Here is a 144,179-nt window from a genome sequence, read left to right as displayed (position 1 = left end):
TGCATAGCAAAAGATAGCATGCGTCTAACCTCTGATCCCCCAGCTGTCCGGAGCAAGCTGGACCTACGCTGACCTGCCAATATCATCACTTCCTTTCCAGAGCTGTTACGGAAGGGTATCTCTTCCTAAGCAAATAGTGGAAGATCTGACCCCTTCCTGAGTCACCCTGCGGTCTCAGGATGCTTCCATCTCTATTTTTACAGCTTGCCAAGGTCCCTTGAATTAAAGGTGATGAAGGTGACATGTGACACATTACTGCTAGCAGGCATGTCATCTGCTAAATTCAACCCTGCTTATATCATTATCTCAGGCAAGAGGCATCCACATTTCGTGAGATGGTTTTGAAAATGTTTACATGCAGGCCAGTGTGAAAGATCTCCCTTGATCCCAGTGGGGGGGAAAGGACTGGGGCCATTAGCATAATGGAACAGGTGCGTTCCCAGCTAGCACAAATGGGTACCGCTCTGTTGCAAACAACAAAACCTGGCTGATTTATTTCACCTGTGGATCTGGCAAGAATTTAATCACAATGGGCTGTGGTAGGTAGTCACTGAGATGCTAATGTTCCATCTGGTCATTATTTTTCCCCAAGCAGTGCAAGATGCAGAGAGCAGAGATTTCATGCATTCGTAAGCTGCAGTAAGCTTCTCTCAGCACCCTGCAAGCCCATTGTGCAGTTCTTTCAAGGAAATTTGCCAGAGGCCCAGTATCCAATCCCTTATGCAATGCAAGCATAGGGAGACCCATGTTATGCAGCCAAGGCATTGGTCCTGATCTCTTCTTTAAATATTGGCAAACAATGTGGCATGATAACACAGAGGAAACTGAATGTAATATACCAGTAGGGCATGCAGCCAAATGATCTGCTGTCTAGTTTGATATTAAATCAATGTATGCAAGTTTTACACAGATCTCTTAAGAACTTCATTTCAACACCTAAGATCTATGTCCCCTGATTCATTAAACTTAGAATGATAGCTGTCTGTCTGCTTATGCGATTGCCTTCGAGTCAAGTCCATTTTGCACTCAAAACTGATGTCTGCGTGATAAAGCCTTACATTCTGGTGCAGAATGCCAGAGCATGGCTGGCACATGGTGCTCCCTATCAGATACATAGCATCCCAGTGCTGAGGAGTCTGCACTGGCTGCCTATTAGCCACCAAGCCAGTTTTAATGTTCTTATGTACAAATCTCAAATATCCCTGGATCGGGTCACCTGAAAAACAACAACCTGTTTTCTCCTCCACTGTCCAGTAGGCACTATAATCAGTAAATGGAATACTGTTAATTTTGACAAAACCTGATGATTATTGGCTCATAGGAATTCCCATAAACGGGCTTTTCTACTGGTGGCACCAGTTTTATGGAATGAATTCCCTGCTGAAATATGAGAGGCCCCATCAGTAATGGCATTCTGCCAGCTTCTGAAGACACACCTGCTTAGGCAAGCTTTTCCCTGAATTTGAACTTTTGATTTTATTGTTTGATTACCATGCATTTTAACTGGCTTACTTTATTGTATATTTTAATTGAGGATGATTTCAAGCTCTGATTGAATTATTGTTATGTTGAAATGCACAGCAATAATTTTGTATGGATTTTATCATGGATTTTGTGGCTGTAAACTGCTTAAAATCTATTTTTGCATAAAAGTGGCATAAATTAAAATATTACTAATAATAGGTTTGGTGGTGGCAGCTTGTAGCTAGGGGTCAAATGCAGCTACCTAGGTCTCTCTATCTGGTCATTATTAGACCATGACCTTCAGCTACCCTGTTTTGTACTCTCCTCAAGTGCTTTGCCTAGATGGAAGATATCCTTGAACTCTGACCAATACCTCCTGCTTGCCTGAATGGAAGATGCAGATATATGGGTGGGAATAGAAACCTCTGACTTTTGCATAGCTCAAATGTAGCCTACTGCACAAAGATCACCAGTGTCAAAGCAATGATCCTTCAAGATCAACTTCGTTGGACTGGTCATGTTGTGCTGATGCCTGATTATCGTCTTCCAAAGCAACTACTGCATTCCGAACTTAAAAATGGAAAGCATAATGCTGGTGGTCAACAAAAGAGGTTCAAAGACTCTCTCAAGGGAAATCTTTAAAAAATGTAGTATAAACACTGACAACTGGGAAACACTGGCCTGTGAGTGCTCCAGTTGAAGAACAGCCTTTAAACAAAGGTGCCATGGGTTTTGAAGATGCTCGAAATCAGGACGAAAGGGAGAAACACGCTAAGAGGAAGGCACGCTTGGCAAACCCTCATCATGATCAACTCCCACCCAGAAACCTATGTCCCCACAATGGATGGACGTGTGGATCCAGAACTGGCCTCCACAGTCACAGACTCACTGTTAAAACTGTGTTTGTAGAATCTTACTTGGCTACGAGTAATCGCCAAAGAGAGACAGACAGACAGACAGACAGGCTGTGCAAATATCCATTCATCTGCCCACTTTCCTCTGGCACCACCAACTAAAAAGTCATCCAAGGGCAATGAAGCCCTTAGTTTGAAAATGGTTCCCCAGTCCCACCCTACTCTTTGGAGGTGCACATTTTAATGGAGTGTCTGTCATAGGAATTTCTACAATTGTTTCAGTTCACTATATTCTTAAGTTTCCACATGTCTTCCTTCCCCATGGAAGACCCAGGTGACACATTCTCTTCTCCACATAAGAAAAGTCTCCCTGGGTCAGGCCAGGGGCCTATCTAGTCCAGCATCCTGTTCTCCCGGTGGCTAACAGGGTGCCAGCTCCTGGGGACCGAGATTCCCCCTATGTTGAGAAGTGGAGGAGGCTAAGTACGGATCTGAGCATAGCGCAGCTCCAGTGGCCTGCTCCTCTTCCTGCTGCTGCTGCAGAGGAGGAGAAGGGTGGAAGCAGCTTCCCACTGGTGGAGGCACCAGGAGAAGAAAGTGGAGGATCCACTGACCATTGAAGCCAGGCAGCCACCATGTTTGGCTCTGCTCCCAACTCCTCCCAATATCCTGACATCACATATGCAGTGTTGCTCCCCACATCACTATCACAAGCTGCAGCCTCTGGTGGCCAACCAAATGTCTACGGGAAACCCACAAGCAGGATTCAAGCACAGGAGCATTCTCCGCTGCTGAAGTTTTCAGCAACTGGCATTCAAAAGAATTTCTGCCACTGGTTACGGAGGCAGAGCATAGTCATTGTGGCTAGCAGACTTTATGGCTATACACACACACACACACACACACACACATTTCAATTAAATAAAATAAAGTGAGGAAGAAAAAGTAGCCTTGATAGCCATATTTGTATCATCAACACAAAATGGTATCTGGTGCTAGCATGATTCTGCACCAAAAGCTACCTACCCCCTCTTTAGCTGGAAAATGGCAGATGCATCAGCAATCCTGTTCATCTGAATTGTGTCTGAAGGTAATTATAAATGGCCTTTCTGATTTCATTTGAGTTATATAGTGGGAGGTGGAAAAGAAATCATTCTTTGCTTTAAAAAGAAATTGAAATCTGGTTCAGGTGACACTTTAATGTCTCATCAGGCCCCATGATGATCTGTCGAAACTTCAATATTTGTTTTGGGGAAAGAAAAAAAAGCAAATTCCAAAGCATGTTCATCATTATTATTCTTTATTGCTGCAAAAGAGGTCTGGAGCAAGAGACCGACTGCAGAAGCCCTGGGCTATTGGCATGTCTGTTTAATGAGTGCAGAAAAGCAGCCCCACCCTCCAGACATATCATAGACCCCATTTGAAGGAATGCTTTGTGAACCCCATACTGAATATTGAAGAGCTTTTTGTAAGTCAGTGACACAAACCTGGCTTTATTTTTTGTGGGACCTTAAAGAAAGGTCTTTTGGTACACCCTCCCTCCCCGACAGTGAAAACCTCTTACCTCATCAGATACATACAGTAAAACTCTATGAAAAGGACTGCAGCTCAGTGATAGAAGATGTGCTTTGCAGGCAGAAGGTATCAGTTCGTTCCCTGGCATCTCCAGGTAGGTCTGTGGAAAAACCCCAGTCTGAAAACCTGCAGAACCACTGCCAAGCTGTGTAGTCAATAACAAGCTAGATGCATCAAGAGTGTGGCTCATTATAAGGCAGCTTCATATATTCCTAGCTGCTATGGAAGTGGACTAGCCTGCCCAAGATTAAACCTTCTGTAAAGGGACCCCTGACCATTAGGTCCAGTCGTGACCAACTCTGGGGTTGCGGCACTTATCTCGCTTTATTGGCTGAGGAAGCCAGCGTACAACTTCCGGGTCATGTGGACAGCATGACTAAGCCACTTCTGGTGAACCAGAGCAGTGCACAGAAACGCTGTCTACCATCCTGCCAGAGTGGTACCTATTTATCTACTTGCACTTTGATTGGCTTTCGAACTGCTTGGTTGGCAGGAGCAGGGACCAAGCAACAGGAGCTCACCCCGTCATGAGGATTCGAACTGCCGACCTTCTGATCAGCAAGTCCTAGGCTCTGTGGTTTAACCCACAGCACCACCCGTATCTGTATTTATAAGGAGATGGGACAGTGGTTCCTCCTTTCTGCCAATGTCTGGCCAGAAGAAAGGATTGTGTCCCTTCCTGGTGAGACAATGTGCAAAAAAAGGAAAGAACTGGAATGAAGGCTCTTGGACCTCCCTCCCTCATTCTTACATTGTGTGTATTTGTGTGTGTGTGTTGCCAAGGATGTGTGGGTCTGAACTATCCAACTGATAGAAACTACAGGAATTCAGGATGGCTTCATACAATCATTATTGAGCACGAAATCACCATTAGAAGTTCACACAAACCCACACACATCAACAAAGGAACTTGTGACATCTTAAAGGTTAACCAACTTATTATGGTACAAGTCTCCATAGATTAATTTCTGCTTCCTCAAATGTATCTATTTGTCCACCCACACAATACTGGCATTGTATAACTATTTATCATATCCTACAGATTTAAGATAAATAAATAGAGGAAGTTCATGTGATCATTTCTCACATGGTTGTGCGATTAAGGGGAGCGGGTGGCGCTGTGGTCTAAACCACTGAGCCTCTTTAGCTTGCTTATCGGAAAGTCAGAGGTTCAAATCCGCACAACGGGGTGATCTCCCATTGCTCTGTCCCTGCTCCTGCCAACCTAGCAGTTCGAAAGCACGCCAGTTCAAGTAGATAAATAGGTACCGCTGTGGCGGGAAGATAAACGGCATTTCCATGCACAGAAGCAGTTTAGTCATGCTGGCCACATGACCCGGAAAGCTGTCTGTGGACAAAAGCTGGCTCCCTCGACCTGAAAAGCAAAATGAGCGCTGCACCCCATAGTTGCCTTTGACTGGACTTAACTGTCCAGGGGTCCTTTACCTTTCTTACCTATGGCTGTGTAGTTGTTGCAAAGATGTTTGCTGAGGAAAACCCTTGTCCCATACTGCCTTTGTCAACCAAACTCTGTGAAGTGTCCTCATCAGGGGTGCCAACTTGAATAAACTATTGTGGGGGCCCAGGTAAACCCTGCCCTGCATAACCGATCACATGATGCAGTGCATACACACACACTATTTGAATGGGAATGTCCATCAACTTTGTGGGGATCCTGCCCTCTCAAATACTTTATTGTGGGGGCCGAAGCCCCCACGGCCCCTAGGAGTGGGCTCCTATGGTCCTTGGAGCCTAAGTGGAGAAAAGCAATATATTAATGAACTTTTGGGTCGCAGCTGAAGGTTGCATCAGTCCATTTTCTGTTCCGTTGTGCCTGGAAAATTTGGCTAGACTCACTTTGCACTTCAGTCCTGTGGGTTGACAAGACTATCGACATTGTTATCCATGTTAATCCCCTTCCTAACATCATAAAGCCTGCCAGGAAGGGAGGGTTGTTCCCATGAGAGGGTCACTACTTGTAGCTTATCAAGCATGTTGCCATTCTACAGGTATCTGAAGTGTATATGCTCTAAGGAAGAACAGATGTCCATAACGGGGGGGAGGGAATAGAGAGCAAGATTAAGGGTCACACTGGATACTTGCTGGATACATAAGCTTTATCTATTTTTCTAGTTCTTGTCTAAATATTGAAAGTGGGGTTTTTTTGGGTGGGTAGGGAGGTTGTTGTTAGGCATTAAGGTCACAGTCTTGGGGCTACTCTGGGATGTGAATGCATTGAAATTTCTTAACGTACCTATTGGTAAGTATCATGCTCACTTTTGGGTGTGTTTTAAATGATCTGTTAATTGCTGAGTTGTTAGTGTTTTGTTACTGCAATGTTATTATTATGCAGTCATATGAGAACTTTTATTATGCATCAAGGGCAGGCATTAGTATAACAAGCTGTTAATTTTCATTGCGCGTAAACATATTTGGGGAAAATGTGGGGTAGGAATAAACTGACTATGACTATATTAAAATGATGTGATATTACCTGCTTCCTAGAAGAAGAAGAAGAAGAAGAAGAAGAAGAAATCCCCTGATCTATATAATTTGATTTTCTTCACAGGAAAGGAGCTTGATTTGTAGTTCTGGAAAAACCTGTAAATCTGAAAGATGGGAACAGGAAGTGAGGCTAACTGGAACAACACGGTGGAATGTGCCATACTTTCTGTTTAACTAAACTTATTTTACGTTACTTAACAGACAATATATGGCACCCAGTTGGTCACATGGTTGTACATTTGTTTGAAAGGCTATACAGAAAGAAACCACATAAAGGGGTAGCTTAGTTTCCTCATTTTAGGCTGCTGCTAGGGTCTGGGGAATGGGGACTCTTTTAATATTTGAACTATATTCAGCTATGTATTCTCGTTAATAATCAATGGGCCTTCTTGTTTCAATTTCAGAGGTGGCCAACGCATCAAGCACAGTCCATTTAACTTGTTTTTACCTACCTAGTTTCCCTTATAATTTGTTCATTTTATGCAGTTAGATTTATCACTTTGCCCAGCCCCTAAGGGCTCACTATGTGCTACAGCTTCGATAAAAACAAATTTCACTGCAATAAAATATGGTAGATTAAAAGATAAATATATATGAAAATGTGCATTTAAATGCTGCTAAAAGTGACTGTTGCACTGGTCCCCATTTAACAAACACAGTTGCTGCGTCTTGACGTTTCCTTAAGGGGAGATCCTGGGGGGACTTTATACATACTTCAGGCTATTCTAATGACTGTGTTGGTTGGAACAATAAATACTGTTCATTAGAAATGTCAGTGAAGCTGCTGAGCTCAGGCTTGGCTAGGAACATAAGAGCCTCATCCAGCTTAGTTGAAAGAAGTGAGGTTTATAAACCCCAAAATTATTCTCACGTTCAGATCAAAATCTGAAGTCGGAGCACTGGAGTCCAGAGCACTGTCTAGCCCTGTTGTGTTGGATGAGTTTCCATTAGTAAAGCTCAAGGAAATGGCCTAGGTTTTGGCCCAGTTTGGGCAGTCATTTGTGCTCTTGTCTCTTCTCCATTATGGTTGAACAAGGAAGGGATAGCCAGAGAGGTTATTAATGCTTTCAAGTACCATATTTTTCACTCCATAGGGCGCACCGGACCATAGGGCGCACCTAGTTTTTAGGGGGGGAAATAAAGAAAGAAAATTATCCCCCCCCCAGCCATGGGGCTGGGGCAGGGGAAACCCGAGCTTCCCCTGACCCAGCCCCCAGAACAGGCTGCTATCCGCAAGCCTTCGGAGCCCAGCGGATAGTTGCCTGAAGCCTGCATTCACTCCATAGGATGCACACACATTTCCCCTTCATTTTTGGAGGGGGGAAAGTGTGTCCTATAGAGCGAAAAATATGGTAAGAGGCAGTGGTCCCTACCTGCCTAGATTCTGGGAATCCCTCCAGGATTCAGAAAGCCAACATGATTTGTTGAGTTGCTAATGTTCCCTTCTTGAGTGCATGATTGTGGGCCAGATCTAGGTTCTCTTGGGTGAAACCAATTTTCTAGATTCATTTCAAATGGGATTTAGACTGGTTTTGGAATGGAAGCTGCCTTGCTCATCTGTACAATGACCTCTGCTGGAAGAGAGACAGTCAGAGTGTCCCTCCTTGATCTCTCAGTGGCTTTTGATACCTTCAACCATGGTATTCTTCTTCAGAGTCTGTCTGAATTGGGAGTGGGTGGCACTGATTCATGGTGGTCATCCAAAGTTCTGGAGAGTGTTGTCAGCAATATATTAGTGATACACAGCTCTGTTTCTCCGTTACATCTGCAGGTGCAGCAGTGGATGAGAACCAATAAACTGAAGATTAATCCAATTAAGACTGTGGCGCTGTTAGTAAGTAGTTCCCTAGACCAAATGGGCAAGAGAGGACCTGAGGGAAACCATATCAGTCACCTGAACTGATGGTTATTTCTTCAATGTACAATCGTGAAGAAAAAAATGTTTGTTTATAATCTCCCAATTCATCACTTGGTCTTTTCTACCACTGAGTTTCAAGTCATGTCTGATAAATGTGTACCACTAACACAGATGGCAATTTGAAGGGTGTCACCCATCCAATGTTTTTATTTCTTTATTCTACTGTTTGTGTGAGAAAACTAAAAATCAGTAATAAAAATAATTCTCTGCACAGAACTGGAATAACAGAAGCTGTGCCGAAAGCTGACAATGTATTTTATTGTGGACAAAGCAGCAATTTCTCCTGATCATTCCAACTGTGAGCTTATGGTTGCATGTTCAGTGCAGCTGTTTTTGTTTTACCATAACACATACAGTAGTAGACTTGATTGACACCTCTCATTCATGCATCTCATTGCAAGTTGCTTTGGAGGTTTGTTTGTTTTCCAATGCATCAGATATTTTAATGACTATATTGGAAGAACATCTATGGCAGGCTTCCTCAACCTTGGCCCTCCAAATGTTTTGAGACTACAATTCCCATCATTCCTGACCACTGGTCCTGGTAGTTGTAGGCCAAAAACATCTAGAAAAGAGAAAGCGATTGACAACTATGCAAAACTGAAATATAGTGTCCAAATCAAGGGGCGTAATAGTACCACTCTATTCTGCCTTAGTCAGACCACACCTGGAATACTGCATCCAGTTCTGGGTGCCACTCATATGATTCTATGAGTCACACAGGCCAAATTATTTAGGCAATTCTACAAAGCAGCTGTTGATTCAAATCTTATACAATCTAAATGAAGACTCTTTCTCTGCAGACATCAGAGAGAAGAGAGAGAGAGAGAGAGAGAGAGAGAGAGAGAGAGAGAGAGAAGATCTGACTCATCCGATGTCAATAATTTTTGACAGTGCATACTCATTTTAATGGCATCATAAATACCAAGCAATAACTGTGTTTAATGCAAAGATTAAGAGGAGATAAACTATTCATGATTCAGAGTAGCTGACTGATGTATCCATGCACCATTTATATCTGATTTTACTCTACATTAAATACCTCTGCATTCTATTTTTAATTCCCGTTGGCTGTCAGAGCTGCTCTCCCAAATGTCAGACTTTCCATATTTGCATGCTGAGATTTATATAACAGAAAATGCAGGCATGCAGATGTCTTAGACAAATATGTGGTGTTAAGATGAAAAGCGACACGGGCAAGTGAAAGTTTACATTCTTCTCATAACAATATAAACCCAAAACAAGATTATTTGGTTCAGGCAGTGGTGTGTAATGTACCATCCTTGTCAGGGATATAACCTTGTGCCTTATGAAGTACCATTTGCCCTACATTCAGATCTTCAGAGCATAAGCAGAGCCAATGACCCCCCTGGTCCAGCTTCCTGCTCTCACTGTGGCCAACCAGATGCCTTTGGAAGTCCTCTGGAAGGAGTTAAGTGCAACAGCACTCCCCTGATTTGTGATCAACTGGCATTCAAATGCATGCTTCCTCTGACAGCGGAGGTAGAACACAGTCATTGTGTCTAGCAGTCATTGACAGCCTCTGTGAATTTCTCTAGTCCTCTTTTAAAGGCATCCAAGTTGGTGGTTATCATTATTTCTTGAGCATCAGATGTGCTTTTGCTGTTATTTTAATCAGCTTTGAACAGTGGATTTATTCCTGATCCCTGTGCACAAAGCCATGTGACAAATGAGTGTGATAGAGAAGGTGAATAGAAGAGGGCATGGAGAAGGGAGCAGCTTGGTCCCACTTCTTCTTCTTCTTCTTCTTCTTCTTCTTCTTCTTCTTCTTCTTCTTCTTCTTCTCATCATAATAAACTATTCCAATTACCATAAGATCCTAAGGTAAGTTACAGCAAATGAAAAATAAAATATTTAAATGTGTTTAAAACAAATTATATTCAAGAAAATAGGCGAGAGAGGGGTGTGGAGAGAGAGACTAGGTAACTGTTGCTAAGCAGACTGTGAAGGGAGGAGAGGTGGCCCATTACACCACCTTTTGAGTAAACAGGCACACACACCCCAAGAGGCACACACCATCAATGTTAGTGCCAAAGAGGATACACAATCACACAAAATGTACTTACAGTAGATTAAACATATTGATGCAAATTTAGAAAGTATCACTCTAATTTATCTAGAAAGACAATACATCTTGCCATAAAGAGGAATGCTGTGACCAGATTATCACCAGATTATGCTAAATTCAGCTGCTAATGGTTGACCTTCCTACTTTCCCGTTTTAGGGTTGTTTATCTATAAACTGGATTAGGACAAGACCTTCAAATAGTGGACTGTCCTTGGTATAGTAGGGCACATGGCCAGCCTAGCTCCCTCTTACTCTCAGTCTACTAACTGCTGCAGGGAGTCCCAGTTCTTGGCCCCTTCTTTTTCTCTCAAGTCTGCTTCAAGCTGACTCATCCCATGGTAGTCCCACGACAGGTCCTGAAGAGGAGAAGGCTGTATGTGTTGGGTGGGAATGAGTGCCTGGGTGGCCTAATGGGTGGAGCAGAAGTCTTGAGTAGGTTTGTCATGGCCCCATGTATTGCTGCATCCAAGGACTGAAAGAGTCTCCATTCCATGTGCTTTGTATAGCAAGAGCAGGATAATGTCCTGTTATTTTAACTTCCCTTTGGGATTGACATTGGGCTGACATTCCTCTCCAGCAGAGAATCGTGATTAGGACAGCCTTTAGCCCTTTGATTCAGAGTTTCAAAGTGTTAGTTATGCCTCCAAGGAGAAGATGGATGCTCTAGCACTAGATTCCTCACCTGGCTGGAACCTTTGTAGATGTTAAGGAATGAACTGCCAAATCCTCTGAAGGTCAAGAGTATCTATGACCCATGTCCCTGCAGCTTCAAACCCTTCTGCCTAAAGGGAGTCAACAGCTGTGTCAAGAAGACTAGGCCTTTAACTGGTATGTTGCAGGACTCAGAAGGTGGACCTCTCTTGGTCCTCCAGGCTAGACTGTAATGTCCTGAAAGTTGCAGCAAGACAGCATTATGGCAGCTTGTGCTTTCTGCTTTCAACCGGAGAACTGTTGTCTGTGGGGCTGTCCAGGGTCCTGACCTCACACCAGAACAAAGATGGCTTAAGGAGACCTGAGTCTTCCTCCCACCATTTTGTTTGAGCCATCACCTTTTCTGGAGTATGGAAATTGCTATGAGCCAGGACACACTTGCATAACAAATGAGAAGGGGGACACTTTCATAAAATTCAGGCTCCATGCGGAGATCATATACCTTGGTGAGCCCCAGGATATTGGTTGCAAACTGAAGAAATCATTCCATTTGCAGAACGGTGTTTGATCTAGTAAAAGGCTCTGCAGATGGAAGATAAGGTAATTTCCTTATCTCTCCCCCCCACCCATTTTCCATGTTGTTCTGGAGTGTCCCCAAAACTTCTGGAACAGATTTTTAAGAGGCATAAGAGGGCAGCAGAAGAGTTGGAAATTGATCAACATCTCCCTCCTGAAACAGATCAAAAGCCCTTCAGTTCATGGAATGGCCTTGGGCTTTCAAAGACATGCATTTATGCACTAAATATGCTCTTACAGGGAATATACTTTATGTTAGCAAAATTCTGTATGATGAATTTCGGAAAACAGTCACCCTATGCTCTTCATACTTGAGAGCATACAATTTCCCAAGTGCTGTGAGTCCCTGAGCACAGCTGGCACGTGAGCTCCTAGGGGAAGAGGGCCTGGATCATCTGCTGTACTTTGTCCAGATTCTTTAATGCCACATTGCTTTGTATAGCACTGTACCCTAGGTGCACTTGGCTAGTCATTCAGAAAAAAGGAGAATGTTAATCCATGTGGATTGAACATCAGCACTTTTTCCTGTTGCAATCATATTATTTTGGAAAATTTAGTTGGCGATTTGTGGTGGGAGGCAAGCAGTTAGTAGTATCATGCCAGACCTCTTGGTAAAATTATCTCTTAATTTTTTTGGGTCACCTCTATGATGCCTCTGGGTAAAGACTCATTCACCAGTCCTGTCCACAACCAGTTTAAAATAGCTAGTGGTCTCATTGATTGGGATTATTCTGGAGCTCTTGAAAGAAGCAACAAAGGTCTTTTGTAATCACCAGTCAACTCTCTGAGGCTTAGAAAGCTGCTAGATCCAGTGCAGTTCTACCTTTCTTCCTACTCCATAGAGGGGAGAAGGAGCAAAGGGAACACAGTGAGAAATAAATGTCATTTTTCAGTCTTGTCTGGGATATACAATCAGAAAGCCCATTTCCTAAATAGTTCACCAAGTACAGGCGTTGTTGGATTACAACTTCCATTATTCCTGGCCACTGGCCATGCTGGATGGGTCTGATGGGAGATGGATTCCTACAACCTTCTCCTACTGGTCCACTTCTAGGGCATACATTCTGCCAGTACTGTCCCTAAAGGGTGTTGTTTCATGGCCCCGGTCAAACTCAGAGGCAGGGAGGTCTGCCACACACCCAGGTAAACTGATAGGCCCACAGTACTAATATATGCCTCCTACTGCTCTAGGTGTCAACCTGATATCTTGGCTGGGATGGTTGATCAGACAGAAGTCAGGCTACCTAAGAGCTAGATCCTTGCTATACGCTCTGCCATATGCTGTGGGCTGTAACCCATAAATTGTGATGCTGTGACCCTAGCCTACATGTACCCAACCCCACTTCATGCTGCTGACACAATGTTATGAAGTGGCATAGGCAACATAGTGCCCTCCAGATGTTGCTGGGCTCCATGATCTGCAGACAGCATGGTCAATGGTCGAGGAAGATGGGAGCTGTTCTGCAGTCTAGCATCTGGAAGGCACCATGTTGGCTACCTCTGCTATGCATTCCTGAGCAATTAGAAAAATGGGACAGACTGCAAAAAAAGTTAAAAGGTGCACATTTTCACAAATCTCTCTATTAGTTATCTGTTTGCCACACCAAAGTGTTTCCATTTTAATATATTTTATTACTTTCCAATAGCAGGAATAGAGGCATGAACATAAACATTATCAACATTATCCAAACAACTGGTTTCCCCCCTCCCATCTCTTCCCCCAGAACAGAAGATTAATGTGTCAAATTTTACCAGAACCCTTATACGCATAGTTGGTGGGTGCATCAGGGTGTTCATTTGAGTATTTTATAAAAGAGTGTCATGTTTCAACAAAATCACCCAGATCATGTACTCTCGTAAGTTTCTCAGCACTTGTCCATACATTCTGTTTCTATTGTGTGATGCATAGATGACCAAATTATTTCCTGTTTCTTCCTATAAGTAATCATGCTGCTACCAGGAAAAAAGTGGTAAGTTGCTTGTGTAATAATTTAAGATGGGTTTCTTAAAAATTGTTAATATAAACATGCATGGGTTGCATTGAACATCCTGGTTCATACCAAACTGTTTCTAAACAGCAACCATCGTTTTCTGATTTGGGAGCTATGTAGAAAGCTCCCTGTCTAAATGACGGTCATCAATTACACAATGGGCTTTGTATGCTGTTAAGCAAGTTGTTGATGGGGTTAATGGTATAAGGCCTCCAGATTATGAATAGATCTTTGAAGCAAGTAAACAGCAGTTCCCAAACAATAGAATCCACTTTACTGCCAGGTGACTTACTCCTAAGGTCAATTATTCTCATTAAATAGCTGTGTAAATTTGATGAACTCCATAAAAAAGAAAAGTTCCTTTCACACACTGAAATGATGAAAAAACAAACGTGTTTCAATGCCCATTTAGCTGAAATAATCACAGAGGCTTTGGACTACAATCTCCACCAACCCCAACCATCATGCTGTGTTGATGGAAACCATATTCCAAAATATCAAGAGGGCATCAGGTTGGTGAGGCAGCTATAATGTTTCCTTTTGCAACCCCTAGATAATGTGTCAGATAAAATACTGAGGAATCAAATCCAGCACATTGAATGCAGCACAGATTACAGCCCTTAATTCTAATTGGTCAAACAGCACTGAAATGTTCAAAGCTGCTGTGCAAGGTTACCTTGGATAACTTTGTTAAGACATGGAGTAAACTACCAGCATCTTAGTTTCTAATTCCTACCTGTAGCCTATTACTATGGGATAGGAGTGTCTTGTGGCCTTGAGTTTGTTTATTTACTTAGCTCTCTTGCGAGATAGAAAGGTGCTATTACCAACATTAAACAGATGGGAAAATGAGGCACACAAAGACTCAAGTACTTGCCCAAGGTCACACAACAGCAAAGCAGTCCATGTTGATTTTATTTATTTATTTCTGCAGCTTAGTCTTCTGATAACTAGAGAATGCTCAGTGCTCATGGTGTCATCTGACAATAAAGACTGGATGCCACAGTGACAGAGATGAGTCGTAGTTCAATCAAATGATAAAAGGAAAAGAGAGAAAGCCACCTGGCTCCACCCCAAATTGTACTATTTGTTTTTATTATTATTTATAAAATAATTTTATTTATTAAAATTGGGACACGGGTGGCACTTTGGTCTAAACCACTGAGCCTTTTGGGCTTGCTGATCAGAAGATTGGTGGTTTGAATCCCCGTGACGGAGTGGGCTCTCATTGTTCTGTCCCAGCTCCTGCCAACCTAGCAGTTTGAAAGCATGCCAGTACAAGTAGATAAATAGGTATTGTTGTGGCGGGAAAGGAAACAGTATCTGGTTTCCATCACAGTGTTCCATTGCACCAGAAGTGTTTTTATCATGCTGGCCACATGACCTGGAAAGCTGTCTGTGGACAAGCGCCAGCTCCCTTGGCCTGAAAGCAAGATGAGCCCCACAACCCCATAGTCGCCTTTGACTGGATTTAACCATCCAGGGGTCCTTTACCTTTACCTGTAATTAATTTGATTCATTTATATCCCACCTTTCCTCCAGAGAGTTCGAGGTGGATTATATAGTTCTTCCCCCACTCCTTCCTTTTCTCTTTATAGCAACCCTGTGAAGTAAATTAGGCTGAGAGATTGTGACAGGTCCAAGGTCACTCAATGAGCTTCATGGTTAAGTTGGGGCTAGAACTCTGGTCCCTTATGTCTTAGTCTGGCAGTGCACAAAAGCACATTGTAATAGACTCTGGGAACCTAACTAGAGATATGTGACATTGTCATTATGCTGACTGTGGTCCCATTCTGAGCCTAGTTTAAAGTGTTGGTTTTAACTTTTTAAGGTTTGGACCCAAGTTACCTGAAGGACTACCTGAATCCATCCTACTTGCTCATTAAGACCCTGCTCATCTGCCTGCCACCTAGGTAAGTGCAACGGGCAGGCCTTTTCTGTTATGGTCGCACAAAGGGACAGGGGCTTTTCTGTGGTGGTCCCACAGCTCTGGAACCCATTGCTAGATAATCTCTGGGAGTTCAGCACAGTCCAGTCCTTAAGAAAGGTTTTAAAGGTTCATTTGCTTCAGGTGGCCTACATTTATTTATTTATTTTTTAAATGGGGTACTGCTCTCTGTAATGTATAAACTGGGATACTGTGTTTTTATATTGGGAGTTGTGTGGGTGCTTTATGATTATATCTCATTTAGCATTGGATTTTCATAGAAACTTGTTTTGTATTTACAAGCATCCCGTCCCCGTCCCCACACACTTAGGCAGGGGTTAAGTTCCAGGGCCTCACAAGCATAAGAGAAACTTCTAAAAGCCTCTCAATGCCCATTTTTCCCTGCTCTCCAGGATTATTTGGGGGAAGTCATGACCTTCAAAAGTTCCTTGGTGCATGCACACCTGATAATGAGAATGAGGATACCTCTCAAGAAAGCCTATCAGTCAGTGTATCTGCTTCCCTTTTTCTGGTGTCTTTCCCAGTGAAGAACTTAATCAACAGTGGAAGGAAGCACGTCTCTCTCGGTCTCCCTGGATTCAGACCAGGTTACGAGGCTGCTGGGGAATGCAGAATAGGTGGAGCTGAGTTCCCTCAGAGTGGAGCATCCTCTCACAGCCTATCATGAGGCAAGCCAACCTGGATTGTGACATGGGATGAGTACTTAGCCTGCTCCCACCCATCACCACAAACACAATTCCCCCAGAAGATATAGGCTGCTCTCAGCAAAGCCAAGCTGTGACAGCTTGACCCTGCTGCCCTGGGACGCTCATCTCAGGATTTCTTATAGTCCAAAAGAGTTGCCTGTGTCCCCTTCTCCTTGGACTTCTTGGAATACACCATCTGATGGTGAGTGAAAACTATATTAATTTATCTTTAATTAAATGAACTAATGAACAGAAGGCAAATTGGCTCATCATTGTTTATGGCTTCCTAACCCTTCTGTGTCTTCCTCATGTTATTTGAAGATGACCCTGTTTTAAGAGATCAGACCACAATCACTCTGAAGTCCTGAAGAACTGAGTGACTGGGTCAAGTGAACATGCGCAGGAAATGTATTTCAGCAATCTTTGTCATAAATATCTACTTGCTCTTGAGCTGTAGAGAGAAGTTGTTTAATTTTAGAAAAATCATCTCAGATGAGGAAGACAAGCTTCCTTGTTGCTATTTCTGTTTTGACTCTGTCAGGTTCTCTTTTGTCTCTCTTCTTAGCCTCTTAAAACAATTTCTCATTTGATTTATTTAAATCCCATTTATTTTCTAATATGGGCAAGATGTGTCCACTAGCAAAAAAAAAAAAACCATGTATGATGCTGACATAGCAATGTGTGTCAAGAGTGGCAGGACTAATGCAACTGAACAGATGAGGAGACAAAATTTGTACTTCAGTGATTTTTACGACACGAAACACCAACATTTGTGCTTTGTTTTATTTTTCTGGTCTGTCTGCTTGGCATAATAACTGGGATAAGAAAAACAACGTCATTGCAAATATATTGCCCTGTTCTTGGACAACAAGGATATATTCTCTTTACTTTATGTGTTACTTTTACTGGACTGGTTACATTCCTGAAACTCAAGTTGTCCACTGTAAGCTATTTCACATATTACGCAAAGGTAAACACAAGTTTGCCAGCGAGTACACTCTCAACAGGGAGCTATAGATAAGCATGACTCCATGGTGAATGTAACTGTGCAATATATGTGTTTTAAAATACTTGTCAAAGTTAAGCATGCAAAATCCCATTGATTTCAGTGGAGGTGCTAAGCACATGCTTAGATCTCTGTCACTGAAATCAATAGGATTGAAAAATATTTAACCTCACCTCAGTTGTGCCTTTGGTTGACACATTCTCACTTTGCAATTCTAACTGTCAGCCCAAAAGTACGGTATAATGTATGAAATGGCTCCAGAGGTGGTTGATATAAGAACAAGCATTGTGGCTGAGAAGATGGGTAAAATCTTTTTGGCTATGTTGGGAAATGATATGAAGGAGTTTATTGTATGTAGGCTGCACTGCATCCATTGCACTAGGGGTGAGACACAGAAGAGATTTTCAGAACAGTGATGAGTCATAATGAAATTTAAAAGGGAAGTGGGAGGTTGGGTGAGGGAGGGTTTGGTGGGTGGGAGAGTTTGGTAAGAAGGTGGATAGATGAGCCAGGAATTATTCTGTGCTTCAGATTTAAATACTCATCTCTTCTTTAAGAAATGCATTATGAAGCCCCAACCCTCATACCTGGGCTTGAGTCCAGCAGACTTTCCTGGCATCTCTGAAAATGATCAACTCTTTGAGATTTGACAAGCTTTATCATACATTCTGTAGCTTCCAAAGTGATTGAACATCGCTAATCATTACAATGCTGCCTGTCTGAGCAATTTGTAGTGTGGGGACCAAATAGAAGGAGAAAAGACAAGCCAGTTATCACACAGTGATGTCATTTTATGATCTGGTGTCTCAGAAGAGCCTAGGAGAGTGGGGATTTTTTGAGGTTTCAACAGGCTGAGATATTTATTACAGGATCTTTAGATAGTGTATCTTGATGGGGTGTTCCAACAGAGGAAGCTCAAGAGATCATGAGTTTTTATTGGTGGAGTTACCAAATAATCGTTCCATGGTAGGGTTTGTCAGTTTGCTTTTTTTATTGAGTGGGTGATAACTTCTGATTATGGAACTCCTAGATTTCCTACATTTGACAAAGGGCAGAAACAAGTGCCCTTGGGCCTTGGCAATTAGCGGTGGAGTGTACAAGGGTCCGAAGAACATGTCTCAGTCTTTGCTGAGTTTTGTGGGGGTGGAATGACAAAGGTACAATTCATTCCACCATGAGGGCAGCTCTTAAGTAGAAGGAAGCTGCCTCCCCTTGGATGCACATGGATTGGTTTCATAGACCACAATTTTCTTTATGGGTCTGTGTTCATGGTTTGAAAGGTGTCTTTGACTTGAACTAGTCTACCACCACCACCATCTGGCTCAATGGCATTGTTCAAAATAAAAAACTAGCACATGCCTCCCATACTTTGAATTATTTTGTATAAGTTTGTGTTGAACTTCATTGTTTACCCCCTTTCTTTCCTGATTTGTTTCTGCATATCCTTACATTGATGGAAATGTTATTTAAATGTTATCTTCTAATGTTTTCTTATTGTCATGTCATGAGCCACTGTAAGCTCATCTGCATTGTTGGAGAAGTTACATACAAATATTAAATCACATCAGCGCCAACTATAGCCATTAACATATCCTCAGAGCCTGTCCTGCTAAGTTACTTGTACTCCACACAAGGGATGTGGATGGTGCTGTGGTCTAAACCACTGAGCCTCTTGGGCTTGCCGATCAAGTGGTCGGCAGTTCGAATCCCCGTGACAGGGTGAGTTCCCATTGCTCTGTCCCAGCTTCTGCCAACCTAGCAGTTCAATAGCACCCTAGTGCAAGTAGATAAAAAGGTACCACTGCCATGGGAAGGTAAATGGCATTTCCATGCACTCTGGTTTCCATCACGGTGTCCCGTTGTGCCAGAAGCGGTTTAGTCATGCTGGCCACATGACCCAGAAAGCTGTCAGTGGACAAACGCCAGCTCCTAAAAAGCAAGATGAGCGCCACAACCTCATAGTCACCTTTGACTGGACTTAACCGTCCTTTGGACAATGTATAGGAGAGGAATGGACAGGACTGCTCTAATTCTCACACCCCAAAGAGGGAGATGGAGTTAAGGAAGCCAAATTGAGTAATGTGCCTCTTCCATCCTAGAGGCAGAGCTACATTCTGGGGTATCTCACAGCTTGTACACTAGCAGAACAATCCAAATGTTCAGTGCTACCTGCTGGTCCTCTCCTACATCCCATCCCATGTCCCCCAAGTGTGCCTTTAAGGGTGGCAGGACCAAGAGAAAGGCCTCTCCTGAAGATCTCAAAACCCAAACCCAACTACTGTCTTTCAGATAGCTTGGCCTAAGCTGTGTAGGGCTTTATAGGTCATAACCAGCACCTAACAATGCCACCAGAGTTCATCCTTTTAAGCAGGTATTCCTAATTCCTGGATGTGTAATTGTGCCTATTCCTGGATCTTGATTATAGCCCTGTGAATGGCTACACTGCACAGCTGTATAGCCAGAGCCATTTCCAGCTTGGCTTTAAAAATCACAGAACCGCAAAGCATTTAAATATAAGAACTTTATGGCACCACAGTCATATGTTGGGTGGGTTGCCCATTTCAATACGTGCTTTCATTTGGCTGGTTTGCAAGGGAAATGAGACAACAACAGCATTTAAATCCCTCCGTTTGTTCCTCTATGGGTAGGTGGCTGGGTACTAGGCAGCAGCTGAGGTGTGTGGGTGTTTGAAATAGTAGTTGACAATTTATTGGTAGCCAACAGGGTTTTTCAAAAGTTGTAGTGGGGGGAGCAATCACATACCATAGCACAGAATTAAATATATGTTAGTATTATCTAAAACTCAGCCAGTGTTAAATAGCCTTGCGTGCTTTTCTTATCGAAAAGCTGGGTGGCCTTGATCATGGGCTTCAGGCACCTACAGAAGAGAAAGGTGTTTGCATTCAGAAGCACCTTAGATTATAGCAGGTAAAGGCATAATGAGATTCGGTGGTTACAGTGGCGTAGCGTGGGGGGTGCAGGGGGCGCCAGCCGCACCGGGTGCAACATCTGGGGGTTAGGGTTAGGGGGCGCAAATCCACGGGTTAGGGGCGCAAATTACTTGCCTTGCCCCGGGTGCTGACAACCCACACCACGCCACTGGGTGGTTAGAATATTAAGCTAAGCATAATTCGGGCTACAACATAATGTAGGTCTTCTGACAGTTGCCATTATTTACCTTAGACATCACCTCGAGTGTTATTGGTTGCACTTCCTCTGCCCGTTAGTCCTATAGTGCTGGATCCGGGCAGAATGTCACATCTTGTCTGAATGTTTCAGTATTTGTGGCTGGAGAGTTTAATGCTTATCAGGGAACCTTAATTGGGATACTTTGGCAATTCTATGATATATGAAGAGGAAGCTTTGAAGTTAGGGCTTTATAGGGCCTGGTAAGCTAAGTGGCTTTGGGATCAGCTGGCTGGCTGGATAGGCAGCAGGAGTGCCAATTTAAAATATTGGGGTTGCCCAAGTAAGTCCCGCCCTGCATAATCGATTGCATGGTGTGGTGTGCACATACCACCTGAATGGCAATGGCCATCAGTTTTGGGGGCCCTGGCTTCCTCGGAAATGTCATTGGGAGAGTCGAAGGGACTTTGGCCCCTGATAATTGGCTCCTATGATAGGCAGGTAGGTATTGCAGCCTAAGTGGCACCCTTGCCACCCAGAGATCAGTCTACCAGTAGAAATAGAACACGGGTGGAGTTGGAGATAAAGTATCAAACTTCTACTGAGGACCTTAGCTTGAGACAGACGTGCCCCTTGGCACTTTATGCATATAAGGTTCTTGTTGTTTATGTTAGGTGGCAGGGTCCCATGAGAGGCCAGTGACTATCCACAAAGTTTGGATTTGAAGAAAGGAGCTAAATTTCAAAGTCAGGAGGGCTCTGACTTCCCCATCAAGCTTGGGCTGTAGTCCGTCTTACATTTCAAAACTAAGCACCGACTCAGTAGAACACCATTACTGTTGCATAAAACCCCTTAGTTCCCCAATCCCATTCTTGTGGCTTAACCAAACTTCCTCCTGTGTTTTGGCAGGCTGTGCAAGCAGATTGGTTGTGCAGATAAACATTCTCGTTCCTTGTGTAAACAAGGGCATTTTCATAAATTTGCAGAATGAAAATGTTAATAAGCCCCATCAACATTTCTTGCCTGGAACGGCTTGAAGGTTACGAGCAATGTTGATACAAGGCCAGAAAAACCAGCGACAGAGAGGCACGAAAGCAGTTAGCAATCAGTAATGGATGATCGAGGAGGGGTAAATAATTAAAGCGAATTCCGACAAATGCAGAAAGATGTACAGAGAGCATTCAAAATGCTAACAGATGACAGACAGCTGAATGCCGACAAATGAATTGTAATTACGACTTTGACAAGCTTTTATGGCATAAGACTACTCTTTGTTCCTGATAAAATATGATAAGTAAAGAAATTGGGTCCCCCCCCCCGAAAAGTCAGGAGGCAAGCCATTCTGTACCATTAATGAATGATGTGAATAGCAGGGGGAAGAATTTGTTTTTAACAAGAAGACTAATGAGTGCATTTAACTTTTTCTCTCTATTTTAAAGGCAAATCAGTACATTTAACAATAGGTCAGTTGTACTGGGTTGTATGCTTCGCAAAATATGGGTGCTGAGACTTCGGTGTGAAAGAAAAGAGAGTTCTTAAGCTGGAGATTTATTTTGCTATTTAAACTCATGTTTGCCTAGTTGTTAGCCACAACCAGAAATTGCAGAGTTCAATTTTGTATGTTATTGCTTGGTTTCTGTAGTAAAAGCATCCTTACACAAAACAGAGCTTCTGCTTTTCATTCTTTTCATTTTTGTATGTTTGAGAAATGATGGTATGTACTTTCCGTTCAAACCAGACCAATTTTATTCAGATTTTACCATACCTTGTAAGTCATTAACTCTGAATAACTATGTTTCAGAAAGGAACCCCCCCCCCCGACATTTGTGTTCTTTTTCCATTTTAAAAACCTCATCAACAGGAAGACCATCCAAAAAGAACCTTCTACCACTTTTTTTTTTTAAGTGCTTAGTGCCAAGATTCACATTAGGAAGGGCATGTATAAGAAATGGAAGAAAGGGGAAAATCACAAAGGAAGAGTATACACAAGTAAACAACAGTTGCAGGGAGAAGGTCAGGCAGGCCAAAGCTTGGAATGAGCTCAGGCTTGCAAGGGAGGTTAAAAATAATAATAAAAGTTTCTTTGCTATGTTTGAAACAAGAAGAACAAGAAAATAGTAGGTCCTCTATTTGGAGAAGTGTGATTGGGTGACAAGGAGAGTTAGCTACTTTAAATGAATTCAAATATCCAGAGCATGAGGAGCTCTAAGGGTTCTCAAGGATTCTAAAGAACCTAAGGGTTCTAATGGAGCTTCTGGATTTAATCTCAGAGCCTATGCCTAGAATCTTTAAGAATTACTGGAGAAGAAGTGTGGTCCATGCAGACTGAAGATGGGCAAATGCTGTCCCCCATCTTCAAAAGGGGGGGGGGAGAGAAGACCCCGGTAATGATTGGCTAGTCAGCTTGATGTTGGTACCAGGAAAAGTCATAGAACAGACAGCCTGTGAGTAATTAGAAAAGGTTGTTGTGATAACAAAGACCCAGCATGGGTTTCTCAAAAACAAGTCATGTCTGTTGAATTCCACCCCCCTTTTTTTTTATAGAGTTACAAGCTTGGTGGATCAGGGGAATGCTGTGGATGTAGTGTATCTCAATTTCTGTAAGGCTTTTGACAAAATCCCCCATGATGGGAGGGTTAGCTAATGTAGCAGAAGACAGAATCAGGATTGAAGATAATGTTAACAGATTGGCGAACTGGGCCCAAGCTAACAAAATGAATTTCAGTTGGGTTCTACACTTAGGACGAAAGAACCTGTTGCACAAATATAAGATGGAGGACACCTGGCTTACACGAGAAGAGTGTCCTTGCAGAGTATTTTCTGCTTTTATTCTTAAAAAGTCTTTATCTGCAAAACGACCGACCAACTGTACACACATCAACACTACCAGCTTTCACCAGCCAACCCACACACACGCACAAGACTAACATTGACCACTCTATATATACAGGTACAATTAGGTGAAAGGTTGCATGAGTAATTGTAGGCCGCTGACTCATGCTGCCTTAGTTCTTTTAGCATTAAAGAAACAGCGGCCAATTTTTAGCCATGACATAAATCCTGTGTGGCTACAGACAAAAGTGAAAAGTCCAAACCTAGACTACAGTGACATCAAACAACAAGCACAACATCACCCAAGAGGACTGAGGGACGGAAGACGTTCATGAGTCAGTTGAGTTGGACAGCAGTGCACATCCCTCTGTGCCTGAAGGCAGCGTGAAATGAACTCCATGCGGGTTTTGTAGCTAAAAAGCCTATTTTGCAACAGACCTAGCTAGCAGCCCATCCCTGAGTTGAATAAGTGTTGCCACCATCCACATGATTCAAACTGTTAAATGTGTGAGTCAATTCTAAAGGAAAAAGGGGGGGTGCTTCCTTTCTCTCTCATGATTGTAGCCTGACTCAAAGACACATATTAAATGCTCTGAATCCTTGTATCTCTTCAGGGAGGACTTGACAGATTCTTTCAAACCCCCAAAGAAAAAGTGCAGTTAAAACCTCTTCACTGTCTTTCTGCCTGAGGCATAAGAAGGAAAGAGGCATTCGTGGTTTATACAAAAAGGTGCAACTGTCCTAGGGATATGTGACAGATCTTGATGGCCAATCAGCTTGGGACTACAGTGTGTGTGTGTATCCTTCTAAATAAATCCACAGCTAAGAGCTTCAAGGGTTCCCAGCTGGAAGACAGGTACTACAAATTGAAAACAAATAGGAACTTAAGTGATCAGCAAACCCTGGAGATATTGATCTGAAATAGATCCTGGCAAAGGCACCAGCTTCGGAAAAAGATTAAGGGGGCCCAACGCGGCATCCTGATGTCACATGTGTGATGTAGCAATGAACCAGGGGGTGGAGCCAAACACAGTGACAGCATGGTCCCATTGGCCAGTGGCCCCCATCCTCCCCCTGTCATGCAAGGGAAAGATGGGGAAAGCTGCCCCTAGCCAGTCACTGCAGCAGCAGCAGGAGGAGAAGGAGGAGCTACCAACCATTGAGTCATGCCATGCCCCACTCAGCTCCAGTATTGCCTGCTTCTCCTATTCCTCCCCCTTGTAGCGGGATGAGAAGCAGCTGCTGGCAACCAAAAGCCATTCTGCGCCCAGCTCCGCATTCACCCTCTCCACCCTCTGAACATTGGGCGGGCGGCCCCTAGGAGTTGGTGCCTATTGATCCTGCCTTTCATTGGTTCAGGTAATTCAGGAAGGGGTGTGGCCTTGGAAAACTTAGATTGACAGCACTGTTCTGAACAAGCCATTTAACGCAGCTATCCAGAACAGCAGAAAAGTATAGAATGAATCTTTCTGTTGCCATGAGCTGCTTACCTGACACACGTTCCTGAGCCAAGAACAGCAAAGTCTGGACGAAAGGGGGAAAAACTGAAATCTCATTTGCTCTCATCTATCCTAACCTTGCTGAAGCTCGCTCTTAAGATTGCACATCCTTTGGGAAGATTTTGCTAGTGTGCTTATATACACATCAGATGGGTCTTCTCACTATGCTGAAAGACTAATAAAATCCAGAGTCTTTCACAATGCTTGTAAAGAATGAGTACAATGATATGAAAAAGGTGACTCCTATCAATGTCAATGTAATCTCTACAACATCAACATGAAAACTAGCCTCATACCTTTCAAATGTTTTTTTAGAGCTCACACTTCATTAAATTAACTCTTCCCCATCTTTCTGCCATCAGAGATAAGTTTCTTGAATGGATGATGAATGTTTCAGTGACTCAGCATATCTGGACATAGTTTTCCAACACCAAAAGCTCTCCCTGGAGAGAAAGAAATCACAGGCTCTGCTTTAAACGAATTAAACCTACAGGAAAATTAAAACAATGGACTAGTGGAGCCCATTTTTCTCCAACTAATTAGAAAAGTTTTATCTGTGTTAATCTCTTCATTCTACCTTTCATTGCACACAATTCTTACAAAACTAGGTTTACCAACTAACCAGGAAAAATGACCTCTCTCCTAACTTTCAGCAATTAGCAAATGAACCTTTTTGTGGCATTGGGATAAGAAGATTAACACCTGAGCATGTCAGGGCAACAGGATCATGTTTAGGGAATCTTTTAATGTTTGATGGATTACTGTATTTTAATATTTTTTGGAAGCTGCCCAGGGTGGCTGGGGAAGCCCAGCCAGATGGGTGGGGTATAAATAAATAATAACAATTATTATTATTATTATTATTATTATTATTATTATTATTATTAGCACAGTAGCAGAGGATAGTAAAAAAAGATGGCAACCTTATATACAATCTCCACTTAGGTAAAGGTAAAGGGACCCTTGGCCATTAGGTCCAGTCGTGACCGACTCTGGGGTTGCGGCGCTCATCTCACTTTATTGGCCGAGGGAGCCGGTGTTTGTCCGCAGACAGCTTCCGGGTCATGTGGCCAACATGACTAAGCTGCTTCTGGAGAACCAGAGCAGTGCATGGAAACGCCGTTTACCTTCCCGCTGGAGTGGTACCTATTTATCTACTTGCACTTTGAAGTGCTTTCGAACACTAAATAATGTGATACGGGTCTGGATCTGAAATCTCAGTTCTGACATTTGCAAAGTTACAATAAAATTAAGCTTATAACACGAACTTTATTTATGCTAATTATATCCCACCTTCCCCTCAAAGAACTCAATGTGGTGTGCATAGTTCTCTCCCACTCAATTTTATCCACACAACAATCCTGTGAGGTAGGTTAGACTGAGAGACAGGAACAGGCCCCAGGTCACCTGGTGAGCTTCATAGCCAAGTGGGAACTGGAATCCTGGTCTTCCAGTTCTCAGTCCAACACACTAACTGCTACACCACATTGGCTTTGTAGTTTTCTTCTAAAATGAAGACTTGCTCTCTTAATTTTTTCTGCTTTCAAAAATTAATTGCTAAGCCCACAGACTATGTTTTCTTACATGTAAACTGGATTTGGTAGAATCGAAGCCAGTTTTTTTTTTTTTTTGTGAATTCGTAGGCAAAACTGAAATAGTTCCAAATGTTTCATAAGTACAAAATTCTCCTGATGTCCCAAAATTGTTGCAGCAATTTATCCATATGCAACATAGGTACCATCTGTTGAGACAACGTTGCTTGTTTTTATTTATTTTTTTACATTTCATTGACCTTTCAAGAAAAGATTTGCGTTGTGCATAATGATACAGCAGAAGTTTAGCAGCACAATCCTGTGACTGCTTTACGAAAGAAGCAAGTTCCACTGTGTCCAGTGGATACACAGTGTTCCCTGACAAGTGTGTTTAGGGTTTTAGCCTAAAAGAATCATAGAACTGCAGAGTTGGAAGGGACCCTGAGGATCATCTAGTCCAGCCACAGGCAAACTCGGCCCTCCAGATGTTTTGGGACTGCAACTCCCATCATCCCTGACCACTGGTCCTGTTAGCTAGGGATGGTGGGAGTTGTAGTCCCAAAACATCTGGAAGGCCAAATTTGCCTATGCCTGATCTAGTCCAACCCCCTGCAATGCAGGAATATGTAGCTATCCCATATAAGGATCAAACCTGCGACCTTGGTGTTATCAGCACCATGCTCTTGCCAACTGAGCTATGCAAATATACACTGGATCTCTCTCCCTTCCATTTGTGGAAGAGACACTCTAGATCCAACTCTTAACTGTCAAAATCTTAGTCTGGATTAATGTGTGAGACCCACAGAAATCAATAGACTTAAGTTAAAACTATTGATTTCAGTGTGTCTGCTCTTTGACTGCTCTTGAATATCACCCCAAGACCATAATTTGATACGTCCACTCAGAAGTAGAAATAATTCAATGGGACTTATTCCCAGGCAGATGAATATAGGATTGCAGCCTTCCTTTCCTTTACATCTCCTTTAAGAAACAGCAGCTTGGCTTGATTTTCTTGTTTGCCCATCTGCCTTAGAAGAACCGTTATTTCTATTTTAAAGCCTTTCAAAAATAAAGGCATTTTTGCACATGACATGCAAAATGCCTTTGAGCCTCTCTTGTGCTATTTGTGTGCATGTGTGAATATTGTTAATACAGGATAGAAAGTGGGAGAGATTCGGGTGTTGTTGTTTTTTTAAATTAAATGTACTGGAACCATTATAGGTTTTGTGTTAATGTTGCAGCTGGTGAAAAGAACTTTTGGTGTGATGTGAAAAAATATCCTTAAAAACAAATAAAACTTAACATTGCCATGCTGAACTCTGTGGATTAAAACCTCTCCACCTTAAAACTGCTTAGCTGGATCAAGCATATTCTACATAGAGTGATACAAATACATCAAATAATCAGTTACTCCAAAGAAGTACTGAGAATTCGAGTGTCTTTTGCATTGGCCTTCCTTTGGTCACCCTGCTCCTCACCAGGGTGATATGGAGGGGGTGAGGAATTAAATTCTGTTTGCATTTAAAGGTGGAGTTACCTAAATGACGCTTTTCAAAACAATAGATGATCTGAAACACAGTCATTGTTCAAAATTTGCACTTCTCTAAATTTTGCAATGCAGTTCTCCAGCCATGTAGTATCACATGTACAAATATGCATTTGCTAAGGTAAAGCGTGCCTAAAAATGCATATATTCATGAAAAATCATACTGTCCCAAAAAGCTTTATAGTAGGAAAATTGCTTTGCAAAAATGTTCATATTAGAAGTTCACACAAAAATGCTGGTGGATGTTCATGCAGAGCTTTAAAAAAAAGCAATAAATTGCAAACTTATGTGGAAGCATAGAAAACTAAAGTTAAGATTGGCAAAAAGAGAAACGGAAAGAAACGGAAATGGGCAGATTTGCTGATCCCTCTGCACAAGCCAGCATTGAAACCTCCCTTTGTTGCTGCTCACACCAACTGCTATTGACATGCCTCCAGTAACTTGGTTTCGATACACTCTGACACAGTGTCCCCCAGGTGGTGCATAGGAGCAAACACACCTACACATCTGCAGGACATGTTGACCTCAAAGTTGCTCTCTCCATTTCATGTCATCGTTTTATTGGAAGGGCCCAGCTTGCAAAAAACAACAAGGGACAAGTGAAAGCTGGAAGCTGAAAAATCATTGGCACGCATTTGATGTTTTAAAGATGAAAGGAAATTGGTGAGACTCCCACGATGTCTGCATCCCTTGGGAACAGACACTGAGAAATTGCCAAACATATGACTGGCCATAATTCTATCAAAAGCTATTTATAAAAAATAAAAATAAAAATGAAGGAAAGAAGGAAGAGCCTGTCAAGTGAAATAAATTGCAGCACCTGAAGGCATGGAGTGGATTGTTATTGGGTGATATCTTGGTAACTCTCCAGTTAAAAACATACCAGGCAATAAAAAACAGAAAAGCAAAAAGAAAGGTCTTTCAAGGAAAATCGATACGAGATATCCCATATATTGCAAGGACTGTCTGGTGGCTGCTAGGTGTGCCGTGCACTATACCACTTGATTTTATTTTTTTTTAATCCCATAGGAGAAAAATCACTTTCTGGAAAAAGAGGTATACTTTAGAGGATGTAAGATAAACAAGGAGGATGTTTGAAATGCAACTAGAAATATAAAGAAAAAATATTGTATGTACTGGCTCTTTTTCTTCTTTTGCTGTGACACACACACACACACTTTATGCTCTCTCGACAGTTTTTTCTCCTTTAATTCCAGCACCAGTAATTTATAAATATGTACTTTTTCTGCAATGCACACACATTTTATTTCATTTACCAAAATGGCATGAGGAATCTGCCTAATGAAGAATCCATCTAACAAAACGGAATGGGGAAACTTTGCTTCTCTGAAGTTTAACCAGAGCAAAGCACTTAATTTATGACCTAGTCCTATGCATGTTTCTTTAATAGCAAGTACATCTCACAGGTCCACAATCCAAAAGCCTAAAGGCCGGTCCCATTTTGCCCAGTGGACCTTACTCCCAGGTAAAACTGCATAGGACTGACTGCAGTGTATGAGTAATAATGACGATGATGACAATAGTAGCAAAAGTGTGGTGATGAATATGAGACCTAAATGTTACAGTGTTCTTGTGCAGCATGCTTAAAAACTCTGCATGAATTATTACTATTGTTATAATTAATTTGACATCCATTCAAGTAAGTGCAAAGACTCATTGACTTCATGATATCATTATTTGCAGCCTCAAGAGAAATCCCATTATTTCTTCTTACACTTTGCTGCTTGTTAAGGCAGAAATATTACTACTGCATTTGGTCCAGTTTGGGTGGCAGGCCTCTCTGTTCTTCACTCATGTTATCTCTCCATTTTAGTGCAATAGAAATGCAGCCCTTATCCATTTGTGATTCACGGGCCACTGTTTTCCCTCCTGATCCTTCCATTTATTTACCAAGTTTATATCCTGCCCTTGCTCCACAAAGAGCCCAGGACAGCAAGTGTGTGTGTGTGTGTGTGTGTGTGTACAATTCAAAAACAACAATAAAGCAAAAACGTTCTAAAGATTAAAGCATTCTAAAAACAATAACAATTAAAAACATTTAAAAGTCAGTTTAAAAAATATTCTAAATGCAATTGCAATTAAAAATCTACTTCCATCCAATGATCCCAGGAACAGTGTTCTTCAGCCTCCAAATGCCTGGGTGAACAGGCATGTTTTCAAATTGCTCCTGAAATAATGAGGGAGAAAGACACACCACACTAGGGAGAGCATTCCACAACCAAGGAACCACCAACAGGGCAGCCCCCGGTGTTGGACGACCAACAAGGTCTCACCATAGAGTCTGAGACGGTTGGCACTGGCAAAGTTGCTCAGTTAGGCCCTATAAGCTATGCATCTATTTATTTCTTATTTTGCCTTCTGTGTTTTCTTGGAGCCACTTACTGCAGTGCTGCGATAGGGAGGGAAAATACAATATTTTTCATCCCTATTACAGTGCTGATCTTGGAAGAAACACTCCAACATCAGCACTGTAATAGGAACGAAACAGAGAAGTACTCCTTCCTGCTTTTCCAATCCTCGCTCGAACCTTCTAGCAATGCTGTCTATGTCAGAGGAAGAAGCGGCACTTTTGAAATGTGATTTTGGAAGAGGGTGGCAGGCCATTAAAAATGGCTTCATGGGTCAGCATTGGCTGTGAGTTCACCACCTCTGGCATAGATATAGACTCTCCCCCCCTATACACAACTGCTTTCTGAATGGTTCTCAATCATATACTAGAAGATCCACCTCAGAGCTACAGCTCCCAGAATAAACTACAGTTCCCAGGATTCCGGGGGGAGGGGGGGAGTGATATAAGAGGGCTTTAAATGCATGGTGGTTGATGTGACCTTTGATCCAGTCCAATGAGACTTTTGAAACTTTTTGGTGGGTCTTAACATCCTAAGGCAACCTTGGCATTTGTTCAAAATAAAAATGGCAGTCTAACTCAGCTATGCCTGCTACTGCAACCTACCTCATCCTCTGCTTAGCTTATTTTTCCAGGGTTGGTTTTTTTTAAGAGGGGGGGGGTTGCTTGTTTATTTGGCTGGCAAATAACACCCTAAGAAAAGGCATCATCATTCCTGCACCACTACACCACAGACTGCCTGCGTTTCTGTTTTCCCCATTCATGCTTGCAATAGAAAAAATAAGAATAAAATTATTATGAAAACATTCTACGCTGCTCTCTCTCTCTCTTTTAAAGGCAGCGTTTAAGGGCTAAGCAATCAAACGATACCCAAGATTAATATTTCAGAGGAGGGGGAAATAAATCAACCTAAACGAAAGGAGGAGAGGGGCGGAGCGGGAATTTTGGGTAGGTGGTTAAACGCTGGCGAGCCCGGGCTTGCCGGCTTTCCTGCTCGGCGCTGCAAGATGCGCCGAGCTCCGCCTGTGCTATACTGCCACCTTGTCTAAACGCGGGGATTTGCACGGCAACTGTACAAAGCACGTTACGGGCGCTGCTCGCCTCCTGCACTTCTTCTAGCATAGCGATAGGTAGTTAAATAGAAAATTTTCACAGCCCTTACAACTATGATCCGAATATTCTCAGGCGATGTACCCGAGATCTGTGCTTTGAAGTCAAGGAAGCAGAGATGAGAGCATGTCAGAGGCAGGCAACACCTCTCCGCTCCGTCCCAACAGGGTTTGATTATGGAGCTCTTTAGCAGGTCGCTTTGTGCAATCTGAATTGAAATGGGCCGAGGCGCACCAGGTCGCAGCAGCACGCCATCCAACAAACCGTTTTACTTCGGCGCAGCTTCACTGTAGCTCCTGGCGCTTCCACGGAAGAAAGTGAGTTATTTGCACGCCTCAGTGCCACCCTCCCCAATATATCTCTGCCATACTTTTTGAGATACGCGGGGGGGTGGAGAGAAAAGCGACCCCTCCCTCTCCTGCCTCCCCTTCGAGTTAACGCTCTCTGCGCGCGTCACTTCGGAAAGGCTGGAGGAAGAAATCGGGAGCTGTAGCCTGCGCAGAGGAGCTTACCGCTTGGATCTTTCGTTCTTCCTTTCTCTCTCACACAGTGCCTTTTAACTCTTTTTTTATTTGGCCTTTGAGAGCAGGGAAGCTTTTAGGCACGAGTTCACGTATCTCTTTAGTGATGTGGCTATCAGCGTGCTGATGTTCCTTATGAACTCTCCGTTGCTCCACCGTAGCAGAGCCAGTACAAACACATTAAAAGCGCATTTCCCTCGCCTCCAGCAATACCGGGAACTGTGGTTTGATAAAGGGTGCTGGGAATTGTGTAGCCCCGAGAGGTAAACTACGGTTCTCATGGTTCTTGGGGGTGTGTGCTTTAAATATATGGTGCGTATGCAGCTCTGATAAATTAATTCTGCATTTCAGGGGGTTGGACTAGATGACCCTTGGGGTGCCAGTTCTATGATTCTATGAACTATTATGCCAGGAAGACAGGGAGACCCAAGGCCTAATCCGCATTCCGAGTACATCCGGAGCAGAACTGGTTCTCTCTTCGACTTCTTCACTAAAGCCCCAACGCCAGATGAAAGAGAAAGGAGGCTCGTGGGGAGGAAGGAGGTTATCTTTGTATGCCTTCCCCACCCCCGTGCCTCAACAGAATACCTTTCCACAGTTGTAGAAGCGTACACACGTGCACGCTGTTAACGCACATTCTGCTTGTGCTTGCGGAGCCCGGAAGGCGAGGAGGTTGGAAATGCTGGTGCCGGTTTGAGGTGTGCCGGGGGTTGGGGAAGAACTAAATAACTGCAGGTTAAAGTCATGCCACACGCACGAAATCCAAGGATCAGAGGCGAAATTCCTCCGAAGTGGCTCCTAAATCCACGTATTGTTCACGGGAAATATTTTTTTAAAAGGTCTGTAAGTGCAGAAAATAAAGATCCAAAGGAGAAACACTCCCCAACCGCCCCTTTCCTCTCGAGTCCAGTGGCGGCTCATGCCTGTTCTTTCTTTTCCAAACCCACCCCTTGAGACGAGACGAGGCGGCACGTTTGCAAAAGAGGCACGCAGCTGATCTCCCGAAGGATATCTCTCGTGTGTGTGTGTGTGTGTAAGTTTCCCCAGGCATGCAAGCCTCTCACTTTCTCTCTCCAGACACTCTGTGCTGGGCCAGCCACAACAGAGCGACCTCTCTCTCTCTCGCTCTCTCTCTCGCTCTCTCTCCCTCGCTCTCGCTCTCTCAGGCTCGGCTCTTCTTTCAGCGTCCCGCCCTCAAAGGGTTAAGCGGCCGCTGCCTGCCGCTCTTTGCTAGACGGCTGAGTTTCGAGGAAGGCGCTGTTTGAGGCAGGCGTCGCTGCGCGCTGCTGTTGCCGCTGCTCTTGCAGCCACCCGCTTGTGAAACCCGCCAGGCAGGCTCGCTTTGGGAAGACGGAGGGGCACCTATCTGGTGCATCGAGGATCTGCTTTGGGGAAAGAGGGGGGAAAGAAAGAGAGAGGGAGAGAGATTTGCGGGCCGGAGGCAGAGAAGAACGAAGCATTTGATCATGCTCGGCTGTCTTTTGCATCTTGGCGCTCTGGGTTGAATGACCGGCTGGACAGCGGCTCCAGAAGATCCCTCCGCTGGGCGCTCTTCGGCGAGAGAAGCCTCTTCGGCGGCGGTGGTGGAAGCCGGAGATTATGAGGACGGCGAGCGTGGCTCTTGCCAGCTATGGAACAAAGCCAGACCTTGGCGGTGATCCTTAAATCAGTACAATGCAGGAATCGAGCGGCTGCCCTCGCCACCTTCCTGACCCAGTGGGGTTTGGGTGAGCTCCAGCGAGAGGAGAAACGCGGCGCACGCTCGTCAGGTAAAGCGAATTCTTTTTCCTAGCTGCCTTTCTGCTGCAGGCGCCACCATCTGAGATGGATGGATGGATGGATGGGGAGAAAGAACTCGGGCCATTTCATTCGCCCAGGGTTCCAAGTTTCATTCGGGGGGGGGGGACCAGAGAGGCGTGCAAGGTTAGATTCGGTGTGACTCCGGAGCGAGCGAGGGAGAGAGAGGTGGAGGCTGCCTCTCTCCATAGGCAGGAAGAGTTGTGTATGCTGGGGGGGGGGGGTCATAATAATGAGAATGAGAATAATATATCTGCGATCCTGAAAGTACCTACTCCAGAGTAGTCCCCTTCAAACCAATGACAGTTCGGTTTCTGCATGGCAGATTAAGTTTGGTGGTGCTAGTTCAAGTACACACACGAACACATTTTCTGGGTGAATTAATGACGGTGTCTCCTTTCCAGTGCCCACCATTCTCGCGCTAAAGGTCCACGTGGGTGGATTCTGATGGCTTCTGTAAATCAGGCCGTTCCGTGCCTTCAAGTTCAAGTTCTCAAGCTTTGAGGTAGTGACAATCGTGTGTGTGTGTGTGTGTGTGTGTGTGTGTGTGTGTGTAACGTTTCAAAACGGTGCCTCTGCTCCGCCGGTTCGTCTTTTGCGTCCGGAACCTGTGCGCCTTTACGCGCAAGGAAGCTCCGGCGAGTTCAACGGGACTTTACGTCCCTGACAAATCTGGACCAGATCGGGCTGCAAGAGTGAGGCGCAAGGGTTTGAGAAAAGCAGCGTCCTCCCTTCTCTCTCCCCCTCCCCATGCAAAATAAGGATCCAGAATCAATCGATTGGAGAGCTCTGAGTGGCTTATTCCCCCCAGCCCCCGCTGCCTGCACTCCTTCCTTTTAGCGCCCCTCCCCATTTTAATCCAGATCTACTGCTGACGGAAACAAACCTCCTTTCTTCCCCCATCAGTCAATCACTGTCTGGCAAATGTCTTTCCTCCACCACCCCCTTTTCGCCTCCGCAGAAGAGGGGTGCGGGAGCGTTAGGGCTGGGTTAACTCCTTCGAGTCCGGACCCTCATTCATTCCGAGTTACCGGGATACCCTCCCGCACCGTCTTGATTTCGCCGAGACTCGCCCCGCTTTCCTCTCCAGCGGCGATTCTGCTTTTGTGATAACAGTGCCAGCAGCACTATGTGCCAGGCTCTCGTCAGCGCTTCCGTTTCAGAGCCTGGCTGGATGCTCCTTCTGGCTTTCTTCTCCGGGGTCTGCGCACCAGCATTTCTATTTTTCGAAGGCATGGGGAGGGGGCTGGACCCCTTCAGCGGGTTTAGGAGTTCCTCTGTCCTGGAAAAGTACATAGATTGCAGGCTGTGAACCCCGCGAGAGCCATGCCAGGAATGAAAGTGTCATGATCCCCAAGCTCACAGATGGGCTGTGAGAGAGAGGGACATAGTTTTGGTCTGTGCCCAGGCTTTGATAACAGCGTGTCACATCAGTAAATATGGGAAGCTGCCTTAGTCCAGTAGCGTCTACAATGACTTGCATCAACTCTCTAGGGTTTTAGGGTTTCAGCCTCCTACAGCCTTGCCTGGGGATGCCGGGAATAGAACTCGCGATCTTCTGCGCGCAAAGCAGGCGCTCTGCCACTGAGCTACAGCCCTTCCCTCCTTGAGCTGATTCCATTTCTCCGTGTAATCTGGGCAATATCATAGCCCTCTGCTTTAGAACAGTCATGCGTGCTGCCTTCCCTTGCCATATATGTACCCCTTTTCCTGCGTTTGGGGATGTGCCTTCGGAGGTAGTTTAGGCCGTGTCCAAAACGCCCAACGCGTCTGTATGCCCCGCCAACACATTGCTGGGGATGGGTGGCTGAGGCAAGGAGAGCGAGCGTGTGGCTTGTACGTGTGATCGAAGGGAGAAGGGGGAAACGGAAATACAGTACCTCTAACCGGCTCTTAGCGTCAATAGGACGTTTCGCTCAAGGGAATTCTCAGTAGTTTGAGTCCAGGCCTTCTTCACTCCAGCGTCTGCACTTGGGCTTATTTAGTTTACACTTGATTGCTGTACACTTGATGGCTGTCTGCGGAGGGTGTGAACTGGATCCGTGGAAAAGCCTCGCGCTTGAGGCCGTGTGGGCTTTCTCTTCGTGGCGTTGGGTCTGTGGTGGCCCACTCACACTTTCAAGGCACCCTTTTGCGTGGCAGTCATCAGATGTTGAGAAGGCAGGTGTGAAACCCTCCCTTTCCCTGCAGATGAACCAGGAATGAGTTCGCGACACTAGTGTCAATCCACTAGGCTCTTTAGCTCTAGAACCTCGAGTCCAGATGCTCGGAGGAGGGAAAACAAGTCAGCATGGGGAAAAACAAAATCAGGAGTGGTTTCAAACGCTTTTTTTAAAAAAAAAAAAAACCTACCCCCGCCTCCAAAAGAAGAATCTGTAGGATCCCTGAAATTGACAAACTTCACCGAGTTCCCTCCCTCTCTGGTGCTAAAAATTAATGTCAGAGACATGCAACCCGATAATGTATATTCGTTTTTTACCAGCAAAGTCTGGAAGGTACAGCCGCCTTTTCTCTCTCCCTCCTCTCCATTTGTATCTAGCAAAGCTCTCAAAGATTATAAAAACGATCAATTTCATTTTAGTCTGGTGAAAATGCGCCCTCCGTGCAGTAGCCGATTTTTTTTTTAAAGGGTTTGCTGGCTGCCCCCTCGCGAATGTAGCATTTGGGGTTGGAGGTTATTTATTCAGTTATGAGGCAGAGACGTCTAGATTTCTTCTGTCCTTTAGAAAAGTCAATATAACACAAAACAGATCTCTTCCTTCTCCGGGGATCGGCTGATGTATTTATTGATTTGATTTTGCCAGGTAAAAGTTCAAAGGTGGTGGTGGTAATGGGGATCTCACCGTAGGCTGCAGACATGTGAAATAACACCGCTATGGTGAACATTCTGCCTCTTTCCTCCCTTCCCCTTTCCTACTGACTACAATTAATTCATTTTATCCCAGCGAAGGGAGTTTCTTTCCCTGCAAGCGGGGCGCCTGCTCAGCGCAGGATAAAACCAAGTGGCTTTTTATTCTTAATGGTCGGGATCCTCGGGGGGGGGGGGGGAAGAGCCAGAAAAACTCAAATTCTGCCTGCCATGGAAGCCCTGCTGATGTTTTTTGTCGGGGAGCCTCTATTGGGGCAATTAAAGCAGCTAATGACACGCGCGCCCGCCCAGAGCCGAGCCGAGAAGTAGATCAGGCTGAGCGCCTAAGACGCCGCTTGGTGCTGTTTCCCGTATTCTATCTGATAGCTGCGCGCAAAAGGGGAGGAGGGGGAGAGAGACTCCTAATAAGAATCGAGGCAGAAGCGCCTCTTTGGCTAAAGAACTTGACGGTGAAGGGTGGGTTAAATAATTAAGGGGGGGGGGGAGAGAGAACCCGAGCCCGACTTTGCCTCTTGGAAAGCTTTCAGGCTGCAGCCCTGCCTTCCAAGCATTCTTTAAACTCGCCATGTGGGAGGAACTCCAGGAGAGAGAGAGGGAGATGGCTATCAACGCGAATTCATTACTGTAAACATCTCCCTGGGGTGTCAGGCAAGCAAAAGGGGGAGAGAGAGGAGAGGGAGAGAGGGGTGGGGGAGACAGAAAGGCTCAGCTGCCATTAGAGTCCGATCGGAGATCTCCTGACGCCCAGCATCAACCTGCCAACGCGGCTGGACTTTCCGAGCCCAGAGGGGAAAGAGGCGCTCGAGCGCTCACGCGTGCACGTCTGCATGCGCCCGGCGCCCCCGGAGGCTTCTGGGGTGCTGCTCGCCTGCGCTTCCTCCTTGTGGGATCCTCACTCTCCTGAACTCTGAGGACCGAGGGGAGAAAGAAAGAAAAAACCCCAACCCCAGGCCAGGGGAAAACAACACCACCAAACTATTCGCTGCAGGCTGATTAGAGCTCGCTCCTCTTCCCGCACATCTCTGTTGATTTCGAGTTGTTGGCGTCGCTCTCTGCCTGGTTTGTCCTCTCTCTCTCTCCTTGAGAGGTGGGGACCGAGGAGACCGAGGAAGAGGTGTGCGCCTTTGCGCTTGCCTTCTCGGGGATGCTGGAGCCCCGGGCTGCGCGTTGGAGGCGAAAGGAGGAGGATGTTGCCGCTGCCTCGTAAGCGGGGAAGGCGGAAGAAAGTGCCGCGCTCGCTCCGCAGAGCAGCAGCAGCAGCAGGCGGCAGCCCCGGAGGCGAGCGCCGCCCGCAGCCTGCGGGCGAGGGCAGCAGCAGGAGGCGGAGGACAACGACGACGACCCCACCGCGGCGAGGGGGCGATCTCACCGTTGCTGCTCCCCCAGCGCATCGGAGACCAACGTTGCTGCTGCTGCTGCTGTGGCGGTGGCCGCCAAAGTTTGGGGGTCTTCACTGGAGGGAGGGTAGAGACTCCCCGGGGATTATGGGCACCCGAGGACGACGCTTCAGGATCGGAGTCTGCAGGTACAATCGGGCTCGCGTCCCTCTCTCAGGATTCCCCCCTACCCCGATTCAACGATTCTAATATTCCCCCCTTCCCAGAAGGAGGGAAGCCCCCCTGCCATTACAACCATCGCCCCCATAGTGCCAGATGCAAAAAGTTCGTGGCCTGGGATCCAGGTGTGGACGGGATGAGGGGCAAATGGCCAGTCGCCTGCTTAGACTAGAGGGGTGGTGCGCGAATGACAGGGACACACGCGCAGGCATCCCCACTGGGAAATTTATCAATGGCTGTATGTGACAAGTGGAAAGGGAAAGATGCGATCGCTGTGCAGCAGCTTGTGTATTTCAGCCTGTGTGTGTGTGAGAGAGGATGAGAATTCAGATGAACGTAGAGGGCAGCTTTTTACTTTCTCTCCTTCATCCCCCACCTGACTCTTGACTGTTCCAAATGTGCCCTCTGGCCATTTCCTAGCCTTGAAAGGGACGACCCGCCTCTGTCCCCTCCTCCCATCAGTATCCTCACACCATCGAGCAAAGAGCTACTACTTGGCATTCTGGAAGCAAGTGAGGTTTATATTTTGGAAGAAAGAAGGGAAGAGAATTCCTTTTTTGTGTGTGTTAGGGAATGGAGAAGTTGAGCAGATGAAAGCCAAGCTGGCAAAGAGAAGATCAGGTTAAGTCAGTGCTGACAAGCATTATGAAATTCAAATGGAGGGGTGCGGGGAGGCAGCGGTAAATTGCATCAGTATTCATCAGATTCCCATCAATAGCTACATAAAGGCGGATCTGATGGCTTGGGGGAGGGAGGAGGAGGCAGAGATGGCATTTCAAGTCCATCAAGTGGACAGCAGCCTTATTTCATGAAGCTGGTCTGAGGGGTACTGACAAGCCAGAGAGAAAAGAGAGGAGGGGGTTGAAGCAAGCAGTTGGGGGGGGGAAGCAGCCTGAAAACTGAGGGAGAAGCCATCAACCTTCCTCTCTGGAATGGAGAATCAGTCAACAGGAGCTTTTAATTAATTTTAATGGAGGAAATCTGTTTTAAGGCTTACAATAAGCTAATAAAGTCCAAGGCAGAAATCCATGCAGAAGCCTGGACTTGTGTATAGAAAGTGCTGATTAGATTTTTGCCTTTGTGGGATTTTTCATTTTTTTAATCTTTGGTTTAGGAGAGAAAAAGAGAGAGATAGAAGGAGAGAGCATTTGCTTAGTATAGGCAAAGCCTATTCTTTTACACCCAAGCTTATTTACCTTCTCTTAGTGCTTACAAACCAATCATGCCAATTGGGATCTGGAACGTAATCTTCTCCAGGCAGCTTAATCCTGCAGTCCTCATTGAGACAAAACTCCCATGGAGTTCATTCATGGATTTATTTACTTAGCATGTACTAGAGAATTTCTGCTCCAGTGGGACTGGCAAATCCATTCTGGATTCAAGAGGGACAAAAGGACAGTCAGGCCATCCCATCATGGTCTGTGTCACAGAAATGCACTGAAAGTGGCATTTTTTGACCAAAGACTGCAGCATCTTGATATTAACAGGAAGAGTACTAAGCTGGCCTGCTTTTTTGTTTCTTTGTTTTGCTATCCTAGGAGGCAGGGACTCCTGCAAGCACAGGAGGGGCAAAGCTGGGCAGTAGGCCTTCTGAGATAACGGTGATTCATTTTCCTTCAGAATTGCAGTAACCTATCTGATCTATTGAAAAGAACACAGAGTAAAGGCAGGAAAATGTTTTGCAAGCCTTGTGCAACTAGCCTTTTCTGTTTAGATATGATGGGACTGGTTCTTCTGATTCTTTTTGCCTAAATTACTTTAAGATGGGCATAATCCACACACCCCACTATGCTTATATTTCAGCAAACAAAAACCACCACCACCCGCACCTACTCACTACCTTTCAAAAATAATTTCCACCCATCACACTTAGAGAATCTCCATTCCCTTCTCCTCCTGCCAGTTTCCCCTGCATTAAGTTGACCCATCAAAATATTGCACTTGGAACACTAGGCAGCCTCAGTACTTTTCACACTGCTCTGAGCTCACAAATGCCTTACCCAAAACTTCCCATGAGTCTCAATAAGTGGTAAAGTACCTCACTTTTTGAGAGGATGTTCTGCTCCTATACAACTGGGATTTCACCTTGGTTTTAAAACAGGCTTGGTTAGTTGCAGGTGGCATTGCAATGGTTAAAAAGAAAACAAAAGAGGTCGGCTGGACTAGATGATGGGGGTGTTGGTTCTTCCAACTTTACAATTCTATTATTCTATGAGATGCCAGCCAAGCACCACTGAAAATTGGACCTCCTTGGCATGGTGATAATGTTCTGTTTGCAAACTGGCCTCTGATCAGAATGTTGGACACAGTGTGCAGAAGTCTAGGACTTGGACAAAAGATAAATTGATGGAATGCAAACAAGCTAAGCTAAGGATTGACTTGTTCATATGTATATGTGATTTTTATCTGCATATGATTTTCAGTCTCTGGATTTAATTTGAGCCATTGCTATAAGTCATGATTATATCCTGGTCTGCTGGAGAGCAGGCTTATCTGCTGAAAACAACCCCATCTCCACCCATTTCAAAAAATGCCTTACATGGGCTGTGGTTTCAGGCGAGAATCGGCAATGCAAACATTTCTGTAAGTGGTTAGAAAGGCAACTCTCAAGTATGTAGAGCCCTGATGATTTGATTTTCCTCTCCATTCCCTGGCATCAGAAAATGTAGGCTTCCTTGTTTGAAAACAAGTAGGAGATCAAGCACATTAAGGGCTGTGGCTTTTATTCTGCTGTGCTTTATAGGTGAGGGAATAGCCCCTCTTAAGAGAAAACTGTTTGTTTCCAAGAAGGACAGCTTCTTAGTCACCCCTACACCCTCTGCTCTTAATCTAAAGTGAGTTTATTTTTCACTAGATTTCTTCCATATAACTTTGTGGTTTCTGCCACAGTGATTCAAATTCAGTCCATTAGTGACCTCTATCTGTGAGAAGTATGCAATCAATGCATGCATGGTCTCTCTCCACTCTCACTCTCTATCTTGCTCCTTTTCTTCTGCAAAGTATATTGTGGCAGCGGGGAAGGGGGAGAATGCAACATCTGACTTGCTTGGGTTTTGGATATCTTAAATTACTCAATTTGCTCGTTGGATTAAAAGACGGTGTTCACTCCTCTTCTCATGTCTGTTGTTCTATAGTAGAACAACATTCAAATGAATATAAGGTAACTCATACCCATTTGCCACTAATGTGAAGAACACCAGGCATTTGGACAGTGTTCTCTTAGTTTGCTGGTGATCATAGGTCGGCCGACTTAACAAAATCAAGAGTCAAAATGCAATTTGGAATGTCCAATAGTTCATGTTTGCTCCAGAAGTTCTGTTGATTGCGTGACTTTTATCACCCCATAGTTGTAACTAAAAAATGTATACTTAGCAAAGATGTACAGTGACCAGCATTTTAGTATAGTAGCAAGATTATCTTTGTAATAAAAAAGGAAATAAAATTCCATCTGTGTCTGTATTTTGAATACCCATCAGAGATCAAGGGAAAAGATTGTTATTAACAGATGGTCCCTTTTTGGGGATTATTAAACCCAGCTTTCAAATATCAATTTGTCGCTTGCTTGTATCCAGATCCATATTTCATGTTTTAGTTAATTATTGTGAATTGTGAATCGAGGGCTCCAACAACAGCATTGCTTTGATGAGGGGGATAGTTTGGTTTGACATTTTCCAGATGATATTTGATGCATTTAGTGCCGGGGTAATATGGTGGCTTTAGATGCTTAATGATTCCTTATTTCCTTTTGGCAAGTCTTTGCCCAGAAGTAATAGTTTGGAGATGTTATTGCTGTTGTTCAGTGACATAATCCAAGAACTGATAGGTGCCCAGGACTAAAACTTTTCTTCTTTTTCTTTTGGAAGCAAATTGTGCTATTTCAAGAAAAAAGAAGGAAACCTCACAAAGTGACTATTCTTATTTTATTTAAAAAACTTACAACCTGCCCAATTTTCCAAGGAAATCAAGATGGCTAACCACCAAAACCCACAAATTACACCCAATTACAAAATCCAGATATCAACATAAAATCAAGAGCCAGTTTAATGATTCCAAAAAAAGCCACCAACACAAACCATGTGAAGGAAGAGTGTCAGCTTCAAGCTGATGGCATCAAGCTGAATTCCCTAAAGCAGTGTATGACCTATAGATGCATCTGTTGGTTTGCTTTTAAAGAACAAATAAAGAAATACGTGACCCAAATAATTATTACATCTTTGGAGTTCTTTTAGAAACAACAGTTAAAAAGAAACCCATAAAAAAACTGACGGCTTACCAAAGGCAAATACTTTTGTGGGAGCCAGAGTCCAGTCTTTTCTGAATCTCTTCCAGTTTAGTCCTCTATGAAAATGCTTAGCTAGTACAATGAACTTAGTTATATTCAGCCAGTGGCCCAGACTGTTGCGATCTTCCTGTTCTTTGGTGCTTTACTGGTGATTTACTCAACCAGCAGCCTTTATTTCTCTTTGATTCCTTCTCCTGACATGGCCCTTTGAATTGAATAGGAACTCAGTCTAGTGAGGTCTTAAAACAAATCTGTCATGTTACATTCAGGATTCCAGAAAACTTAATGATCCGTAAAGAAATCTGTAAAACATCTTTAATCTTTTTTTAAAAAAAACATTCTGTGCTTTCTGATCTGCTTCTTAAAGGTCCCTTGTCTACTTTGTAACAGGCCTGATACATGTGGCTTGTTTATTTTAAAAAATGGCTCCTTCTGATCCGGTTTAATGGGAATATTTCTTCTTCTGTATATAAATGGGTGAAGGTAGAGTTATAGAAAAATGGTTCATGCACTTAGGTAAACCAGCCACTGAGATTTAGGTGTCTGCCCCCAAATTGTTAACTCATAGGTAGCCTTAATGAGATTATTCCACAATGTGTGGACTGCAGCATTTGAACGACAGAATTTCGGAAACTTTTGCTGTGCTCATGTCTTCAGGGGTTGCAGAACCCATCTCCTTTCCTATCAAATCCAATGGGATTTCATGATGGGGATGATCCTATGGATCCCGGTCTTGCAAGTTGCCAGAAAAATGCCATTGGCCAAGGCCTGTACTTGCATCATTCCTGAGTCCCTATCAGCACATTTTGATCATGCTTTGAAAGGGCTGGGAGATACTCAGCACCTCATAGGATCAGTCCTCCCCTTAGATCAACCCCCCAAAGGTCACAACAAAAATTCTGACATGGCTTTTTGAGTCCTTCATAATTATTAATCACTGGGCAGCTAGTCAACTGATAAATTAACAGAGTAATTCCCTGTGACAGTTTATGGGCTAAGGACCACAGTCATAGAAATTAACATAAAGGAAAATGATTTGCAAACTTATTGGGGGTGATAACCTTTAAATAGTCATGATAATCAACGTGTCAGATCCCAATAAGCTCTCGCTCACGTGGAACCAGAGTCTGTGAAAAATGGTTTTCAATGTTGGGATGTTTTTTGATCCCTTCAAAGTTCTGCCCATGCAAATTTAAATAGACTGCATCTGATTTCCCCTCTTATATTTTATCAGTTTGGAAGGAGTGAAATTTAATGCTTACTATTTGTATTTGTTTATCATTCTTTCCTGAATCTGAAAGCTGAAACAATCCTTTAAATTTAATGATAAAAGACCCAGTTTATTTGGAGGTTCTTGCGTGTGAGTCTTGCTGAACCACAAAAGCACATTTTTCAGTGGGGCACAGAAATTTTTTCCCCTGTTGCATTGGGCCATATACTCCTCCTGACTTCCGAAGGCTCAGAATTCTAGCCTTGCAGGAATTGCACCAAAGGCCTCTTTAAATCCCTTTGTGCTTGCCTGAAAGACTTATTTCAGACCCCTCGATTTCTGTTGCCCTCTTTCACCATGGTCAGAGCCAGCCCTTGTCATTAGTTAAAGTAAGGCAACCATGTCAAAAAGCCCATGGTTGTGGACCAAATAGCAAGAGCCCCTTGAATCTTTGTCCTAAACTCCCTAACCATTTGCCTCCATTGTGTGCCACACAGCAAGCCTTGGTCCTCCTAAGCTAGCCAGCTGCCTCAAGCGCCCTGGATCCCAGAATCAGCTGCCGTTCCAGTTGGTTTCTGTATGTGGAATGCATGGAATGGGGAGAGCATGTTTATTTTTCCCTTTCGCCATGGGCAGCAAAACGCTGTGGGTTGACCCTGCCTTTGGTAAGGAGCCTCCCCTCTTTGGTAGACCTTTCATAAGGAATTATCACTAGCCACCATTTCAGACTGCGAACTTGAGGCTGATACCCACAGTTCAGACAAGACTCCTGGAGCAAAGCATAATGCAAACATTGGAGCTTGCTAGATCAGGCCAGTGGTCTACCTAGTCCAGCACCCTGTTCCCATAGTGGTGAACCAGATGCCTGTGGGAAGACTGCCTCTTTCCATATGAACCTACCTGGACCCTGAGAACATCTTCTGAGACACTTCTTCATGTGCCTCCTTCATGAGAGATCCAGAGGGTGGAAATACAAGAACGGGCCTTTTCTGCAGTGTCTCCCTCTTTGTGGATTGTTCTTTTCCGAGAGGTTTGTTCGCCTAGCACCTTCATTATACACCCTTTTGTGCCAGGCAAAAATGTTCCTCTTTAACCAGTCCTTTGGCCGAGTGACACCCAAAGTCCTTTTAAAATGTGTAGGGAAGGAGGGGGCTATTGGGTTGTTTTTGTATTGTGATTTTATGTTGTAACTGCCCTGAGACCTGTGCTATAGGGCGGTATACAGTGGTACCTTGGGTTACAGATGCTTCAGGTTACAGACTCCGCTAACCCAGAAATAGTACCTCGGGTTAAGAACTTTGCTTCAGGATGAGAACAAAAATCACGCAGCAGCATTAGCTAAAGTGGTACCTCAGGTTAAGAACAGTTTCAGGTTAAGAATGGACCTCCAGAACTAATTAAGTTCTTAAGCCCAGGTACCACGGTTACAAATTTAATAGATAGATAGATGATAGATAGATAGATAGATAGATAGATAGATAGATAGATAGATAGATGATAGATAAAATAAAGCCCACCAGCAGGACCTGAGTACAACTATGCTGTCCTCCCTTGTGCTATCCAGCAACATATTCCCAGCAAACTGTCTCCAACAGTGGAGGTAGAGCATAGTCAGGAGGAGGTTTTTTTTTTTTTTACAATTTAGCCAGTTTTATTTTACAAAAAGAAGCTCAAAGTGACTGTTAATGGTTAGTAGCCATTCACAGCTACAGATTTGTCTAATCGCCTTCTAAAGCCATCCAAGATGGTGGCTGTCACAGCCTCTTGTAGAAGGAATGTGGCTGGAAGAGATGAGGTCCACAGACAATGTTCTTTCTTCTTGACAGGGAAGTTTAGGACTAGCACCAGGAGTGGCTGCTCATAGACATATCACGCCTGTGTCCCTGGAGATTTTTGCCCTTCGAATATTTCTGTACAGTGGGAACCTAGGCATGCCTCTGAAAGTAGCTGCAAACTGTCCACTGGCTATTACATGATACACTGATGAAAAAGGTCAGAGCCCAGAATGGAAACTAAATCCAGGACCTTATTGGGAGAGAAATGGCTTAATGCTGCCAGGAGTTACACTCCCAACAGCAGCTGGTGGTGCATGTCATTCTCATAAGCAGAAACAAATGGGCAATGGTAGTTTGCAGGGAAGGAAATGTTCCATTCCTTAACTGTAGCATTGAAAGGGTTTGTACGCACTGTGTATTTTTGACATAAATGGGATGGGAAAGCATTTCCATTAACAGGACAGTGACCAATAATACACATGTTGATGATATATCTCTCAGTATAGCACAGATGCTGCAGAACTCTTGATTCCATCTTCTTAACAGTGTGCTACAGTTACAGTTCTCTAATTAAAAGCTAAAGTGCTTGCGTTTTTGTTTTGCATTAGAAAATAACGCAGCACAGTGGCCTGGTTCGCCCACATATAAACATTGATGCAGACCCTCTAAGTGTCCCTATTTTCCAGGGACAGTCCTGGATTTATAGAAGTCATCCCGGTTTCTGATTTGATCCTGGAATGTCCTGCTTTTCCTTATGATGTTCCTGTTTTCATCAGAGAAATGCTGGAGGGTACGGAGTTATATGACCCCCGACCCAAGGAGATAAGTAACTATACAACCTTTAGAAGACATCTGAAGGCATCTCTGTAAAGCGATTTTAAAAAAATAATTAATGTTTTACTAGGTTTTTGTATATATTGGAAGCCACCCAGAGTGACTGGGGCAACCCAGTCAGATGGGCGAGGTGTATAATAACAACAACAACAATAATGGTAAAAAAGAATAGGACATAACTATTTTCACTGGAGAAATGTTGGAGGATATGTTGATGAGGAATCCTCTGTGTAATGGGGCACGTTCATTTGTGCTGCTCCTCTGCTACACACACTATAGGGAAAAAGTTTCTGTGAATTGGGTGCAGTACCCGCAGCACAAAGTGCATGAAACATGCACTGGGAAGGGCACTTGTGTCTGTTGTGTCATGGTGCCTACAGGATTCCTGGTCACTGGGTATGTGCCTTGGCACTTGGTGCATTTTTGCCAACTAAGTCCTACCCAAAAAGAAGCAGACCCACTGGAATTAATGAGCCTAAGTTAGTCATATCCATTAGTTTCCATAAGTCTACTCTTAAGTTTGGATACAACCCAGTATATACAATTATGTGTAATTGTAGAGCATGCGATATGAATCTATTTCAAGACATTGAATTAAAAAAACAGAGGCTGGCAACCTAAAGCTCATTTTGTTTTGCATAATGGCATCTGGGAAGTGTAGGCTGGTGGCTCTTTTCTTCTAGCCAAGACAGTAAAATACATTTAATTGGAATGCAGTTTAATAATGGAATGATACTCACCAAGGTTGGATTCTTCTTTTCCAATGGCAGGGCCTTCTTCTTACCAGGCTTTCAGGGATCTGTCTCTGAAATTCAGATGAGAGTTAACCCAAACAGAAACGAGATATTTGCAGAGTAAATATATCCAAAAGACTGAAGGAATCAAGTCAGTCCACATGCTTCAGTGAAGGTAACTCCTTTCCCCCAATCCCAAGTTATCTGAAATGCAAGCTATTTTGACTTGGTGTATATGATGCATGTGAAGAAAACCCATGATGATCTGAGTCAAATTCCCTTGATGCTCCTGAGAATGAGGAGGAAACTGAGAACATTTAACAACTGGGAGATGTGGTAGATGGTCCACAATTTTATCAAACAATAATATTTAAAAATTATGTGGAAAGAGATGACATACTTTGATGTCTCATTTCCTTTTAAAGTTAGAAGCAGAGAAAGTTGGTGGCTCTTCTTTTTAAAAAGCTGTTTCAATTGTTTTTTCACTACTTCCCATATCTTTTCCAGAATAATCAGAGGTCTGTGGAGTGGCCTTTCCTGCCTAGAACAAAAGGAATACAGTCATGTAAAAACAAAAAGCAACAACAAAAATGCCTCCAATTTTCTGTAATAACATCTCTCTGTTTGGCAGGCTCTTGGGAAGTGAAGTAGCAAACTCCAGAACTGGAAGTGCAAGGTTTTTTTGTAGTCTTAGCCTGAGCAGCTGAAATCTGAGCATTTCTGGGCATTATAAGGAAAGAGTAAGAACACTGGAAGGGGGGGGGGGGGAGAGAGAGAGAGAGAGAGAGAGAGAGAGAGAGAGAGAGAGAGAGAGATGTGACCCTCTTTTCACACTTCTGGTGTAAATATCTATGACGGTGACTGGCGCATCTTTTTGGCAGTGAGATGCACTGAGCTGCTATAGATGCACAGGCAAGATGTGCGAGTCACTTTCACACTCTTTGCGAGTTTCTTTGTAACACATGAACTTAGCTACTCTCTTTTAGGGATATAATGCAAAGACTTTGGCCTGAGGGTGGTAGTGGAACTGTGAGGGGGTTCCTGGGACAGCTCTGCTTTCTAGAACATGTTTCCACTCTGTTGGAGGCAGGACAATCTCTCTCTCTCTCTCTCTCTCTCTCTCTCTCACACCCACCCACCCACCCACCCACCCCACTGAATTGCAAATTGTGTGTCCCTGCACAAAGGCAGAGATGTTAACATCACAAGAAAGCTGTCAAATCACAAGACTCCACTGTTTGCAATAAGGGTGTGACGAATACATGGATCTTTGACAAATTGACTACATGGATTTGGCCTTTGTAGCACTTTTTTTTTCACTCCCTTGAAAAGTAATGCCTGATGATCAGTATCCACCCTATGATAAACACTGGACATATCCCCTTATCTTGGTCTTTTAATGCCTCCCAGTTTATAAGCTCTTATCAGCCTGAATGCCTTTCCTGGGATGTAATCCACGTTGGAGTTAATGTCTGATTTCTATTAAATGATTAGGGTGATGATGAATGAAAAAAGCATATAAAGCAATGCTGTTTGGCCATCTGAAATGATTTTTCTTGATCACACACTTACAAGGAGCCAAGCAAATATATTAATGCTCCAATTTAGTAGTGCAATTTAGTAGTGCTCCAATTTAGTAGTGCCTCCCAATGAAAGCTGAAAAGGGTATCTTGAAACAGATTGTTTTCTAGTGCAGATAACAGGATAGATATGCACAGTGAATTGCTAAATTGTTTGCATCAGATCAGCCTGTGCCCACCGGTACCTCTTGCAGTATCTGTTGCCAGAGTGCTCAGTGCAAGTCTGCCCTCTTCTTTTCAATTCACTCCTTTCACTTTCTTAAGGCTGATCTGCAGGTCACCAGTAAACTGTTAAGACATCTCTTTGCTCGTAATAGTCTGTTTTTATTTGAGAAATTACTTTCGCCATTTGATGAAATTAATTTCAGTAACTTCCCCTTGCAGAAGTCGCGTATAACACAATCACAGTCTTTGCTCAGGGTGAAAAGTGTCTGCTATTACTGCTTGGAAAATAGCTAAGCAATAAAAGGACACAGAGGACATCTCTCTTCTTAAAAATAACACCCTAGATGCCTTGGAGCAGGCTTGCAAGGATAGATCCCCCACACCATTTGCAGATACTTTTCTCAGTTAGCATTTGCAGTGAAGCCTCAGACAACACTGTTGATTTTAATTGCCACATCCCTGCAACCCTCTAACCAAAATAATTCCGTGTATACAATAGCATCTCTAGAGAAGGAATATATAAATGTCAAAAGCTAAGCTCTACACTCTGCACAGAGGACCTTTATAAATCCGGAATAAATGAGGTGTTTAGAATTGCTGCCAGCAGCCCTGGCAAGGGGGATGGGAAGAGGAAAAAAAAGAGAGAGAAAAGTCTGTTGATCTGCCCAGATTCTGTTTTTCTTGCAGAAATTTCTTATCAGCAGATGCACACGCATCCTACATGATGCAATTGTGGATCTACCGATAAGGGAATAGTTTGACTAAATGTAGATGGATTGGACCAGTTATTTGGCCGAGTGTTACGATGTGAAACAGCTGAGTCCAGAGCGTCTGTGCATTTTCGGCAGCCAGCCGAAGGATAAGTAAGGAGTTGTCTTGCTGGAATTGTTTGGCATGGATTCTTTGCCCTTCATTTGTCCAGCGTTGTGAGTGTATAAATCAGTTTGTATGGGCCATGATGACTCCAAGATTCACAGCCACTCATCTCTCTGTGACATTGATGGAATCTTTATTGGATCAAATGCATTGGAATTCTAATTATGACTCTCTGCTCTTTAGTGTTCCCCTCCAGCCATCAATATCTCGTAAACAATCATATTTTACAAGCTTCAGGAAGATAGTTTAGGCAGATGTGTGCTGACTAGGACAAGGCGCTAACCAAATCACAGCAGAGGGATCATATTCCTCACTTTCAGTGATTGAAGTGAAATCAGAAGGAATTGAAAATGGTACAGTCATCGTCCTCTTTAACAGGGAGGGGGAGATGGAAAGAAAATAAGTAGCCCTTTGGAAACACTGCTGAATTGTCACAAAGTTACATGAACATTGAAATATATCATCATTCAATACACAGCAATTTTAAAAAATGATAACGTGATGTACTTTGCCATTTCATAGGGTATATGCTTAGTGTCAAAGATGGCTAACCTGTGGCCTTCCATATGTTGTTGGACTAAAACTCCTATCAAGCTCAGCCAATGGTCAAGGGTTATTGCTGAATCTAGTCTTTGTTCAGGATGGAAGATAGCAGATGCTAATTTATGGTTCTTCTCTAAGGACCTTGCTACCAACTACCATTCAGGAAACTACCAACGTGTAGCTGAAGGAGAATTCCCCTTTCCAGCACAGGTAGCTTGACCAAGCAAAGAAAACTTTATATCTAGAGTAAAGAAGCATGAAGCATGTTTTTTCCTGCTCTGGAGGGTAGGACTCAAGCTGTCACATGGAAGATGGAACAAGCTTGTTTTTTCCTGCTCTAGAGCTCAAAGCAATGGTTTCAAAGTTACAAGAAAAGAAATTCCAACTAAACACACGGAAGAACTTTCTGACAGTAAGAGCTGCTCAACAATGGAACCATCTCCCTTGTGGACTCTCCTTCCTCAGAGGTTTTAAAGCAGAGGTTGGATGGCCAAATGACATGGATGCTTTAGCTGAGATTCCTGCATTGCAGGGGGTTGGACTAGATGACCCTTGATTCTATGAAGCTCTTGCTCAGATGAGGTGATAGTGGAGGCTCAGTTGTCAGAGACAGAAGGAAGTTAGGCTTGTGAAGGATCTATCCCTGGATTTATAACACTTGGTAACTACCCAGGTATAACAGTCTAGGAAAATAGGCACTCCATTATTCTGACTGACCTGCAGGCTAGAGAAGTCTATAATTGCTATTATTCCTTCCAAGGAAAGAACTCAGCATAAATTTATGCAACATTATGGAAGTTGTTGTTCAACAATTTCTGGAGGTCTGTGAGTTAGCCATCCCTGATGTAGAGCCATCACAAGGTTACTTACTGCTAAAAACCCCTTTGTTCAGAATCCCATGTCCATCTATCATCATGGTGGCCTGGTGTATTTCAGCATAGTTGGCTATTATGAAGTAAAGCACAGGAGCAATAGAAGCTGCCTTATACCGAGAGCATCAGACCATCTAGCTCACTATGGTCTACACTGACTAGAACTGGCTCTCTAGGGTTTGGGAACTCCCTTGCCCTAACTGGAGATATCAAGGATTGAACTAGGAACTTTGCATGCAAAGTATCTGCTCTACCACTGAGGTATACCTGTGGCCAAAGGCCAAATAAATCTAGAGCATCCTGAGAGGTGAAGATAGGAAGACTCAACTCCTGGTAGTCGCCACTGGTCCTTCCAGAGAGGGAACTAGTTAATGAGGCTCTGGCCAAGAATATGTAACAATAATAACAACAACAACAACTTATTATTTATACCCTGCCCATCTGGCTGGGTTTCCCCAGTTACTCTGTGTGGCTCCCAACAGAATACTAAAAACAATAAAATATCAAACTTTAAAAGTTTCCCTAAACAGGGTTGCCTTCAGATGTTTTCTAAAAGTCAGATAGTTGTTTATTTCATTGACATGCAATGGGAGGGTGTTCCACAGGGTGGGTGACACTGCCAAGAAGGCCCTCTGCCTGGTTCCCTGTAGCTTGACTTCTCGCAGTGAGGGAACTGCCAGAAGGCCCTCGGAGCTGGATCTCAGTATCCGGGCTGAAGGCTGGGGGTGGAGATGCTCCTTCAGGTATACATCTAACTTCTTTTGTCCTATCAGACTGATGCACAATTCTGAAGGCATAGGGATTTATTTATTTTTTAGCCAGGGTGTTAATAAAAGGACCTGATTTATAAAGCTTACCGTAAGAATGTAAGAAAAGCCTGCTGGATCAGGCCAGTGCTCTAGTCCAGCTGTGGAGACAGAGCACAGCCATTGTGGCTAGTAGTCATTCATAGCCTCTCTTCCACGAATTTGTCCACTGCTCTTTTAAAGAAGGTGAAAAGTGTGAGACCTCTTAGTCTGAATCTAAACTGAAAATAAATATGGAGAGATCTTTTTCTTTTCTCTCTCTCTCTCTCTACACACACACACACACACACACACACACACACACACACATAAAGATTTAAAAAGTAATAATCCCACACCAGTGTTGGATAGTGGGAAATAGTTTCACTCATAAACAAGTGCAAAGGTTCAGGACAATGATTAAGAAAAAAGAGCCAGATACTTGGGTGGGCCACTGGAATCTGCTGCCAAATTTTTTTTGAAACATTCACTTCCAAAGCATTTTTCCTGTTAGACCATAAAAAGAATTATGTGTAGATGTTCATGTGTAGATGTCATAAATTTACACATTTTTGTTGTCCCACAACATCTTACTCTGGCAACCCAAAATATTCTAGGTCCCGATATTTAATACAGACAACAGAAATGTTAAGAGCTGACGTCAATCAGACTATGGCAGGCTACTTTGATATCAAAACTCATACCAGTTAAGCAAGCCTGCCTAAATATGGGGTGCACGTTCTGTACCTATTAACCACAGGTACATACAGTGAGAAAATATATCCTGTAGCTATTAAAGAGATGCAGTTCCTACATCTTCACGCAGACCATTACCGAGTCGAAGTAGCCAATCTGGAACTCTCCAGATGTTCATAGAATCATGGAATTGTAGGGTTAGAAGGGACCCTGTGGGTCATCTGGTCCAACCCCCTACAATATAGGAACCATCAGCTATGTTGTTGGACTCCAACTCCAATCTGTCCAAGCCAGCATAGCCAATGGCCAGGGATGAATGGGGACTCTAGCCCAGCAACATGTGGGATGGCCTACCGCTTGGTCTGGATGTTTTTGCTCTAAGAATCTAAGAATACGTTTTGTACAAGTTTCTGTGTATCCAGGATGGGCATCTGCAGCCCTTGCGGTCTTTTCATAGTGTTGCGTCTTTTACGTGACACAATGGAGATTTCCACCAAGACAGGAAGAGATTTCGCAAGGGGGACTCATAATGGAAATAACTTGTAATGCGTAATGATTGCTTTCATTTTGTAAGTGGTTTTTTTATAAGGAAGTTAATCATCCTGGTGATGGTGCTGTTAAACACTTCTCTAGAATGCTCTAGTATTCATGAGCATATCTGTGCTGTCATGGTAGATCTAACCTTTTGGCTGGTCTTATGGCATTCTCATTCTATATGATCCACTTGATTCCTTGGTATGGGGGGGTATTCAGTACATTGTATTCTTACATGGCATGCAAGGAAATGATGGTCTTGAGGTTGACAGGGAATGAATATGAAATTTCTGCAACAATCAATTTTATCCATTGCATTACGCAACTTTTTCAGTCCTTTTCTTTTTGTAGAACATAGATTTCATGGGGAATAATAGAAAATGTTCTTCTGCAATTGCTGTGAATCACTCAAGGCGGTGTTGTGGTTCTCCCCTCATTCCATCAATCCCTACAAGAATCTTGTAGGTTAGACTAGGCTTTCTCAACCTTGTAGTTCAAGAACATCTGGGGATCCAACTCCCATCATCCCTGACCACTGGCCATGCTGGCCAGGTATGATGGGAGTTGTTGTCTAACAACATCTAGGAACCCAAGGTTGAGGAAGGTTGGGTTAGACAAAAATAGCAATGGTCAAAAGCCATCCAGTAAGCTTCGTTGCTGAGTGGAGATTAAAATCGGTGCTTATCCAGTCATAGTCCAACATGTTAAGCATTAAACAACACTACACTATTTTGGTGGCAGTGGGAGAAGAAGCATTATTTTGCTGTACGGCTTGTGTTCTACAGGATTTTACAAATATTTTTTGGTGATTGAAACTCACTGTGAGAGAAATGAATTCATTTGAAATATTTGCATATCCCTTTATGGAATTAATCTACAGTCTGTCTGTATCTTGGAAACAGGGGTGTGTTGTGTAGTTTCACAGGAAACAGCTTTATCTGTGATGCTGTTGTTCAATGAGAAAGGGTGAGAAAGTGACAGTTCTCAAAAATCTTTACTTGAAAGTTGTTGTAAGTGACTACCTCAGTGTCCGTTTCCAGTCTGATATGTGGAGACTATTATATAGGCTTGGGGGAGCAATTCGATTCAGTTCAAATTTAAAGGCAAACCTTAATAATTTGCAATTTCTGAAACACTGTGCAAACCGAATCACACTCACCCTTAGAAATGTACACCTCTCTGAATTTTGCAGTGCATGTCTCCAACCAAGTAGCACATATAAAATGCATTACAAAATGCATATACTAGTGAAAATAATTCACCTAAAGGATTGCATTAGGAACATATAAATATTAGGGAAAACATGCTTTGTAAAAACTGCCTACTAAGTGTGTGTGTTAGAAGACTTTTGCACTAAAACGCCGGTGAATCTTCACGAGGACTTTTTGAAAAATAAAAAATCACAAACTGGTGTGGAAATGTAGAGCAGAATTTAAAATTGGGTTAAAAAACAAGAAACTGGGAGAAACCAAAATTGACAGATTTTCCCATAGAAATTGATGGATTTGCCCATCCCTACTTCTCCCCTGGCTTAGAAGAATGTTTTGCAGACTAGTTGTAACTGCCTTTTGCCCCTCTTAACCTGCAACATGGGGAAACTTAACATTGCAGGATGATTTTCTTAAGCCACTCAGAGACGTAGCTCTCCTTCCTGCATCACGGACATAATATACATATTTGATATGGTCATATAAAGAGCTTTTTTTCTCTACACACAAAAATAGGAACTGCTCTCATCACCTGACACAGTAAGACCTGTGTTTGAACTTGTGCCAACTCCTGTTTCTGCCTCTACTTTTTCCCCCTTGGTGACAGGGAGGTGGGGAAGGGGCATGATGACACCCTGAAACAAGATGAATTTTAACAGGGAGAAATGTAAAGTATTGCACTTGGGCAAAAAAAATGAGAGGCACAAATACAAGATGGGTGACACCTGGCTTGAGAGCAGTACATGTGAAAAGGATCTAGGAGTCTTGGTTGACCACAAACTTGACATGAGCCAACAGTGTGACGCGGCAGCTAAAAAAGCCAATGCAATTCTGGGCTGCATCAATAGGAGTATAGCATCTAGATCAAGGGAAGTAATAGTGCCACTGTATTCTGCTCTGGTCAGACCTCACCTGGAGTACTGTGTCCAGTTCTGGGCACCACAGTTCAAGAAGGACACGGACAAACTGGAACGTGTCCAGAGGAGGGCAACCAAAATGGTCAAAGGCCTGGAAACGATGCCTTATGAGGAACGGCTAAGGGAGCTGGGCATGTTTAGCCTGGAGAAGAGGAGGTTAAGGGGTGATATGATAGCCATGTTCAAATATATAAAAGGATGTCACATAGAGGAGGGAGAAAGGTTGTTTTCTGCTGCTCCAGAGAAGCGGACACGGAGCAATGGTTCCAAACTACAAGAAAAAAGATTCCACCTAAACATTAGGAAGAACTTCCTGACAGTAAGAGCTGCTCAACAGTGGAATTTGCTGCCAAGGAGTGTGGTGGAGTCTCCTTCTTTGGAGGTCTTTAAGCAGAGGCTTGACAACCATATGTCAGGAGTGCTCTGATGGTGTTTCCTGCTTGGCAGGGGGTTGGACTCGATGGCCCTTGTGGTCTCTTCCAACTCTATGATTCTATGATTCTATGATTCTATGATTCTATGCTCCAGAAGCACGGCTATGCTCATGTCTTGCCTTTCCCCACCGCCTCTTATGAGCAGCTGCCACTTTCACTTCTCTGATTGGAATGCAACATGATGTCAAAGGGAACTAGGAAGTCCCGTCTCAGACAAAAGAATTGTAAGACTAGAACTTGTTTATGTCTGTGGTTGTGCCATGATGAGTAATGCATTTTCCCCAACCTCAACACTCCGAACATATTTGGAATTTTTTTAAAAAAATCAGTGCATGCAGATATGGATATATTTATCCATTTATTTCCACACACAGCACAAAAAGGAGAGGGGCGAAAATGCTCAAGGTCACTTCTGTTGCTTGGCAATGCTCTGTCATGCAACAACTTCCTTTGTATTTGTTTTTAATCTTCTTTCTTCACCCTTAGGAGCTAATGCCACTCTAGCAGAAAGAGAGAGATTTCTTAGAGTGCTTCTTGGTGAAATAATTGTACATAAATCAAGGTGCCATTTTTCCTTCATCTGGGGAAAGGGTGGCCGGGAGAAGCGCACAAAAACCCAGCCATTTCAGGCAACCTTTTCCATTTTAGAGATCAAAAGCAGGTATCACAACAATAGCGGACATTCAAATTCTCAAATTTCAGTGGAGCCCTTATGCTGAATTTAAGCACCCCCTTGCTTCTGGCACTGCACATTTTTGTGCTCCCCCACTCACCGCAGTGTGGCGCCCAGTGTGGCCAAACAGGTCACACTACCCTAAATCCGCTTCTGCTCACAAATGTGAAGGAACTCCTGAAGAAATGAAACAACACACAGAACAGTTTTCTGGAGTAGCTCTCCAAATTCCATATATGGTGTTGTTTATTTTGCATATGATTTGGCTCAGTTTCCAGGTAAGGATTGACAAGTTCCCCATGTTAGAGAGCCATGTCAGCTTTTGAAGTCGATGACAGGGAGAAGGCAGAGATGATTCGTAATCCACATACCACATTTGATGCACTAAAAGGGGGGCTTTTTCTGGACACTTGCAGTTGCTGGCTGTTCCCTCAGGAGACAGTATGGCCTTATACTGGGGAGGCCAGGGCTTAAATCGTTGCTCATCCATGGATGGCCTTGAGGCCTTGTTATGAGCATTAGGGGAACATACCTGCCACCTTGATCTTCCTCGTGGAAGGACATGATTTCTTTATTCTTTTTTGTTTAAAGGGTGCTTGTGGTGAGCAAAACAGAGGAGGAGGAGGAGGAGGAGGAGGATGAGGAGGAGGAGGAGGAGACGAAGAAGAAGAAGACAGGGGTGTTGCTTGTTCTCATCAAAGATCCAGCAAAGGAGTCTCTGTCAAATCTCACAAGTTGAGATGGGAATTCTTGGCAGCCAGAGGCCCATGTTCTAACAAGACTCGCTTGCATGGGTACACTTTGCTACTGAAATGCTTAGCTGAGAGCATCTGCTTTGCTGGAGCCGCATGACGACATGTTCAAATATTTGCTTGTGGTTGCCAGCCCATGCTTTTCTAAGCAATCCCACAAAAGATGAAAAGATTTTGTTTTGTTTTCATTTTGTCATTAGGGAATCAGATCTAGACTCTGCGGCAGCATCACACACCCAAGATAATGCAGTGCCTCTGTGGCAGACCCAGGTAATGATGGATTCAAATCTCCTCGATTCCACTTGCGTGCTCTAACCTGAAGACTGTCTGTCATTACAAATTACATTTAATTGTGCAGGTGTGGGAGCATTAAATATCCTGCTGTTTTTACGATGGCCTTGTTCGCTGATACTAGTTACTAATCCAGATTTGTTTGAGTTAGTCCATCCAAGTTTATAGGCCAGACAAAGAGCGGTATGGAATGAAGAACGAGTTTGCTTCTATCCTGTGTGAAGGATGATACTTAAAGCTCTCCAGTGTGTCTTGACCTTTGTCCAGACCTTTGTATGGGGTGGAAGCTTTAGTGGGAGATTGAAGGCATGCAGTGATTTTCTTAAAGTGTTTTCTTTAAGCCTTATACTGAGTCATACAAATTCACCATCTAGCTCAGTATTGTCTAAACTGACTAGCAGCTGCTCTCTAGAGTTTACAGGCAGTATTTTTCCCCCAAGCCCTAACTGGAGATCCTGGGCATTGAACTTGAGACCTTCTGCATGCAAAGCAGATGCTCTACCACTTCCCTTTCCTTTCCTTCCAACCTAATCTCCAGCGTAGAATTGTCATTCTGTTTGCCAGTTGTTTTCAAAATAGATTGATTATGCTTGCAATGGTGCCCACCTGTTGGTTACTGTTGCCTGTAGCAAGGGGAAGAAGTGTATGAAGACAAGACAAACATGTTTGAAAGGAGAAAAGGCTTAAAATGTCCCCACTTTTGAGATTTAACACTTTCCCCTAGAGACCACCCTGAGAAAGAGGCTGAAGCCCTGAGATTCCAGGTCCTGGCAGCCTGGCATGACCCTGGCAGCAGTAAACTGTTCCTGTCCACAAAGCTGTCACTCAGAGCATCACTCATATTGCCACTCTGTCCACAGATTGTTCAAGACACTTTGGTTACTGAGGCATATATGATGCCCCTCAGATGCTACAGTTCATGATTATCTGTTGCCCTTTTATGGTCACCCCAAACCTGCTGGTGGAGCAGATTTTCCCCAATGGTAAGCCTGGCTCTGTAGTTGTATTGTTCTTTACTTAGCTGTCCTTTTTAACTTTATTTTATTCAGTTTTGTTCATTTGCTGTTGAAATCATTTTTACTCTTCTGCATTTGTACCTAAAATGGCTTTGAGGCGGTTTACAACATATTTTAAACTATGCGTTAAAAAACCCTGTAAAATGGCAGTACAGCTCAAGCAACCATATGCTGCAGGCAGAGGTATAAATCAATCAATCACCCAATGCCTAGGGGAAGAAAATGGTCTTTTGAAGCCTAAAAGGTAATAAACCAAGTTCCAGTAGAATGTCTCTGGGCAGGAAATCCAATACCTGAGGACTATTGCAGAGAGAGATTTAGCCTGGCGCTAGTCAACACCTGCTTAACTTCCAAATATTTGGTCACCTGGAGCATACTCTCCAACATTTCTCCGGTGTAAATAGGGACGTCCCATTCCATAATGATAATTTTACTATTTATACCCCACACATCTTACCGGGTTGCCCCATCCACTCTGGGCAGCTTCCAACATATATAAAAACATAATAAAACATTAAACATTAAAAAAACTTCCCTATACAGGATATGCCTTCAGATGGATCAGATAACTCCATATCCTCCAACATTTCTCCAATGAAAATAGGGACAACCTAAGCAAAGGTGGCACATTCTGGGATCAAATCAGAAACTGGGACGGCTTCTCTAAATCAGGGACATCACTGGAAAATAGGGACACTTGGAGGGTCTGCTAGAGCAGGGCATTTGAAGATGAGCTTAGCAACCAGGCTCAAATGGATTCTTCAGTTATATTGGTCTCAAGTCATTCAGGCTTTATGGGTCAAAACCAGCAATTTGAACTGTGCCTGGAACAAATTATGCCTGTGAAGAACTTTGATGATGGGTAGGTCCCAGTTAACAGCCTGGATACAATATACTGAATTCATCAAAGTTTCCAGACAGTCTTCCAGGGCAGCCTCATATCCAACACATTGCAGTAGTCCAACCAGCATTTTGCCAGAGCACAGATACACATGGCAAGGCAATGTCACTTGCTATGTGCTTTTCATAGCATTTTTTGTGTTATGTGTTCATTATCTGAAGGCACATGATGCAGCTGCTTTGCTGGAGCTAAGTAAAACCTGAGCGTTGCCAGGGCGTGGATCGTAGAGTTCCTTGATATGCTCCCTTGAATTGCATAGATATAAGCGAAATAAATAAATGTGCTATCAGTAGCTGAATTATTCAACAAAGAGGGGTGTCTATTTAACTCAAGTTTCTCTTGTGATCCTCCCCTTCCTAATCAACCTCAAGAAACTTGGCAACCAAGGTACATTCTGTGACCTTTTCCAGCTGCTCCTCAAATGCATTTGATCATCATGGACATGTAATAAGGCTCTGAAAAAATTACCAGGCTAACCTTCATCTGTGTGTGTCAGAAGATTGCAGGTGTAATGGCTTTTATGGATGCTGCTGTAGACATTTGGCACTCTGCATTAAATTTCAAGTGATGGGTTTTACCGATTTAAATGCTTTCTCCTGCAAGAGGCACATGCCACAGTGCTCAGAAGGTGAAACGGTAGCTGGATCTTCTCTGCGATTCCATTGCAGTCCCTTGGAGGTATTGCCTAATGCAGCAGCAGCAGGGCTAAGCAATTTGCTTTTGTTGCGGTAGAGAGAATCCAGTAATGCAGAGCAGGTATGCTGTAGTAGTTCTGTTATCAGAGTATATTAAGCCTTCACACACAAACAAAGTCTTTATGGAGCTATCATATCAGAAGCTGTAATTCCCAGGATGGTTTAACAATCAATTCCTCTTCTCAAGGAGCTCTGGGAATTGTAGCTCTGTGAGAGAAACAGGCGTCTACCAGCAACTCACAGCAACTTTATCAAACCGGAGCTCCCAGAATTCTTTCGGGGAAGCCATAATTGATATCACAGAGCTTTAAATGTTTGATGTGAATGTGGCCATAGTGTAGTGGGACTCAAAATCTCACATCTAAGAACTCAAGATGGATTGTTGCAAACTCCCTTTAGTAAAGTTATCTAAGGAGTCATCTTATACTAAATCTTAACCTGATCCAATAAGCTTTTTACTCTCTATGTTGATAGTAACTAGGCAGAGGGCCTTCTTGGTAGTGGCACCCACCCTGTGGAATGCTCTCCTATCAGATGTCTAGGTGATAAAGTATTTATATATCTCCCTCTCACAAAACACCAGGCAGGTTTACAGCAAGTTATAAAAAATAACATTTAAAAGCAATATAGAACAATCATTGAAACAAGTGGCTGCTCAATGCCAATGTAGTCTTTGGGGTGCATTTTGCTGATCTGTATTAGCAGGTATCATAATTCTATAGAGTGATCATAGTTTGCTCTCCTCATAGTAACTCCACAGAACTGTGCATCCCTTATTTCTTTTGCTGAATACTACAAACAAATATGGGACTTGGGTGGTGCTGTGGTCTAAACCACTGAGCCTTGGGCTTGCTGATTGAAAGGTCGGTGGTTCGAATCCCTGTGATGAGGTGAGTTCCTGTTGCTGGGTTCCAGCTACTGCCAACCTAGCAGTTCGAAAGCACACCAAAAAGTGCAAGTAGATTAATAGGAACCGCTTTGGTGGGAAGGTAAATTGCATTTCCATGTGTTGCTCTGGTGTCAGTGTTCCATTGCACCAGAAGCAGCTTAGTCATGCTGGCCACATGACCCAGAAAAACTGTCTGCGGAGTAGACAAACACTGGCTCCCTTGGCCTGTAAAGCGAGATGAGTGCCGCAATCCCAGAGTCGTTCGCAACTGGGGTTAACTGTCAGGGGTCCCTTTACCTTTACAAACAAATTACCCAGCCTGTTGATTTCTGTGTCTCTCTCTGTCCCAGGATTTGGCCAACACAGAGAGTAGCACAGAATGCAAGTTGCTTTTATATGTGTACTTTCCTTTACAGCTAAATTCTTTGTACTTTCAGAGATGAGGACTGCATTTCACTGTGCAGGCATGTGGGTTTTTGCATGCGTATATGTGAATGATTATGCGTCATACAGTGGTTTGCTGCAACAGTAAAGTGCTGTTCTTTTTGTCTATGCACTTGAAATACACTCTACGCAGTGATGTGGATTAAGCACCTTGCTCATTATCTAATAATGCCTGCCTGACACAGATGGGAATCATTCTTGCGGTATAATTGAAATCCAGAGAGACTTCAGGTCCCAGTGCAGGCAGAGGGGTCACCGAGGACAGCTGCTAAGGTGTAGGAATGAAAATAGATTGGTGTGGCTCCCTTGGGACCAACACCCAGAACAACCTTCACTCAGCAGCAGCTTTTCAAACTGTTGGGAGTATCTTAAAGCATATAAATGGAGCACTAGAACTTTAAAGCTTCATGTTATAAAATCTGCTTAGATGCAATAGGGGAAGTGGCGATCTGTGGTTGCCAAGGGGTGAAAAGCTAGCATTCTCACATAAATCTTCCTTAATAGACTGCATCAGGCCTTGGTTCATTAGCCACACCCACACCAACCATTTAAAGCACATGAATCCTGGGGTGTGTGGTTAAGCCCTCACAGAGCTACAATTCTCAGCACGCTTCACAAAATACAGTTCCCAGGATCCTTTGGGGGCATTTTGACAAATAATGGAATGGATGAAAGTCACTGTATGAAATTTTAAAGGCAAAACACTCATCTCCCACCACCTCTAGAGGAATTTGGCCTTGAGAGACAAGCAAAATATTTGTCATGAGAATGGTCAACCACGCCTTTTATTTGGAGTGGTGTTGCTGTCACCGCTCACAGATTCACAGTACCTTATAATAAAAAGTCATAGGAATGGACAAGAGGCTTGTGGGTGTACAATAAGAAGCCAGGCACAGGCTGATCTCTCCGGATAAATGTCAATATGCATTATTAAATGAAACAGTGGTTAAAATATGGACTGCTAGATGCGTTTTCCTTCTGAGGACATGGAAGGAATTGAAATGCCTTTTCAAAGCAGATGTCGATGTCTTTGCTTTTTTTTTTTGATCAATTCTTCATTGTGTGTGCATATAGTTGTAGATATCTAGTTTGAAGCATTAATTACAACACTGCTCTCTCCCCCCACCCTCTGCCCCAACCAGCAGAGTGGAGGCAGATCACAGGATTAGAGGAGGACTTAAGACAATTTCCTGAAGTGTTCATCGGAAGGTTTTGGGCCACCTGATATCCTTTTAAATCAGGGATATGTTTCATCTTCTTTAGTGATCCTTGCAGCATCTGACGTGCTGGGTCGCCTTAAGAAATACTTTCAAAGGAGATGGGATTGCAAGATCAGTAGTCACCTTCAAAGTCAGTATTTTTTTCCCCCTCTGGCATGGAAATATTGCAATCTTTTGAGACCTTTGTGGACTCACAACAGAGGATCCCTGTTATTTCTGTTGTGGATGTAACTGTCATTCCTTTTGAAAAGAGTTTTGTTTTGTGTGGGCTTTTGGTAGGATATGGTTATAAGTCTGGTCACTTTGAAGAGGTGAAATGTTCACCCATGCAGATGCCTAATGCATTCCTACTCTGCAGTTTCTGCTAAGCTAGAGAAAACAACATAACCTGTTATTCTTGTGTGTGTGTGTTTAAAATACTGATTATCTTTTATTCTGATCTCCTGGGAATGGTATGCTTGGCAATGGCTTCTATGGAGAACTATAAACCAAGAAGCATATCCCCCCTCCAACTCCTCTCAGCTGTGAAAATTGTACAACTCCAATTACTCTATTACTTTAATTATTCATCCGATTTTAACCATAATCTTGTCACTCTTTGCATAACTCAAGTAATGCACTAAAAAGCCAACTATCCAAAGATAGCAACATTTAATAATATTGGCAATCCATTATCAAGGTGAAGCCACTTATTAATGTATCTTTTAGGTTTATCGCTGCCTGCAAAACAGTGCCCCTCTTACAGAAATATAAACCGTAGGGGGTCACAGAGAGTTTGAGTGCAGGTCTTAATGGATCTGGTCCCTGGGGAAAAGGTAGCATTCAAACTTCATGCACCTTTGATTATGTAAAATTGCTACCATGGAGGGTGTCTTGTGAGGAACATAGAGATGGACCGAGACATTCTGAGTCCTGAGATGGAAAAGACAAATAGTACCTACCTATCCATAGTAAAAAAACCCACACCCATCAACTATAGAATATGCTGCTTTTTTTAAAAAAAGGGAGATCCTTCAACCCATAATATGTATGAATTTTGCCATGGTTCATAACACTAGCTTTTTATTCAGGACAGACAAAAGAATAAGAGATTAATAGAATTGTAGAGTTGGAAGGGACCATAAGGTTTATTTAGTCCAGCCCCTTGCAATGCAGAAATCTTTTGTCCAAGGTGGGGCTGAACCCAGAACCCTGTGATTAAGTCTCATGCTCTATTGACTCCATCACCCCATATTACTTAAGTACTTCTTCATGCAGCACATAGTTAAATTATGGAATTAGCTTCCACAAGAGGCCATGACAGCCAGTGACTTGGATGACTTTAAAACTGGGATTAGATAGATTCATGGAGGATAAGACTATCAATAGTTACTAACCCTGATCGCTGTGTTCTGCCTCCATGATCAGAGATGGTATGCTTCTGAATGCCAGTTGCTGGAAATTGCAGGAGCAAACTTACTAGGGAGTGGGTCCCATTGAACCCATTGGGACTTCTGAGTAAACATGCTGTTAAAAAAAGAGTTTAAAGAACCTTTCCTTGATGCCTCGAAGAAGATTTATATTTCCTGATGATCTCAGTTTATGGGGATTGAACAGAACTCTGCCGACTTCATAGTGTCTCTTGTTTGTTTTACAATTTGCTGGAATGTAGGGCAGAATATGTTAGCATCGTATATTAGTGTGAATCCCTTACAAAGCAAACAAAAAGTTGTCGAAGCTGCTTCTGGGTCACGTATGCCAATGCGGTACATTATCTCTGTGCTATTTGGTGCAAAAAAAGAGGAAAGTGTTTTGGCTTGGCATGCACATTTTTTTATTTATAGCTGTCTTTGATCCTCTTTTGTTTTTTGGCTGTTATGTGTTGCATTCCCTTCATTAAGCTAAAATGAAGCTGAAAACCATCCGAAGGATTATGATCCTCTGGCAAAATGTTAAATTGTGCTGCTGACCTAAGTTAATGTTGCAGTAATGGGGGATGAGCGTCTCTGAGAAATCGCAACAGAATACATAAAAATCTACAGCGGTATCATGAAGAATTTTTAAGTGCCAGATTCCAAAGGCTCTAATTAAAGGGATTGCGCTCCCACAGGCAGAGGAGGAGGAGGAAAACAGAGGGTTAGCATGAAATGCTAAACTGAAGTTTAGCATCAGGAGGTCAAGCCACGGCAAGTTTCAGGCCACTGTACCTCCCTTCACTTTTCATTGGTGTTGGGAAGCGGTCATCTTTGGATTAAGCAAAGCGCATAGTCTGTTCTTAAACAAGAAAGCAGATTCACTTAAAGGAAATTGATTCAGGCCTTAACTGTGGTGCCTCTAGTTGCGTTCCGCTCTTGTTATGGACTTTCAGCTTACGAATGTGGCAAACACGGGCATGCGCAAAAGCGATCTGCGCACTTCACACATGTGCAGAAGAGGCGCTCTAGTTGCAGACTTTTTGGGGTGCAAACGGCACCCTGAAACGGATTAAGTCTGCAACTAGAGGTACCACTATACATGCAATCTTGCTTTATAAATTTGAAACTTTTAAGTGAACCACAGGGTTTCTGTAGACCATGCCCACTCCTAAACTGAAGCCCTTTCCAAATTGGACCTTTTCCTGCTACTTAAGCCCCCAAATAATAGATAAGTGATAAACTGGTCTCTTGACTATACCATTTCACACTGCAGGTGAGAGCCCTTGTTGGTTCAGTGGAGACACAGGTTTGCCACATCGCCTTTTAATTGTGAGAACTAATCCTAAGCTTAATAAGCATGACATTTGTTCATGCACATTCAAGTTAGAAATGAAGCAAATGTCCAAAATAAAAATGCATCTTTGATTTTCACAGAATTAAAAAGAATTGGTTTATGGATATAAGAAAGAGTGCATTTCACTGGTGAGATTCAAAGTTTTTGTTTTGCATTTTCAGAGATGGAGTTTCGTGCTTCAAAGTAGACATTTGCAGTTATTTCTGAGTAGCTTGAATCTAGATGACAACAAAAGTGGTGACACAAACACACTTCCTGCCAAATAGGCCTGTGCATTTCAAGATTAATCTGAGTTGCACTGAGCTCTTCAGTCCGATTTCCCACAATGAATTTACTTGGGCTAAATTATTTACTATTATCATTATCATCTATTTATGACCTGTCCTTGACCCTAAGGCCCCAGGGCAATCAATGTTGCCTGAATTGTGGACAATGATCTACTTATTTGTTTTTTGAGATGTTTGCTCAAATAGCACTTGGCCAGTCCCACTTGTGTGAAATTCACTTCAGCTGGCTGAGGCTGATCCAACATTCTTGACATCTTTGTACCAATGAAACCGTGCAAGGAAGCCTGTTGGGTGCCACTCAAACCTGTAGAAAATACATAATATTTGAGTCACTGAGCAAATAACGTCACCAAAGTCTGTGTTGGCAGCCATCTTACATTTATCAAGCAGCACTTGGGTATCTTATCCATTGGTTATGGAAGCCTTATAATAGTCAAGTGTGATGTTAACAGTTCACACCCTTGTGTGCTAGAGGTGCAGCCCAACCACGCCAGTAAGCAGAATGGACTTTGGTTCGACTTATCTTTTTCAGTTATTTTTAATTATTACACATATAGCCTATTCTTCTTCAGGGAGCTCAAACCTTCAATTTGCAAAAGGGTTTCTAGTTGGTTTCCCTTCCTGGCAGTTTATGGGATCAGATCTGTTTAGTTTCAGCAGTAGAACCGCATCAAGGGCCTTCAGACTATTTGGAGTGGGGGTAGATGTGCACATGGATCATTATGATTTCTGTTTTAGGAACTGAGCTGTCACAGGGCATCCAGTGTGTAATTCAAACCTCCCAAGCCCCCAGCGAAAAAAGCCACCCACCAGATTGTATGTAAATAGTACGTTCCATTTAAGTTCTTTCCATAATCCAGAAGCAAGCAATGCCTTCAAAATTACCAAAATAGAACATGTGGGGAAATACCAGCCCATGGAAATTTAATATGAGGGCAAACACAAGAGGTTCTCCAACTCCTCCTCTGCCCCTCAGATTAATAGAATTGAGTTCAAGAAGGTGATCTGCATCAGGATTGCATCTGGGGGAAATAAGGTTAAACCTCCTTTCTGGAAGTTCTGTGATCATGATGAAAATTAGGACTCTCCACCCCTCATATTAAGGTTGTTGTTGTTGTTTTAAATGCAGTCATTGTTGCTTGCTAGCTAATAACACACACACACACACACACACACATAGAGTGGAACCTCAGTTTTCAAATGCCTTCGTAGTCGAACGTTTCGGCTTTTGATTGTCGAAAACCTGGAAGTTACTGCTCCAGTTTCCAAATATTTTTCAGAAGCCTAATGTGCTACGCAGCTTCCATTTTGAGTTTCCCTATTGTATTGAGGCTTCTGCTTTCGTTTTTCAGTTTTCAAACATTTCAAATGGATTACGTTCGAAAACCGAGGTTCCACTGTAGCACCATTTTTCCTGATTGGACTCAAGGCGGATTACAGATAAAAACAAGAATCACTAAAAACATAGGGGGGGGACCCCAATCATTAAAAAACAATTAAACATTAATAGAATTAAAGCTATAAACACATATAAAATCTGCTTAAAACATACAAATAATTACAATAAAAACAGCACGGCTGTGCAACTAATGAAAAATGTAGTTTGACCCTAAGAAAATACCTACAGCTGCCAGACTATATTTGCACTGAAGCTGTTTTTAGATGTTTTAATTGTCTTATTGTGCTATGCCACCCTGGGCTTCTGGGGGGTAAGAGTGGGATAGAAATTTAACAAATGAATAAACACAAAGTCATAAGAAATGTAGGAAACTGACTTATACTGTGTCATACCATTGGCCCATTTAACCCAGTTCCGTCTACTTTGATTGGCAGTAGCTGGGATGGGGGGAGAAATTTGTTTCAGTTCACATTTTAATGCAATCTTACCTACTTCACAGTTCCTGAAATAATACACCAGCCAAAGCACAACTCCCCTTTGAAATTCGCATGTTTACGAATTTTGCAATGCAGTTTTCCCACCAAGGGATGTGTACAACAGTGTTTATACCCAGGTAAAGTGGACATGTAAATGCATCTATCATTGAAAATCACATGCAAAATCACTTCTAATTAGGCAACATTGCACACAAAAATGTAAATATTAGGTAAAATTAGCACTAGAATGCTGGCAAATTTTTAAGACATTGTCAGAAAACCGCAAGATGCTATGGAAAGGTTTGGAAGTAAATTTAAGATCTGAAAAAAAATGAGAGAAACTGAAATGAACATATTCATTCCATTTTTAGGTGGAATGAATCTTTCCAAGCTTTTCAGACAGAGGGATTTTCCAGACTTACCTAAAAACTCAACGGATTGAATTTGGGACCTTTGGCATGCGATGCGTGTGCCATGTCCCTTTCTCAAGTTTTTAGATGGTTGCCCAGGGCATACACTTAAGAAGAGATTTCCCCAGTGAGCATTTCTTATATAATACCAGCTCAGTTGCAGCTTGGTGGCCAAATTCATAAAAGCATCTCTCGTGAGCCTCCACTACTCTCAGAACATCGGCACGCCTGGGACAGAATTGTTCCTCTGCACTTATAACAACATTGGAATCTTGGTAAACATTGCACAGTTCAAACTTGTAGGGTGCAGCTGCAGGCTTTTAAACTTTTTATATTAACTTCCTCTGTTATTTTTAGCGCTAATCCTCTCCTTTTGGTCTAGTATCATAGAGCTCCCCCCCCAGCATCTACTTAACCAGGTTTAGTGCTGATTAAAGCTCCTTTATTTGAGCTGCTTCTTTGTATTACGCACAGTTGCCTCGGGCAAATATGTTTGTGGAATGCGATGCAAATTAGGCTTCTTCTGTTCCACGCTGGACTGCACCTAGGCCATAATTTCCTAGCGTACACATTTCCTCCTGCTGCCACTGTCAGTCATGAAAGCCGGACAGCAAAACCGGATCTTGCTTTGACTCCCTGCTTGTCAGTGGAAAGTCAAAGCTGCTGCAGTTACAGTACGATCATTTCTTACTTGTGCGATTTCAACCTTGAAGTCTGGCCACTTAAATTAAATGCATGGCAAGTTTTCCCTGGTGTGAAGAGAGTTTTTAAGCTTCTTGCCTTGCTTCCTTGGCAAAGCCCTCTTGGTATGCTGGTTCCAGAAGACTGGGGAGGATTGCTTGAAATCTTGTGGGAACTTGGATGGCTCTGTGAGATCTTGCGAGTGGATCCCAGAGCTGGTGTGTTGAGCAGGCCTTTCCCCAAAAACAAGGCAGAGAGGCTAACCTTACCAGGCAAGGTCCAGTCAGCACTCCACTTCTGGAAGGCTAGGGTTCCCAGGATACATACATCGGTGGTTCCCAGGATTTGAATATACATATTTCTGTGTATATGCAGAACCCTTGGAACTGAACTCCCACATAAAGTGCATTGCAGTTCCTTTGGAGTGGGACCTGCCTTAGGACTTGTGCTTCATGGCCTCTGAGTTCCAGCACTTCCTGTATCTGTTGCAGTGAAGATGGGCAGGGGAATTATGGTCCATTAGCAGTTGCATTAGCAGCCATCATGTAACAGTGGGAAAAACATCCCTTTCCTAAACTGGGCATCTCGCCTTTGTACATTAGCAAGGCTCAAGAACAGAAGGTGACAGGCTTTCACAGAGAATCACGCTGTTATAATAACACTCTCCCCTGTGCCATCGCTTCTGGCATTGGAAGCTGCTGTGGTTTTGAAAATTGCTGTCATAAACAGGCTGTGATGTTAATATTATTTCCTTAACCCCTCCGAAACGTTGCCTATGTGTCAAATTCTCAGGCAAAGATGGGGTGTAATCCCCCCCCCACTTTCTTTTCAGGAATTTGTGGACAGGCCTTGGATATAATGGTGGTGTAAAGCAATGGGGGGGGGGGTTTACCACAGAAGCCAAGGCTGAATGTTATACTCAGAAAGGGTCCTCCCTTGCATCCCAGGGACATAAGCTCCCTCCTGTGGAAGCCAAACAGTTATGAATGCAATTTGGCTTCCAAAGAAGAATTGGTACATTTCTGAGTCAATCACCACAGCCTCTAAAAAACTTTCCACACCTCCATGGGGGATGCTGCACAGCACTTTCTATTCTCAAAAGCCTGAGGTGACTGTTCTTGTGTGTTGTGTGTGTTCATAGAGCAGGTATCAGCAAACTTTTTTAGCAGGGGTCCAGTCCACTGTCCCTCAGACCTTGTGGTGGGCCAGCCTATATTTTTTTTGGGGGGGGGGAATGAACAAATTCCTATGCCCCACAAATAACCCAGAGATGCATTTTAAATAAAAGCACACATTCTACTCATGTAAGAACACACTGATTCCCAGACTGTCCACGGGCCAGATTTAGAGGGCAATTGGGCCAGATCCAGCCCCCAGGCCTTAGTTTGCCTACCCGTGTCATAGAGGATGAACAAACATTCTCATCTTTCCAACCCTCCTCTCAGAATGGCTACATGGATAACACTGGAAACTTCCACTTTCATTTTAGAGCAACCACAGCTTAGCCCTGTATTCCTAAAGTGTTCTTAATCTTTGGAACTCTCTCTCCAAGGAAGCTAGACTGGCCCCCTCCTAGTTGTCCTTCCACCAGCAGATGGAGACTGTTTAATTCTGACATGCTTTTAGGAATGGCTGTTTTTGTTTTTTCAGAAAAGGACATTATTATTATTTAAATTTTCTATACCACCCTTCATCTGAAGGTCACAGTGCAGTTTACAATATTAAAATACAAAAAATGCATTCCATAACAAAAAACACACAATATTATTATTTATTAAATTTAATAGTGCTGTGCCATATTATAATAATTTGTTTTTTATATTGTTTAAATTCTATTAGGATGTAATTACTTTTTATAATGTTCTAATTCTACTAGTGTTTAATTCCTTTTAAACAAATATCTTTTTGTATGCTTTTGGCTTTTTGTATTTTATCTGTTTTGTTTTAATTCATGCAAGTCAGCCTGAGTCCTGGTCTGGGGAAAAGGCAGGGTATGAAGAAATATAATCATAATTTTAAACTATGCCAGTTTCTTACGCTATGGTTTAAAGTTGGTTTGGCAAATTATGGTTAGGATTGCTAACAGTTTTTGATGGTTTTATGAGTGGGTAAGGTGTGGAAGAACAAAAACTTGGAAGTTCTCTTTAATGCTGCATCTCTCATTCCATGCAGGATAGATTGCAGGGAGGGAAGCTATTTAAAAGTAAAATGTATGTATATATGTGTGTAAATGCCTCAGTCACTATGTTAGGCTCCAGCCGGGGGGGGGGGAGGGAGGGAGGGAGAGAGAGAGAGAGAGAGAGAGAGAGAGAGGGAGGGAGGGAGGGAGGGAGGGAGAAGGAATGCATGGCCACTCCATCAGAAAAGCCATGAGACTCACAACTTATGGTACCTCCTTTCCTTGATTGCAACTAAGGACTTGAACCTGAGTTTGCTTATTTCCTCCTCCCTCTCAGTTTATGTTCCTTTTCTGCTGTATCTTTTTAGAGCGTAAGCAAGGAGGGAGCTTTTCTTTTGGTTGAAGAGCAAGAATTAAAAAATAGTCTAAAAAAATAAAGTAAAATAGGTTTTGGCAGATGCCTTCAAAGTGACATATACAAAAATACAGTGCTGGTTTTGAATCCAAAATAAAGGCACTGGAACTGCAAAAGGTACTTCTGTTGTCACATGTGAACCTGCTTTAAAACATAGATCCCCACCAGGCAGATGCTCCAATTGATAAATTTCTTCTCTCAGCAATCTGAGCTGAGCAACGCCTAACAACCTATACAGGCTAATGTAGTGTTAGCTCTCCTTTCCCCCATAGAAAATCCCTCTAACCCTGACTACTGCAGCTGCCTTTGCTGCCATAATGCTCTTAGAGGGTCACTAAGCAGCTTGACCTCATTGCCCTCTTCGCCAGACAGCTCTCCTGGATCTCCATTCACAAAGTTGCTGCAACTTCATTCATAAACTAGAAAGGTCCACCTGTCTTCAATAAGCTCCAATGCTTAGTTACTGGATTGGGAGACTTGTAATGACCATAAATAAATACTGACAGCATGTGATCACTAATCCCTACAGCAACTATGAAAGCATTGGGAGACTTCAATCCTTAGTAACAGACTTCTAGACAAGACGTAAGATAGTTTTGAGATGGGGGGGAAAACATTAATACATACTAAAGGGTGGGGAAAATTCCTTTGTGATGGTGCCTTTAATATTCCTGCTGAAGTGTTGACAATTGCACTACATTTTTGAATACTTCAGCTCTGTGAAAGAGGAGGTAGGATTTAGCATTAAACATTTTAATGCTATGAAATTAGAATCCCATCCCTAAAATAAATGGAAACTATGTAGTAATTAGGGGCACGGGTGCGGCTGTGGTCTAAACCACAGAGCCTAGGGTTTACCTTTACCTTTCTTTATGTAGTAATTAGGGACGTCAACAGTTTAGATAACTTTAGATTGTGTTTTAGCTCATTAAGAAATTAAAATGTACATCGTAATAGGTAAGATGGGGGGAGGTGCAGTTAAAGGGATGGGTTAGGAGAGAGATAAAAAATACAATTATGCAAAAATAGAAGCTACTATTCATTCTGCCTAGCCAAGTTGGCAAATATCTGGTTTCATGCTATACTATGAGGTTCAGGGGGAAATGACCCATGTGGAAGGGCAGGGACACACTCAATGCCTGTGCGTTGGAAGGCACTGTCCCAAGTAAGGAAGCTGCCTATATTCATGGAGGATTTCACATGGTATAGGTGCCTGGAAAACCAAGGTTCTAGATCAAATGGGGAGCCTATGGAAGTGGAAGGAGACCAGCCCCCCTTCAAACAGTCACTGTCCAACTTATGGAGAGCCATGGAAATGAGACTGGGAATACAAGGTGGAACAAGCTTATCCACACAGTTCTACCCTAATGTATTGCTTTTCCTAGTTCTTGAATGCCTGAAGAGGGTTTTCGATGCAGCCTTGCTGTGCTATGCATCCTCCAGTCAATTGCTATTCTTTTATTTGTTTCAATCCTTCCTTCCTTCCTTCTTTCCGTGTGTGTAACCAGGCTATAGAAACAACCCCGGGAAAAATAGGTATGCTTGCTGAATAAGTCTTGCTGAACTGGGCATCAGATCAAAGCAGTGCTTTTTGTTTAACAAGCCAGGATTTCAGTGTCAAAGCTGGGCACTCAAAGGACAGAGCCACACCATATCTTTAAGACACATTTAAACCACATTATCGCTCCCAAACAATCCCGGGAACTCTAGTTTGCTAAGGGTTCTGGAAATTGTAGCTCTGAGAAGGGTAGCTCTTCTCAGGTTTATTTGAGCCAAGAAATGTGCAGTGAATGTGCTGGAATTGTATGGTGTGAATGTGCCCCATAAATTCCGCGTTTACCTCAATCTGTGATTTTTTTAAAGAAAAAATATCTTCTCACATACATATTTTAACATGGATTTTCTCTCAGGATACATATTTAAATACATATTTTGATACATGCTGAGAAATGTGCTACAACATTCAGAGCAGTGTAAACTCCCAATGGATAGCTGAGTTCTGATCCACACATTAGAGTGAGAGGTTCAGATCAGGTCACATTGCATATGAATTTGCAAAGATTGCTCTCCTTAAGCATCCCTAACTGGGGTTCTGAAAAAGCGGCCTTCCAGATGGTGTGTAGAGTGTCCTCCACATCTGCAGTTGTGCATCTGGGGGCTCTTTCAAATCTCATAATAAATGTTTGGAGGATGGAGGCCCATGATCTTTCCATGCACATGTTCAAGTGACTTTCACGGCTGAAAAGGATGTCAGACTGTCTATCCCACCAAACTTACAGCACCAAACCCCATATTGTAGCTGGCAAAGATCTCCACTCTTGAAGCTGCCGGGCAAATCCCAGCAGTTTGCTGTATCCCTCCTTGAAAATAATCTCCTGCTGCCTTGTCAAACTTGTCTGGCTACAGCCAGTCAGGCCGTTTTGACACGGAGAACATGAAGCTGTTGAATTAAGGTGGCAGGGTTCAGAAGGAAATCTTAAATGGCTCAGGCTGCCAAAGAGCTGCTTTGCTGCTGAATTGGTTCCATTTTCTTTTTAACAGCCTATTTACCGAAGGGAAAGGCATTCAGCAGGTAAAATAAAGGAGATGTTAAAAAAAAAACCCCAAAAACCTGAGCCATGATTGCTCAGTCAAATCCCACTTAATGTACAGCAAGCTCCAATCTAGCCTTGTCTTTTCCATACCGGTTGTGCTGCTTCTTATCTTGTTTGTCAGAAATGAAAACAGGTGTACGAGGTTCTCCCTCCCCTGATATTCAAGATAGTCATAAAAATGCATACATTTATATAGTTAATGTGTCCTTTTTCTTTTGCTCGGAAAGAGGCAGTTAAGGATAAAGTCAGTGCTGCGATTCACGAAGCCTTTTGTTATTCAGTCATGCGGGGACGTGGTGTAGCAGTGCTTTGTCACCGGACTATGCTATCACACCATCTTCGTTTCAGGGTGATATTTACACGGTGCTCGATCTGAACCTATTCTACAAATCAGCATCAAGGATTTCTGAGGGCAAATGGAGTTTTGCTTTATTTCATTGACGCTATCCCCTTTTAACTCGTTCTGGCAGCCAAATGTGCTGCTCTGTATTAAGTTCCACCTTAGCACAGATGCCTGTAGAGTCACATATTGGTGGGCCAGCACTGGTCCGCATCAGAAATGGCAATTATCTCCCCCTCTGCTGTATCAATGAATAGTCAAGCAGATGAAGTGACATCATCACTGCAGTCAGAAATGAGGAAGCTCCAAGCCTGATGATATGACATCATACACTGACTATCCCTTGATTTTATGTGTTTATTCATTTATTTCTACATTTATATTCCACCTTTCCTCAAAGAAATTTGGTATCAAAAAGGATATTGTAGAGGTTGGAAAAGGTTCAGGAAATGATCAAGAGAATGGAGCAACTCCTCAGTGTGGAAAGCTTGCAGCATTTGGGGACTTTTTAGTTAGAAGTGTATGAAATTAGGATTGACATGAAGAAAGGGAATAGAGAAAAGCTTTTCTCCCTCTCGCAGAACACAAGAAGTCATGGACATCCAGTGATGCTGAATGCTAGAAGATTCGGGACAGAATAAAGATAAAAGTACTTCTTCATGCAGTGCATAAACTATGGAACTCACTTCTTCAGGGGATGGTGATGGCTTTGAAAGAGGATTAGACAAGTTCATGGATAAGGTTATCAATGGCTACTAGCCCTGATGACTGTGCTCTGTCTCCATAGTAATGGTTTTGAATGACAGTTGCTAGAAGCCACAGGAGGGGAGAGTGCTTATGCGCTCAGATCCTGAGCGGGTTTCCCACAGGCAACTGATTTTCTGAAAACAGGTTGCTGCACTTGATGATCCAGAAGACTCTTCTTATCTACTTATATTGTATACACTCCTCATGCTCCCCCTTTTTAATCCTGGCCATAACCACGTGGTGCAGGTTAGCCTGAGAGACTGCAGCTGGACCCAGGTCACATAGAGGGCTTTATGTCAGTAGAGATCTGAACCCTAGTCTTCTCCCAGGTCCTAGTGCAACACTTTAGCCTCTACAGTGGTACCTCGGGTTACATACACTTCAGGTTACAGACTCCGCTAACCCAGAAATAGTACCTCGGGTTAAGAACTTTGCTTCAGGATGAGAACAGAAATCGTGCTCCGGCGGCGCAGCAGGTGGAGGAGGCCCCATTAGCTAAAGTGGTGCTTCAGGTTAAGAACAGTTTCAGGTTAAGTACGGACCTCCGGAATGAATTAAGTACTTAACCCGAGGTACAACTGTACCACTGCACTGGCTGATACCATCCTACTGTTGTTACGAGGGAGGGAACAGAAGCAGAGATGAGGCTTGTGGCCAGAGCTGATGTCATGGGTTGGCAACTGCTAAAGCAGAGCCCTCTGGAAAGGCAAAGAATTCCTGCCCTTCTCCCTCACCCTTGACACCTGCTCACACAACACATGCTTTACTTTGGGGGGGGGAGAGACAGACAGACGGATGTGTCATCACCTGCTCACCCGCTCAGCCAAAATCTCTTCCTGGCAAGTGATTAGGCAATGGTGGCACAGAGGAACAACTACAGCAGCTGCAAAAAGGGAAGGATGCTCTAGCGAAGGTGTCTCATCCAAGGGCATCTTGTCCAAAACCTGGAGCCAGCATTCTTTCTGTGTTGATGGCTGCAGTCCTTAGGGGGGACATCCAACTTTCCTCCGCCTCTTTGTACTTTGAGAGAGTGTTTCATTGAAGCTAATCACCCAGGATTTTCTTCTCATGTTGCAATATTGTAGTCATTGTTTAACAAAACTCAGGTATTGTGGGAAGAGGAATAGAAGAGGGATGTAGTTTCAGCGGCAGTTGTTAGTGTTCACAAACTTTATCATCACCTTAGAATTATCCCCACTTTGCTAACATCTTTGATTACATCTTTCATTTACAATAGGTGATTGTCTTCTTCTGTTACTCAACCAATGGTGTAAGAATTGCAATGAGATTTCACACCTACTCATCTCACAGAAGGCACTGAGTTGTTGTCAAAACACCACAATGTCTAGATGGTGATTATAAACCTAAACTAGATTACAGGCAGTACTCTGAATATGAAGGTTCCTTAAGCCTTTTTACCAATCATTTGAGCCATCCAATCACTTAATGTTTGCTTATTCCAGCATCCTGGTAGTATACATGATATTGCTGCCCTGGACTTCTTTGGGAGGAAGGGTGGGATAGAAATTAATTTTAAAAATAAAAAGGGGTGGGATCTACCTAACGAGCCCCATCAGTTGAAGTCCTGTGCAAGAACTTCCACTTGTGCAATGAGGCTTTCCCCTCCCCTCTATGTGCCCATGTGACCCCAATAATTGCTGGGGGGGTTGGAGACCCCCCCAACAGCTTGTGGGGGGAGGAGAGCAGGGATTGTTCTTTCTGGAAAGCTAAAATTCTTGCATAGACAGAATGATTGGATGAACTCAGTGTTGAATTCCACCCATTGTTCCCGGGTCAAAAATTCTGTTTTAGACAGTGATGTGGAAGCCAGTGTGAGGCTTGGTAGAAGAGGCTGGTATTAGATCATCTTGATGTATAATCAGTTGAGAAGTTGAATGCTTTTCATTCATTGTCCCTCACTTTTCACTCAGTATGATAACAACTGGAAATGGTGGATGTAGATAAGGTCACTCCCGCAGCACTGAAGCCAGTTCATATTTGAAGTTTTCAGAAGTTAAAGGACATGCCCAAGTGAGAGTAGAAGCAGTGGAGAAGCAGGAGCCGCCATATCTTATGAGATGTTGGCTGGCTGGCTGCAGAATGTTTGTTTCAGGCCCAAGAAATGCAAAAGAGTAAAATGCTGTTCATGTCCATGTGGTAGAATTTTTTCTGTGGCAGGTATGCTTATTCAGCACATCTGAGGCTTATAAACTACACGGAGGACAGCAGAAATGGAAGGAACAAGGGGGCTCCAGCAGCTATAAAATGTATCAAAGAACAGCACCCGCTCCCCAACGCAATAGCTGATCAGAAAGAAGCTGTTTTATTTTTGTATAAGAACTAGTATGAAAGAGGCCTCCCAGCATTCTCACAGGCCCATATAAGAACAACGTAAACAGTTGGGCCTGATGAGCATTGACTGTTCCCAACCCTAATCCTGCGGAAAGCCATCTAATTAGATTTTAATTTGACCCTGACTTGTTTTTTAGGAGGTAATTTAATTATTGCTTGATTTTATACCAATGTTATATATTTGATGTTAGCCACCCTGAGCCCAGTTTCAGCCGGGGAGGGCGGGATACAAATTAAAGTTCATTATTATTATTATTATTCCCAGTGTATTAAAATGAACCCAAGAACAGACTCCTAACTGGCAGCTGCTTTTTTAAAAGGTTGCATTAAAAATCCCCAATGAATACAAAGGTCAACAGGTTTTGAACAAATGCAAACTTTACAATCAAATCTAGGCAACTGCATTATTTCATTCATCACTTGAAAGTGGATTTTTCATCTGAGGGCTTTTTCACACATGTTGGGAGACTCAGGGCACACACACAAACACACACAAAAGGAAGTATTTCACACAGCACAGAGTTAAGCTATGGAATTTGCTCCCATGAGGATAGTGATGGTCACCAACCTGGAGAACTTTAAAAGGGGGGTGGGGTGAAACAATTTCATGCAGGATAAGCCTATCAGTGATGAGTAGTTGTGATGGGAAAGGGACATGGCTTAGTGGCAAAGCACTGCTTTGAATGCAGAAGGTCTCAGGTCCAATCCCAGGCATCTCCAGGTATAGATGCAAAAAACAAAACAAAAAAAAACACCCCTTTCTGATTAACCACGTCAACACAAGCCCTGCTGAAGGGCTTCCATATCTGGTCTTTTCTTCCTCTGCATCCCCCCCCACTGCACATCTGCTCCCCTGCAATTGGTGCAGGGTGCATGTGCCAAGAGAACCCCCAGAATAGTGTACAGAGGGAGGGGCAGAGGATTGTGTTTTTGGACAGCCTGATATGCCTGAGCAGATGGAACGTCTAATAATGGGACATTGAATTCCACCCAGTGTCTGGAATCCTGGAGATGCACTGACAGTCCTGTGCTAGATGGCCCTATGACAACAACACACACCACGATTGCCTCATTACGCAAATCATGTTTAGAACACCACAACACACACGTATCTGGCTGTAAAGTAACATAACATTACATGCAATGAAACTGTAATTTAATTGTCATATCCAAAAATTGCAAAGCTCAGTTCCTGATGGCAATAACATATCATATTACGATTAACCTTCTATATGTGTTATTGTCATAAAGTCCAAGGATTGTCAAGTCCAAAGATTACAATGTGGAGTTTGGCTTTGATATCCCGCTTTATCACTACCCTAGGGAGTCTCAAAGCGGCTAACACTCTCCTTTCCCTTCCTCCCCCACAACAAACACTCTGTGAGGTGAGTGGGGCTGAGAGACTTCAGAGAAGTGTGACTAGCCCAAGGTCACCCAGCAGCTGTATGTGGAGGAGCGGGGAAGCAAACCCAGTTCCCCAGATTACGAGTCTATCGCTCTTAACCACTACACCACAATGTACAGTTCCTGTTGGCAATGCCATTTCATACTGATATTTTCCTTCTGCATCATCCTGTGTCTTAAAAGTGTAACAAATGAAACTTCATTCTGCATCGCCCTATGTCTTGAGAGTGTAACAAATGGAACTACTTAGTAACAACAAGGCAGCTGATGATAGAACCGTTCTCAGGATACACCCTATGATGGCTCTATGAAACAGTTTCCTATGTTCCTATAACTGTGTACTTGAGGCAGTATTCCATTGAATGTCAGTTGCTGGAGAGCACGAGTGAGAAGAGTGCTGATGTGCTCAGGTTCTGCTGAAGGGCTTTCCACGGGCATCCGGTTTGCCACTGTGGGAACAGGATGCTGGACTAAATTGAACTTTTGGTCTGAACCAGCAGGACTCTTCTTCCATTGTTATGTTTATTAGGTTTTGAGGTGCATACCTAAACACTTCAGGGATGAGTGTGACCAACAAGTTGGCTGGAAGGCTTTGACTAGATGTCCTCATCAAAGAGATGGACTTGGCAGAACCTCCCCATTGGGTGTACTCCCAGTGGGAAACATGGACTCCTTTCTGTGTAGCATATGAACTGGCTCTTGATAAAGAGTAAAACTCAAAAATGCGGTGTCAATTATTGCTAGTCAGAATGGTAGGCTCTGGGTGGTTGGGCAGCAGAATCTACTTGGTTACACAGTCCAAGGCTGCATTCAAATAGCAGTTTATTCTGTTTTCCTGACGTTTCCCTAACTGCTAATTTCCACATTGTATATGCCCTTTTGAACAGCATAGCCACCTTCTAGAAATATGGAGGAATATATCATAAGCTTAGCATCTGTTTCTGTATCATTTGCTTCTAGAAAATACTTTGCTTACAAATAACAGGGGAATGTGCACTAAACTTGTGCTATATTCCATTATATGTCTGGATGAGGTTTATATGTCATGCAAAAGCTCAAATATAATGCAAAAATTGACAGGAAAATGGCAAAAAACCCAGAATAAGCTGACATGTGAATGCAGCCTAAATGATAGAGAAATGTTGGGCTCAGTGTCCGGCAAATTCTTTGCTGTTTTTGTTCATGAAGGGTTTCACCACACTTTCATTTTAAGGCTTAATTTTGTAAGTAGCTAGACCAGCCTTCTCCAATCCGAAGCCCTCCAGATGTGTTGGACTACAACGCCTATCAGTCCCAGCCAGCATGGCCAATGGTCTGGGCTGATGAGAGTTGTAGTCAAAAATAGCTGGAAGAATCCATGTTAGAGAATGTGAGCTTTCCATGGTGGTACTAGAAATCACACTGCTGAGCTTCTTCATTTTTAGGTGATGTGTAGAACTTATTTTTTGGCTTAAGAAAGATAAAAAAATATATACTAAATAATAAGCAATGTTTTACAACTCTTACTGCATGACTGGACTATTTCATAGCTAGACTACTGAGAAAGAGGCATATGTAGAGCTGTAAATACTTTGCATTTATAGAAGTAAGACTTGACTTTCCTGTTTTGGTTTGCTAATTTTCAGAAGGCAGCACAGATACTTTGGCATTCACTCAAATACTCAGTAACATTTCATTCCCTTAGTCACAGATATAGTTATTTGACCTTTTATAAAGCTCTTATTACAATTTTTCAACGGCAAAAGTGTGTGGGGGGGACTTGTCCTTTGAAACCATATTTCAACATTATTTTGATTCAGAACTTTCCCAGGGATAAAGAAACTCTGAACCTCCAGGTGATGTTCTGCATCAGCTCCCATCACCCCCAAACATCATGGTCAGTGGTAGCCACTGTAGTCTATCAGCATCTGAAGAGCCACAGATATCCCCATTTTACCACAATAATGCCCTTTGTCTATTTCCACTATTTCTTTACATAACCTAACATAAGATTCTGCACCATTCATTATCAAAGTCATTTGATAATGTTGTAGAGTGGTCTTGTGTTGATGTGATAGTTCTGAAGAAAGTGGTTCAAGGATTACAGTCATAAGACCATGCCTTCCTCCTTTGCTTCATTTTGTGACTCCAAGGCTCATTCAGCTGTCAAGTTTGCCATCAGGAAAAGAGTCATTATCAATTTGTTGCTAGTCTCCAAATATATTTAGTGGATGGGGTACAGCAGAGAACCAGTACATGTGTAGGGAAGGTATTATTTTATACCTGGCCCTCCATTAACCTCAGTATAATTTTGAGGACACCAGGAATAGGAAACCTTTGGCCAGAGGTGCCCACTTGGGCCCCAGACTGTGAATGCCCAGTGACGTCATGTCATGCACTCAACGCTTGGCCGCCACCCTCTGCCGCCGTGGCAGGACAAAGTCTCCACCTCCACACTGTCTCTGTTGGGGCCTGGCATAGTTGCAGATGCACCCCAGATGCACAGCCACAGCCACAGCGGGCCCCAATAGAGGACTTGTGGTGTATGCAGAGGCCCCGGCCCAGCTGCTGCAGCGGCACCAGAGAGTCAGATGTAAGGCAGCAGGCAGTAGAGGCCAGACACCCAGAGTGAAAATTTTGTGAGTGCTCAGGCACTCAGGGACCCCTGGAGTTGGCAACTGTGCCTGGTGGGTCTTTCACAATAACATGAAGGGCCAACTCTCATCAGGTCCTGGTAAGATGGCCAAAGGTCAGGAATGATCAGAGTTGTAACCAGTGCCATTTTTCTAGAAAAAGAGGTGCTAGAACTTACCTCTTCATTCTCCTAGAATGGCAATGGTGCCCACCTGACAGGTGCCAGTGCCAGTGGCATCACAACGGGGGTGGGAGGTGGTGCGCCCCAGGTGCCGTGTCTGGGGGGGGGGGGGTGACAAGAAGGCACTCCGCAGGGGCTCGCGATGGTGCAAGCAGCCATCACACCGCCACAGCCGGATGTGGAGGATCTTCCGTTTGTGGCTGCAGCTGCGAGCAGAGGATCCCAGCGTGGCAGTAGTCCGCTATGTACAGAGCATGTGCAGCATTGCACGCATGCACTGTATGTAATGACGCTGCACATGCACTGTACATAGCGGTTTGCCACTCGAGTGCCATACAGACGGTGGTGGGATCCCTCTGTCGCCGCTACAGCCGTGAACGGAGGATCTTGGCACCGTCCGTACGGCGCTGGAGCGGCGCTGCTGGCAAACCGTTATGTACAGCACATGTGCGGCATCGCTATGTACGGCACATGCGCTGTACATAGCGGTTTGCCACCCCAAGTGTCACGACACCTTCATTCGCCCCTGGCCAGTACAGTGGTACTTTGGTTTAAGAACAGCTTAGTTTATGAACAGCTTGGATTAAGAACACTGCAAAGCCGGAAGTAGGTGTTTTGGTGTGTGAACTTTGCCTTGGAAGCAGAACATGTTCCGCTTCCTGTTGAGTGTGTTCCATTTGTAAATTGAGTCCCCCGCTCTATGGGAAAGCACGCCTTGGTTTAAGAACGCTTTGGTTTAAGAAAGGACTTCCGGAATGGATTAAGTTCGTAAACCAAGGTGCCACTGTACTGTGTTCCGGTGAGTTCTGGCAGGAAAAAAAGGTCCTGGTTGTAACCGCAACTGGAAGGCCATAGGTTCCCCATCCTTTCATTAAGCCAAACTCATTATGGGAATTGCTCTATGTGCTATAGTCCTGACATCCAAATATAACATATAATTCCCACTGGACTCCACATGCTAATCTCTACTGCTGTCTCAAGCTACTGGTGTCAGGCGACACAAATCCTAAATATTTCAGTGGAGGAGCATCCAAGATGAATGTCAGCCTACAGCTATTTTTATGTATTTTCTTAGTTTTGCTCTTGTTTTAATTATCCGTTGCTTGTTTTCCTACTGGGCTATCAACTCCATGGCTAATGTTTGCAAAGATGCCCGATGTACCGTGGGTGATAAATGCTACTATTATCTTAAGCAGGGAGAGGCTGGCTGCCCTTTTAATTCAGAGGATCTTCTGGAGGGATGGGGTGGAAAAGGATGGGTGGGCGACTGTTTTCTCAGTGCTGTTCCTTTGATACCATCTTGGCAAAATAGCCATATATTAAAGACAACACAAAACGTTGGCTCAGTTCCGAAATCTAAGGGGACCCGACTAAAGTTGCTTGCTTTAATGTTCAAGGGAAAGAAAAATACTTGGAAGTGCTGTTCTGAACCATTATGAATCAAAGGGATACTCTATTTCCAGATGACACATCATGAATGTGTTTCTCTCAGAGACGCAGGGTGCAACTTTGATTTGTGCTAGTCACAGGCGAGGAAAGCACAGTGGCTTTGGGCACAATTCATCTCAAACCAAAGGCTTTTTCTAGTTTTGCACTGTACTACTGCTCTGTAAATTGGGGGAAAGGACCACAAGCCAGAGGTTCCAACTTAACACAGGGCCATTGCTTAACATTTTTGAGCAGTGTTGCTTCCTTGTACTCTAGTGCATCATATGAACTAGTAAATGTCCAGATAGTTGGAGCATCCAAGCCCCATATCTAGAGCCAAGAGGAGAGAACAGCAGTTGAGCAATTGATGGGAACCCATTCAAAAGACTGTTTATCTTAAGGGTTTACCATCCTGCTTTCATTACTGTCTGGATCCTCCTGGTTTTCTGGGTCATAGCGGGAACAAGACTTTCAACACCTCCTAATCTCATAACATACTTTGCAATTCTCATGGATGTTTTAAGTTGACATTGCTCATGTCTTGCAAGTAATGAATTGAGAAACTTAGCAATTCTATAGTTTGTCCAAGTTAAAACAGGGTCTTTTAAAACCTCAAACTGAGGACCTTGTCTCCAAGGACATCTTAGAACCATTTTTTTTCCTCCCCTGAGGAGAAAAAGCAATAAAACTTCTCTGAGGCATGGTGCAGATGATTATTTAAATAGATAAATAAATAAATAAACCACTGACTTTCTAAAACAATGAAAGGACAGAAGAAATGTCAGGCAGAGATTTCTGCCAACCAGCCTTGTGAGAAGCTTCTTCCCAACATACAGCCATATTTTATCCTTTCATCAAATTGAAATCAAAAGAGGGCTGTTAGATTTTATAGTGTGTTTGATGGTGCATTGCATCACTAGCTGAATCTTCAGCCTAAATGTTCATTTTGAACAGTGAATTAACTACTTAAGCATCCTTTAGAAGAGGCTGAACCCATTACCTTTGTTTTGTTTTTCAGGTCTTTAAAGAATACCTTGTTGCAGTCATAATTGCCTTCCAGAAGTATCTGGGTTTTCTGGAAGCAAGTTTTAGATGTTTTCATCAAAATATGTTTTCAAGCCTATTACACACAGTGTTCAAAATGGTCCCAAGAAAGGAAGAGGTGATTGTTTCATTCCTTTGCTCTCCAATGTTTAATATGGGTTCTGTTGCAGTTTCATATTTCTTTTATTGTACTGATGGAGAAAATTTACGAACCAAGCCATTTTTAACTGTCAAGATCATCATAATCATTGTTGAGTTATATGATATGAATTGTAGAATGGACTCAGGAGATAACGTGATGTGATTGGCTACACTGGCATTGATGCAATTTAATACTAATGAGGGCTGTTGGGTTTTGATGTGAACAGAGGCAAGAGAAATAAAGTGAAGCGAAAGCTTGAATGCAAAGAGAGAATCTAGGTGCATAGTCTAGAAGACCGTGGCAACTAGCTTGCACAACAATGTATCAGATTACAGATTTTGGGGTGGCAAATTGTTATGGTAAGAGATCAGTTGGTATCTTGAAAAGAATTACCTTATCGTAACTCAGCAAGTCTTTGAAATGAATGGCTGTGTTGAGAGTGTTGTGTTTGCAGTTCCTGCCTTTGTCAGGTTTAACCTCTCTCTGTGTGATAGGGGAACAGAGAAAGGTAACAAAAGTGATGAGGAGCTGTGTACATGTTCAGGACAGGAAAAAGTTGCTAGAAGGTGCTAACCCTGCAGCTTACTTACAAAAGGAAGGAAAATATATATAAGCAATGTACAAGATGAGTAACAATGTAGACCGCGGGCATAGGGAACTTTTCTTTGCCAGGAAGAGAGTTGTGCATTGAAAGGAATAAAAGAAATATTTTCTGATGTGTTCCTCCCCTGCTGTGGAAATCTGTGTATGCCATACCCATGTGTGGCTGATGAGTAAATCAATGGCTATTTGGTGCAGGGGATAGAGGAAATATGATGCTTTTGTTTTTTCATAACCTTGGAGTTAGCACTGCACTAATCATCCTACTGTGTTGGTCTATAGTATTTCAGATCCCTCACTGTAAAATTACTTGAATACACACCCTGTGTTAGATTCTCCTTGCACAAGCAAAGCAAACTGAAGATGTGAGCTAGAAGCTCTTGTTTAGTTGGGTGGCTCATTCAATAAGTTCCCGGCTGTTGTAGCTTCTCTGTATGCTAGCCGTCACACAGGGGAGATTATAAGGGTAAATTACCAGAAGCTTATTAGCAGACTCAAGGTTGCCATTTTAGGATGGTAATGATGAGATGATAATGATGATGATAATACCGAGGAATTATGTTGCACTTTCAGTTATTCAAAGCGCTTCACGTACATTATCTCAATAATCCTTACAACAATCATGTAAAGGTAGATCAGGATTACTATCACCACGTTTCAGATCAGGTGTTGGCATGGGACACATCCCGCCTATGACTACCAAGCAACTTTGAGGGAAAGGTGAGATCTGAATGGGGAACTTAACCGGCTTATAGCTCAGGATCTCAAGCACAATGCTTTGCTAGCTCTCAAAGTCTCCTTGCATTAGCAAGCAACTCCAAAGTATTGTGGCCCTGCTCCTTTGATGGTTATTTTAGATCCATGGAATTCTATACTGTGTAAGCCATGGGAATCAAGAAACCATTTATTATGCTTATGATCGCTATTCCCAGGATCCAAAAAAGGTGAGCTGTGATTCACTGAACTTGTCAGGCTTTACTGACTGCCTTTCATCTCATTTCAACCTCTGATTCATCCCTTGAATGAGAAAACAAATCAGAAGTTCTAGTGGAGAGGGAGCCAATGTGATGCTCTCTAGGGTTTGTTGGACTACAACTCCCATCATCCCCGACCACCGGCCATGCTTGCTAGGGCTGATGGGAGTTGGAGTCCAACAACATCTGGGAGAAATCTCATTGGATACTGTGGTTCTTGTTCATACAGTGATTTCTACCTTGTGATAGTGAGAAAAACAGGTCCTATAGAAACAATTTAGCTTTTATTTGTAATTATACAGCAAATACCTCCTGGAGCCCAAGGCATACACTTTAAAAGTTACTTAGAAGTTCCTTTGATTCAGGAGGCACTTTGGAACAGATTTTGATCTGAATTATTCTGTTGTTACTGTACACCTCTGCAACTGAGATCTGAATCTGTTCTTTACATTTCATCCTTATTCCTTAGAAGCGGAAAGGTTATAACTTATAAGTGCTTTGGAAATGATAAACAATCCTCCTCTTTCCATAAAATCTGAAACCAATTATCCTTTTGTGCAGGGGGTGGGACTTTGAAAAGCATATGGTTACCCCCACCCATAAACACACTTGTTTCCCTAGCCAGGATATAGTAAAACGCACGCGCGCGCACACACACACACACACACACGTGTCATCTAAGCTCTGCTTCTTAAATTCTGGAGCACAGCCATAAATTTTAATTGGTAGTGCCAACCTTTGTAATTCAGACTCTCTGAGTCAATTGCACAGAGCATTCCTTCAAGGAATTTGGCCCTCAGAGTAGAAATTGCAAGGTGCCGTAAAGGAACTGTGGCAAATATTCATTGAATTCCGTACATAAACCCTACATAAAATCCCTTCAGATGTATCCAAACCCCTTTTATCTTTACTGCCCAGACACATTTGCATGACTGGCTTTTGAAGAAGCTTGCAAGATGCACATTTCAGGCTCTCTCAGATAGTTAAATGGCATTTTCTTGAACTTTTGGAATATATACTCAAGACTAGAAATGCTTCTAATCTGTTGGTAGTGGTAGTCTAATCGGTAGCAGCAGCAGCAGCAGCACTACATAGCCATTACTGAATATAATGCTTTAAAGTGTTTTCAAAAGCAAAAAAGGAGATGTTCATATCCCATGAAGCTTACAATAAACAATCCACAATAGGTCAAACAGCAGACAGACGGGAGGAAGAGGCAAGGACAGCAAAAACTTTTCCCCAAGACTGGCTGTTAAAGGAAAGTTTTCCTTTCTCTTTCTTCTTCTGAGACCTTAGCTCTGACTTGAAGAGCTACAGCAGTTGTTCTTTGCAGAGCTGACAAGTAAGTCAGCTGGATGTGGATGAATTTGGCCCCCAGGTTTAATAATATTGCCATCCCATGATCTAATACATTGTAGAAAATATGAAAAGAAGACAGGAAAGGAAGAAAAGGGAGAATGGGCGAGTTTATTTGTTGCTCAGCCTTTATGGCCAGAGAACTTGGCACATTTATGGGAATTAATAATAGTTTAATATAATTATAATTATTCATAATTTAATGCTTTGTCTGCAATTTCCGGAAATGGTTGAAGACATTCTTGTCACGACAGGCTTTCCCAGTTGGATAAATGGGTCTTTACCACAAGTGCCCACTTGCAGTGGTTTTAGTCTTGCTTTAAAGGCACTGTATGTGTCGTTTTTGTGTTTTTAATTATCTTGTGCAGATCACCTTGAGATGGTGGTTTGGAAGGTAATTCATAAATCAATTGTAATAGTAGTTGTAATAATTAGGGAGGTGCCAGAAACTGCCCTATAAGGAAATGGCTCCTCTTGTTGCAAGACCTCCCGCCAAGTACAGAGCAAGCTTACCTAAATATTGGAGGAGGCTAAGCTGAATATCGGGTAATTATATGAACAGAACCCAAATTCCTGCCTGCAGGCACTCGCTTAGCAATACCTGTAAATTCACCATCTACCTGAGGCATGTTCTTACTGGAATAAAAATGCATGTCTCAGTGTGAATCTTGCAGTTGTTTATGGCAACTCCAGCTACTCCCAACATTTCTTTTAGCTTTACAGTGTTGCAAGCTCAGGCACCACATGGGATTCATTATACGCTGAGAACAGGACTGTGTGTGGACGGTTTCTCGAATTTTTTTCACCCTATTTTTGAGCAGGGAAAGAACACGTGCACTAGTTCACTGATTTTCTCCATCTTCTCCCTGCTAGCAGTGACAATCCCACAGTTTCTTTCTCCCCCCCCCTTCCTTTTCGTTTTTATGCTGCCACTGCAGCGGGTTACAGAAGCAACTATGCCGACAGCCCAGACACCATTTTGTTTCATCTGCTTTGCCTCATCATCTGTAACATCATTCTGGGGCAGTGTGTGATTATTTATTTTTGTTTTATTTTATTTATACATCACCTGATTTTAGAAACAACCCTCAAAGTGGTTTACAAAAAGGTCAAAGCAATAAAGTTATCAATAAGGAAAATGGACAACAACAGCTTAAGACTTTCTAAAAGTTACAATAACAATGAACTAAAAACAGATTAAAACTTGCATCAACTTTACAAACATTTGGGTAGGCTTGCCTAAACAAAAATGTTTTTGGCAGGTGCTGAAAAGGGTACAGCCAAAACACCTGCCTGAGATCAATAGGCAGGGAGTTCCACAGTGCAAGTTCTTACAGATGCAGAATAGGTATTATGTGGCACCTGTAACAGAGCCAGTTTCACCAACTGAATCAGTGAAGTGGGACCTTCTGTTTGCTGCCCAGAGTGACTGGGACAATCCAGTCAGATAAGTGGGGTATAATGAGTATATATTTATTATTACTATCATCATCATCATCATCATCATCATCATCATCATCATCACAAAACCTTCATGTCAGGCTAATGGACTGGTGCCAGGCAGGCTGTGCATTGCTTTACAGTGGTACCTTGGGTTACATACGCTTCAGGTTACATACGCTTCAGGTTACAGACTCTGCTAACCCAGAAATAGTACCTCAGGTTAAGAACTTTGCTTCAGGATGAGAACATAAATCGTGCTCCTGTGGCGCAGTGGCAGCAGGAGGCCCCATTAGCTAAAGTGGTGCTTCAGATTAAGAACAGTTTCAGGTTAAGAACGGACCTCCAGAACGAATTAAGTTCTTAACCTGAGGTATCACTGTACCTGCCTTTCAAATCAGCGAAATGAATCAAATAAAACGATAATTAATAATTGGCAGCAGCAAAGATTGTGGGGCTCCCCTTCTTGAATTGCATGAATTGATTCTCATTGTTGTTCCCCAGCATTGCTGTTCCCCAGGGACAACCATACATTCATTTAATCATGACCTTCTAAATCACACTCCCCATTTGCACTCTTCCAGTAAACAGAGGAACTTCAGCCAGGGCTTTCATAACAGCGTATTCCCCACCGGGACTCCAGTTCCCTTACTTCCACTTGCATTGAATTGCCGTGAGGTTGGTACAAGAGGCTGAAGAAAGGAGAGCAGGAATACAGCTGAGCTACAAGCATTAAGGGCCAAGTTTTTCTAAGTGTAGATTTCTGAGCCTGAAAAGAAGTGTTGCTTAGCGGTTAAAGCCCGGGGGGCACAGAGACATGAACTCATGACTTTAGAATCTGTGTTACAGATGCATATTTCTCCCTGAGCCTGTCTCTTTTTCCTCTGGCAGACACTTTCCTTTTTTATTTTGATTTTGGTAGAGACTCCAAGAGAAGCAAGGAGAAAAGTTACCACTTCCGTTACAGAAATAGTAGTAGTCTTCCTGCCTACGCCCCGTTTGCGTGCACTAAATAATTTGAAAGCAAGTCAATTTTAAGAGGCTCTTTGGAAGCTGAAGACAAGTGTTCAGGCAGATGGTGAGAGAAGCCTCCTCAAGGAGGATTAGAGCTCATCTCATTGCCTATAACAGGCCTAACCAGCGTCTGTTTGGGGCAGAGATCCGTATCATAACTCCAATTAGCTATGTTCAGTTAATTGTGTGTGAACAATTGCATGCATGTAAAAAAATAAAAAGTAACAGGGTGGGGTGGTAGCAGGATTGAAATCATGGTACATGGAGAAAAGGGTGAGGTTAATATTTCTCCTTTGTCATCACCCTGACAAAATTCCTCATAGCACAAAGCTCCTCTTATCTCAGGGTGGTGGTGGTTCAGTTTCCATAAAGCTATGCTCTATCTCCTGCTGAGTTTGGCTGTGTGAGGCATCTGAAGGAACAGCAAGAATTGTTTTATTTCTCAGAAGCATAAAAAGCTGGGTGAAAGGGCCCTTTCTGGGCCTAGTAAGGATGACATGCTGTTGACTGGGGCCAGTTCTAGGGAGCAACCAGACTGGCTGCCAGCTTGTTTCAAAACACAGGTAGGGATATACAAATAATAATAATAATAATAATAATAATAATAATAATAATAATAATAAATTTATTATTTATACCCCACCCATCTGGCTGAGTTTCCGCAGCCACTCTGGGTGGCTCCCAATCAAGTGTTTAAAAAGGGAACAGGGTTGCCTTAAGATGTCTTCTGAATGTCAGGTAGTTGTTTATCTCTTTGACATCTGATGGGAGGGCATTCCACAGGGTGGGCACCACTACCGAGAAGGCCTTCTGTCTGGTTCCCTGTAGCCTCACTTCTCTCAATGAGGGAACTGCCAGAAGGCCCTCGGCACTGAACCAGCTAGCTTCAATTTACCGTATTTTTTGCTCTATAACACGCACCTGACCATAACACGCACATTGTTTTTAGAGGAGGAAAACAAGGGAAAAAACATTCTGAATGAAACAGTGGATGTATCATTTTTGGGCTTCATGCTGTGGCCACAGACATGTGATCTGATGGTGAATTTGGGGTGACCCAATGCCAAAATCCTGAGAATTCCTGTGGATCCATGCTTTGTAACCACGTTTTTGCACCATTGCAGCCCCAGGCAACAGTGGGTGCGTGATTTTTTTGGTGCAGGCTGTAGCCATGGACATGCTATGTGATCTGATGGTGAATTTGGGGTGACCCAATGCAAAGATCCTGAGGATCCATGTGGATCCATGCTTTTTAACCACGTTTTTGCACCATTGCAGCCCCAGGCAACAGTGAGTGCGTGATTTTGGGGGGGCAGGCTGTAGCCATGGACATGCTATGTGATCTGATGGTGAATTTGGGGTGACCCAATGCAAAGATCCTGAGGATCCATGTGGATCTATGCTTTATAACCACATTTTAAGTGGGGAGCGAAGGAAAAACAAAGAAGGGACATTAGAGGGGTGTGCAGAGAAGCAGCTGGCTAAGAATGCAGGAGAGGGATTTAACCGGTTGGAGGAAAGAAAGGCAAAAGTTTTCCCCCACCCAAGCCAGCCAGCCAGCCATCTCTCTCTCTCTCTCTCTCTCTCTCTCCCTCCCTCCCTCCCTCCCTCCCTCCCTCCCCCTCTCTCTCTCCCTCCCCCTCTCTCTCTCCCTCCCCCTCCCCCTCTCTCTCCCTTCCCCCCTCTCTCTCCCTCTCCCCCAGCAGCACCGGAGCTTGCCTGGAGGGGAGGGGCTTTCCCTGCTCTTTGTTCCGTTTCAGCAAACACAGCAACGAAACAGAGGAGGGTGGGCAGTAAGACCCTGAGGCAGAATGCAGGAAAGCAGCCGCTTCCTCTTTTCAGTTTTCCCTTCTCCGTGAAGCGCCGCGATTTGATTTTTGCCTGGCGATTTGATTTTTGCCTGATTTTTCGGCTCCAGGGACCACACATTCGCTCTATAACACGCACAGACATTTCCCCTTCCTTTTTAGGAGAAAAAATCTGCGTATTATAGAGGGAAAAATACGGTATGTTGGTTTCAATCCCTCCTCACAATCTTAAATTTGGTTTGCTACATTTCCACATCAGTTGTGATTTATTTCTTTATTTTAAAAGCATTTTCTAGGCCATTTTGCTGAATATACAGATTCTTGCAAGCAATCTCACCTAATATAATACATATATGTATGCAATTTTGAGAAATATGCCGTAATACACATATTTTTATACATTGAGTTTTTGTAGTTGGAGGACTGCAACACACAATTCTGGCATGATTGCAAATCACGGAACACACGTTGGACAAAATTATATGTATTATCTGTGGCCACAAAGCATATGGGAGAGCTACCTTGTCTCTGCCACTGTTCTACAGTGGTAATTAAACATTACCTGTCTGAGAACGATGTCCTGAGGATTAGTTAGAAGCCCTACCTGGCAGCAGAGCAGGGTTCCGTTTGTCCTCAATAGGAGTCATGAGGTGGCCATTTCATTTTATTGTGGGTAGAAATCCCCTTACCCATCCAGCTAGTGATGGGATCTCAAATGAACCAGAAAATTAGCTAGTTTCTCCGGGGACAGTTGTCTCGTTAGACAGCACGCTGCAGGCAAAATTTGCCATGCACAAATCCCAAACCTGCCCATGCAAATGGATACTGTATTTACTTAGGCAAATCTGATATTGATACACTAAAACGTGGCCACTTGAAAAATGAGATGTGTCAGGGTTTGTGTGCAAATATGAGGGCTTTCTACTTAGGTTCTGCTTTAAACAAATAATTAGAATTATAATTTTTTAAAAAATCAGTCCAGATGGAGTGAGAATAAGTAGTTATACTACTGAAGCCCTCTTTAGATTATGGTGACAAAATCCTGTACTGCAAGAGTGTTGCTAAGCACATTCCCTTTCAGTCTTGGGCTATGCCTCATTGAACACAAGCCAGCAAAGGATACTCTATCATGTTTGCTTTCATTACTCTTGCAGTAAGATATCTGGGACAGGCTGGCTGTGTAGTTTAATGGAGGATGCTGTTTAGCTTCATTTTACCTTCTGTTGTCCAGGGAGTGGGTGGGATCGTGTTACTGTAAATATTTCACTGGAGGGCCAAGTGGGGCAGTTGGATTGATGATCAGTCATATTTACTTAATGCTTACCTTCAGCAACAGAAGCTCTCAGCTGCTGGTTGTCCCCCCCCTCCCCCCGTTTTTTACTGGTGTATTCTTAGGATATCTTCTGCCCCTTGGCTTTTCTCGTGACATTATTTTTCAAAGCTTATGCTCTTATTGAGCTTCTGCCTAGATAAAATAGATAAAATAGGCAAAAAACAAACAAACAACCTAGTGCACTATGTGCACATATGGTAGCGATTATATAAATCAATAGGCTGTGTATATATGGTAGCAACTAGGTGGAGTAGCAAAGAAAAGATGAGGCTATAATGGGAATGGGAGAGAAAGAATGGTAACAGAGAGATATGTTGCCATGTTGTTCAAATGGTACCAGTTAGAATATAATGTTGAGGCTGCGTAAGATTAGCAGGTAAATTATCAAGTCCTAAATGTACTGATCATTCAGCATTAATCTATCCCACAAAAATAGATGGTTGAACCCTGGATGGACACTCAACAGGCCTCTGGGATGGTAGAGAATTATGCACAGCTTATCCATGCAAGATGCTTTGTTCGGTAATGCACATTGTGATCAGTCTGTTGCCAAACAAAGGCTGCACAAGTATCTTTGATGGGAATATTTTGCTTGCAAGTGTAATATTTGCTTTTCACGGTATGTGAATGTGCAACTTTGAAATTCACTTTCTCAAAAGATTAATGTCATCAGGAAAATGGGACAGCTCAAGCTGACAGAGGAATTGACGAGACATAACAAAAATGGAAAGTGAATGCCAAGCAGTGCATTGTCAGGATTAATTTCTGGGCTGGAGGTGGGGAGGGGGTGGTTGTTGTTGTTGTTGTTGTTGTTGTTGTTGTTGTTGTTATTATTATTATCCAGCAATCATTTACACCTATAATAATTATTATCATTATTAGGAAAATTATTTTCCAGCATTCATCTGTTTCTAACAGAAACGACATCGTTATGTATAATAACAACCTCAGACTGTTAAATCAACATTGATTTAACCTATGGGATCTCTCCAGTAGTGGATTCAAACAATATCCATAGGTAATTGCATTGACTGGGAATTTCTTTCTCCCTCTCTTGTATACAAGAGTGTTGTGTGTGTGTGTGTGTATGTGTTGCAGCACTTCTCCAAGTGTCCAAAAGGTCACCATGGGATGGGGCATGTACTGGCATTTGCTTGCATTTGGAACAGACCATGTGATAGTCCCTTTGAGGAAGCACAGAACAAGGAAATAAGATTTGTTTTGCTTCCAGCTTGCAAAAGAAAGTGTATGTGTGCATGCAGACACCTGCCTCCTCCCCATCATGCACTAGACAGGACTAACTGAGGATGGCTTGAGGCAGGAAGTTTGAGCATTGTCTTTTTAAAATTCCTTTGTTGTATTTTAGCCACTCGTGTTTAAAAAATGTGTAAGAGTTAAACTGTGGAAGTAGCTGGGTGATTCCACACACTTGCCTGGTGCTGGACTGATCGAAACAGGCTTCAGAAGTTGAGGTGGAAGGGTTTAATGCAGACTTGGCTCCATAGTTCTTTAGGCCCTCATCAACGAGCTTTCTATACTAGCACAACTGGGCTGAAGTGGCAATGTCCTATGGCTGGTAAAAGTAAAAGCCTCTATCCTTTGACCCTGCTGGACGTGAAAGATCCAAAGTTGTAACAGTTTGTTTCCTAGGCTTCAATTTAATCTGGCAGAGTTGTATCATAGCTGATAACTCTGAAGGGAAGAGGGCCCCGCCCAGCTAAACACATCAGCACTATCAGAGTGCTGATAACCTACCTTTTTCTTACTTAAGTTCACTATTTAAACAAAAGCGTGGAAAAAAAGCATGTTAATTCTTTGGGGTGGGGTAGGAAATACCAGATTCAGTCCCAGTACTATTGGATGAATGAAGCTCGATTCTTTCATGTCCTTCAGTTTGCCAAAGGTCTAAAATTTCTGTCTTATGAGCCGCATGCATAGATTAGGTAGGGCAGTTAATTTTTTGCTGTTTTCTCTATTCTTGAAGGAGGAGGGTTGAATCAACCATGGGATATAATGGTAGCAGTAGAAAGGTTTTATGCCTTTATAGTATGTGGACACCTAAGGCATATTGAGGAGAAACTACTGTGCTTGTTCATAGTGGGTGGCCTATTGGGGTTAAGGAAACACAGCACATAAGTCAAAACTCCTGTTACCCCGTTCTTTGTGGCGAGATTGTATATGGATAACTCTGGCCTTCCCAATAGAACTCAGGTCTTGGTGGTAGGCCAGGCAGCAAATCACATTAATACAACGTCAGAGACCGGGAAATTGGGGGGGGGGGAGGGCTGTCAAGTTCTTTTTTCTGTTTCTTTGTGAGCCTGACAGTTTGGTTCAGTACAAAGACCTTGGATTTGAGTGCAAGAGAATTGCAGAACTTGAACTACACAAACAGAATGGCAATTTAATAGCCTCTATCTGTAGAAGTTGGCTTTTCTGGTGAGCATGCATGAATAAGGGACTTAATTTTGCCAGTGTATATAAACCAGAATCCTTACGGGAGAGGTTAGGCATTTGCTGTCTTATCACCGATTCAGTTCTTGGCTGGGCTCTGTCTATGTCCTGCCAAATATGCTATAAAGTGAACATGACACTTTGGCTTCACTGAAGTCTAAAAACAAACCTGCATTGATTCAGTAATGCCAGGTAGAGGAAAAATTGTACACTGGGCAGTCCATACACACCCAGTTTGGTGATGACTTCTTTTTGATTTGATTTATTATTTAAACGCAATCTCTGTTCTAGGTACTTCCCCTAGGTAACAACACACAGAATCAACTTCAATCAAAGAAGGGGGCATTTAAAGCAATATAGAGCCATGCTTTGTGTAGGTCTCTGACTTTGTATCTGGTCCAGAAGCTGCAACTAGTCCTGAATGCAATGACCAGCCTGCTCACATGCTACTCCATTGCTGAGAGAGCTGCACTGATTGCCAATTTGCTACTGAGTTAAGTTCATGGCTCTTGTGTTAACAAAGCCCTGAACAACTTGGGCTAAAAGTACCTTAAGGGCCACCTGATTCATTATGTGCCACCTTGATCACTGAGATCTTCTGATGGGGCCATGCCCGAAGGTTAGCTAGTCTTTACTATTGGCAAAACATTAGTGCTGCAGGCCCTGCCCCATGGAACTCCTTGCCAATAGAAGTCTGGCTTGAGTCATCTCCACTTACTTTAGATGTCTTCTGAAAACTCTACAGTTCAGACAGGACTTTGGAATTTGACTTTTTTAAAAAAATATATTGCATCATTTTTTATTGACATGTTACTTTTACTGATGTTATTATTGTTGAACACTGCCTTGTTATATTTCTTATGAGAAGGTGGTTTATAAATATAAACAAAACAGAAAGCCGAAAGTACCGGTTTGTCAAAAAATAAATAAATACGGCATATGTATTGGTTAGCCATAATGCACAATTTCGATAGCGGTAGTGGGCTCTCCAGACTGGTTGGCCCCTTTTCATTTTTTGCAAATGTATTCTACAATAGTTCACCAACATGGGCCATATTCACACCCTACATTTAAACAAGGTTTCCCCAAAGAATTCTGGGAACTGTAGTTTGTTGACGACGTTGGGAGTTGTTATGGGACAGGAAGTTGTAATGAGACAGGAAGTGAAGCAATTTGTCTGCCCCAAAACTTTTTCAGGTACAAACAGGAGTGAAAGTGGGATTGTATATAATCATCCTGATACCATCATGAGCACAAATCGTCATGAATGCAACAGTAAAAACAGACATCTGGAGGGACCATAGAGATAGAAAGAGGGAGAGAAGGAACAAGGTGATAAAATACACAGTGTTGATTTGGGTCATAATAATAATAATAATAATAATAATAATAATAATAATAATATCAATAATAATGCTGGGCTTCATAAAATTCAAAATTTTAATAGCCAGCCTTTCAAGACTGAAAAACTACTAGTACTTTAACTGTTTAATGCCACAAGGGCATTCAGGCCATAATGTACCACACATATGTGTAAAGAAGAGAATGAGGTAGTAAATCTCAGCATGGTCACCAGGGCTCAATGATTAAGAGCAATAAAACATGTGCTGAACTATATAAGACATAAAACCCCGAACACCAGAAAGTACCTTTTATTTTATTTTTTAGTTTAAAATAGCAGTTGAAAAACCATTGTAACTGAGAAATGGCAGCAACAGGAATAAGAGTGTGTATTATTTTATCATAATGGATTATATTATATTCATCTTCCCTTACCTAGCAATATTTTGTTTTTGTGTGGTGACTAATAGCATTCTCTCCTGCTGCAATTTCTCTAACTCTTTGTGATGTTAGGAAAAGCCAAGAGATAATTAATAACCGTCCCATGATGATAAGAGGATGGCTCATAAGGAAATGAAAATGAATCACTAATGCAGTTCAGATATTGTAAAATAGGGGGTAAGATGCGAAAAAGGGGTTGCAGTCATAGCATACCATATGGGTGAAAGTGTTTGGCATGTTCTGAGGAGTTACACTCTGTAGGTATATATCTTAGTTCCATATCTCTATCTCAGTTGTTCTTCAAAACAAATTTACAAATAAGCTTCTGGAATATGCTAATCTCTGACACATCTTTATTTTAAGTGGTGTGGTTTTTGAGGTGGGTAGTGACCTATCAGGCAGGTAAACCTATTGCACCTCAGCTGGGGTCGCATGTCCCCTTTCACCACTTGAGGCAATACAGGAACTGCCGCTTTGCCCTGCTGCTGCTGCCACCCCGACCTGCCACCATGACCGTTCTGCCATCGCTGCACACCTTGCCGCATCTGCATGGTGGTGGAGAAGCAGCACTGCCCATGGTGCCAATTTCATGCAAGTTCACATCAATTTGGGGGCAAGATCTCATCCAAAATTGTGTGAGAGTTTCCATGCTCCACAAGATCTCACATGATTTCGGGTAAAATCTCACCTAAAATGGACGCCATCTTGCCCCAAATCAGCGCTGATGACAGCTGTGGTTCTGCACCACTGGCAGGGGCCAAGCGGGACACCCATAGGTTTGTCTCCTCAGAGGCTTCTGCCACTTGAGGCAGCGGCCTCATCCTGCCTAATGACAGGATCTCTGTGCCTTAGCATACATTCACTATAAGCTTTGTGGAGGGTACCGTTCTATCACCTCAATTTTTTTTTATTTAAACTTTTATATCTGTTAAAAAATATTTTCTGTATATATAAATTAGCAAAACCCTGTTACAGTGCAATGCTTTTTTTAAAAAAAGGGAGGTGAATGCTTTCTTACCACCACCATTTTATCAAGTTTCTTCCCCCACCAATTAAATACTTTCATTCCACAATAAATGGTTGAAACTGTGGGTTTGTGGGCATTTCCTGGTTAGCAGCAGGTGATCTCACTTAAAGGAATAAGCAGTTAGAACTAAACAAATCATTTATTTAAAGGTCACTTTGATTTTTCTCTAAGTGACCACTCAGATGAATTGGACCTTTCCCCCCTCCCACAGCAACTATATGTCATGCCTACTAAAGTGGAGCGAACTTACTAGGAGAAATATGCAAAAATATCCTCGATTGTGTGGGAAGTCGGATGCAATTCTGTTTGTAGTGTACAGCAGAAGAACAGTAGTAATTAGTGCTAGGAACATCAGCCTTGAAGCTGGATATGTGTGGGTGTTAAGGACATGTAGCAGTCATTGGAAAGTGGCAGCCTTTCTGCTTGAGGGTGGCGCATTTGGGCCTGCAGGCATTTCATTTTCCTCATTTCGTGATTCTGCCTCCCACAAATAGTTGAACCAACAGGAGATCCAGCAGGTGTGTCCACAAGAAGAAAATGTGGCCTGTAGGGAAAAGCTGCAGATATTCAGCAGTAAATCATGCCACAAATTAGGTTTGCTCTGGGCAATGCTTCCAGTCAGAATTATTGCAGCCCTGCTGGAAAGGTGATTGACCCCTCCTCTCAATCCCACCAAGAGCTACTATGAGTGCAGGTGATATTTCAGTTATTAAGAAGGTTAAAATACCATGCATATGTATTTCAACAGTCTCCATTTTGTTCCCAAACATCCCTGCTGATTATCAAATCAAGATATTATTCTTATTCTTATTTTTATTCTTATTCTTATTTTTATTCATATTCTTATTCTTATTAAAATCAGTTTTTTCCCCTTTTTTCCCTGTAGTGTCAAACATGTATTGTTTCTTCAGTCCCTGGGTCAGTTGAGTCATATCACTAAAGCTAATATATAGAGCATAGATGGGCAAACTGTGACCCAAAGGCTGCCTTTTCTGCAGCCCTCACTGGCTCCTGAAACTCTGCTATTCTTCCATTCTATCACATATCCTTCCTTTCTTCTTGTTCATTCCTTCCCCTTTTTTCTGTGGTGTTGTCAAACAATTGGAAAAGGGCAGTACTTTACTCAGTGAAAAAGTTTATCACTTTGGGAAAAGACATCATCTCCAACTGCCTGTGCACAAATTGCCACCTCTCTCTCTCTCTCTCTCTCTCTCCCCCCCCCCCCCCCACACACACACAGAGAGAGAGAAAGGAATAACTTCCAGAAGAGTCGCTATATTGGTCTCTTATACTTAAAAAAAACGTAAATCCTTGGTGCACTAATTTTAGAGTAACTGCATCAAACCTAGTGGGACTTACTTCTGAATAGACTTGCATAAGGTTGGGGATTCATATTTGAGGCAGCCATGTTGAACATTGAAGCAGAGTAGCCTTCATACTGAATTAGTTAACACAGAACAATTTTGTATATGGCACCTCCACTATTGCCCACCAGAAAAAGAAATTGTATGTGATTCCTGACAGATTATCCCTTGACAGAACAGAAAAGAAAAGTTTGCCTGCTGCTAATTAAGAGTTTCTCTGAGGAAAACCTAAGGAACCAGCAGTGGTCTCTTTTCAGTAGCCTCAAGTAGTGTCAGTGGGAATGCAAATATAATCTCACAAGAGTACTCTATCAAGAATAATTTTAAGAATAAACACTGCACAGGAGGAGCATTTAATCAAGTGATGCTCAAAACCCACAAATTAGCTCCTTGTGAAGGAACACTGGAAAAGTCATGGTCTTTATACGGCTGAGGTGGAAAAGCTTTCAGCATGCAGTATGTAACACTTGTCATTTTTAGTAAGCCAAGCATCTCAGACAGGAGCTCAAGAAGTGCCAAAGGAAGCCTTCCAAAGCTCAAAGGAGAAAAAGAGAAAAAGCTCAATCCTCTCCTTCCTTCCAAAGTTATGATTAAAGAAAACCTCCCCACAAGCAGGGCTCACTCGTGTCCCAAGCTAGAGTGTTGGGGGGTGAAAGGAAGACTTCTGTGAAATCTTCTGAAAACACAAGCTGGTGGCTCCATTAGACTCCTTCAGCTGAGCAGCCTGTGTCTTGCCACTGCACCCCCATTAGGAATGCAGTGCCACGCAACATGATACGCAAGTGTCAAGATTATGTCTCTGCAGATGCAAAGTTGAGTCGCTTAGGCCAGTGAAAGCAGCCTTTTCGAATTATCTCCAGACATTTTTGCTAGGCTGCCTGCCTCTCTCTAGATAAAAGCAAACAGGGTAGAATAATTTATAGGTAGAGGCCAATTTGCTTGCAAAGACACAAAAGGCTGCTCCCTCTCTCCCCCTCCCCTTTTTTCAAAACAAGATGCATTGTGGCATTGTGCCACATGTGAAATGGATAATTTAGGTTAAAAAAGGCACCCCTTGCAATTTACTTTGGCCCTATTACCACATAGGGGGGACCACATCTATTTTATTTTTTTAATCACATAGTAAAAACTGATAAAGGAATAAACAGAAACGGAATCTCTCCTTTTTATTGTCAGATCTTGTAGAATCATTTCCTTTTGCAACATTGACTTCTGTTGACACAGTGCAGAGGTATGTAGCCATGAGTACTGATACCAGCCTGAAGGTACTTGTGAATTGTCAGTGAAGGCGCAGGTGGCCTCCCTGGCTAGCAGCGCCTGTTTCCAGTTCCAGCTGTGTCACAATCTGCAGCCCCTTTTGGACAGAAATGACTTGGCGGCTTTAATCCATGCTCTGGCAGCTCCCAGAATGGTTTATTGCAAAGAGGTGTACATGGGGCTGCCCTTGAAACGGACTCTTACACTTTCACTGGTCCAAAACCTAGCAGCTGGCTTGCTGGCCAGGATTCCATTCAGGAGAGTTCATATAACCCCAGATTTCAAAGAACTGGACTCATTTCCAGTTCATTACTGGGCTCAATTCAAGGTGCTCACATTGGTGTTTAATGCCCTTAATAACTTAGGCTGGAAATAACCAGAATACAACCTCCTTCCCAGTTTGCGTGAAGACGGACAGATGAGACCTCTTTGGAGTTCTGCCACCCTCAGAAGTGTGGGGAATGATGGCTTGGGAGAGGGCTGTCTCTGTTGCAGCCCCTAAATTGTGAAAATCCCATCCCACAGATGTATGTCTAGAATCATCGTTCTATATCTTCCACATGTGCAGAAGACATACCATATATATCAGAACGCAGCCTGTTCTTCTGATTGTAAAATGTTTTAACTGATTTCAATATTGTAAAAACAAAACAAATTCCTTCCAGTAGCACCTTAAAGACCAACTAAGTCAGTTCTTGGTATGAGCTTTCGTGTGCATGCACACTTCTTCAGATAGGTATCTGAAGAAGTGTGCATGCACACGAAAGCTCATACCAAGAACTGACTTAGTTGGTCTTTAAGGTGCTACTGGAAGGAATTTGTTTTGTTTTGACTATGGCAGACCAACACGGCTACCTTTCAATATTGTATTTTTAGATCTTTGCAACCCATCCCGTGAGCTTATTTTGAAGGGTGGCTAAGAAATCCAATAAAATAATTCTAAAATAATCACAAAGGGGTAAATACCATACTGGTTTTATCCCTTCCCAAATTTTCACCAGTGTTTTACCTGTGTTCAGGTTGGATAGAGAGTGTAACTGTTTCAAAGCATGCTTTTCTTGTGTGCTCTGGATTCCATCATGGTGTTCCGATGCGCCAGAAGTGGTTTAGTCATGCTGGCCACATGACCCGGAAAGCTGCCTCTGGACAAATGCTAGCTCCCTCAGCCTGAAGTGAGATGAGCACTGCACCCCATAGTCACCTTTGACTGGACTTAACCATCCAAGGGTCTTTTACCTTTTTTACCTTACTCCCAGGCACATGGGTATAGAATGTAGCCCAAGTCTTGTCCAGGGGTCCTTTACTTCTTTTTTTCTGTGTGAAGTGGGCATTTAACTGATCTCTGTATAGAGCTACAGCTGATGCTTCTGCAAAAAATGTGCTCTTGTATGTTTATTTCTTACGAATTTATTTTACATAAATACATACATATTTTTCACCCCAGAGCAGCTTACACAGATCATTGCAAACAAGATAGCTCCTGGCTCAGACATACAGTCGAAAAGACAGGGCACAAAAGAAAAAAGGGTTGGGGAGGGAGAAGGGGAAAACAAAAGCAAATTCAGGTACTAGTTCCAAATGGTTATTATTTATTTATTTGTTTATTTAGTTCTCCCCCTCCCCATTTTACCCTGGGATAGAAACCATTTCGGTAGCTACTGCTAGGTGACGGTTAAAGAAGATGCACAGACAGTAGTTCTCTCAGCAGAGACAATGGAATCACTTGGCTTCCTTTCTCTCCTTCTGTTCTGTAGCCTGATTTCTGGGCTCCTCGTAAATAGAAAATCTCCATGTATTCCTTTTTGCCTATTAACACTGGTTGGTGGCAAGACACACCTGACGGATCCATATCTCTTGAGCTGGGAAATAATACCAGCTCTGTGTGTAACAGGTACATGCAGTGCACTTTCTTGAGAAATGAGTTGTCACGCTTGTCTCCTTAGCCCACACCATTAAAAAAAATAAAAAATTCAATTTTACAAGGTTTAAACTGAAACCACCTTGAGAAATGTGGCCTTGAGGGAAGGTGAATCAAGACACCAACTGCTCTGTTCCGTAGCAGTCTCCTCTTCGAGAGGGAACACAGTTTAATATCAGTCCTGGAGCTGATCATCTGTTCCTTTCAGCCCAGTGGAGTGAAAATGGCATAGTGGTGGCCATCTGGAGGGAGATTATCTGGAATAGCAGCACTCACAGTTTTCTATATTAGAGGAAGCCGAGATCCACTCATTCACAGGTGAACACTTCATCATTACGGACTCAGGGTTGACACCAGAGAACTCTCTAAAGCGTCAAGCTCAAGCAGGACGCTGGAACACATTTGCTTAGCGGCACTGAGCAAATTATACCTGTGTTTTGCATGCTGCCCTGCTCTGCCATCTGCTTTCAAATGTAGTCAAAAGTATTTGCTTTATTTTGAAAAAGAGGAGCCCTTTGCAGTCTGTGCTCGATGCCATATCACTTGCAGTTTTGAAAATGAGATTGCGTGAGCTCATTCAGTCCACAGACATTTACATTCAAGGTCACTGCACAGGCCAAGTTGAGAAGTGGCCTGAGCCTTAACAACTTGTTGGTTTCCATGGTGTGGTGTGTGCAAGTGTTGTGAAATAAGGTGACCCACTGGCAAAAATGACTATAACTTTAGGAACATCTTGTTTGATCCAGTCTTGAAGCTTGACTTCTTTAGTCTGCATATTACAAGTTTATGACACAATGTGTTGAATTAGCTGTCATTTGCGATAAAGGATGGGATATCAATTTAATAAAAGAAATAAATTTGTATGGGGGGGGGGTTATAATGAAATACCAAATAAAGGTGATAGAGGTGTATAAAATTATTCAAGGTGTGGAGAAATTGGACAGAGAAAATTTTTTATCTCTCTCTTTCATAAAGCTGGAGTCTAGGGCTATCCACTGAATGCTGGAAGATTCAGGTCAAAAGAACGTACTTCTTAGTTAAACTATGGAATTGGTCTCACAAGAGGCAGCGATGGCCACCAAGCTGGGTGGCTTTAATGGAGTCTTAGCTTTATCCTCCATGAATTTTGTCTATCACTGGCTTTTAGCCATGAGGAGTATATTCTAACTCCTCTGTGGGAGATAGAAACACAAGTGGGGAGAGTGTTGTACTTGGGATCCGCTTGTGGGCTTCTGTAAGACTAGAATGTATCACTAGATGGGCTACTGGCCCAATCCAGTGGACTATTCATATGTTCTTATGGAACATCTATCAGTACTGTACTTTTTTCTTTGATCTTTCTATTTATAAAAGGAGCTGTACTTATTAGCAATGTGAAATATTTTTCACTGACTTTGTACCATATTAAATGGTACAAAGAAATGCAGTAAAAAGAAAAGGGAGAGCCTGAAGTGGACTCTGGTCCACAAAAAACTAAATAGATTTTTTTAGCCTTTAAGGGGGGAGGCATTGTTAGGAGGTGGAGCCCAGGAACATGTCCCAGCTCTGTGCTCCTATGTCTTTTGGGCTAAGCTATATCTTGCCCCCTATTGCCCTCTTTTATTTTATTTTTTAGATTGCTTACAGGGCAGCTGGGTCCACTGCCAGAGGCACTCTGTACATTTCTGTGAATTGGTGTCGAGGGCCTATACCTCGAATCCTTTACATGGTAGAAGTGTGCCCTTAGCAACCAGTCAAAATAGTATGAGGAATTACTCGCTGAGGTAATTTGTGCCCTGATTTGCTGTTCTGTTCTGAAGGAGTTCCCCCCTATATGTTTAGTGGTTAACGATTTCTGCTATAGATGAAGCCTAAGCTAAGAAAGGCAAAATCTCTCTGTTTATTCCTCTTCATATTATATCACGTTTTTGTAGAGTTTATCCTGCAAAATATTATCCACTCCTTTTCTTCCTGGACTCCATCCATGTTATTCAAATGACTCAGCTAACAATTGTCACTTATTCAATGGCATTTGATAAATAGCAGAGGCAAACATTTTGTTTTTGTTTTTTATTATTTTTTATTGGTTTTCATTATAACAAACATTTTATAACATTAAAAAATAAAAATATGAATAACTGTATCATTTTGCATAATGTTTGTACATTCAATACAGTACCAAAATATGGAATTTCTCCAATCCCCCGACTTCCCTCTACCCCCCCAATGGTTCCATTATTTCATTGTTAAATTGTTCATGTCCAAATCATATTTCCATCCATCCATATCTATTTTTATCTATTATGATAGTATTGCAAGTGTTTTTTAGAACGCTGCTGATGTATTTACTTGTATACAATGCTTTGTCATATATGCAATAAAAGTTTCCCATTCATTTTTAAATTTGTTATCATCCTGATTGCTAAGTCTACCAGATAGTTTGGCCACCTCTGCATATTCCATTAACTTAATTTGCCAATCTTTTTTGAGGGCATTTTTTCCTCTTTCCAGCATTTGGCTATTCATATTTGTGCAGCTGGTCTGATGGTCTCCTTCACTACCTCCAGAAGCAAACATTTTGGAGGTAGCACTGGTGAGGGAGACCATCAGTCATGATGTAACTAAAATGCACATCAGAGTTTCATTGTCGTTTTAAAAATGTTCCTTCTTTGATCCCAACACCACCACTTAAAGAGAGCCAATCTTGCAGACCTGGGGAAATGGTAGCAATAGATGACTTTGTTGTTTATCTCATCAAATACTGTAGCAATGCTGGAAACATTTTTGGGTTTTGAAGAAGTAACAAAAGGGGGGGGGATGAGACATTTGCAGCTGTATGACAGCTCCCCCTACTGTTGGTCAGAAATAAACTCTTTTGGGCTCCTCTTGGATGGTGAATTCAAGGCATCAAGGTGACTTTTGTTTCAAAATATGAAGGTGCTGTAAATAGGTATTAGTTAGCGGGTGTTGTGTTATGCACAAGTTTTAGGTAGTTTGCATCATTTCAGCAAATGTTTCTCAGTTTGGAATGGTTGAAGCTGAACTAAAAATGAGAAAAGCAAAGGGAATGCAGATCAAGCAAACGTACAGCATCTGTGGTCTGTGCTCTAACAGAAGAAATAATGGTTGACTTCAATGCTTTTCTGGCAGTGCTCCTTTCTAGCATGTCTCAGACAGCATACTACAATTCCCACAATTCCCTGGAAAGGGTGGTCAATGGTTAAACCACTCTGGGAACGGGCGCTGCTGGGAACGAGCCCATGACTAACTCAGACCCATTCGTTTCAGTGTGCCTTCTCCAAGTAGAAGTTAGTTGAATACAACTCACTGTGGTTGAGAAACCAATGTGAGTATAATGAATGAATAATCAGTCTAATATGATTTTAATGAATGATTTGATTAACAATGCATCTGAGATCTTTAACAATGAAAATGCATGGGATTGCGAAATGAAAAAAACAACACCACCAGATTTATGCACTGCTATCAAATATGATGTACGGGATAGGCATATAAATTTAGATGCTCCCTACTACAATGGTGGCTTGTGAAAAGATATTTGGATGTCATGGCTGACCAGGATTTGAATCTTGGCTTCCCAATAATCTATTCACTCTGGTACTTGAGAGTTGAATTCAGGGTCCCTGAGCTAGTCAGGTTTGAGACAAATAAGCTATGTCAGCAATGTAGTGTAATGCTCTAAAGCAGATACACAAATATGCCATATTTTGTTCCAGAATTATCACTCATCATCAGACAGACAGACAGCTGAGCTTGGGAGGATACTGGGGCCCTTGTGTGCAAGTGGTTGTCATGATTAAGATGGAAGAATTCAAGTGAAATTAATTATAGGAACCTCTTTTTTTATCCTTTTGTTATGCAGTTCCGTGCATAGTTTTCTCATGCAGCATGTGGCCTATTTTCACTCTCCAAAGCTTTAATTAGAAAGCCTGGTTAAAAGTAAATTAATCTTACTGTGATGTCATACTCTCCTACATCTTCACATGCAGGATACAGAATATAAGGAGAGATCTCATGTGCACTCAAGCATCCAGCACACGTAGATCATCTTTGGAAAATCAGATAAACATGCAATGAGTTTTAAGTGGGGTTAAGCAGATGTGATCCCCACATATTTACGGAAGATCTGAAAAGTGATATGAAAAATGCTTGCTTTAAAATTACCTCCATCTACTTGCCCGTCAACCGAATAAGAGGTAGAAATGTGCAAAAAGACTGAGATTGTTTTAAGCTTTAAAGTTTTCGTGTTTGTTCTTAAGTTTGTTCCAATTGTATGATCCCATGGCTACCATACGGGGAAAATACAATTAAAAAGTTTCCAACAGTTACCAACAGGAGATAATATTAAAGGAAGCTTATGAAAGTGAAAGCTCCCCTCCCTTAACATTTTTTTTTAATTACTTCCATTTTTTTAACCACTTCCCATAAAATATCTTGATGTGGTTTCATACCAACAATAAAAACAATGCAAAAGAATTCCATATTAAAATGTCCATATTTGCAAACAATTAAAACATCTCTCTGTGTGTAAGTAGCTCCACTTTAAAGGATTATTGAAAAAGGAAATTCTTCAGTAGGTGCCAAAAAGACAATAGAGGACCTGTCTGATATGTAATAAGGAGTTCCAAAGGGGAGATCCAACCATACTAAAGGCCCGATTCACATTTTACTGTATCTGCAGGAGACCCTGTCCTGCAAAGTACAGTGATCAGTTAGCTAGCTATATATGGCATGAAACAAACCTTTTAAATACGTTTTAAAAAGAATAAGAAAGGAAAGTTTGTTCATTCTTCCAGCTTACTTTTAGCAAAATAAGATTATATGATAGCAAAACAGTTTGAAATTGTGCAATAAAAGGAGCAGAAGTAGATATAACTCGGACTCAAAGAATCTGACACAATAACAACTGCCTTTAGAAAAGGAACCCCAGTGCAGGAGAAACAGCTTTTGACCGCTAAAGGAAGAGAATATGATGGTACCTTTTCATGACTATAATTACCTAGCTCTAAACTTCTGTGTATGAGAGATTTAAGCAATTTGCAGCAAAAGAGCAGCATGGCAAAAACATTGTTGCCACAGTGGGCAGAAAAGTAAGCAAAGATACGGTATAATTCCTCTCTGTTTGCTCACAGGCACCCTGGATATTTATTATTAAACTTAATGATGGGAGGGAGAGACTTCTCAGCCTTATTAATGTAATTACCGCAATCTATTATCAGCTTGTGAGAATAAGGAGGTATTTAGTCTGAAATCTGAGGTTGCTTCCAGATGACCTGTTTATTGAGCATTCATCCATTTGTTGGGGATGCTATACCAGCCACATTCATAGCATATATTTAAAGCACTAAGATGCCACTACAAATGGTCATAGCTTCCCACAAAGAATTATGGAAACGGTAGTTTATTATGGATGTTTAGAGTTATCAAAAGGCCCCTATCCCCACCTCCCAGAGCTGCAGTTCCTGAGTGGTTTAACAATCAGGCCCTCTTCACAGAGAACACTAGAAATGGCAATTCTGGGAGGGAACAGGTAGCTCCTAAACAACTCTCAGCACATTTAGCAAACCACAGCTCCCAGGATTTGGCGGGGGGGGGGGTCTCTTATTTTCAAGTGCTTTCATAGTGTTTTCATTGTGTGCTGTGAATGCACACACAGTACCAGCTATTTATTGAACATTCATCTGACTTGTTTGTGGGGAGGTTCTATGACATTATGTCATGCAATTGTTATCCCACAATTTCCTGTGTACTTTATTGTCACTTTTCTTGCCAGAAAGTCTGATTTCTTTTCTTTCTTTTGGGTGGGGGAGGGCAGATTTGTTCCACAAGAGCACCAATTCCATCTTAATAGTGAAACCTGAATTTGCCAATATGAGAGTGAGGCTGTGTGCATACACGTGTATATTCAAATCCCATTTTCCACCCAAAGAATCAACACCCCCCCCACGAGCAACATTTCCTGGGACCCTTAACAGAATTCACAGAATTCTCTTGGGGGGAGGGGTTGCTTTAAATGTATGCTGTGTATGCAGCCTGAATCCCACCTGAAAATGGGAAGTTCCCAGAGAAAATAATATCCAAACCAAATTTTGGCATGCAAAGCCTGCGAGAGTAAAAGCAACAGTGCACAAGTCCTCATTTCCTCAGCCCTACTCCTTTTCCTTTTAAATGTGTTTGCATTGCATTCTGTATCTTGAAAGCCCAGGTTGGTTCTTTCTTCTAACGCATAACAAGACATCCCCTTGTATGTATTTACTGTCGGTCATTAAAAATGGAGCTAAGCAGTTTGCGGCTCAATTTTACAGGGTATATCTAACTCTCTTCTCACATCTGCGAAGACGTGGTAGCAGCCAATAACACTTTTATACAATACTCCCCCCCCCACCTCCCTGCTCTTGATTACATAAAGATTGTGCTAATCACTTCGAAAAGCCAAAACACATTTTAAACAGTCTCAGGGGGATGACTATTTTCAAAGCTAATCCTTCTCTACAATTAAACAGTTATATGCTAAGCCTGTGAGAAATTAAAGGAAGCCCCATTTCCCTTCCATCTTCTGCACCTTGAGTCAATAGGAGAGTGGTAGGTCAGTAGATAGGGAATCTGTGGGGCTCTGGATGTTGCTCAACACCAACTCTCATTGGCTGCACCCAGGGCAGTGGGATTCACAGTCCAGCTGAATGGCCCCTGCAGCCAGAGCCCTCATGCTGGTGCTTCAGTATGAAGAAGGGAAAGGATTCAGCAGAGCACATGGTTTGCATGCAAAAGGTCCCAGGTTCTCTCCCCAACATCTCCAGGTAGGGCCAGGAGGGTAACTCTGAAGAGCTACAGCCTGTCAGTGTAGACAGTACTGAATCAGAAGGACTGATGGTCTGAGTTTGTATACAGCACCTTTTATGTTTGTACCATTATGCTGGTTATGGCATCAGGGGTTTTGCACCACCAAGAAGGGGTTTTGCACCAGTCCCAAGAGGTGTTCTAAGTGCATTCAGTGAACATGCTCAGAATCCCCCTTGAAGATCAGAAATGAAGCTGGCAGGGGCTCGGCATGTTCTGTAAACATCTAAATACTGACTCCAGCCCTTTGGCCCTTCAGCTTTCCTGCAAAACCATTACTCACACATATCAGGGGAAGCTGCCCCCCCCCACCAGGATTTTTGATTAATGGTTTTAATGTAAGCTTCAAGAAGAGAACCCTGGTGAAGATTATGTGTGATGTAAATAAGTCAGTTTTAAGTTTTGATTCGAATGACTGAATGGATCAATTAAATCAGTACATGGAAGCAGCATCCTTAAGCTGTGCCTTGTACATAGTTTACAATACATTGTGACACAGAAAAGCAATCAAGGCTTTGAAAGGCTGGAAAAAGGATACAGTTGAATGATGATCCTGTCTCCACTATTAAATAGAACAAATTTATTTAAAATATACATTTGTACAAGAGTATTGGCACACTGGAATAGATTTGCGTCTTAAGGTTTCACACAATCGTGTTTTCGAGTCAGAAGTACAGATCCTTCAGGATTTGATTGATCCTGTAGGATTTGATTGGTTGTTTTGCTACATCATTTGAGCTGCAGTCCTAAACAAGAAGGCATACTTTGCTGCCTCCATTGCATCCTCATTATACTATTTGGCAGCGCTTTTCCTGGTAGTATGAGGCCTTTTACAGCCTGGAGATAGCAGAAACAATAGCTCACTGTGACTTGTTTGCAAAGCATTTTGAGGAGAACATTGCTTGCATCCACTACACCCTTTATTCTGCTCTTACAGCATATTAATCTTAAGGGGTGTCCAGAACACTATCTTGTTGTGTTGGTTGAGTTTCAATTAGTAAGGCTGGGGTAAAAGGACCCCTGGACAGTTAAGTCCAGTCAAAGGTGACTATGGGGTTGTGGTGTTCATCTCGCTTTCAGGCCAAGGGAGCCGGCGTTTGTCCACAGACAGCTTCCCAGGTCATGTGGCTAGCATGACTAAACTGCTTCTGGTGCAATAGAACACCGTGACGGAAACCAGAGCACATGGAAACACCGTTTACCTTCCCGCCAGAGTGGTATCTATTTATCTACTTGCACTGGCATGCTTTCAAACTGCTATGGGAGCAATGGGAGCTCACCCCATCACAGGGATTCAAACCGCGACCTTCAGGTCGGCAAGTCTAAGATGCTCAGTGGTTTAGACCACAGCGCCACCCACGTAGTCAAGGTGTTTGGATCAGTCAGGGTGACTGCTTTCCCTCTGGATCCTTGCCCCTCTTGGTTGATAAAAACTAGCAGGCAGGGGACAGCTGGCTGGGCAAGGGAGGTGATTAATGACTCCTTGTGAAAGGGGGTTGTCCCTGCCTGCTTGAAGGAGGAAGTGGTAAGACCACTGCTTAATAAACCCTGCTTGGGTTGTACAGCTTCCAATCGCCCCTTCTTGGGCAAGTTTCTTGAATGGGTGGTTGCGGACCAGATCCAGGTGCTCTTGGAGGAAACAGATATTCTAGATCCATTTCAATTGAGATTTGGGCACAGAAACTGCTCTAGTCACCCTCTATGATGACCTCTGTCTAGAGAGAGACAAGGAAATGTGTTTCTGTTAACTCTACTTGACCTTTCAGCGGCTTTTGACCATGGTATATTTCTGGAGCAGCTGTCCAAGTTGGGGGTGGGTGGCACGGCTTCCAGTCCTACTTGGATGGTCGTTTCCAGAGGGCGATGTTCGGGAAGTGCTAGTCAGCTTTGTGGAGCCTTCATTGTGGGATTCCTCAGGGTTCGTCTTTATCTCCCACGCTGTTCAACAGCTACATGAAACCACTGGGTGGGGTCATCCAGAGTTTTGGAGTACGCTGTCTGCAATAAGCTGATGACACGCCGCTCTATTTCTCCTTTACATCTGCAGGTGTAGCAGTGGATGTGTTGGACTGTTGCATAGACTGGATTAGAGCCAATTAACTGAAGCTCAATCCAGATAAGTATGACACACTGTTAGTGGGTGGTTCCCTAGACCAGATGGATGGGAGGTAGCTGAAGAAGAAGAAGAGTTTGGATTTGATATCCCGCTTTATCATTCTCCTTTCCCTTCCTCCCCCACAACAACACTCTGTGAGGTGAGTGGGGCTGAGAGCCTTCAAAGAAGTGTGACTAGCCCAAGGTCACCCAGCAGCTGCATGTGGAGGAGCAGAATCACGAACCCGGTTCACCAGATTATGAGTCTACTGCTCTTAACCACTACACCACAGCTGACCCTACACTTCTTCGGAACGTAGCTTGGGGATACTCCTTTTGTCTATGCTCTAGGGTAGATTACTTCAATGTGTTATATGTGGGGCTGCCTCTGATGATGGTTCAGAAACTTCAGTGGGTGCAGAATTTGGCAGCCAGGTCGCTCACTAGGGCAAGACAATTTGAGCATATAACACCGATCCTGGCCTGACTTTACTGCCAGTTATTTTCCTGGCTTATAGCACTGGGAGTAAACCCCTTTGGATCTGGCATTTCTGAGCTGATTTGCATAGGATTGCTACTGTGGGTTAAGTCATGGTGAAAAAAGCCCCCGGCTATCATTAGTTTCAAGCTACTTTTCTCCCAGCACTTTCCCCCCAGCATCGAATCACTTCATCTCTTTGCTGCTAGCGGCTTGCTTTATAAACATAGTGGGTGATACAGCTTCTGCCCTGAGGAATGTACAGTTGACAAAGGTAATTGCAGAGGGAAACAAAGCTGCATCGATCAGGCTGACAGTGGACACATGCACATTGAAGCCATATGCGCTGGTTATTGGTTCCATTTCCACTCCACACACTTTGTCCTGCATTCACCCCTCCTCTTCCCTTCCTCATTCATCACGTTTGTCTTCTCTGCCTCATGCCTGTGGCTTTGGCCTGTTCCCTTTCTAATTCTAAATTCCATTAGTAATGAGGCAGAAAGGCAGGTGTAATTAAACTTGTGTCAAGAGGGATATGAACAAGGAGAATGCAATATTCTGGTGAACAGGCTTTATAGGGTAGTTTCCTATTAATGTACTAAAATGTGGGTGAAGCTAACCCAGACTTTAGCTAGAGACATAATATTTCTTGAAAAGCTTTGTTGTTGGGGAGAGACATTTTGGGGGGGGGGGATGAAATATATCAAATACTGGATTTCTAATCAGACTTACTTTACTACTTTAAGAATATGGAATGTACTGTGTATGACATAGGACATAAAACTGCATTTTTGGAGGGGTATATTTGGATCCATTTAAAAGTATAAATGCCTTTGAACCACAGAGATCCAAAATAGATATATCTTAGTCTCTGCCTGTTAGGAAAAATAGAAGTGTCAGATTTGTGAGAGAAAGGATAGCCATAGAATGAAGCAAAGACAAATATCAGAGTCTGAAAGGAGAAAACTGACATTCATAGGACAGGCAACAAACCACAAGGAAGAATGGGGAAGGGGAATCATATCATTGGAAAAGAAAGATATAATGCACAATTGTTAAAAACGAGGAAGTTGGAACATTTTTCTATCTAAATAAAATGGAAAATCAAGAGAAATAAAGTCCTGATAGACAGAAAAACTTGGATAAGGTGTGCATGTGAGAAGAGCAGCAAACAATAAGTGCTTCAAAGTACATTGTATGAGCTTCAGTAACAATAAATTAATTATTGTAATGATATATACATAAAAGTATAGAAACCCTGTGATGGGGGTGGGATAGTAGTACACAGGAGAAACAATAAATTAGAAAGTAAATAGAAAATGCTAAAAGAAAGAATGGAATAAGTATAGAAAATGGGAGAAATGGAGGCATTATAACAGTTGGAAAAGGGGAATATATGAAAATGAATGACAGCTATCCATATGCTCCATGAAATGAGCACCAAGCAAAGTTACAAAGTTAATAGAATGAACTCAGTGAGCGGAAGAATTGTATAAGTAAGTAACTGAAAGAAAACCAGAGGCATTTAAAAAGCATTAAAGCGTTTTGACATTTCATCCTGAAAAAGCAGTAACAATAGAGGAAAGACATCAATAAGAAAAAGAACAGTATTCGTTTCAAGCTAGGTCACCAAGTATTTGAAAACAGTTCAGAGCAGAGTAGCATATATAGTGTAGAAAAGAAAAGAAATGAAGGGGGAGGAATCACAAGCGTTGAAAAATACGCTGAAAAATATTATAAAATATTTAAAACACTAGGGATGGTGGAAGCATTTCAAGTGAGAGGGTCAAAGTTCTGCAAGAGAAACTAGTTGAATGGGGTGGGGGATTTAAAATGGGACCCAGTCCACTTTCAAGCTGGGCTAAATTCATAATAGAGCTTTCCTTGTATTTCATCTGCTCCTTTCCCCCTCCCTCTTAGTTACTTTTCATACCCATTCCTTAACAGACTACAAGGACAAAAATAAAAATAAAAATAGCAAAATATAAAACCCCACCCCATATCCCCTTGTTTTTAATAATTATTTAATGTAATTATTTAATGTGATTTGATTTGATTTTTATCTCACTACATCTGAGTAAAGGGCAAATCCTTACAAATAGTACTGATATTGCATAGAGAACATAATATCAGAAAGATCCATAACTTCTTATTCTTTGACCACGAAGTTCATGGGCTTCAGAAAACAGATTTGCATGAATTGAAAGGGTAATAATAATAATAATAATAATAATAATTTATACTCCGCCCATCTGGGTGGCTCCCAACAGAATATTAAAAACACAATAAAACATGTTTAGACAGCCAGGTTTTACCCTAATTTACTCAGTGCCTATTTGTATCATTAGCTGGACTTGACTCCTACCTTTCTTAAAGTAGCATGTGACTCTCTGAGGGGATTCTCATTTTATTTGGAATAATTGAATGGAAGTCAAATGGATAGACCAGTGTAATGTGGGTAGATTATCACTCTGGGAAACCTGAGCTCACGGCCCCATTCTTGTGCCCATCGCTATCTCTTAACATAACCAACCTCACTTGGCTTTTGAGGGAGTAAAATGAGGCGGTGAGGTAACTATGTGTGCCACTCTGTGATCCTTGGAGGGAGGGTGGGGTGAAAATGATCATAGTTTAATTGGGTTTGCTTTTTTAAGGGAGAAGGCAATTGGGAGACGTGTTGTTGCACACACAAATGTAAGGTTGTGGTCATCCAGCAGGAGCATTGTTGCAAAAGTGGGTTTAAAGGTAAAGGGACCCCTGACCATTAGGTCCAGTCGTGACCGACTCTGGGATTGCGGCACTCATCTCGCTTTATTGGATGAGGGAGCTGGCGTACAGCTTCCGGGTCATGTGGCCAGCATGACTAAGCCGCTTCTGGCGAACCAGAAACGCCGTTTACCTTCCCACTGGAGCGCCGTTTACCTTCCCACTATTTATATATTTGCACTTTGACGTGCTTTCGAACTGCTAGGTTGGCAGGAGCAGGGACCAAGCAATGGGAGCTCACCCCATCGCAGGGATTCGAACCGCTGACCTTCTGATCGGCAAGCCCTAGGCTCTGTGGTTTAACCCACAGCGCCACCCACGTCCCTAAAAGTGGGTTTACGTGGCTGTAATCTGAAGACTCTGAAAACCTTCCTTTAGTTTATTTGTGTGTGTTTTTAAAAGGGGGGGGGGTCATGATGGCCAATCTGGTTGGTATGATTTAGAAGGGAGCCCAGGCACGTTAAAGAATGATAAACTGTCACAGAAGATGTGTGTTAGAATGTAATCCTGTTAAAAATGTCTCTGCAGTATCACAGCATCTTACATAATTGAAAAGGAACTGGTCCTCTATGACAGAGGCGGCTTGTAAGAGATCAAAGCCTCAAACAGTGCATTAGGTAATCTGTCCATTTCCACAGGAGCACAGGGAACACCAGTGAGGCAAAAATTGAATGTTCTGCCTTAACCAGGTGTGAGGCTATGATTTGGATTGTGCTGTGAAAAACAAAATAGATTCGTTTATTTAGCTAGCTAATGTCGGCATCTCCCCCCTCCATGCACACACGAACACACACACACACACACACACACACACACACACACACACATTTGATACAGTTTGGGTAAAATCCTGGCAGCTGTTAATTACCTACAATTCAATTAACAGTGGGAGCTTAATGTGTGCCGTACTTCTCTCTGTACTTTATTATATAAGTTACTGTAAGATCAACTAATGCCATCAGTTCAAACAAATGTATTGAAATGTAAGTAATGGAAGCATTGCCCCCTTATTAGAAAATACAAATTAATCATCAAGCGTGAGATCTTTCATAACCAGCATTATCCCAGCATGTTATAAGGAACTAAATATTTCAGCTTTAAATTTAAATAATGAATAATGCCAGAGGGAGAAAGCAAAATTAGGACTGCTTTGAACATTACTGGCTGAACTGCATGGTAAAACCTTTCCAAATGGAACAGAACACTCTCTCATTTATCATCCCCAGCATCAGGTCATCAAAGATACTAGAGGTAGTATTGTCATTGTAACTACTAGCCGTTGATAGCTTCGTCCTCCATGAATCGGTCTGAGCCACTTGTAAAGCCAGTCAAGTTGGAGGCCATCCCTACATAATGTGGGACAAAGTTCCACAGTTACATTGTACTACGAGAACAATATTCTTAGGGCTGGTGCTACCATTAGGCAGAGTAAGGAAGCTGCCTCAGGTAGCAGTCTTCGGGGGGCAGCAGGGGCAGCCCCAGCCATTTCTCTTTGCATGATATTAGAGCTGTGTGTTCTACAGAGCCTGTCACTGTAGGTAGGTAGGTGTACATATTGCATAACATTTATACACAGCTTGGTTGTACAAAACTTCAAAGCGGTTTACATTAAAATAAAGAAAAATTCACAACCATACTTTAAAACATGTGTGCACCCTCTAAACTAGCCTGCTGCTCTCAAGGCAGTGGAGGATGCTATCCTATTGCCAGTATTAAAGTAAGATCCAATCAGCTTCTTGTATGCAAAATGGGGAGGTGCCATCTTGTCCTCTGCTTCAGGTGGCAAATAGTCTTGGAACAGCCTTGCATGTGCTGTGTGAAGAATTACTTAGCTCACTGGAAAAGCTTTGTATGCAGAAGGTCCCAGGTTCCATCCTCAGCATTTTCAGGCAAGGCTGAGAGAAGACTCTCAGTCAGAAATCCAGTCAGAAATTCTGGAGAGCCAGTGCCAGTCAGTGTTAACAATACTGAGCTAGATAGACCATTGGTCTGACTCGCTATAGAACTGTTTGCTATGTATTGGATGGGGTGGTTGGGGGATGTTTGTCCTGAATCTCCCAAACACCCAACCTCATTAGATGACTCCACTTTCTGGCGTTTTGAGAGGAGAAGAAAAACACCACTCCCATTTTCTCCACACATGGCTTAATTATGCACCTTGGTTGTATAGGGGTAGCAAGCAGTACCTAACTTTGAGGTGCACCACAGTCACTGCTGCCCCCAAAATCCTACCAGGAACTCTGTGCAGCCTAAAACTCTAACCTGAGCTTGCTGCCCACTGCTATGTCATTAGCCTGGGAACCAATTATCCTTGCTTCCCCAGCTGATTTTTCCACTTGGCTTTAGAAGCCGGAGGAGAGGGAGAGGGAGAGAAGCCGCCTAGATTATTTATGTTACCATTTCACAAAGTTAATGAATTTCTGTGCACAGGATGTTTGTCAGTTAACAATGCCACATTATTTATTTTCCCTTCTCTCCCTTTCTTAACAGATTTCTCAAATCCAGCCTCAAGCTAAAATGAATGCCTTGCCGACTGAAGGAAGCTGAGGACCCTGTCACCACAGCCAACAGAAGTACTAATCCAGCCGTCCTGTCCGTCTCTGGTTGACGTTTGGCACCTTGCTCTGGTTTACCTGTACGGGACACAGTTACCTTAGCATTCAGCATACATGGAGAGAGGCAACAACATGTGTAAGCCTGGCTAGCAGGACAGCGACTTTCCAAGTGAAAGGCCATCCAATTATAAACGGATTATTTTGCATTTCGCCTCTGGGACGTTACCTCTTACCTGCATAGAAACACAGCATCTCTTTCCATTTTTATTTTTTTTACTTCTTTTTGCTAGCATTTCCTCTCTTTTTTCAGTATTTTGTTTCTTCATTTAGAAATGGGCCCGTGGACTAGAATGTGGCCCATGGACAGGGTTGTTTTCTTTAAATCATGGCTTGTTTTTTCTCTGGGCCTCTCCATGCAGTTCTCCAAAGCTCTGGCCTGTCCAAGTGTGTGCCGCTGTGACCGGAACTTTGTCTATTGTAACGAGCGAAGTTTGACCTCAGTGCCTCTTGGGATACCGGAGGGTGTAACTGTACTCTACCTCCACAATAACCAAATTAATAATGCTGGATTTCCTGCAGAGTTGCACAATGTCCAGTCTGTGCACACAGTCTACCTGTATGGCAACCAGCTGGATGAATTCCCCATGAATTTGCCCAAGAATGTCAGGGTTCTCCACCTGCAGGAAAACAACATCCAGACCATTTCTCGGGCTGCTCTAGCACAGCTCTTGAAACTGGAAGAGCTGCACCTAGATGACAATTCCATCTCTACCGTAGGGGTTGAGGATGGGGCATTCCGGGAAGCTGTTAGCCTCAAGCTTCTATTCTTGTCCAAGAACCACTTAAGCAGTGTGCCTGTTGGCCTTCCAGTGGATTTACAAGAACTACGAGTCGACGAAAACCGCATTGCCATCATATCAGACATGGCCTTCCAGAATCTCACAAGCTTGGAACGTCTCATAGTAGATGGCAACCTCCTTAACAATAAAGGCATTGCAGATGGCACCTTCAGCCACCTATCCAAACTCAAGGAATTCTCTATAGTACGAAATTCACTAACATACCCTCCCCCTGAACTCCCAGGTACAAACCTGCTTAGGCTTTCTCTACAGGACAACCAGATTTCACACATACCACTTTCAGCCTTTTCAAACCTCCACCAGCTGGAGAGACTCGATATTTCCAACAATCAGCTCCGGATGCTGTCCAGAGGTGTCTTTGACAACCTTCGCAACTTGAAACAACTCACAGCAAGGAATAATCCCTGGCTATGTGATTGTAGTATTAAGTGGGTCACCGAATGGCTCAAGTTAATCCCTTCCTCTATCAATGTGCGAGGGTTCATGTGTCAAGGACCAGAGCACGTCCGAGGCATGGCTGTCAGGGAACTCAACATGAATATGTTGTCATGCCCCACAACCACCCCTGATCTGACGCTGGTTACCCAAGCTCCCTCTACATCCCTGCCAACCACAGTAAGCCCTACATCACCGGTCTTTACACCAAGTAACAAACACACTCCTTTTCCCCACACTGTAGCCACACTCCCCACTGTGCCTGAGAGGGACGACGAAGAAAAAGTGACCCCTCCCATTACTGAACAGTTCCAACTCTTCATCCACATTGTGAATGACACTTGCATCCAAGTCAGCTGGCATTCCCTTTTCAACGTGATGGCCTACAAACTGACCTGGGTTAAAATGGGCCACAGTCTGGAAGGCGGCATCATTCAGGAACGGATAGTTAGTGACAAGAGGCAGAACATTAGCTTGGCGAGCCTAGAGCCCAAATCCACGTATCGGATTTGCTTGGTCCCCTTGGATGATTTTAATAATTACCGAGTTGGCGAGGACACCGTCTGCTCTGAAGGCACCACCAAGGCTTCCCTGCTGAGCAACGGAAGCAACACGGCTTCCAGCCACGAACAGACCACATCTCATAACATTGGGTCCCCGTTTCTCTTGGCAGGCTTGATCGGGGGGGCCGTGGTGTTTGTACTGGTGGTCCTGCTCAGCATCTTCTGCTGGCACATGCACAAAAAGGGACGCTACACCTCTCAGAAATGGAAATACAACCGGGGCCGGCGGAAAGATGACTACTGCGAAGCAGGGACCAAGAAGGACAACTCCATCCTGGAGATGACGGAAACCAGCTTTCAGATTGTCTCCTTAAATAATGATCAACTCCTTAAAGGAGATTTCAGACTGCAGCCCATTTATACCCCAAATGGGGGCATTAACTACACAGACTGCCACATCCCCAACAACATGCGCTATTGCAACAGCAGTGTCTCAGACCTGGAGCACTGCCACACGTGATAGTTGAGGGGGTTGTGTGGCGAGACACCTGACGCTGAGAGCAAAAACTCAGAGGGAGGAAAACAAAACAAACCTACTCACACAAAACAAACAAAACAAAACAAAAATTACATTTGATAAATGTTACACAGATGCATTTGTGCATTTGAATAATCTGTAATTTATATGGTGTACTATATAATGGGATTTAAAAAAAAGTGCTATCTTTTCTATTTCAAGTTAATTGCAAACAGTTTTGTAACTCTTTGCTTTTTAAATCTTAAAAGAAAAATATATTGCTGAAGTACTGTACAGGGTTGTACAATAAGAACCCAATGCCATGGCAAAGGAAAGAACACCTCATTCTTCAAACATTAACCACTTTGCTTTCTTGGAGCTGTTTGGGGGATAGCAGCTCGTACATTTTCCAGTAGTTTTAGGAGATAAGTTTGTATTAAATGAGGACTCATGTGGAATGTCTAAGGTAGAGCAAATGACAGGAGAAATACAAATTAACCTCCTCTTTTGGTTCATAAAATTGGAGTAACTCATGTTAAACTTAGTTCATCACTTCTACCTGCCTCTGTACCTTTTAATTCCCCCCCTCCCAGCCAGAGAAGAAATTAGGGCCTTTTTGGTATCAAACGCTATGAATCTCCACCATTGTTTATGTTGATAGCTTTTCTTCCCCCCACAGGATGCTCATAATGCATCTGTTCCTGATGTGAAAATATTCAAGACAAAATCTTAGTTTGTTTTTAAGTTCTCATAAAAATCAGGACATTATTTTAAAAAAGAAAATCCTGACCAGTCTTGTCAGAACTTTTAGTCTACATTCAGATTTTTATATTCTTATTCCCCCCACCCCACCCCAAAAGCACATTTCTTTAGTTCTGGCCAAGACCAGAACTAAAGTTGGCCTTGAACTTATTGAAGAGTATTCATTCCAGCAATCCAAAAAGATGTGGTTAATTGGCCAGGGCAGCAAGCAATACCGATTCTTATCACTAGAAGTATAATCCAAAACGCTCTTAACTCAACAGAGGAATTCATGTTGCTATTTCTCAGCTTCACATCTATCCCTGGCTAACTCAGACTGAAATCTGATATACATGTACCTGGGAGTAAGGCCCACTGACCTCAATGGGGCTTAATTCTGGGCAGATATGGTTCAAATTGTGCTCTAAAAATAATTTTTTTTTTTTACTTCACTCACTGAAGTTCGCCTGCTCCATGAGGAGGAAAGTGAATATTGCAAGGCATTTAAAGCATATAAACAATTCAGTGAGGTGTGTTCCACAGTTCTCCAGAGAGATAAAATCATCAGGCCTAAGTTCACTTTTAGCCGGGCAGAAGATAATGTGTCAAGAAAAAGATCCAGTTAAATATGTTTTAAAGGATTTGTGAGGCGCATGTCACCTTAAATGCATTCCACATCCTTTGACAATCCCACTTTGGTAGAACATGTTTGGTCCTTGAGGCTACAGCAGTGCTCCCAATTTTGTCTGATTTCCACCAATATTATTTTGAGAATGTTGTACCTCTGCAAATGACACCCTGGGAATGTATGCTGTACAGTCCCTATTAAAATGAAACAGAAATTGACTCAACCACTCCTCCCTTTAAAGCTTGAACACACCCACATAATCCCAAAATATGTGATATCAGAGCACAAAAAAAATCATAAAAACAAATTCTATTACTTGCTTTCCTTGACTTACATTGATTGGGGAGGTAGAGCTTTTATCAAAACCCTTTCCTAACATCAGAAATACCAGACACAAGTTGTCATCTCAATAAAATACGTTTTAATTGAAAAGTTAACCACAATTACTTTTTAAGAAACTGGAATTACTTAAGGGGTTGAGCTGAGGGGGCAGTTAGTACTTGCTCTACTCAGTCTCTTGTTCATCACAAAACTGAATTCTGCACACAACTTCTTCAGTTCCTTGATAATCTTCTCCCGCCACTCCAAGGAGATTGATCAGCACTTTGGCGTACAAAGGCAGAGTACAATCACTTCCCGAGGAATTTTGTCCTTTCCCACCCAACACCTTTTATAACCACATTTTGGATTTCCATTCTATATTCTGTATATTTGGTATTTTCTCCAGCTATAACAGGTATTTTAGGCAACCTGTGTGGCTACTGTAATAGTGAAGTCACTGAACCTTTGCTAAATAAAAGGCTGCCGTATGGTTTGAAATGGTGTAATTTTAGCTAGAAACCTTTATGCAAAGCGTTTTCTTTTTCTTCCGGCTATATAAGCTGTTTGGCTGTTGACAAAAGGAAAGTCTTTTTAAACATAAATAGTGGTATGACTCTCCACAGTGAAAAAGTACTTACGTGTGTGTGCATAAGGAATCAGAGAACTGTAGAGTTGGAAGCGACCCCGAGGGTCATCTAGTCCAACCCCCTGCAATGCAGAAATCTCAGCTAAAGCATCCATGATAGATGGCCATCCAACCTCTGTTTTAAAACCTCCAAGGAAGAAGAGTCCAGTACCTCTCATGGGAGACCGTTCCACAGCTTTTACTGTCAGGAAATCCTTCCTGATGCTTAGTCAACTGCTGCTTGTTGCAAACATGCTCAACAGGGGTTACGTTTCATCTACCCCAATTTAATATATATATTTCATTTCAGCAGAGAGATGAATGAGAACTGGTTGGTACTAAAGGTGTCACAGCGCTACTGGCTGAATAGTCTAGGAACCAGTTTTCTTTTTCTTTTAAAGGCTAAATGTGGCTGATGTTCAAATGTATGACTGAAAGACTGAAAGTTAAGTGTAGAAAACATCAGCTGCATGTTAGTCCTCATTGCTCAATAATGCAGGCATGCACAAAATTCAACCACAGATGTGCTGTTCCTTCTCACAGATCAATAATGTGGTCATGGTGATGGATAAGCTCAGCCTTCGGAATTAAAGTGAAGTGTCTAGACAGGAAGGCTGTTTCAAGGCCCACATAATCTCAGAGGCCATGCAGAAAAGGATCCATAATCTAAACTAGTGCTGCACTGAAATCCAATTACTCAAAAGTTTTATGCTCCTGGGAAAGAGGCTTCCATTTTCCACCCACATTATCAGGGCACTATAGACTTTCTCTGGAAGTTCAGTAGGTATAGAGTTCTCAGTTTAACTTATTTCTGTGAGGTGGTGGTGTGCGTGTGTTCCTTCCTAGTAAACATTTTGCAAGCACTTTTCAGCCTCCCTGGCTGTCTCAGCTTCCTAATATCAAAGAAGCCCAAATGGGAAGTTTATGACACAACATTTCCCCCTTAATAAAAGTGTAGACATTCAGGGATGTTGCAGAGGTTTATTACTAGAACTCATTTCATTTATTACCCATCCTTCACCCTAACCTCACAAGGTAGGTCATGACAATTTAAAATGCAACATTAAAAGCACATTACAATCACAAAAGTAGGGTGGATCCATATATCTCAGGTATCAATGGCCCTGGTGTCAATGGCCCAGTTCACCCAAAACTGGATAGTAGAGGTGCCAGGTACAGCTTTGTGAGGAGGGAATTCCACGACTTTGGGACTTCCAAAGAGAATGCCCTCTCATGTGCCATTACCACCCTGAGCTTCTGAAGACAGTGAAACTATGTGTTTATTGCAAGATTGAAAAGGTTTCACAAACATCCCCAGCCACCAAAATAGCAAGTTGACTATGGAAAACCACTGCACCCCACCCATGATAATTTTACTGATTTTTTCTTTCCCCTTTGATATTTTTTAATGCAATTTCTTTTCTCAATAATTGATTGTTGTGGGAGGAGGGGAGAGAACATGGGTGAAATCTTCTGAACTGAAGACATAATGCTGTAACAAGTCAGGAGTCACATGAATGTGATGTTTCAGAGCTGTTTTAATTCCAGATCAGCCTCCTGTCTATAGTGGCTGGCATGCTCATAACATAAGCTCTTTTCAGAAGAAGCCTAAAGCATTTAGTAAATGTGGGAACACCTACAGACCCTGCCCACAACATCAATGTGTCCCACTGACTCTTCATGTGTTCAGATTAATGTCTGAAGCGGGCATGGCATATGTCTACACTGTGCATGTCAATACTTCGTGTGCCTGGGCCCATAGGCACACCCTTCAGACTGTTGCCAAAGGCATAAAGCCAAGCTGTATGCGGAGCTGGTGGATACAGAGATGAGATGCAGGCTCCATCCAATCTTCTAAAGAGGCCCTTTCCAAGCTAAGTCAAATTCAACCAGCCTTCCCAACCACATGACTACCTTCCTCACTACTCACCTTCAGTCCCCATCCTCCTTTGTTTTTAAACTCACATATCTGTCTTAGGTGGCTAGCAGTCAAGCATCCTCAGAGAGATAGAAGCTGGAGACTATTTTAAAAGCATAAGAGAATTCCTTATAGATCAGGCCAAAGCATAGCTGTCAACTTTTCCCTTTTCTTGCGAGGAATCCTATTCAGATTAAGGGAATTTCCCTTTAAAAAAGGGAAATGTTGACAGCTATGGGCCAAATCCCATCACTGCATTTTCATGGTGGCCAATCAAATGTCCATGGGAAGCCCTCCAGAAGAACCTGAGGGTAACAGCACTCTTACCATATTGGATTAAAATTCAAGCCATCAAATAATTTGGACTCTGAATACATGCCTTGTGCATGACAATCCCTTGAAACTCATATCCAGGCACTGGAAATACATGTTCTGGTTGCGTCTCTAAGGTCAGGTAGTATACACTTTTTCAATTAGAGAACAAGTTCAAGCCTTCCTGCATCAGGATATAGAGGGCCTAGGCCAGCCTTCAGTCCCCAGATGTTGTAGCACTACAACATCATCCTTGAGCACTGGTCCTGCTTGCTAAGGATGATGAGAGTTGTAGCCCTACAACATCTGAGGTCCCGGATTTGATAAAAGGCTGGTCTAGACTATTACTCCAATTGCAGCTTTCAGATATTTTTTAGTTCTCCCCCTGTGGCACCAAGAATTATCCAAGGCACACAATAAGAACAAAAATACTGCAATCCCCATAGGTGCTGAAGTCTCAGACATAACCCTAAGGCAAACATGAGCTTCCAGAGCTCTCTTGGGAACAAAGGAAAAGTGTCTAGCCATCTACCTAAAAGCCATCAAATGTTATCCTCAAAAAACTATGAGGACTGACTTCCCTAGCCAAATGATTTCCGATACGCAATTCTGTAGGTACATTGTGGGACAGCTGAAATCTCTGCAAGGGCCCCATCAAGGATAAATCAAGATTGATGTAGGATTTAAATTGATGCAGGATCTAAATTTGCAGGACTGGGAGTTCTGTTATCACCACTTTCAATCAGACTGCATGAAAACACAGAGAAGAAACAAAATAAGTCCCTTGGGACAAATATATCCTTCTTAAGTTCTATATGTGCTACAGAAGGCGTGCCATCTCCTGTTTCCACTCCATTTTTCTTGCCAAGCTAACAATAGAGAATGTTTGTTTGTTTAAGTATTTTTTTATACCACTTTTCATTTACAGAAAATACCAAAGTGGTTCACATTATAAAACACACCAAGTTCAATAAAAACAATAAATGTGAGTCTCAGCATCACAGAAACCAAAGTGAACAAGAAATGGCACCAGCAGTAAAGCTTTGGTGAACAGACGAGTTTTAATTCATAGAGGAGATAACCCACCAATGTTATCCACAGAATCTCAAAGGGAGAGCCACAATATTGTGGGCACCACAATAGAAAAGGCCCTTCTCTGGATCCCCACCCAATGGACACCTGCAAGCTGAGGAAGGACACACCTGCAGGCTTTAGTGACCTGGGCAGTCTATAGAGGAGAAGGTGGTTCCTCTATAGGACTGCATGGACTGCAAGACAAACCCATGAACCTCCATTCAGACATTCATGATACACTACACAATGTGTTTGCCATGGTTTGGTAGTTTGGTGTGGAAAACATTGCTGGCATGCTGGCTGTATAGCCTTTGATAATTTGATCTATTGGTCTGGTTGTGAGGCAAATATTGATTTGGGATTGTTCATACCTTAAAACAGTGGATTTCAGTCTTTCAGCCATCAGGGAACCCTTTCCACTGATTCCCCTGCTGAAGAATCCTATCCTCTGTCATGGAGCCATGTGCCTTCCCTATTATTCTGAGATGTGCTCTAGAGCTCACACTTAGTTTATGAGCCTCATTGGCCAGATTTCTGAGATTTCAGTATCACCCTGGAGATTAGGAGAGGCACAATGCCTTATATTTAAGCCCTATGAAACATATGTTGCTTAACTTTAGCCTAATCGTACCTTGTGTGTTCTTTAAAAGTGGAGCTGTACTTAAAGAGAATGTTAGAATGCCAGATGCAAATGTAACCTTCATTTTCAAAAACCCAGCAGCTGCGCTTCCACTGAATGAGCAGGTGCCACTTATATAGGTGGCTATAATTGTCATGGGATAAGCTGCACAAATAAATGTGCTTACTTGGTAGTTTTTGTTTTAATCCATCACATGCCTTTTGCCCTGCAATCTAATTCTCCAAAATTCACTTTAGCATTCCCAATGAGGGAATTGCATGTGGCTGAGCATAAAGCAACAAAGTTGCTTCTGCCGTAATCCATTGCAGCCGAGTCGCACTGAATGCTGAAATCAATACTAGTTATTCTTATTGATTTCTAAAACATAGATTGCCTTTTCACAATCCAGTGCACAATTGTGATAAACAAAGCAAAACAAAACAGAAACTACATATGTAAAGGGGTTGCTATTAGTAAGGCAACTATAAAATAGTAATAATAATAAAACCAGTCAGGTCTTCTGTCATAAATCCAGAGAAAATAGATCAATCAAGTAAATAGTAGCCCGGTTAATTCAAATTTGATTCTCTGAAAGTCTTGTGGAAAATAAAGGTTTCCACTAGGGCTGCGCTGAGAAGTGTGTTAGTTTGATATTTACTTCAAAAAGAGCGTGTTATATCCTATAGCCTGGAGAACTTCTCTGGGGAAGTGAATTCTATAATGTAGAAACCCCACCATGTTACCTTGTAGGTAGTGGCTGTGTTCTGATGATCATTTGTCAGGTTAATAAGGTGAGATGCAACTGAGCCTCTGGGTGCAGTCGAGGATCCGTAACAGCTGCCTACCTGGAGAAAGTGGTAAGCATGCATTTCAGAGCAGGAGTAACAGCAGCATCATATACCAGACTTTCCTTAGGAGTGTGTCTAAGGACTCTCCTAAAAGACATCCCAATGGGGTTTATTGCAATGACCTCATCCACTTCAAAATTTAGCACTATCTCAGGTGTAGGGAATGGAATCTTGGTGGCAGGCCAGATCCTGACCTGCCATGCCCTTCTGGCCCCTTTTTACAGGTGGGAAGGGCTGCCCAAGTGCCAGTCACCTGATGCCACTGTCAAGTGGCAGCTTCAAAGGGGCTCACTGTCAGTGCCAACCAGCAAATTGGTGCTGATAGCGAACCCCACCTGCAAAGCTCTCTCCAGAGGAGTCTTCAGGCATGATTTGAATTTGAACCATGCCTGAATGTGGACAGCTTCAAAGGGTTTTGCTCTTAGCACTACTGTTAGTGTAAGAAGGCCTTATCCTGACTTATTTAGCCAAACTATGATCATCTGGGGACACGGGTGGCACTGTGGTCTAAACCACCGAGCCTCTTAGGCTTGCCAATCAGAAGGTTGGTGGTTCTAATCCCCGCAATGGGGTGAGCTCCTGTTGCTCGGTCCCAGCTCCTGCCAACCTAGCAGTTCAAAAGCACACCAAAAGTGCAAGTAGATAAATAGGTACCGCTCCGGCAGGAAGGTAAACGGCATTTCCATGTGCTGCTCTGGTTTCGGTGTTCCATTGCACCAGAAGCGGCTTAGTCATGCTGGCCACATGACCCGGAAAAACTGTCCGCGGACAAATGCCGGCTCCCTCAGCCTGTAAAGCAAGATGAGCTCTGCAACCCCAGAGTCATATGCGACTGGACTTAACTGTCAGGGGTCCTTTACCTTTACCTTTATGATCATCTGATTGCAGTCACAGAGTGAACTTCCATGCCAGTGAAATGCTTATTGGGGGGGGGGAATCTTTCATTTGCCTCATACACTTGGAATATGCAAAACTGCTCAGGTAGTTTCTTCTGTGCACTTAATTTTTAGTTTAGCCAGTGTGTTAGAGCATTGAAAGTGAAAGATTTGCATCCCCCCAGTGATATAACATGGCCCTATTCCCAGCACAGGCAGGCTTGGAGATGTCAGACTTTACAGCTATGACATTTTTTTATGTCAATAAAAAGGTCATTTTTGAAAGCCTCCTGCACGGCATAGTACTTCCATTCTCTATAAGCTACGTACAAGTCAAATCACGGAGAAAGGAAGCATGCATAACTTATGCATGTGTAAATGTCACCTTTCCCCACCAAAGTTACTTTTAACCCCCCTAAGATATTAGTACAATAGGGGTTTATTAATTTATTATGGCCAAATGCAAGCAAGCAAAATGAAAGGTATGTTTCAAATGGGCATTTATTACCTTTCTTTTCTTGCCCAAAATAGATATTACACCCCACCAAATTACTTCACCCACTACCTCTCACATTATGTCAGGCAAATGTAGCATAAACAGCGGAAATCTGAATACAGCTTTAGGGAACATTAGAAAAAGAAAAGTGGCCTCTGAATCAACAAAAGTATGCTTAGTTTCTCAGTGAAGGTATTCTGCATGTCACCAAAATAAAGAGGAGCAAGCTAAACAGGAGAGTCAAACCAGAAATCCAGATTAGAGATGCCAGTTAGATGTTTCCCAGGTTTGAGGGCTTAAATACTTCAATGAATATAGGGTAATTCTGTGCTTGTAGTTAGGCTTTCAGTGCTTGTTGGATGGGGGAGTTTAATAAACAGAGACCAGCAAAACAGATTAACATGTATACCTCTTTTTACACTTTCTGCAGTGCTTGATGCATTTCGCAAATGTCCTTCCTTCCAGAGGTCTATTATCTGTGGTTACAATACAGGGACGGGCAGGTTACCGTTAATGCTTCTATAGGGTTTAGTATGAAAACCATGAACCCTGAGTTGTAGCCATTTCCTCAGTCCATGATATGTGGCAGGAGGTGGCTCTTTATATGTGTGTGTGTGTGTGTGTGTGTGTGTGTGTGTGTGTGAGAGAGAGAGAGAGAGAGAGAGAGAGAGAGAGAGAGAAATGCACCCTGCACATGCTCAGAGACTCTGTGGTCTTTATTATGAATCGGCATAGTCCAGACAGGGCTGAATGGTGCTTGAAACTGATTCTGGGGCTAAGCCACTACACCTTGGCTACCTTCCACTTCCACTGTTGTAGTATGCCTCTGAATGCTACCCCCAACAGCCTCAGAAGAGGTGAGAGAGCTGGTGTTCTCAAATCTGGCTTCCCACACACATCTGTTTGGCTACTGGGAGAACACCATGGTGCACTAGATGAAGTCATTAAATGGTCAAGGATGTAGTCCAACAACACTGGACTCGATGCACCCTTGGTCCAATCCAGAGGACTCTCATGCTTTTATGCTTACAGGTATATGGTCAGATTATTTAAATCTTCTGTTTTTTCGCACATATAATGAAGTATTAACTCTGGAGAAAATCTTCTTCTCAAAATATTTACACTGCACCATCATTCCACTTTCATGATATTACTGTGTCTTTATTCAAATGTGCAGATCACTCTATATGCATAACACTAGTCTTATTTTTCTAGGTGTTGACATTGTACCCAGTTAAGCTATTCCTATGGATGCAATCCTAAGTAGCCTGCATTCAGTGCACACATCTGAATTGCAGTCAAGTGCTTTGTTCTCCTTGTGTGCTATTTACATATTCTTCAGACATCCTCCACATATTCTGTGTCTGGTAAGTTTGAAAATAGGAAAAGACTGTCGCTTTGCAAACCATCACCATTATCATGACCACATACTGAGGAATGAGTTAAAGCAAGAGACAAGATGTAGACAAATTTGTTTCACAAACTTACTCTTCCCTGCGGTTCTCATGGTTCCTTGACCCCGAACCGAGCCACCTGCTCACGGTGCCGGAAATTGCGTCTGCGCAGATGCCGACACTGGAAATCGCAGGTGCACATGCTCATGCGCACACACGATTCAGCCCATGGAGGGATCTCCACTGGAGTGAACCAACCTAGGTGAGGTAAACCTTGCCTACCCCTGCTCTGCACACTTCCATACGACCAAAGTGGAACTGACTTCTTATGAAAATGCATAAGATTGGGTTGTTCATACAGTATCCTAAACCAACAACCCTCTCGCCACCTGCAATCCACAGCAACAATCATTCAGAGGCAGAATTTCTCTGACAATAGAGGTACATACCCTCCAAAAATTCTCTGATGAAAATAGAACACCCTATTCCATAATAATAATAAAAACTTTATTATTGCCCCAGCCACTTTGGGTGGCTTCCAACATATCTAAAAACATAATGAAACATTAAACTTTTAAAAAATCTTTCCTATACATAGCTACTTTCAGATGTCTTCGACAGGTTGTTCTAAAAGTTACTTATCTCATTGGCTTGGGGGTCGCATAACTCCATACCCTCAAAGATTCCTCCAGTGAAAATAGGGATGTTCTACCATACCTTCCAATATTTCTCCAATGGTTTTTCCATATGGAAAAGAGGGACATTACAGGATCACATTAGACACCGGGATGACTTCTGTAAATCTGGGGCTGTCCCTGGAAAATAGGGGCACTTGGGGGGACCTGGAGGTAGAGCATAGCCATTGTGGCTAGTAGCCACCGATAGCTTTATTCTCCATGAGTTTGTCTAATCCTCTTTAAAAGCTATCCAAGTTGTGAGCCATCACTGCCTCTTTTGTGCAACTTTTTTGTTGCAGACACATTTTAGTATGCAATCTCGCCCACCATACAAATGCTTGCAATTGAATTTCCATGATACAATGCATTTCATAATACAACGTGCACATTTTTCTACATGTTATTTGGTTGGAGAGGTGGATCACTAAATTTGGAGAAGTGTGCATTTGGAAGCAGAGCAGTATTCCAGTTCACATATTTTAGATATGTTCCCATTAAAATCCAAACCGAACCACATTTATTCCCCATTCCTTCATGTGAACCCGTTTGTTTCCCTCCCCCAACACCATATAATTGGAACGGCTAGACAGATACATACAAGTTTTTGCTGCTTAAGTAGGGAAAACTTGATGCTCGGCTACTGTTTTTGGCAGAGACCCCATGTTTATCATCACATGCTGTTCTGCCATCAGACACTGTAAAAAAACACACACTCCCAATTAGTGCTTTCTAATAGAAATGTTTCTTCCTTCCATTGCATTTTATATGACCAGTCCTACTGAACAGAAGCCCGGAAGCCAACTGCTTTGCCAAACATAATAAGAGAGACATCTGTAATGGGATCATGTGTTATTGTTAAAGGCTGTGCTCCACTACATCCTCAGCTGTACATTAAAGGGGTAGCAGACAATAGTAGGATGCCTCCCTTGGATAATTAATTAAACAGAATCTTTAATGTCTTTGAACCGTATGCATTATTGTGTAGTCTGTTTCCAGTCTCTTTAATCTGACAGCTCCAAAAGACTGTAAGATCCCTTTGAAAAGGAGTCTGCCTAGAGCTTTCTCCAGCTTTGTCACACTTTTTGTTTTGTTTTGTTTTTTGTGTAATGGGAACAACCTAACAAAGCGCATGTAGAAACTGACACCTTGAGGACAGTAAAGGCTGCTCCTGTAGCCCCCGATTTCCATATTGATTGTCCATACTATTTATTTGTTGCATTTATATCTCACCTTTCCTCCAAGGAGGTCAAGGTGGTGCATATGCTTCTCCCTCTTTCCATTTTATCCACACAATCACCCTGTGAGGCAGGCAAGTTTGAGAATGAGAGACTGGCCCAAAGTCACCCAGTTGGCTTCATAGTTGAACAGGGATTTGAACCCTGGCCTCTCAGGTCCTAGTCTAGCATTCTGAACACTATACCACATGGACTCTCCTATCATAACTTCTACGATCATTAGAGATGCTGATCAATTGCGTCCCAGTCAACCCATCTGGACCGTGCTGAGTTTTGTAGAAGCATTTTCTGAAAAGAACCAGGGCTGAAGGGCCACCAAAGAGCCAGTGTGGTGTAGTGGTTGAGAGCGGTAGACTCGTAATCTGGTGAACCAGGTTCGCGTCTCCGCTCCTCCAGCTGCTGGGTGACCTTGGGCTAGTCACACTTCTCTGAAGTCTCTCAGCCCACTCACCTCACAGAGTGTTTGTTGTGGGGGAGGAAGGGAATGGAGAATGTTCGCCGCTTTGAGACTCCTTCAGGTAGTGATAAAGCGGGATATCAAACCCAAACTCTTCTTCTTCTTCTCCTCAGAAAAACCAAAACCTTTTGAAGTTAGAAGAGAAGATACCTGCTAGATGACAATGGTATTACTTGAACCTGTGGTAAGCTAAATGGCCCGCATTTGGAAGATCTTGTGAAGAAGGTCCTGGACCTCAGTGCCAAAGTACTGTCCTGATGGCACTGCAGCAGGGTGAGGAACCTCAGGCCCAGGGACCAAACCACAGGCCTCTCTATCTAGCCTTTGGGACTCATCTCAAGGCCACACTTCCCTTGCCCTACTCCAACCCCTCTTTGAGTGTCATCTCCTGGCTAGAACCATTATAAAAAGGTAAAGGATGCCTGACAGTTAAGTCCAGTCGTGAATGACTCTGGGGTTGTGCCGCTTATCTCGCTTTACTGGCCGAGGGAGCCAACGTTTGTCCGCTGACAGTTTTTCCGGGTCATGTGGCCAGCATGACTAAGCTGCTTCTGGCAAAACCAGAGCAGCGCACAGAAATGCTGTTTACTGCTAGTTTGGCAGGAGCTGGAAGGGATCCCAAGGAGCATCTAATGCAACCATCTTGATAGCCACCTTCAAATATCTCAAGGGCTATCACATGGAAGGGAGAACAAGCTTGTTTTCTGCTGCTCTGGAGGGTAGGACTCAAACCAGTGACTTCAAGTTGCATGAAGGGAGATTCCTACTAAACACCAGGAAGAATTTTCTGACAGTAAGAGCTGTTCAACAGTGGAATGGTCTCCCTCAGAAGGTGGTGGACTCTCCTTCTTTGGGAGTTTTTAAGCAGAGGTTGGATGGCCATCTGCCATGAATGCTTTAGGTAAGATTCCTCCATTGAAAGGTTGCCCATGAAGCAATGTATCACTCTGGCTAAAAATGTCACCCCAAGCCCTACACTACTGCATCCTTATTTTATCTGTGAGATGCTGGGAATTGCATCACTTTCTTGCTGCATCTACATCTATGCCAGAGGAGTAATTTAACATAACTCTTTATAAAAGCAATCAAACACCAATTTGTTCCTCTCCCCCAAAAAGTGTCATTGGAAACAGAACAGGTTTGGAGATACTTTCTTCTTTAAAGCAATAGCATTCTTCTCTTGGGCTCTTTTTGCCTGCCTTTCAAAAGGCATCACCCCCCCCCCATGATAGTTCGTTAATACCACCAATTCTGTTTAAGGCAGCTGCAAACATTCCACATTGTAAAATTATCGCAGTAATTGGCCAGACCTATATTAGATTTGTCCTCATTAAGACTTTATTATGGAAACCTTTTAAGCAGCTGTCTGGGTTAAAACATTGTTAATAACGAGGGCCAACAACGAAAAAAAGGAAGAAGAAAAAAAGGACAGAAAGAGTTCTAAAGAGGAGGCTTTGAGATTCGCTTCTGGAATCATCCCCAAGCAAACAGAACAGAAACTTTAAGAAAACTGGAGCAGAGCATAAAGAAGCCATTCAATTCAGGATCCCACACATTGTCTACACATCAGGCCTATTATCACTCCATACCTTATGGCTCAAATATCACTTGCAAAGTGTCTTTAGTGCTGAACATATGTTAAAAAAAATTTATGTAACCAAAATACATGATGGTTTTATTACAGATACTGCAATGTCTTAACTGAGTGAGAAACAGATTTCTCTTTTGCCTTTATTTTTTTTAAATAAAAGTGCTATACATTTCTACAGCATTAATTTAATCGCCGCTCATACAGATCTTGCCAGAAACCTAAGCTATTGGCTCGGAGACACAGTGTTTGCTTTCTGTTAAGCCAAAACCTAGTTCTGTCAGCTTTCCTTCCCTGAATGCTAGAATGTTACAGTTCAAACTGTAGTGATGGTCACCAAATGGAATGACCTTAAAATGGGTTTAGACAAATTCATGGTGGATGTTAATGGTGGCTATCCATGATGGAGATGGTTAGAGGTGGTATGCCTCTGAATATTAGTTCCTGGGAATCCCAAGTGGGGAGGGTGCTTTTGTGTTCAACTTGTGTTGAGGCATCCGATTGGCCAATGTGGGAACAGGATGCTGGAATAGATTGGCCTTTGGCTAGTGCTAGCTAGATACCTTATGTTCTTATTTGCCTCTTGCAAGGCAGATGTTGGGTGATAGCCCATGTCTCCCACATAATCCTAATGCAAGGGCGGAGGGCATTAGCAGGAAGGTTGTTTAACCCTTTCCCCACTAAACTAACTTTCCCCAAAAAACTCTCCTCCCACCCTGGCTGTTTTCCATGGGTCTTCTGTCTTTCCACAGCTGGCTCTGGGCTCCTCCAAGAACTACTACAGAATTAAACAGGCCTTTAAAAGTTATTGCATGAGGTGGTGGTATAGAGGTCTAGCACCTGCTGTTTACTAATTGCTCTCTGAAAACACTGCCTTCTCTGCATTGCCTTTTTTTCCTGACGAACACATATTTGGGAACTACACATTTGCTAAGGGAACACACAGTCCTGCCCTCATGACTTCAAGCCTTTTCCTAATTGAATGCCCCAGAGAAGATCTCACTATAGTTTTTAGCACAGAATGCACTCACAGTCAAATGGCCGGTTTATTGCATTTCAACTGCCAGGAGAAAGCAAGTAGGAAAGCTAAATCATCATGAATAAATCATGCAAATAGCTCAAATGCATTTGAAGTCAGGCTATGCTGTGTTTTTGTGGCATTAATTTTTGTACTGAACTTCACAGTTTTGATGAGGAAGAATTTTCGTCAGATCAGTAGTCAATTTACATCTCAACGACTCTTTTGAAAAAGTCTACAACACCTTGTCAGACTACTGAAGCCACTACTGTTTCTCTATGTTCACCCTGTTGCCAACCTATCTGACACCACATAATGAACTAGACAGGATACATTATATCAGGGGTCAGCAAACTTTTTCAACAGGGGGCCAGTCCACTGTCCCTCAGACCTTGTGGGGGGCCGGACTATATTTTTTTTAGGGGGGGGGGAGAAAAAAGAACAAATTCCTATGCCCCACAAATAACCCAGAGATGCATTTAAATAAAAGCACACATTCTACTCATGTAAAAACACAAGACAGGCCCCACAAATAACCCAGAGATGCATTTTAAATAAAAGGGCACATTTTACTCATATAAAAACACGCTGGTTCCTGGACTATCCGCGGGCTGGATTTAGAAGGTGATTGGGCTAGATCCGGCCTCCAGGCCTTAGTTTGCCTACCCATGCATTCTATGTTACTTGGCTATAAAGCACTGTACCTCAACACAGCCAATCTGGTGTCAGGTTCAGAGTTTCAACTGAATTCTTCCCAAACCAGAGTTCCTAGTGAGCTTGGAAGATGACCTTTTTTGGAGAAAGCTACAAGAATCTTTATTACTATTGGTAGATTTTGTTAAGTCATTTTTAGTGCTGACATGGAGACAAATTCATGGAGGCCAAGGCTAACAATGGCTACTTCCCACAATGCCTTTGTTCTACTGTCACATTCATTATACCTTTGAATGCTGACTGCTGGAAAGCACAGGTGAACAGAGTGCTATTGTTCTCATGTCTAACTTGCAGGCTTCCTATAGAAATCTGGTTGGCCTCTTTGAGAACAGGATGCTGGACTAGAAGGGCCATTGGTCTGATCCTGCAGGCTCATCTTATGTTCTTATGACATCAGCAATAGACCAGCCTTCCCCTACTCAGTACCCTCCAAAAAAAATTAAACTACAACTCCCACCAAGCTTGCTCATTGGCCAAGCGTGCTATGGCTGATGAGAACTGTAGTCCAAAATATCTAGATAACAACAGGACAGGGAATTCTGGAATAGTCTATGCTGGCAACAACTAGAGAAGAAACCAAATTCTGAGATTTGCCAGAATGAGCAGAGCAGCAAGGATTCAACTGGCTGAAATCCTTCCTTCCAGCTCAGCTGCATATATGCTGGCGTAAATCACCCATCCCAACTTAGCCATAACCAACTTAGCTCAACCAACTCAGTCAGCTGAGCCAAGGCCAAGCTAAGTCCCTTAAAGGGGGCAATACAGTGGAATGGTTGGGGGGGGGAATTTGCCCCTATTCCATACTCTGTTCATCTCAGTCATGTGACCTAGCAACCCAGTGGAAGCTACACTCACAAAAATAGGGGTGTTAGTCAAATTCTATTTAAACTCTTGTTTCCCTCAGATGGCAGTAGCCTCACTCCTGAATTGAACTGAATTTGGAATAGGAGTAAGTTACAATGGCATAATTTACCCCATTGTAAATTGTGCTGTGTTCCTATTGCTTGGATTGCTCTGCTAACACCATTGACAGCCAATGGTGCCCACCTGCCATCTTAGTAGAATCTCTAGCCAGGGAACGCAAAGGCTGATTCAATGTTCTGTCTGTATCTCTACAGCCAAAATGTGGTTGCACAGATGCATGCTTTGTCAATTTCACCCCTTAGTATTATATTTTTGTTCTGCCTGGAGACAGTAATGCTTGTGTAGCAAACTCTATTCTTTAATTATTCCCCATTTGATTTTTATTGTCTCTGGATGCTATTTTATTATGGATATTAATCATGTTATGTAATTTTATTAACAGATAATGTGATTGGTGGTGGGAGGGAAGGGTTGGACTTTATTGCTTGCAAGCCGCTTTGAGGGCTACTGAGTGGTGGAGAAAAATGCATATAAATGTAATTGTAGTAGCAGTAAGTTGCAAAAAGGAGAGTTCTGCACACTGATGGTGCAATTATGGCACTGAGTGTGAGCATTATGCTCAACAATTACAACTAATACAAATACTTGGAATAAACTGAGCAAATGAGCTAGACTTATCTAAATTCTCTGGAAATTCTCCTCAGCTTTTCCCTGACTGTTTATGAGCTAAATGGATTATATTAATTTTGCAAAATAATTATGCAACTATTATGTGCCTTACATTGCACCCTACTGTTATGTATATGTGATGTATATGTATATGTGATTCACTCAATGTAATAGGGAGGCTGATTAGCACCTGAATGCAGATATTCTTGGAACTTTGAAGTGTCAGGCATAGCTCTAATGGCTTTAGCCCAAACGTAGCAGAGTTTTCCTGCACAGCGAAGAAGCTAGTTGAGGTGGAAATGACTAGTCAGCTAGACTCAGAATAACTATTTACAGGATTTATTAAAAGGAAAAGAAACCAGCAGAGTTTCTGCATACAAAACAAAGTAAAATAAATCCTTTCACTCTCTCTCTCTCAACCTTACACAGCACTCCTACTCCTAACACACCACACCCCAAACGTACTAGCATTCCTAGATAACAGAGTTGAGTGCTGGTCGTTAACCAATCAGAGTAAGTACTTTCTAGGTCAAGCAGACCTTGGCTTTCTGCCAAGAGCAAATTGACACTGCCTTGAGTTAATTGTGTGAAGCCAGAATCTGCAAGTTTTCATGAGAATCAATTAACAGAAACTGAACACCCCCTCACAGATTCTGCTGGACAATTAACATCAAATAACACCTATGTAGGAGATTGTTTTTTCAGCAAACCTAAACCCTTGCACATTTGCTTGTTCTTTATCTTTGCCAATGGTTTAGTTAATACATCTGCTACATTTTCTTCACTTGGTACATAAGTACATGTGATTATATTGTCTTGTACACAGCAACGTACATTTTGGTATTTTACAGAGATATGTTTGGAACGTGATTTGAAACCCTCTGTTTTACTTAAGGTTATACAAGCCTGATTATCAATGTAAACTTGTATTGGTTCTCCACAATTTACATTTAAATCTGCTAACAAATGCTTGAAATAAATCACCTCGTTGCACAATTCACTCAATGAGGCGTACTCAGATTCTGTTGATGACACACTTACAACGTCTTGCTTGCGTGACCGCCAGCTGATTAAAGCTCCACCGACCATTATGACTAGTCCTGTGACAGATTTTCTATCTGGCAAATTTCCCCAGTCACTGTCACAGAAGCAACTCAACATTTCATCCTCTGAAGAATTTAATTGTAACATATAGCCAATTGTCTGTTTGAGGTATCTCAGAACTTGTTTTACCCCTTTCCAGGCATTTAGTGTGGGTTTTGAGACCAATCTACTCAATATGCCTACTGCATAGCTAATATCAGGTCTGGACCATTGTGCTAGATACAATAAACTTCCAATTGCAGAATGATATATATCAGGATGTTCAAATTCAGGACTCTCATCTATATGAAGTGTTTTTATGAAACCTGGATCCATAGGCACCACTGCCCCTTTGCAATCCTGCATCCTGTATGTAGTCAGTAGTTGTTTAACTTTGTTCTGCTGACTAATTAGGCAGCTGCCATCTTGGGCCCAGCACACTTCCAACCCTAGATATGTCCTAACCGGGCCTAAGTCCTTCATTTTGAACTTGCTGGACAATTGCTTGGCAAACCTTTTAGTTTGTTTATCTGTTTTGCAAGCATACAATACATCATCTACATAAATCAGACAAAACTCTTGAGCTCTGCAATTACACTAAACACGTTTGCAGTATCTGGAGAAAAACGCACCGGAGGCACTCCTTTGTTTTGTCTTTTAGATCTTCTGGGAGAAAATTTTTCTTCTGACCCACTTTCCTCCTCAGAACTATGACCTCTCTTTTGTTGCTTAGCAACTGGTCTCTGGCTAATTCCACTTTCTTGAGAGCTCTTATCTGAACTTTCCTCCCCCTCAGACTCTGATTCTCTATGTTTACCTTCAGAGTCATGAAGCTCCTGGGAAGGTTCAAACCAAACCTCAGTATTGGCATGTAGTCTCTCCCAGCCACTATGTTCACAAAAACTGGCATTCCTGGAGATCACAATGCCATTTGTCCCTTCAGCAAAGCGGAAACCTTTTCCCAGCTCCTGGTAACCCACAAACACTAACTGTTTGGTCTTAGGATCTCCCTTCTTTCTCATTTGTTTTGGAATTAGTACCCAGGCTTTTGATCCAAACACATGCAAATGGTCAATTTTGGGTTTTTTCTGAAACAATTTAAAGTACGGAGTTGTACCTATTGTTTGATGAAAGAGCCTATTTTGGAGATAACACGCGGTGAGCATGCTCTCCCCCCAATAAGACATGGGCAAATCAGCATCATCAAGCATGGCAAACATCATATTTTGTAAAGATCTGTGTTTTCGCTCTGCAACGCCATTCTCCTCTGGGGAAAAAACATTCGTTTTTCTATGCCCAATGCCACGCTTTTGTAACCAATCTCTAAAAGCATTTGACATAAATTCGCCACCTCTGTCCGTCTGAATCCTTCTGAGTTTAATGGACAGAGATCTTTCCACAGATGCCACCCAGCCTTTAAACTTAGTGAACACGTCACCCTTATTCTTCATGGGAAAAACCCAAGAGTAACGTGTGGCGTCATCCACAATTGTTAATGAAAAACGCGATCCACCCCTGCTTACAGCAAATGGACCAATTACGTCCATGTGAACCAGCTGTAGCGGTGACTCACTAACTCTGTCACTTCTGGGGTAAGAGACTCTGTGGGTTTTAACCTTTTTATAGACATTACAATCAAGGTACTTGTTACAACTCTTTAAATTACCCCCATCAGCCAATTCAGACATTTTTAGTACACTTTTCCAGCCAGCATGCCCCATTTTCCTATGCAATAAGTGCACACAGTTGTCATGTATAGCTTTGTTATTCACTGCAGGCTGAGATTTACTGACTACTGCTGCAACTTGAGATCCTGCTTTAAGCCAAAACAAGCCTCCCTCTGACTTAGCAGTGCCTAAAATCTCACCAGCCTTCTTAATAATGCAACTGTCTCCTTCAAAATACACTTTAAACCCAGCTTTTAGCAAACAATCTACAGACATCAGATTGCTCCTTAATGAAGGCACACAAAGTACATTTTGCAGGCATTCACGAAAACAAGGAACAAAAACTGCACCCCCCGAAATCACTTCGGAAGTACTTCCGTCTGCTAGGGCTACCTGGCTGCGCTGTGCTGAGTTCTTGGAAACAAACAATTCATCTGAATTTACGATGTGCCGAGACGCGCCCGAATCGACCACCCAGACAGTTTGTTTCTCATCAGCAATCTTGACCTCGGCGGTCACCAGCTGAGCCGACTGTTTTCGTTTGAAGAATTTCTTTTTACGCTGCTGCTGCTGCTGCTGATCTCGTCTCTGCTCTTGCACCGGCCACTGAGACTTGACCAACTCTGGACATTGTCGTTTTAGATGCGCCGAAGACCCACATCGGAAACAACGCCTAACAGCAAACGCTGTCTCCTCACCGGTACGCTGCTTTTGCTTCAACTCTGGCACGGCATGAGAACTCCTTTCAAACCGCCCGCCTGTAGAAGCCTCTGCAGCAAACGACCTTTCTTGCCTCTTCTGCCATTCTTCAATCAAACGCCCAGTAACATAACTGACTGATAAATCATGCTCCTGTATGCCTTCTAGAGACAAAACTAAATTATCCCAGCTTTCTGGGAGAGAACTCAAAATAATAGCCACCTTCTCCTGCTGGTCTAACGCACAGTCTCTTTCCTGTAGAGCAGCAAACTTTAACTGTAAATTGTGTAGGTGTTCCTGCATTGTAACCCCAGGCTGTAACATTGCCTTGTACAATGCCCTGCGAATGAACAGCTTGGAAACCGCTGTCTCACGCACATGGAGTTCTTTAAGTGCTAGCCACACACCTCTAGCTGTCTTGATTCCCCTCACATACGGCAACTGGGAATCTTCTAGCCCCAAAACAATTGTGGCCCTTGCTCTTTGGTCTTTATCGAGGTCTTCATCATCAGGCTTCGCAGGAAACTTACTCACCACTTGCCAGAGACGATCCCTCTGCAGCACTGCCTGCATGCGTTCCGACCACAGCAAGTAATTGGAGTCATTCAGACGCTCAAAAGCCATCTGAACTGGTTGAGAGGCCATCTTGAGAGCGATGTCCCTGGAACCCGGAACCAGCTACTCACGACCACCGAGAGAGAGAACAGGAACCACAGCAACCCAGCACTCACACGCTGCAGCTGTTGTCCTTGTGTCCACTGCGTCACCAGCAAACAACAGTCAGGAACCAACCAGTGTCCATCTGCTGCACCAACAGGAACAACAACTTCCGGAACTACTGGAACCAACACCGTCGATGCTGACACCACCACAACTCAGGCTGGCAGCACAATACCCATAACCTCTTGGAACTTTGAAGTGTCAGGCATAGCTCTAATGGCTTTAGCCCAAACGTAGCAGAGTTTTCCTGCACAGCGAAGAAGCTAGTTGAGGTGGAAATGACTAGTCAGCTAGACTCAGAATAACTATTTACAGGATTTATTAAAAGGAAAAGAAACCAGCAGAGTTTCTGCATACAAAACAAAGTAAAATAAATCCTTTCACTCTCTCTCTCTCAACCTTACACAGCACTCCTACTCCTAACACACCACACCCCAAACGTACTAGCATTCCTAGATAACAGAGTTGAGTGCTGGTCGTTAACCAATCAGAGTAAGTACTTTCTAGGTCAAGCAGACCTTGGCTTTCTGCCAAGAGCAAATTGACACTGCCTTGAGTTAATTGTGTGAAGCCAGAATCTGCAAGTTTTCATGAGAATCAATTAACAGAAACTGAACAGATATTCTGCATCAACGGGAGGGGTTGACCCAATAAGTTTGGGCTGCAGGCACTTTAAATAAATTAGCAGTCCCTTAGGCATGGCAAATAAGATCATTATTAAGGGAATATCTGAAAGCTATGTGAGACATAATAACATATGGTTGGATCCAGACCTGTATTCAGCACAGCTCCACTAACTATATCCTCTCATAGTTAGAAGGGGAGGAATAATTTCTCCTCAACCCCTAACCACCCCCATCCCAGTAGGTGCTGAGGTGGACTGGGGGTGCATTGCAAAAGGAAGGGGCATCACCAAGAATAATCTTCCCTCCCTTCCACCTTTGAGGATATCTAGTTAGTAGATGAGGAGCATCCTCCATTGATGGATGGAGATGTCTGGATGTGTTCTGTAGAAATATGGAGAACCAGAACATCACAAGCCATCAGTTCAAACCCTCAGACAAGAGAAACAATCCTATCCGAAGTAATCATTGTCAAAGAAGTGTGATTCTTTTTCAGACAATGGACAAACATAGATTTAACACTGGAAATTATCTTATGTTTAGGAGGAGCCAATGCAGTGTTCTTCAGATGTTGTTGGACTCCAGGTCACATTACACCTGATCATTGACGATGCTGGTGATGCTGATGGGAGTTGGAGTCCAGCAAAATCTGGAGGACCTCAAGTTCACTTTCCCTGGCTAAAGAGCTCCTTCATCAGTTGTCTTGGGTCATGGACTGAATCCTTCTAAACAGAGAACAAGTGACTAGGCCATAGTCTCCATGCCCTCATAACATCCAGACTTTACAATGAATTGTACATGGAACTGCCCTTGAAAGAGCTTCTAGGAACTACAACTGAGGCTGACTGGGGCTGATAGGAGCTGTCCAACATATTGAACAGGTACCATGTTGACTACCCCTGCTATAAAAGAAGGGATGTCCCATCCAATTAGGGACATCTGGCAACCCTAAGCCAACTGAGACCACCAGCCTATATCTTAAAGTCCATCTCAAGAAATGGCTTTGAATTACTATCACTGGCGGCTGGTCTTGAACTTGTGACCTGGAGGTAAGACTTGCTGTTTTCTATTACCAGCCCCTCCAGCGATACAGCTTCATTGCTGTGCGGCAGTCAGAGATTTCTTTTGCTGATACCGGGGCTGTGGCAAAGGGTTCTCAGTTTGGGCCAAATGTTCAGCTCCGGTTTTTGTCATCTGGAGATGGTATCTCTTTTAAGGAGATAATTGCACTTTGCCCCTAGGCCCTGGAAATGTCAAAAATGGTTTTAAAAAATTAAAGCAATATATCTATATACACTATCTCGGGAGCCAGGAAAGAGCTTTCCCTAAAATCTTTCAGTGGATTCAATGAATGAGTGTTGGCAGGAGGTTGGGGTGGTGGAGAGATAGTGAAGGAATAATTGTATCCTCTCCCCACAACCAAAACAATCCAGCAATCAACTTTGCAATTACCAAGTTCTATTTCACTGTATTTTATAAATGGGAGTAATATAAAATAAAGGGAGGGAGAAGTATCTGATTGTGATAAAATCCCCATTCATTGCTGTCTCACTACATTCCATCCCCTTTAGTATAAAGTCTCTGATCTGCAACAGGGGAAGTTATTTTTTCCGGCCTCTTTCCATGCAATTTTCACATTGTCTTTATGGCCTGTAAATTTATACATAAGAAAGAGAAGAAAACAATTTCTGAGTTCTGATGTACTTGAACTCTAAGAAATCAACACTTTATTGTTCCACAGGTGCCTTCTGTTTCAGCTTTCAAACACCTGCTGAAAACTTCTATTTCATCAGACTTATGCAGGCAATTATTAAAGTACATATTTCCATAACAGCTAGCTAATTTGCGGTTACAACGTTCTTATATGGTTTTCATTGTATGGCATTCTGTATAATGGTTGCAAACCACTTTGATTTTTTTTTAAAGGAATGGCAGTATATAAATATGTTTATAAATGAATAAAATAACCATCTGTGGAGTTTGTTTAAGAATAATGTTCTGTGCCAACTGCACAAGAAGAAGCATTAAATAAAGGGGCAGAAAAAAGAAGACCAGTGAATGGCTCAAGATCCCTCCATGAGTTTCATGACTGAATGGGGGATTTGTCCCTGAGTCTCCCCAGTTCTCCTCTTACATTCTAACCACTACACCATACTTCCACTCCTTCAGAATTTCAAAATATAAATTTAGGAGACCTGGTTATTGAGTAGGACAGACAATATTTATCAGGCAAATGAAACTGTCAGGCAAACTGTAAAACTAGAGCGAAATCCATAGACTATTCGCCTGCAATGCAAAAGAACAGAGTTTACCTCTAAATAATATAGTTGCATGATTTTATGTGCGTCTAGAAAGTATGAGCTACTAGATTTTCCAATTTCACATGGACTGCAATCCTACAGACACCTTTCCTGCTGAAAGTAAGCCCCATTAAATTCAGTTTAATTTACTTTTAAATTCAGCGAAGAAGACGCATGTAGGATTGCGTGGTAGAAGCCTTTATTATAAAATGTAAGAATTCAGAGTGAGGTATTATTTTGGGAGAGGGGAGCCTGGCCTGCATTTCTGAAGAGTCAAATGAAGCTGAAACATTACTGATACACCCCCTGCCCTCTGAACATACAGAAGGAGAGCAGAATACTTGTGGTCTAAAAACACGGTCGTGCCTATCAAAGCAACATTCGTCGTCCACTCCTGCCAAGGCTTCATTTCGTGCCAATTGCACTTGAGACAATTCTATGGATCATAAAGTGGGCTGTTTGTGTGGGAAGTACTGAAGTTTGTGGTGGGAAGGGAGGATTCCTGGAAAGGGAAGCAAGGAATGCCTGTTCCCACTGCTCTGTACCAGCTCAGAGACAGAGGGGCTTCTGGGACAGGGATGAATGCCCTCTTTTCACTGGGCAGCAAATAAGAGCGCTGTGTTCCGCCTCATATATCAACTCAAGAAACCAGCCGGCATTTCGTACATTTTATTTTATTTTATTTCAATGGGAGAACGAGTATGAGTTGTAGATTTTAATTTCCCCCCTTTACCAAAATAAGCAGTCCCTGTGTGAACATTACTGAATGCAACCCTATCTTTGATATAAATCACTTTACATGGTAGTTTGATGAGGATGCAGGAGCCTGCCGCTTCCTGTATATTCGAGAATATACTATGTGTGCCTTGATCCAAATTTGCCAATTCCTAAACTATCTTTCCCTCCCCCTCCCTCTGTAT

General features: G+C 42.7%; 1 protein-coding gene across 7 annotated transcripts; it reads left to right on the top strand.

Moving 5' to 3' along the window:
• Positions 1-32,935: 32,935 nt before the first annotated feature.
• FLRT2 (fibronectin leucine rich transmembrane protein 2) lies at positions 32,936-121,282 on the top strand. Of its 7 annotated transcripts, none has more exons than XM_081861328.1 (3): positions 32,936-33,566; positions 57,090-57,159; positions 116,715-121,282. In XM_081861328.1, the coding sequence occupies exon 3, from the start codon at positions 117,112-117,114 to the stop codon at positions 119,095-119,097; it is 1,986 nt and encodes a 661-aa protein (XP_081717454.1). In that variant the 5' UTR covers positions 32,936-33,566; positions 57,090-57,159; positions 116,715-117,111; the 3' UTR covers positions 119,098-121,282. The 7 variants fall into 7 exon arrangements, with proteins under 7 accessions (XP_081717454.1, XP_081717452.1, XP_081717456.1 ...); XM_081861330.1 differs by lacking the exon at positions 32,936-33,566 and adding an exon at positions 36,965-37,988; XM_081861326.1 differs by lacking the exon at positions 57,090-57,159.
• The last annotated feature ends 22,897 nt before the right edge of the window (positions 121,283-144,179 follow it).

The sequence above is a fragment of the Podarcis erhardii genome (genome assembly GCF_964252035.2).
Source record: "Podarcis erhardii genome assembly, chromosome: 1".
NCBI classification, from domain to species: domain Eukaryota; kingdom Metazoa; phylum Chordata; class Lepidosauria; order Squamata; family Lacertidae; genus Podarcis; species Podarcis erhardii.
This window is presented reverse-complemented; position numbering and strand designations above follow the sequence as displayed.

Coding starts and splice junctions, on each gene's coding strand:
- FLRT2 (XM_081861326.1), top strand. CDS start 117,112: ATGGGCCCGTGGACTAGAATGTGGCCCATGGACAGGGTTGTTTTCTTT.